Here is a 144179-nt window from a genome sequence, read left to right as displayed (position 1 = left end):
AGCTTCCATTAATTCACTTTCTCAAAAAAAAACTGTCCAGAATCAAGTTTAGTACATAATATTTATCTGGCTGCTATCTAAGATAGTTTTATACTTTATTTAATGATTCACTTCTATGATTTATTCATATTCTTTGCTTTAGTATCTTTCTTGTTTATGATTAATGAATTAATCTTAATCATATTTAAGTGATTTAAAGTTTAGTTGCGCTAATATCAATGATAATAAATTGTTGGTTGTTAAGTGTGTACACTTAGCAGCCACGCCATATTAATGTTTGCCAAAAATATATGCAGTTTACTGTTATACTAGTTTTTCTTTAGTTTTCTTTAACAACATATTTAAATAAATTACATATATCCAAATATATAAAGTAGCAAAGGACTGTTGGGTCACCCTTACAGTGACAACATCTTTTGAGAATATGTTAGAAAATAATTATTCTAAGAAAATTAAGATCTCGCTAATAGCTAGGCTAATTTGGCCTTGATTCAGTAGCCGGGGGCCGGGGCCGGGGTTGTCAGGGTTGTCAGGGCCGGGGACACCTTCAACTCAGAAAAATTTGAGGATGCTTTTTTTTCATTTGTGGACTGAGAACGCTTATTGTAACAAATTTGAAGTGTGGGGGCTAGAGGCAGAACCATTAGTGTCATGGAGGGGAACATTGGACTGTAAATTACACTGGTAACCAAAGTTTTAAATCATGTTTTCTTATTTTCTTTGGCTTTAAACATTTTGGTACTTTTATTAAATTTTGATTATTTAAGTGTCCAAAAATTTCAAGCAATAGTTTAATTTTACAGGATGGGTAACTATGTTTATCATCAATAGGGATGTAGATCTATTTACGTCTATTGTATCATCCCTTATGATTCCTGCATTAGTGTACATTGTAAAGTTTGGATGCTGGAAAAATATTATTTATGGTGTTGTCATTCATGTTATGAAAAGTTGAGATAGAAAAAGCGCCTTTAACCATGCAAGCAAAACTGAATGTATGTAATAGGGGACCAAAGATTTTGGCATGATGGAATTTGATAAAGCTCTACAACTTTGTAGTCTAAAAATAAGTTATCAATTCTGGTGTGGCATAGTATTTTTTCTCATAAAAAAATACAACACATACTTACTTTTGTTTCAACCGAAATAAAAATTTATTAGGATCAGGCTTCTGAAATGGAGTATTTCTTACTTACCCATTGCAAAATCTGTCGGTTAAATATACAGGATAATATGTAATACATGCTTATACATTAACTTTTATGGAACATATCTTATAGAAATGTATAAATACTTCTATTAGATCGATTTCTATCCTATGTAAAGTAAAAAGACGGCTATCTGTAAAGTTAAAATTGGAAATTAAGGAAAGTTTTATTGATCACAAAGATTTGTTTTCCGATAAGGAATGGTATTTTATACATTAACATTTTAAGTCAATTGTTATGGATAAAATTCATTGCTTTAAATCTATACAGATTCAATTTTCTGGAATGCCACCTCTCTCTTTTTTCTATATATGTTTTTTTTCTTTTTTCCTCTGTATCTCTCTTTCTCTTTCTCTCTGAGAAGCATGAGTGTACATTATACATACATCTAAGGCCCACTTTTCATAGCCTACAGATAGATAAAAACATAATTTTTCATTCTATATTTTTAAACATTGTTAGTTTTAAAAATATGACGTTATAATCAACAACACTAAATTATGCCATCATCTATAAACTTTTGTAATATTTTTATGTCAAAGATATAATAAGGATTTGTCAGGGTGAGGGGCGAAGCCCAGTGACTATATTTTGACAAAAAATATCAAGCAATTTCACTACTAAAAATAATGCAAATATTATATACTGATGCAAGTTCTATTCTTAAGAATAAAGAAATAATAAAGAAACTTAAAAATTAATGTGAGAGTGTAAAAATAATTAGATTTAGGAGAAGGGTAAAAAGTATACAACATAATATTATATTATTGTTGAAAGATTTCTGCTTAGTCCGGTGTTCATTAAATTCCACCAATATTTTTTTTAAATAAAAATTTAAAAGAAGCTTTGCTGCTGTAACAATATATTTGCGACTTCAGTGGCTTTTTACTAGTGGATTAATCGACTTTGAATAAAAAAAAACCTAAATGATTTGTACCCTTAGTTTTTCATAGGTGATTGGTTTACTCTCAGCCCTAATAACGCCTTACCCGTACGACGCTTAAGATTGTTCCTATCGCTGGGTATCATAGATAAGATACTACATAAATCATATAGTTGGGGAAGTGTATTTGCCAATGAACAGGCGCAATATATAAATATTCGTATAAAGAACATCCAGATAAGGATGTTAAATCTAAAAGTTCATTGCTATACCTTAAGGAATGTAGCTTGAACTAAATAACATGATCTGAATGTTCGAGATTAAAGTTATTATAAGAGTCATAGCATAGTTTTGATTTTTTTTTGTTGGTATAAAAAGACGCCTTTTCCCTGATGCCAAGTTGTGACAGTTACAACATTTTGTCACAAAGAAATAAAAAAAAATTATAATTGTTTCTCCTGAAGGTGAACCTTCACTGACGCTTAATGAAATCAATAGAAATATAAACTATATCTAATATTCATCCATCTCTTCCAATTTGTTTAACACTCATGATATAATTGGAGATGCGATCCCCAAATTTCAAAATTCTTTGAACGTACGAACACGACTTTTACAGAAATGCTTCGCATCTAGTCCACTTACCTATATTTACTATAAATTTTACACCATATAAAAGTCTGATCTAAATATTTGATTGACAAGCCATGGTAATTATTGCGCGTAACTCAGGCACAATATACAATTACTCTGGCTAGCCCTAAGGCATTTTTTATATGTTTTTATGAATTTATTAGTCTATTCTTACCAATATAATACCTTATATGGGTAAAACTAGCCTAATCATAGTAAACTGTATGTGATTGAATATTGTTATATGCTTATTAAAACATTATGTCTATTGTTAAAGTAACCATGTAACCATCCTGTACTAGTATGTATGCCTACAACCATAGTTTCATTTACGTCACAAGTTTAACATACAAACACTTTATTAAACAGACAAGGGCTTAGATCCTTATAAATAGTTGTTGTTATAACTTGCACTTCTTAAAATATCTCAGTTATTCATTGACTCTCAAACCATCAAGTTCTTCTGGCTTAAAGGTAATGACTTAGTTGTTTGGCATGCATTGTAGTTTAAATTTATGTCCCTCAGTACTTAGCATGAATTGTGCTTAGGTCTTATGTTAGAGATCTAACACTTAGCACAATTCAATGCTTTGGACTTAGGTCATTTTCTGTCCTACACTACTTATGTTTATTATCACTTATCCTGTAAATATTATATATATATATAATATAATACTTCGCGTGGGTATTTGTTGAGCTACCACGGGTTCAACTAAATTCGTATTATACTTGTGGGAGTAAAAGGAAAAGCATTCTAAACTGACGAACCGACGATGAGAATGTCTATGTGTATTGCAGTAAAAGTAGGTTTTTAAGTAGTACTCATAGAAGAGCGATCTCCATACCATAATATTGGACAAGCACCCCATTCGCACTACCATAATGTTACATTTACTATAACAAAAATAACAAAATAAATGGTTGTCTATGTGAGTGAGCTAACTACATTGTTCTCCTTTACAGTGAAGCTTCTTATAGGTCCAGGGAAGGTGCATAACTATTATATTTTTATATTTTGGGGTAAGGCACCACCACCCTCCAAAGAGAAATCTGAAACTGAAATTAAAACAGATTGCCAAATCCTCCCCCCTTCACTCAAGTAACCCTAGGGGCCATTAGGGGTGTAGCCGCAATTTTTTTTTGGTATTATAAAAAATTGTAAAAATGAAACAATTATGATGTGATTGCACATCTCTCTTGTTTCTTGTGCAATTAATTTTGATTATAAGATGCCAACATTACATATTTAGTTGTAAAACAAGGCTAAATAAAATTAAGTAATGTTCGTTTGTTCGTTTTCTCTGCAGCCTAAATGTGGTCTAACATCAACCTGTAGAACACAAAAATAAAAAAAAATTACTTCTATTAAATATTCGTCGACGCCTTACACAACATTAGCTACTAACGCCACTTGAGGACTCAAGGGGCGCTGGAGATCTAGATAAGGAAAGTTTTCATTTTTTCTAGGGGCGATTTCTCTTAAGAGGGGTTGTGGTACCCTCTCCACAAAATATTTATAAAATTTTCCAGCACCTATGAGAAGCTACACTGTAAATGAGAATCATATCGGTTCAGCGGTTAGCAAGAAACCTTTGGTACATACAAAAAGACTGACACAGACCGGTTTACTTTTATATAAAGATATGTTTGATTTTCAAAGTAAATCTTTGCATAATCATTTAATCTTATTTCTGCTATAATCTTTATGAGCTACGTTTTTATTTGGAGTTTTACGTACAAAATAGTTCGATAAAAGTATTATAACTTGAAGTGAAACAAGTATTATGAGTTAGACATCCATATAAGTGAATTTTCATTAATAAGATTTAGACTTCGAATCCAAATATTCTGATAGAAGTTTTCCAAAGGACAGACACAGGAAATCTTTGCTGATAAACAAGGATGATAACATCTAAGTATAAAAGCGAAGCCCAACAAATCAGCCAAATAGAGAATGTAATGTAAATAGAATGTTATTTAATAATTCTTAACAAATAAAATCGTGTACCATAAAATTACATTTTAAGACCTTATTCTTCTAAATCAGTCTTCTAAGAATCATTAAGCTCAAATAGAACATAAGTGCCTACTTGTAATGATTATGTTTTATTTTCTAAATTGTATTTAACGTTAATCATCCCAAGTTTGCAATCGATAAGGCAATTCTGACAAGTCTAAAGAGCTATACCGACGGACACTAAAAGAAGTACAGCTTCGCCTTTAAAAAGAAAGAAAACTGTGAAGCTGCGCCATGAGAGGAGAAATTATAAGAGATTGAAAGAACAGCATGCAATTGTTAGCTATTTACTTAGTTTACATTCCTATTAAACATTGTTGCTTACATTATACCTACTTAAAACTATACTCAAAACTAGTGGCTGCGCCCCCAGAGGCCTCTAAGGAACCTAATGGAGGGCATTTAGGGACTATAATGTACAGTAATAAGGTATTTGTTGTCTCTAGCTAAATATCTCGGGAATGACTGGTCCGAAGGGAAGGTTTATATATGTGTTGTGGTGGTTTTAGGCTATTTTCCAGACATTTCCGCCCCCCCCCCCCCAACCCCCCAGAAAGTAGGGGCGTATCAACTAGTGATATATAAAGAAATCAGCTTGAGTTTTCTGTAATTATATTTAGAATGGGTTGTACTTTTTAAGAAAGCTTTAAAAGTGTCCTTGGGTGGAATTTGGGCTATTTTTATGACCTCTTTCTCCATCTCCTAGGACTAAAGGTGAAAAAAATATCATTTAATATAGCAGTATATGAAATACATATACTTCATGAAATATTATAAAATTGTAAACAAAGTTGCAAGTTTAACAGGTCTAAACAAGCATCATGCGACATGCATCTTGGCATCTAATTAAAACAAACACAAGTAAAAATATAATTTGAAACATATCTGCAGTGCATCAGATAGATAGATAGATAAATGCTGTACTGAATATTGATGGATTTTTTAAAAATTGTGTTTTTTGCAATTTCAATTTTTAAAAAATCTCTAAATATTATTGAAAAAATCTGCAAATGTTATTGTTATTGTCATTATAAAAAGATAATTGTAACTGAAGATTGCTATAGTGCATGAAAAATGATGCTTTACAAATATTTTTTTTGTTATTCATTCTATGTTGACGATAGAAAGATAATATAGATTGATAAATATTGTTGCGCTTCTTATACTCTAGTTATTCTAGATTTTGACCCATCGGAAATATGTGTGAAAAATTGGTACTCACTTTTCATGTAATTGAAGCTATACACAACTGTATTATAAGTAGATATTTTACAAAGTATAAGTAGAGTGGCTCAACTCATCAGCAAAACGTTTAAGTAAAGTTCTTGCAATCAAAGAATTATATATACCCTAACTCGCCATATACCCTAATTAAATATTTAGATTATTGACAAAGTAGATAAAGATCTCCAGTAATCATACGGCCAGGAAAAATATATTAATTTCTAACAGCTACCAATTTTGAGGCAATTATTAAAAAAGGAAAATGAAGAATTGTATGATTGATTAATTTCCAATGCCTGGGCAAATAAAACAGGGATTGATAATTTGATATTTATTATAGTTATTAGATTATTATCTGCAATATGATACATAATTTTTAGTACGCCTAGACTGGACTCTGAGCCATACTGGAAAAGTATGTAATATTTTTGGTAAAAAAACTAAAAATTATTATTTTTTCAAATAAAATATAAATCTTTTAAATAAAATGGGTTTCATACCTACTTTATTGACTTTTGTCCTTTTTCCAAAAAACGTAATTGTTAGCTTAATCCTAAAACACGTCCAGTCTATCAAATGTTTGAATTGCCCCCATTTGCATTCTAAATGTTCAACACTTTTTTTTACTGAAGAATATTTCAGACAGTTCAGGAATTCGTATTAAGCAAAAAAATCCCGGTAACTATAAAGCAGATTAGTTTGTACGTAAAAAGAAATTATATTTGTCGTATCTTCTTTATGCAAGGGGCACAGTCGCATTTGTTAATAATGAAAAGAAGTAAGTTGTGCTGGAGCGGCCAATTTGTGCTCTTCAGGGAGGTTTAGCAAATATTTTAATTCTAAAGTTGTTTGAATTATCCGAAATTACTTTGAATAATTTAGTTTATCCATGGTTAGCAATATCCATTGAAGTATCATGTTTTGCGAGGCTAGGGCTTAGGTGACCAAAGTATTTTGTCTTATTGGAGTATAGAAACCAGACCAAAAAATTATTAAGGAATATTGGAAGTTGTTAAATTAGAATATACTTACGGCAATTTTAGGAACATAAAATCAAATGGCTCTGAATTAGACTGATTTAAATTTATAAAAAAAATTAAAGTTAAGAAATTGTTAATAATCTGCCATTATTCAAGCCTTTAAACTAATATTTTTTTGTGCAGATTTTAAGTAAATATGCATTATTGCAGCAAGCTACAATGTTTGGCTTAGTAACCAAAAACATTTAAATAATTGAGTATTATCGTTATTATTGTTAGTCTCCAATTTATCACATATATTTCAGTATCTAGTAATCAGAACCACCTGCAATTAAAACCGCAAACAAGTACATTATCATTGTTATAAAATGCGAAATTGAAAGCTTACCGATATCATCTGGTTTAAGAAGTTCAATATGATGAATCTTTTGGATACCCAACACTGGCTAGCATAACGGGTTTAACACTTCTTCCTTATTCTTTCTTCAACACCAATTACTATACCATACATAAATTATGGATTCAAATTAGGTCGTTCAACAAGATTGGGTAATCTTTCATAATATGCAACAACTTGTTAAGCTTTGCAACCTAACATAAAAAGTAATTTTAAAGTAGATTACTCTGAATCAAAGAGTATCTCCACTACTAACAATATTGATCTAGTAACTATCCTTAATTGTAATATTATCTATGTTATACCACTAGTATCTAAACATAGGTAAATAGTTGCTACACTACAAACTTTATTGATCTAGTAACTATCCTTAAGTTATACCCCTAGTATCTACACATAGGTATATAGTATCTCCACTATTAACAATATTATCTATGTTATACCCCTAGTATCTACACATAGGTATATAGTATCTCCACTACTAACAATATTATCTATGTTATACCCCTAGTATCTACACATAGGTATATAGTATCTCCACTACTAACAATATTATCTATGTTATACCCCTAGTATCTACACATAGGTATATAGTATCTCCACTACTAACAATATTGATCTATGTTATACCCCTAGTATCTACACATAGGTATATAGTATCTCCACTATTAACAATATTATCTATGTTATACCCCTAGTATCTACACATAGGTATATAGTATCTCCACTACTAACAATATTGATCTAGTAACTATCCTTAATAATGATATTATTTATGTTATACCCCTAGTATCTAGACATAGGTATATAGTATCTCCACTACTAACAATATTGATCTAGTAACTATCCTTAATAATGATATTATCTTGTTGTATAGCACAGTTATGTTCGGATACTATGCATAGATAGTGAGAAAATTACCCCTTTGCATAAAATCAACGATTAACGGTGAATATTTTACAAACAATTTATATTAGATCTTGGATTTCGCAAAAAAAAAAAGAATATTCTCCTGTACAGTATTAACTGTAAATTAGATTTGTCTACATAATAGTGCCTTACTTGCCGAAGAATCACCATTTAATATTTTGATTAATAGGTTTTTTAAATTTGTTTTATTCTTGATAATAACAATAGTGTTTTTTAAGTAAAGTTTAAAATTCCATTGTTTGATTTTTACAAGCCAAAATTTACACATCCTTAATTTAGAAAAGAAACGCTTTTAATAATCCTCTATATATCTGGTATCTAACTTTAAATATGAGTGATAATATTCTGTTGAAAATATAAATATATTTTAGAACATGTATATTACATTATAATACACTATTTCAGTAGCAAAGCTACTTTACTATTTCAAATATTTTATTCTTTTCCACCGTCCGTATGACTAAAAAGTTTTTAGTGAAACATGGTTTTAGTCGGCTTCTATATAAATTACGATATGATATGTACATTGTAAACTTTTTAAGTAGCAGGGCTACTTTACTCTTCCAAATTTCCATCTTTTCGACTGTCCGTATGTCTGAAATGTGATTTTTTTTCCAGCTACTGTACAAGATAGTACTTTAGATAGTATAGAGTTCAGTTTACAAATAAAAACTTAAATATAAACTTTTACTAACGCCTTGTACATAACTTTCTGGTAATTATTTTAGAGTGTTTGTGCTTTTTTTATCTAACGGTAAGCAGAATCCTCAAATAAGGTTTTAACTCGATAGAACATTTTTAACAATCATAAAACTATTTTTCCATTCCCAGTTATTCGTTGTTGACGTGAGAATGGATATTCAACTTTTTAGAAATTTTTTTTTTTCAAATTGTACTTTGCTTTTAGAATCGTAATAAATGATCTATTTGTAAGTGTTTATAATTCTAAAGTTGGTCTCAATAATCTCAAAGCTTCATCTTGTTATCTCATTCTGAGGTGAGTGCCAATAGTTTTTGAAAAAATAAAGGTACCAACATTCCAAAATAAAGTAACTATATGTTTATATTTTTAACAATAATGCTCAAGATAAATTATAGATACTAGCCAACCACCATTAACTTAACATTTATTTTTGAAAAAAGAAAAAAGAATTTAGTAGAGGGGAGGTACACACCCCCTCCCCTAATTGGCATGATAGCATCTCCCGACCAATATAAAACTTTCCTAAATATATTGTAGACGTTCGGTACAGCCGTTTACGAAATATGCATGCAGATAGATAGTCAAACATCTTGGCACGAAAAAAACACGCTTTAAAGCAATTTTTGAAAAAATGATAGACCTCGCAAATATCAGGTGTTAAATTCTGCATTGAAGCATATAAGTATTAGGGAAACATTAAATATAGATATTTCATCTCTCATACTCCCTTCCATCCTTTAAAATATCTCAGTACTGTTCATTAATGTCTATTTTCTTTGTCTTGAACAAGGGTGTAAAATCTATATTGTTTATAAGCGAACTTTTATATAACTAGTGTCTATACATCAGTACATCAAAACGTTATTAGAGGATGGAAATTTGCGTCTTATGCAATGTTGGGCATGCAATCATTGTCTAAATTATTGAAAGCTTGGCATATTCCGACAATATATGTAGCATATTCACTCTATAAGTAATACAAATTTTCAAATGTCTGTTTGATGTCACGTTCTAATTTCTATTAATTTTTGGCCATCATGTTATAATTTTCATACTTAATGAGTGTAAAAGAATAGTTACTTTAAAACGGTAGCCATCAATTAATTTGTCTCATTAAATTGATTTCTATGTTATATTATCATCCTTGTTTAAAGCACAAAATAAATGGATGCTTAGAGAATATATTGATTGCTTATCTAAATTTATCCAGGGATAAAGTGATTGGATTATTGATAATAACTTAATATTCCCCCAAATTCTTGAGGTAAATATTTTCCTTTGGTAGATGTTAGATATTTGGTGGTTAAAAAGTAGAAAACAGCCATTGTCTCCTTCCTCCCTGGTATAAATCAAAGTCTAATAGAGTGGCATATCAGTGGAATATTATTTACTCAAGCGGCTACTCAACTATTTATTATCTATCATGGATGCTATGATAAGACATTGCTCGAAAAATTTCGACAAAAATATTTGTATGATAAAATTATTTTATTCATCTGAATTTTAGAATAATGATTCTTAGGAAAACAAGGTACAGTAATAAAAGCGAGACATCTCTATAATCAAATCCTAAAAATGAAAGTATGGTCTTTTACTTTATCCTACATTTACGCAATTTTGCAACAAGACGTTAATGTTCTACTTGTTAAAATCTGACATTCTACAAGAGTTATTGATCATTTGTCCTTCCTTCTGATTTTAGAACTTCGCTTTTATGGATGTTGTCATCCTTGTTTAACATGTAACCAATATACCGAATAGTTGAAATTGCTTCAATGCTAAAATGAAAAATATATTCACTCTAATTGACCGAAATCTACTCAATTACCCCAATTTTTTATAACAAAGAGATGAATATTTACTCTGGTTTACAATCAGAGCATGAATTAGATTATATTTAGATATTGAAAGATAACTTTGTCTTGATACCATCACACTTTATATTTCTCTTTTATAATTAAAATTAAAATCTTATTATCAAAATAATTGTTAGTTTGATATTTCCTAAAATATCTTATTCTAAGCACAAAATGTACTTTTATATTTACCTATCATATCAATAATAAACAAAATGCAAATGGCCAGAAAATAATATAAATTAAAAGCATGCAATTAACGAAAGTGAAAAATCAATGAAATTTTATTCAAATTTATTTATTATTACAAGGATTCAAGAAAGGCAGTCTGGCGTGCGCGTAGGCAACTGTTATAGAGAAGCTACGTTTCTATATATCAAATTTGTTTATATAAATTTATACTTAAATAATTTTCTTAAACTTGAATATTAACCAATGTACAAAATTGTCCTTGTTGAGTGATTCGAGTCTGTGCGTTTGTAAGTGTAAGTTTGTATGTGAGTAAGTAATTTAAGTGGGTATGTGTGTGTGTGTGTGTGTGTGTGTGTAAGTGTAAAGTCTGGTACATGTGCCAATAATTATGCCCAAGTCATGTTGGAGATATTTTCAATAAGATCTTCCTATACCAATATCATAAACCACAATGTTGATCCCATAGATACCTTTGAGGACATTTTAGAAAGAATGGTTTGTCGGCCCATGACATTAAGCTTAAACGATCCAAACTATTTTAAGATTAAATTATTATGTATCATTGACAAATAAATAATGATGAATTTACATGTTACTTCAGCTAGAAATTAAGATGGTTTGAGGCAAGTAAATCAATAATTACATGTATTAATAATTATAAAATTATATGTATGTATGATCTTAATATCTATTTTACATAGCAGGGAACAGTTTGACAGCTAAATTTATAATTATATAGATATCAACCATGCAATACTATTACAGGGTGTCCCACTTAAATAGTCCTTGACGGACCTTGACTATATTTATCTTTCAAATTTATTTAAATTGATAAAAACTTCTTTGTTAGCGTTTAAGCATAAGAATTATTATAATAGGTTTTACTATAGCCGCCGTTTTTTTATGGCTGTTTCGCATCAGCTCCTAGTATAACTGTGATTAAAACTCCGTGCCAAGGAACCCAACTATGTAGGCAATGTGGAGCTACAATTACTCTTTTGGCGGCTTCACTCTAGCTCCAGGTACTGTATGCCTCCAACACCACATCTCTAATTGAAATAATGCAATAAAATAAAATATTAAAATTCTTGTGGTTTATTTATATTTCTAATGCATTTTCAAAGTCAATGGGACAATTTAAGTGAAACACCCTGTGTAAGTACAATATATACACATACACCCCCATATCAGAATTACCCAGGGAGGGAGGGGACATTGGGAGGTAATAGTTCCAAAAGTTTTATGATAATGTTTTCTCTTTGGCTAAACAACTTTGGTGTTTTTAATTAAATTTTGATTTGTAGGTTCATTAAGTTGAGTGTCAAAACGTTTAAACCATTAATTATCATTGATATAGTACATGCATTTATCAGCCATTGTCTTATCCCTTATTATCCCCGGAAAAACCCTCTGATAGGAAATTGGGTTAATGTATAATTGGAATAATTTTAACCTTTTAATAACTTCCATACCATTCAACTATTTCAACAACAACCCTTCTATCTCCATCCCCTTCAAACTTCACATCATGCAGTTATTAATATCAGGGAGGGAGGGGACATTAGACTGTAATATCCATAGTTTTAAGTTCTATCATATGTTGGTCTAAAAAGGTTGTGGACTATTATTTAAAAAAGGCACGACTCATTCATTCAAAGTTAGGACTTCTAATTATCGGTCGTGTAATCAAGAATTGGTTGTTTTCAATTTATTATCAATTTCAAATAAGCATAAGTAAAAAATTAGGGATATTTTAATATACACGTATGTATCTAGCGTACAGAAATGGGAAAGAATGCTTTTTTCTTTTTTCACCCCACCTTGTTTTACATCGCCCTATTAAAATCTCTGCACGCCACTGATCTATTGCACATATGTATAACATGATATGTTTTTGATATATTTTGAAACAGAAGGGTTTATCTGAGGTGTTCTATCGCTTTCGAAAAAAGATTTTTCGATTGTCACAGTTGAACCTAATAACTCAAGATTTTTATTTCAAAACAATAATGTAACACACGTTTATTATTATTTCAGCACATTATTATGTATTGTACTAAATAATTATAACATAATCAATACTTTTTAGAAATGCCTATGTAACATCTTTCTATTGTAGATATAATAAAAGTTAGTTTTTTTTGGTTATTTTTACACTTTTTTTTAGCAGAAATTCTATTTTGAAGAAGTGATGGAATACCCTATTTGAGTCGCAAGACATAACTTGCCCCACTTATTCTATCATTCAATGCAGAAATTTAGGGATAGAACAAAGGACTAAATTCCGCTTTTATTACTTGAACTTCGGAGAAGGTTGAAGTGAAGTTCAGAAGAAGCTTTGGAATTTAAGTGAAATCAAAATACATTAAAAATATTTTTATTTTCGTTTCACATCAAATATCTACAAAGTTTCCCTACAACAAGCTACCAAACATAACGTTTGTATATTTTAATAAGAGGAAATATTAATTTAACATTGATTGTCCTATCCCTGAAATGATGAATTGAATGCATTTCTGTCCTTGATCTACAGATGCCAAGGACCAAATTTAAATGTAATTTTAACGAGTGCAGAGAGAGAGATAGAGGGTGTGTGATAGAGAGAAAGAGAGAGGGAGAGAGAGAGAGAGAGAGAGAGAGAGAGAGAGAGAGAGAGAGAGAGAGAGAGAGAGAGAGAGAGAGAGAGAGAGAGAGAGAGAAAGAGAGAGAAAGAGAAAGATATGGAAAGATATATAGAAAACGAGTAATGAGATACTAAGAAAAAGAGAAATTGGATATTTTGGGTTTCAAAATTAATAAATAGAGACTTTCAAATAGAGATAAATAAAAAACCACGACGACTTCTGTGAAAACTGAAATATTGGGCTAATGCAAATTACGCTGCTGATATCAATTCAAATGTAAGCCATTGTGCTGAGCCGCGGTTCGGCTGTGGCTGCCAAGCCCTACCTTTTAAAGGTAAAATCTAAGATTCAATTGCTACAGCAAGGTGAATAACAATCATATAAGCGTCTTAGATGCGTATAGATTTAAAACTTTTGTTTTTAGAATTAAGCACTAACTGCGTCAATAATTCAATATCAATACTGTTATACAAACTAGAAAGGTTTTTATGCCTGTTAAAGTCAATTTTACCACCGAACCAAATGAGTATTATGTCACGGGTTGGTGTTAGGCCTTTTTTCTCATGTTTTAAGCTATTTTTACCCTTTATCCTTCTCATGTAATACAGAATCCCCATATAGCAAGGGTGCAGCCGCTAGTATATTTTTAGAGCACAAATTGTTTACACTACTAACATTGGCCAGAAATAGTACGTCGTATTAGTAACGTTGACACAGACTGACGTTCGGGCACTAATTATTTGCATGCTTGCTAGAACGTGCAGCTTTTACTCAAAGTATCAATGAACATAACTGATCCTCCCCCCCCCCCTCCTTATTTTAAAAAAGATTAAAAACAATGGAATTAAGGTAGTTTTTCGTTGGTTTGTTTACCCCGCAGGGAAAGAAATACCCCTGCCTCATGTTTTTAAAAAACTTATTTGAGAGCTCAGGGGTGTAGCAGTGATCAACCTGCTGTTTGTGTGAAAGTACCTAGAAATTTTTGAGAAGGTCAAGCAAAGCAATAAGAAATCAATGTACAAAGAGATAAAAAGTATAGGAATTGCTTTTAGTAATAATATATGTTTTTCTCTACAATAATTTAAACACATCGTAAATAAAATGTTGTACACTAAGTCCATGTTAAATGTTTTTGCTGAAATGCCAAAAGGGGGAAAGGGGAAATGGATCATGGTTTAAAGCTCTTAGTTTTTACTAATCAGGTGAAAATTTTATATTTCATACACGAAAATTTAACCCCGTCGTAAAAAAAAACTTGGGGCCTGTTTTTTTAACCTTCTCTATTAAGATTGTCATAGCTGCTTCTACTAAAATAGATTTAGCAAACCTAAGCCTTGCACCGCCGCAGCTACTAAGCCATCCTAATCTGCAGTCAATGGTAAAGGTTTACTTTTTACTTTAGCTTATAATTCAAATTTTGAAATTGATCTCCGATTGGCTAGATATACAAATATAATTTATTGAAATAAAATTATATTGTTTAGACGTTTTCTGAAGGTAATTCACCAAATTTCTACAAATGTAAATTAAAATATTTCTTGTAAGATAAAGCAATTTTATTTAATAGTTAGGTACGAAAATGGATAACTTTGTGTAAAAAATACTTATGTGCTGGTCAAGGCAAACTTAAGTACGAACTTTTTATCTTAGTTTCACTGTAAAAATTATTTCCTATGAATAAAATTAAGAGCACGGTAATTCATACAAATTCTAACTAGTACACATTAATACTCTCGTGTATCTAACTGTTGAAAAACAGTAATTATCTCATGTATCTAACCATTGAAACACAGTAATACTTTTATGTATCTGACTGTTGAAAGTGATGTAAAAAAAGTAGCCGCCCTAAATTGCACCAAGATTTGGATTCATTTTTATTTCATACTAAAAACTTATGTTTTTGCAATTGAGAATTTTTTTTAACTACGTTAGGAAAATAAAAAAACTAAAATAATACATTTATATAAAAAATTACCTATACGAAAAAGTTTTTTGGGGGAGGATGGCATATTTTTCAAGGGCGTTTGGGATGGTGAAGGTACACTTCCCTAAAATAGTTATAAAAAATTCTCGGACCTTTAAGAAGCTTCACTGTAAAGGGAAACCATATCAGACAGAAACACATCCTGTTACTTTTATATAAAAATTATTTTTTAGAGTGTGTAAGAACACCAAAATTTTACCCTGCTCTATTTCAAGAGTAAAACAAAAAGAATATTAAATTTGAATTATTTTTTGATGAATCAATTAAATTATTTTTCTAGAGCAACATTCATTTTTCTTTGTGAATTTTTTAGAGCAAAGCTTTTCTAAAAATAGGATCGACTTGTTCGTAACGCATAGATCTAATCGGTAATTTAGCAATTTAATGGCAAAATTGTCCTGTCGATTTTAAATTCGGCATGAGGAAGTGGAGAAAGCTTAGCATCTCCAATCCATATCTAATGTCGAACTTTTTGTAAGATTTAAAAAATAATTTTTTTCTCTTAATATTAATATGTGAAGTCATTCCACATTTATCCATGTCCGATTTTTAAAGCTTTGCTTTTATGGATGTTGTTGTCATTGTTGATTTTTTGTTTGTGTATAGCATCAATGTTGATTATATAATAGTTCCAAACCCATAAAAAGGTGTTGCATCAATTACGTGTACACAGCTAATAATTTATTATTCTGCTAATATCACTAAGAGAAAATATTATATATTTCCTCATCATATAGAATAACAGCGAATAAAATCAGAAGGACTAATGTTAAACAATTAGAGTAAAGGTTTCAGTTGTAGAAGCTCTAGGTTATATGATTTATTTAATATTCAATAAATGATAATAAGAGAAGGATTGGTATGGGAGTTTTTTTTTCTGCTGACTAAAATGAACTAACATCAGCAAAAAGCATTGTTGTCATAATTCTTGATATGAGAAAATAAAATAAGTCTCAAGCTGATTTTTTCCCTTTGTTCGACTAAAATTTTGAAAATAGGTGGAAAGACATTTTTTAGGAATAGGTACATATGCAAAGATAGGTTAATCTATGCAGTTGTATATTTGAGATAGGTACACAAGAAGTAGGGGTGACAGGAGGATTGGTCAAGCATTGATAGTATTATGAGAGATATTTTATGTTCAGGGGGGGGGGGGAGTGAATGGCTCAGCCTGTTTAGTATTATGATAGATATTTTGTGTTCAGGGGGGGGGTGAATGGTCCAGCCTGGTTAGTATTATGACAGATATTTTGAATTGAGGGGGGGGGGGTGAATGGTCCAGCCTGCATAGAACAATTATGCCAGATATTTTGGCAAAGCAAATAGGAACCTCTCAATAGTTATGCATTGAATTAAAACTATGTAATACACAGTTTTTGTAATATGTTTAAACATTCATGTTTTTTTGCAGAATTTATAAAAGGTAGCTATTGTTATAAACTTGACCATTAGTAGCTTTTTTGATAAATTATTAGCATACTTTTTTTGTTTGTTAACTGTCTTTTATTTTCCATATTTAATCAATCAACCCGTAGCATTTTTAGATAAAAATAATGTGTCAGCATTTAGCAAATATTTTAACAATCGACGGACTACGGTCACAGCCAGTTGTCTAAAAAGGCGAATGTCAGCTCATGTGAAAATGTAACTAAAAAAAAAAACATGCATGTTTTATGCAAAGCTTGTTTAATTTTGTTGTAAATACTCATCAGAGAGAAGGAACATGAAATCCGTCTTTGTTTAGCCTCATATTCACAGCAGTAGGCCACAACACCATACTATTGACCATATTGGTGCAAAAATAGGATTTTAGAAGCACTCCTTCTGTACACGTCATATGTGTGTTTGTTTATCAAGCCTATCATATAACCTCAAATTTAAACAGTAGTAAAAATAAAAAGAAAGGATATCGACATCCTTAAAGGCGAAGCTCTGTAATCAGACGGTAGGACAAACAAACATTAACGCTTGAAGAGTGCCAGCATTTGATACTTATGCAAAATGTCAATTATTATAATTCCTATAAACAACATTGTACAGTAATTTGTTGCAAATTTCAACTTTTTAAATCTCATGAAAAATGTCCAATTTTGGAGCAGAGTGATTTATTCAGTTTAGGATTGATCTGGTGCTAGAGTTGTATTTAAATGATTCATATGATGGTGAATATACAATTTACATTAGGAAATATATACAACAACATTGTAGGCAGATGTGAGTACCACATATAACAAGCAAATTCTTGTACACATCAGATTTACATATACTAGTGACTTTGCCCCTAGCTTCCAAGGGTTTTGCCCTAAGAGATAGCGTAGGGGGGAGGGGGGGGACCAATAGCCTAAAACTTTATTTTACCAATTAAAACTAAAACTACATTGGCAAGCCAATTTTTCAAACATTTACCACAGATTCCAAAGCTGGTTCAGATGTTATGGATATAATTATATTAATAAAACAGAATTTCCTAGAATATTATTAATATATCTATAATTATAAAAATCATATAATTTCACATTTTGTTAGATTTTAAACCTTTTAAAAAAATAAAAAAATCATAAAAAGTCAACAAATAGTGTAATATCAAACAGAGTAAAAGATGCCTAGCTTTATATAAAAAAATGTGCACATCTAAAAATTAACGGGAATTTTCTTTACGCACATCTTTAATTGCACGTTTCTTGTGATGGACATTTTTTTGTTTCACAAAATCTGCTCACTCGTCGCTAATTTTAGATCCCTATAATTTAGAATATCAAATGTGCCAAAATATTATATTGGTTAATTTTAGAAGCGCGGCAATTCTATAACTAAGATATTTCAATAGGTCTATACGTTCGATTATATTATTAAAAATGCAATAATTTAATGCTACTACCTGCGATGAAATTTGTATTTTAACTATCGTCTTTTCTTGATATTTATGAACCAAAATTATAAAGAAGTCACTACTAACTGCCTTTACGTTTTTAATGTCTGCTGTGATACGCAAGTAAATAATTGTTCTTGTTATGCAATAAATTAGCTAATCTGAGATTTTGGCATAAATGTCTATTTTTATGCTGAAATGTGTTACACGGATGAAATATAATTTTCTCAATTCTTAGGCGCGAAGCTACACGTTAACTCTTTCGGTTTGTATGTTGATATGTATGTTTTTTGGTGTATTTCCTCATTTCCTTCGCCCAACACACTGCAGCGAACAAGTAGGTTATGAATAAGTTCCAAGTTAGAAAATATTTTTTTATGCCGGAACTTGATGAAGTCAGCAACAATTAAAAAGCGAACAAAAGAGAGGTGTGCGTGGTTAAGAAAAAGTTGTGGTAAATAAGGAAACAAGGACGATTTTGTTTATTATTCGAGCAGCCACAACATTTTCTCAACAGTTTGGATGAAAAAGAAAGTAAAACTATCATACCTCTATAGTTATACTCTAGAACAATAATTTCATACCTATATTTGCGACTACCTTTATTGGACAGAAACTATCAATTTTAAACATTTATCAGAGAATCCCCTCTCTCAGGCTTGCTCGATCCTGTGTTCTATTAATGAACTAATAGAGATATCAAGGGTTACAAGAAAAGAAAATTAGGAAAGATAATGTTACAATTCTTGTTTTTTTTTTAAAAGAGACAGTTATAAAATATAAACTTAAAGATGGCAAATCCCCCCCCCCAAAAAAAAGCATTTTTATGAATTTATAAAATTAGTTTAGATATCCTTAATTCTATTAAAAGTTCCGAGGAGCTGCACTGACAAAAAAGTTTGCGGAAAATAATGAAAAATGTTTAAATATAATTCCATGTGCATATACATATATATATACCTACATCACTTAAACAAATAGAGAGGGGGGACAATGGGCTGTTTATTACACTAGTCCTCAAATTTTCCTATTCGTTGGCTTAACAACTTTAATGAATTTTGATTTGGTGATTCATTAAGTTAAATGTTCAAATATTCAAACAACTGATTTTATCCTACAGAAGGGGTAATTTTATGTTTCATCATTGGTGATGCTCATCAATTTATCCGCATATTATAAGTTTTTCATATTTTCAGGAAAAAGACGTAAAAAGCAGATATGAATGTAAAGAAAATGGGACTGAACAGTTTGTTCTGTTGTAATAATTTGCGTTATTAATGTTTTGAAATGTGATACATGTGCAGAAGTGAATGTACACAGTTTTTTTTAGAAGAAAGACAACACAAAATTTTGACAATTATCATATTATCCCATAACTAATGGGCATTAGGTTGACAAACAATTGGAGTTTTCTACACATAATATTTTCTTTTTAAAAGTGATCATAACTGATTTTTATACATTAAAATATCTTTATAAATATACAATTTCTCTTATAAGCATTTATGACTTTTGAAAATATAAAAATTTTATATAAGTTAAAATTATAATTCACCCTCATTTTAATGTCTGTTTCAATGCTTTCTGTAAAAAGAAGTAAAATGTTTCTTTTCCCATAAATACTAAAAAGATTATTGAGCCAACGTAATTCAGCTTTAAACGCTTAAAATACAAATGCCTCATATAATTGGTTAAGATGACATTTAATTGAAAATAAGAATAATGCTTCTCTTATCTTACAGAAAATAATGTTTTAGATATTTTATTTTAACAATTTAAAATAATTTTATCCTTTCAACTGTTACTTTCAATTCACATAATTGTATATTACCATTTTGTTTTGGTAAGGGAGAGAGTAGGCGATTTATTTCTTTATTAATTAATTTTACAGTTGATTTATGTCTTTCATCCCACGTATAAATAAATCTTGCATTTAAGATAAATTTATAAAGTGAATATATTTAAAATGATGTATGTAAAATGCACCATCTTAGAATAAAAGTAAAGCTAAAAAATCTTTTTGATAAGTAACTGAAAGCTCAAAAACTGTTAATAATAGTTTATAGGGCTTCTATATTCATAAGCTAAGGCAGCATGTCAGGTTTTACTTTTTAGAGATCATTTTTTTTTACTTAAGGAACATTGAAGAAACTCATTATAGTATATTTGTGATTACTTTTATTTAATGAAATCTTCCAATTTTTAACATTTACAAAACGGCCTGCTTTATTGCATCAAGATCCATGACAGATCTATATAGGAAATAAACGTCTATAAATGAGCTCGAGTCTTCCAATGGTAAAGTGTTTAAAACTCATAGTGCTCCAATAATCCTTATTAAACTCTCATTGACCAAAGCGATAAGACCTTTATTCTATTTGTTTATGGAATGATTTAATTTTTTCACTTCATGTAGATATTTGAATTACATTTAAGTATTTAATCCTTTTTTCATAAATAAAAAATATACGTTCATAATAGAGTAAATCTAAGAAAACTGTAGTTTAAAAGAATTCGATTGTGGCGACACTTCCTTTGTGTTAAAATATTAAAACTAAAATTTTAATCATATTAACCCTTTGGTGATGGTAATGTGATAAAAATATAATTGAAAAAAATATTTTAAAAATCATTTAAATTGATAAATATTTACTTCTTTCTTTTAGATAGTAATGGCGGGGGAGGGAATTGATTTATTGAGAAATAGATAAATAGATATGTACTTATAGAAAACTAGCCAATAGCGATATAGATATATTGAGCCAACTCTAGTATTCTATATAACCTTTATATTTAAAGGGGAGACTAACTAAAATTGTCACACTCTAAAATGTATGAGGTGAAAACTTAATATTCCAAATGTAATTATTGATAAATAATAGACCTATAATTTATAGACAATGATGAAACTGTATAAATAATTAATTCAAGTACATTTTCTCGGCCTAAATATTTAATACGCCAATATTATAAAGTTGTTCAGTAATTGACCAATGCATGGATAGTTTACTCCGACTGAAAGTGAAATAATTACTCATAAATAAATATATCAACCATTATTTATAGACTAAACATTAACGTTAACAGTGTACGTTGTCATTAAAAGGATTTTTATTAAATAAAAAAATACAAAAAAATAATTTTAAAAATATAACTTTTTTTTGTTTCAATTAGTGCGTTGACACTCTTTTAATCAAAACTTGGGAGAAAATTGAATTTTAGACATTAAAAAATGTATTTAGGATGACATTACTAATACTACTTTTGGCCCTAAGAGGTAATCTTTAAAGCTTACGCTTCAAGTAATATAATTTCAGTATTGATAAATAAGACTTATTTTTCTAGGGACATTGGCCATAAGATCAGTATTCATAAATGAAAATGCCCCTCCAGAGGCAATTGTAAGTATTCTATTTTTACTTTATTATTTAAAATCATATATATATTAGGTATTATAGATATATTGGAGACTATGGAATAAGGGGGATACTGATATACCCTTAAAACCTCTAAAACCGACCCAAATTTTTTTTGTTGCTTCGCCTCCTTATTTTTTAACAATCCAGTAAAATTTTAAGTTTTTATACAGTGTAATATTGTTGTTTTTAACCATAATTAAACAAGGATGACAACATTCATAGAAGCGAAGCTATGAAACAGTAACTTGTAGAGTATCAGACCTGATTAATCAGAATATAAAAGTATTAAAGTCGAAAAAAATTGTAATTATATTTGTTAAAACTGCTGAAATACAGGATAATTTTTAGGGACATACTTAAGGAGATGTTTCACCTATAACATTGTGCTTTGTTGTCCTAGGAAACAGTATTCAAAAAATCGGATAATAATATCACATACAAATTTGTTGTTAAAAAAGTTAAAAATCGAAATATTTAAAATGGACGTACGGACATTCTGGTAATGATTACAGAGTTGCTACGCTTTCTAAATTGTACCTAACTACTACAGGAATCACCATTCAAATCAATAGGACGCCTTTAACATGCCTAAATTAACGAAAAGAGCTATCCGTTCCGGACGGACGGACGTACGTACAGACGGACCGACCCTAATTAAAGAAAAGTTTCACTTTTAACAAAAAAAAAATAGCTCTTTGTTTCAATTAAATATTGGAGGCTCATATAGACTAAATATATTATTATATTAAGAGTGGCTGTATGTTCACTTGTCCTCCTGAAATATTAGAGGCTAAGGTTAATCTCAAATGGCCAGACCAATTGACCTTTTGCTACAGGTTATAAATTTTAAGATACATTAAGAAAACCACAATAGCATTTCAGAAAAAAAGACAGGTGAATACCTATATGTTAAAAGATGATGTAGAATATGCTAGAAATAATCTAAAAAGAACTAAAAATAAACAAACAACAATAAAAAATGAAAATTATCTTTACTGTTATGTGAACTGTTATAATAAAATATTTTATGATGATTATTTTAAGTTAGGTTAGGTTAAGTAAAGACAATAAAACCTCAATATTTATTATTTCCAACAGGGTCAAAGCTGACTGTGCAGGGACTATAGAAATGTTTCTTCAAAATTTAAAAATAAGCAGATGGCGGATCAATGGTCTAAAACTAGATTTAAGTAAAAAGCACAAAAATTAAGCATAGTAACTTCTATCTATGAAATAGCCTACGTCGGACCTAGTCTAGTTATTTAGTAGTTTCGCTACTTTAAATATTTGTCAGGTATAATGTCCGAGCCTGGACTGGCACTGCTAATACTTTTTTCACTGACCAATTCCAAATCGGAAAGCTGAAAGAAGATGGATCAAGGCTAAGTATGTTTTTTCTTCAAATTCTAAAGTGTAAAATTTCATAGGAAAGCTTAATTTTGGTTTTCGGCGAATATTTTAATATGTTGCATTAATGTAAAAGAATTCATTTAAGATAATTGTCTTCCTAAAAACTTTTAATCAATAAATATATTTATTCTTTAGCAATTTAACTTTCTGAAAAATTCTAAATTTATTTTTTCGTAACCTATTTTAGATGAGGGATTATTATACGGATTGTGGGGGTCAGGTTAGTGATATTATTACAATTAAAATTTTTCATACAACTACTATACAATTTTTATTTTCTAATCCTAACATTAATTGAACACATATGATTATTTTTGGGCTTACAATTCAATAACAATCAGATATTATGTACAAGACATTATCACAATTTCAACGGAACGGATAGTTTTTTCGTTAATTTAGGCATGTTAGAATTGTTTGTCGATTTCAAACTTTGCATGGTGATTCCTATAGTAGTTAGTTACGATTTAGCAAGCGTAGCAACTCTATAATCATTACCAGAATGTCCGTACGTCCATTTTAAACATGTTGATTGTTTTTACTTTTTTAACAACTAGCGGCTTCGCACCTAGCCTCTAGGGGCTTTGCCCCAAGAAGTTTAATCAAACCAATTTTTCGTATTTTAGATTTAAAAGAAAAATTTAAAAAAAAAATTTTTTTTGGGGGGGGGGGGGTAGTCGACCCCACTATTTTAATTTTAGTTTTAAAAAGAAAATTTATTTTTTTTTGGGGGGGGAGGGTATTTTTCATTTTTTGGGGGGGTTGGGGGTGTCCCACCCCCCAAGAAAATAGCTTAAAACCATCACAGGACCAGTAGGTATAATCCCTGAAAAGTAGAGCCCAATCGGTTCAGCGGTTACTGAGATCTTAAGCTTCAGACGGACAGAGAGACGGACAGACAGACATCGTTCTACTTTGTATTATAGATAAAGTTTATGTGATATAATTATCCGATTGATCTGATTTTTGTTATACTGATTCCTGGGACAACAAAGTACTATATTATAAGCGAAGCGACTCTATAATTAAGTCCAAAATATGTAAGTATGTCCATAAACATTATTCTGTATCAAGCAGTTTTTCAACAAATTTACTTACAATTTTGCTTCGACTCATATACATTTTTATTCTGATTATTCAGTTCTGACACTATACAAGTGTTAATGTCCGTTTGTCCTATCGTTTTAGTGCTTCGCTTTTATGGTTGTTGTCATTCTTGTTTTTTAACAATGCCCTTGATAAATTAAGACAATTATTTTATCATTATTTAAAATCTAATCTAGAGAGTTTTCTTTGAGGTCTACTAACCATGTCTGTAACTTTGGGACAGACCATCCCTGAATATTATTCATCTAGGAGGATGGGGCGCAGCTCAAACATCAGACTCGCCTGTAATGCATTGGTTTGCCCTTCATACTAAAATTGTAAGTTCTCAATTATTGTATGCTATAATAGTAAGTTCTCAATTATTGTATGCTATAATAGTAAGTTCTCAATTATTGTATGCTATAATATTTAGTAAGTTCTAACTTTTTGTATACTAAAATAGTAAGTTCCCACTTATCTTATACTAAAATAGTAAGTTCTCAATTATTGTATGCTATAATAGTAAGTTCTAACTTATTCCATACTAAAATAGTAAGTTATCAATTATTGTATACTATAATAGTAAGTTCTAACTTTTTGTATAATAAAATAGTAAGTTCCCACTTATCTTATACTAAAATAGTAAGTTCTCAATTATTGTATGCTATAATAGTAAGTTCTAACTTATTCCATACTAAAATAGTAAGTTCTCAATTATTGTATGCTATAATAGCTAGTAAGTTCTAACTTATTCTATACTTAAATAGTAAGTTATAACTTATTCTATACTAAAATAGTAAGTTCTCACTTATCTTTTACTAAAATAGTGAGTTCTCCTTAGGTCCATATTTGTTCATACTACTTGTAACATTTACTCTTAAAATGAAAACACATTCCACGTCGGCAATATATTTGGGTTGTGAAAACACAGAACCATTCAGCTTTCTGGGATATCTTATATAAAATATATTTTTAGGATCCCTATCCATTTTTAAACTGGAAACATCAATGTCTGAGGTAAATAAATATTTATAATTTAATTGAAATATTGCATTGACATATGGAACTTTCCTTAATGTTATTTTTTTTTGGTTATTAATAGGTATTTTTATTAAATGTTAGTTATGAATAGAATATGGGTTCTTTATCTTCCAAAACCATTTTATAACTGAAAGGTTTCTGTAAAAGCTATGTAAGGGTCTACTAGAAAACATTTTTAGGAATCTAATAGTTCATAACATGTATTACAATTGTTCATGCACATTTAGGATCACCAAACAATGGTTGTACAATGAAAAAAGGTTGATTGTCTGCAAGGGATTTGGTCACATGATAAGATACTCAAATTAGGCAAATTTCTAGTGCATGTACAAAATAATGGCCACCAGTCGATATACCCAAATCCTCTAAAGGTAATTAGGTTAATAATATAATCTAATTTCAGTGCTGATTTAATTACTGGAATGATGAGTATCCATATCAATGGTGAATTAATGCATAAGGTTGGTATTAAAATGTTGCACTTTTTTAAATTGTTCCTCCAAGTGGAAATGATGGTTCAAGTAAAATTTTGAATAATTCACTCTCTATATACTGATTATTTTGTATTTCTTTAACAAAATGAAAAACAAACATTAGAGAATTATCAAAAGAAATTGGGCGTTAATATTTGCCATTAATTCATTATGTCTTTTATAGGAAATTTTTCCAAAATTGAAGGAATTAAAAACCATTTGGACTGAAGATATTGATTATATTGCTGTAGGAGCTTTAAGAAGAAATACAAGCAGAGGTAAAATCTCAAATCTCATGTCATTTGCTCCTGAAATTTATAATTGACTTTAAATGATTTAGTAATCTGTATTTATTCAAAATATACAATAAGATTATTTAGATTTAAATTTTAAAATTTCGGTTTGTTGGTCTTATATAATTTAAACTGTATTACTGTATTAATTTCCAGGTTTCCAATCCTCCCAAGTAGAATACACAGACGTTCAGGTGTACAGTAGGTTGTTATCAGATCAAGAAATTATGGACTATAATAACTGTAAAATGGACAGGTAATCTTTTAACAATTAAAGAGTTGTGGGTGTGTACCTAGGTCGAGCAGTTTTACCTTAGGGGAAGGTTTAGAGAATACCTAGCTACCTTTGGTCAATGGGGGTAATGTCTTCCTTGTTTATTAGTTCATCATGAATGGATAGTCTGATCCCCCTAACAATTATTTTCAACCTGCTCAGGGTTCAATATAAAGTTTTTATTAAAAAAGTGTTGTTAGGTTTGAGATCTTTATGACCTGTGGTCGTGGATAGACACGTAGCGAATTCACTCATCGTTGGGGAGGTGATAGGTTCGAATTTTGACCGAAAATAGGTGCAATGCACAGTTAGGACTTCCAGACAAAGGTCAAACAATCAAGAGCCATGGACAGCAGCTTCACCCATATAAGTTCAATAAGGTAGAGATCTTAATAGACACACTTACTTACATCTGTTTAGGCTTGAAGGAGACATCGCCTCTTGGAATACTTTGACAACATTTGTATTGGCAAGTCCTAGAGGTTATTCTGTGGAAAGCGACAAGGATTTTAAAAAAGAAATTTGTAGTGGAAGAGGAATCAGCTATTTTCATATTCCAATAAAGTAAGATGTATCCATTTTATTAGATGATAATAGAAAAAAAAATATTATTTTTTAGCAATAAAATTTGTATAAACAATGTCACCCCTAATTTGAGATTGATTCATTTTTTTTGCAAGAACCTAGTAATAGTGTCTAACTTTTTATCTTTGTGACGTAACAAAAATCGAAGGATGAGAGGGGAGGTCGGAAAGGAAACCCCTAAAAAAGAGATGGATTTTTGTTACGTCACGAAGATAAAAAGTTAGACATTATTACTAGGTTCTTTTTGCAAATAATAACAATTAATCCCTGTATCATTTCACTAGCGGCTACGTCCCTAGAATCCTCTAGGGGCACTTAAGGTAGGAGGGGGAATAGTCGACCTCATCCATTTTATATTTGAGTTTCTAAAGAGTAAAAAAATATTTTTTTGGGGGTTGGGAAGGGTGAAGACACCCTCCCCAAAAATAGATTAAAACCTTCCCAAGACCTATTAGAAGCTTCACTGTAAAGGAGAACAATATAGGTTTAGCGGTTAGCGAGATCCTTTGGGACAGACAAAAAATGCTTACTACTTTATATAATAGGATTGATTTTTTTAAATACGCCCAATAAATAAAAAACTTACAGCAAAATAGTTACTAAATATTCAAAAATCCTAGTTATCCTAGCTGCATAGCTAATATTAATTGGTTTGATATTAAAGATTTTTTTAGATCTAAGTTGAAAGATGAATCTATACACTTGTGTGCAAAATTTGATGGAAAAATAGTTTCCTATGTAAGCCAGGTAACAAAAAATAAGGAATAAATAACAGGTCCCTACAGCTTAGTGTTACTAGTGGAAGTCTCTTTTTTTTTAAGATTCTGGACACAAATGTTATGCACAAAAAAAATGTTTTGCCAGCTGAAATATTTTAGTTCTATAAAGCTTGATAGATATGATGTAAAAATAATTGTTCCTAACTTTACATAAAATATACATTGATGAGAACTTGAGAACTTGATGAGAACTGTTATTTTGTCTTGCAAGAAAGATTATGACAAATAATCTTTCCCCATGTGAAACATCCCTTCCTATATTTGTTTAGGCAGAATACGATGACTTGGTTGGAAACTTTAGTCTTGCAAGGTATTTGCTGAATGAGGGAGAATGTGTTACAAAGAAGAATGATAACGAGTATAACTTCCATTTCTTTGTGGATGGTGAATTACAGGGATCTGACTTTAAGGTATTATACAAAAGTTAATTATAAATACTGTATGTGTGGAGTCAATAAAAGTTTGTTGTAATATCAACATATTCAATACAGCATAATAAAGGCTTTCCTTGTACTCAAGATTGAACTTCAAGTACAAAGATAATTAAATAGAGATATTGTAGTGTAGTAAATATTCAGGACAAATTCTGTCAATATATCCTGTAGATAGTTAAAAAAAGCGGTTATTATTCTAGTTTTAACCACTAAAAATATTTGGGTACATAGCACTATTATTAAGTTGTAGGAGTAACTTTCCCCAACTATTAGATATACCAATCTATAAAAAGATTACCAGATAGTTTATCTTAATAGAAATGTAAACCTAACTTTAATGATATTACATATATATTTTTAGACTCCAGGTGGGGAGGTTATCACCCATACTCCTTGGATAGCTGGGCGTCCTTGGGGAGGACTTTTTGTTTGTCTCTCTGTTGATCTTGAACTTACATTGAAAGGTAATAATGTATAACAAATATACTTAATATATTTCATTAAATGTACTTCTTGAAATCTTGTTGATTATTGTAGATTCTCCAAATGTGTAATAACGTAAATCATAATTTAGTATGATGCCAAGTGAAATACAATAGCTCATTGCTTATAGATAAGTTTATCATGCGTTCATTTTTCCAGGAGAAACTGTTGAGTACAGAGAAAAGAAACTCAAAGATGAAAAATGTGACACTAGAGATTCATGTCCAGCATGTATTGTTAATAAGCCTGCACCAACTATAACAGTCAGGTATAGATACTAGAGATTCATGACCAGCGTGTATTGTTAATAAGCCAACACCAACTATAACAGTCAGGTATAGATACTAGAGATTCATGTCCAGCATGTATTGTTAATAAGCCTGCACCAACTATAACAGTCAGGTATAGATACTAGAGATTCATGTCCAGTGTGTATTGTTAATAAGATAGCACCAACTATAACAGTCAGGTATAGATACTAGAGATTTATATCCAGCATGTATTGTTAATAGGCCAGCACCAACTATAACAGTCAGGTATAGATACTAGAGATTCATGTCCAGCATGTATTGTTAATAAGCCAGCACCAACTATAACAGTCAGGTATAAGTACTAGAGATTCATGTCCAGCATGTATTGTTAAAAGCCTGCACCAACTATAACAGTCAAGTTTAGATACTAGAGATTCATGTCCAGCATGTATTGTTAATAAGCCAGCACCAACTATAACAGTCAGGTATAGATACTAGAGATTCATGTCCAGCGTGTATTGTTAATAAGATAGCACCAACTATAACAGTCAGGTATAGATACTAGAGATTTATATCCAGCATGTATTGTTAATAAGCCAGCACCAACTATAACAGTCAGGTATAGATACTAGAGCTTCATGTCCAGCGTGTATTGTTAATAAGCCAGCCCCAACTATAACAGTCAGGTATAGATACTAGAGATTCATGTCCAGCATGTATTGTTAATAAGCCAGCCCAGACTATAACGGTCAGGTATAGATACTAGAAATTCATGTCCAGCATGTATTGTTAATAAGCCAGCACCAACTATAACGGTCAGGTATATATACTAGAGCTTCATGTCCAGCTTGTATTGTTAATAAGCCAGCACCAACTATAACAGTCAGGTATAGATACTAGAGATTCATGTCCAGCTTGTATTGTTAATAAGCCAGCACCAACTATAACAGTCAGGTATAGATATTAGAGATTTATATCCAGCATGTATTGTTAATAAGCCTGAACCCACTATTACAGTCAGGTATAGATACTAGAGATTCATGTCCAGCATGTATTGTTAATAAGCCAGCACCAACTATAACAGTCAGGTATAGATACTAGAGATTTATGTCCAGCATGTATTGTTAATAAGCCTGCACCAACTATAACAGTCAGGTATAGAAACAGTTATTGGCACAAGAGATTTAAGTTTAAGATTTGTGGACATCTTTAAATACCAATGAATGTAAATCTATATCATGGTAATTATATTGATGGGAAATAACTCATTGTATTATTGATTAGAGGTTTGTGTGCAACAGCTGGAGTGGATAAAACATATCATTTGTATTTCAACAGAAAAGGAGAATGGTATTTTATTGGTAAGTTTCATTGTAATATATCATTTCCCAGTAGTTTTGACAGTGCAAGATTTTATGCTAAGTGGTAGTCCTAAAGTTAAGGATCACAACTTTACAGTCTGGCCTTTCCTGTTATCACTAACATAAAAAAAAGTTTGTAAATTTAAGTTTAAGTTTATATCAAACATTTTCTGTTTACTGAGCATATATGGATTTTAGGAGATAGGAGTTCTGAAATAAGATTTGATAAAACAAGTCAAATTTGGAACTGGACTGACTACACCAAACCAGGAATGTATGCAACGATAGAAAAACCTCTAAAATCTATGCTGATGGGCAGAGCAACAGCAGATTTTACAAATTTACAGGTACAAAAGAATTTTTCAGTTAACTGTATTGTTTATGAGTATTGCTGCAGAGTTGGGTTTTTGAGACAAAAAGGTCATCAGCTTTTAAATCAATCTAATAAAATCTAGTTAACATAGTTAAACAACATTTCAATTGATTTATGACCTTTTTGTCTTGAAAGTTCAGAAGTCTTGTAAAGTAATGCACATGATGCCTTGTTTATGTGTCTAGACTAAAATAGATAACTATATTGCAGATAAAAACTCTTATTTTACTAAGAAATATTGGCTTAAAGACTCTATTTTAAACAAATAATAATTAATTTTTACTTATTTATATGTATTAGATTTTAATTGTTACAAATTATGTTTTCTTAAGGATGAATGTGTGAGTAATCTAAAGGACAAAAGAGTAGAGATTGCATTTACCACTTGTGGAGAAGGTTATTACACATGTAATGATGGTCAATGTATTGATATTGATACAAGGTGGTGTTTTAATATTAGTCAAAACTGATCGTATCTTTTATTCAAGGTTTAGCAAGATCAGCTAGTATTAGACAGTAGTAAAAATGTAGTTAATTATAGAACAAGAACAAACTGGCAAATCTGATTTACATTATATTTATTTTGCTGAATTAATCCAATCTTCCATACATCATTTAATCTTATAATTTGAAGATGTGACCAGTTTAGTAATTGTGTTGATGGATCTGATGAACAAAATTGTGTCAAATTAGTCATCAAAGGTAAATCAAATGCATGAAGCGGATATCTTATAAACCCTTGGTCCTATAATTATCATTATCTATATTTGTAGTTAGTGCTTTTCATTAGCCCATTAAGTGTAAATTTCTACAAAGCTAGGAGAAAATCAGAAAAACATTATTACCTTCTTCCATCTCCCCCTACCAAAATTCGAAAATTATATCATTTTTATTTTGTTTAAAGCTTCAATTAAATGTTAGGGTAACAACCTTCCTTTTATCCTCCAGTGGTTAAGAAACATCCACCACTTTAGGAAATTACAACAAGAAGACACCACCATTCAAGATGGACAGGAAAACAAACAAAATTCAGAAGGCCAGGATAGATGTGACATTCATTGTCATAGACATCCTCCAGATAGTAGAGGTGGATTTGGAGTTTACAGCAAAATTTCAGTTGGTTCTGCAGTGGTTAGATCATAGGTAAATTTATCATAGAGTTACTAGAAAAGTTGGTCCTAAATTTAACAATACCTCAATATTAAAATAACAATAAACTAAAATATACAAACAAATTATATATTTAAGTCCTTTTGACTTATTCAAAAAGAGATTTATGAAAAAAATTAGTAATTTTTAGTAATGTAATATATCTGTTAAAAAGTTTGCATGTAGGTAAATTTATTAATCTATAATACAAAGTGGAACGATGTCTGTCTGTAAGTTTGTACCAAAGGATCTCACCAACCATGAACTGATCGGGTCCCGGGAAGGTTCATAAATATTTTCTTGGCGGGCGAAGCCACTAGTACATTAAAAAGCAGTATTTTCTTTTAAAGTTTGTGAAGCTAGTTTTCTTCTTTTTGTTATTATGTCCAAAAAATAAAGTCTAAATTTATTACAGATTAGAATTTTGGAATCTAAAAGCTGAAGACTCATCCAATGCACTGAGTAAGGATGAAGAAGAACGAATCTGGTTGCCATCTCTTGTGTTTAGTAATACTGAGGAGAATGATATTACTGAGGGAGATGAAAAATCTGATCTTATTGTGGCCAGAAGAGCACAAGCCAGGCAACTTATTTTAGTTGATTAAATAACATAGACAATTTTCCTAGAGTATTACAGTAACAATAGTTTAGAGTAAGTAATCCTAGAATAAATGGCACACCCCATCCTCCCATTCCCGGTTCTTTTTGTCATCAAGTTTATAAAAGATATGAGGTTATGATGAAATCATAAACTGTGAAATTTAATTATGGTGGCCAAACGTAACAGGTTGGATCACATGCAAAGTTAATAAAACTTTATGACTTTAACAAAGCATTTAAAACGACTAAATAAGTAAGCAACAATAAATAAAAGAAATGCAAAATAAAATATTTTCAAAGTTTTTGAAAATCCGGTGCCATTTTGCCGCTGGATCTAACTAAAGAAAAAGCTAACCCCCCCCCCCCCCCTCCCTAACCTCTCCTCTAATTATTAAGGTCCTGATATGTATATCTAAGTATTTATTGTCTGCAATCCTATTGTCATAATTAGGAGAAGTTCTAAAGAGGAGGTTGAGGAGATTAATATCTATGAAGGAAAAGACAGCATTATCAAATTTCAAAGAATTTATACGAAGGTAATCAGTCATCATCTTCTAATAAAATGGTAGACTTTCTCACTGGAGAAAAATTTTATGAATTAGGTTATTTGTTAAATAGTTAGAATCATATGAAAAAAACTTTCAACCAAATATTTATAATTTACTTTCAGAAATTTAGTAACTCAATTTATAATTTTTAGACTTTTAGATGTGAATATCAGCTTCATATGTATCCATTTGATTCTCAAGTAAGTTTCTATTAATATTTATCTATTACTTAACATAGGTTTGTTAAATCAAGGATCTAAGTTTCATTCATTCCTTTACTTCATCACATTCAAATAATAAAAATTTGGAAACAAAGATTTTAATTTGATATGATTATTTTCAAGATATGTACTATGGACCTAACAGTCAAGGCTTTGGAACAGTTTGGAATGGAATTGGTGCCTGGTGACATTGAGTTTGGTAAAATTTTAGGAATTAATCATATACAATTATCTCTAAGAGCAGCTGATACTTTGCAAGAAATAAGCATAAAATGTTAATGGTAAATTGTTATATTTGTGTAAAAAAAAACACTGTTCGGCAAGCTTTAGATTAATATATAATACATTGTACACAAAAAAAATAATAAACACTAATATTATTTTAGAGGGCAAAACAATTCTAACCCAATATGTTGTTACAAAATGGTCTCTTGATTATAAAAATCCAGGTAGAATTTTATGCTTCCTCTGATGATTGATTTTGAAATTTAATAGACAAAATTGATTCATTTTAATTTTCATTTAGACAATGTTAACGAAGGTATTCTACTAAAGGTATAATATTTTATAAACATATATAAGCAAGAAAGACATATTCATAAGAGAAACTTTTGATTTAAACAAATTTATTTAGCTCTCCTTCATTACTTATGTACTTCATCGATCTCATTGTAATTAAGTTAACACTGAAAAGAAGACTCTTCAGTGAAATAATGACAACATTTCTACCAACAACTTTAGTTCTTGTCATTGTTTATGCTACAAATTTCTTTAAGGTAAAATTATAGTCGTAATCTCATTATAGATATTTTAAGAAACACCTTATTTTGAAAAGGAATGTCTTTCTTAGTAAATCTTTATGTCTTTCGTATTTGTTTATGTGGCTCTTATAGCACATACCTTTAAAGTTTAGCATACACGGTGTTTCAGAAAAAACTGCGTTTTCCGTTTTTCTGACACAACCAGAAGGAATACAGAAAAAACGATTATATGTCCTTATTTTCTGTAAAAAAGTACATCAAATTTATAACAGGTGTTTTTCATTATCTCTAAAAATACGGCCTCTATGATAGGTACATAGTTTCCAAAAATGCTTTATGTGAAAAATGTTGTGCAAGAAAAATTAAAATAACTCTTCTATTATGTATAAAAAAAATCGTAGAATTTCAATATTAATTTAGAAAAAGGTATAAGAAAAGTACCTTAATGAGTTTTAAAGGTGAAGTGCTTTTTAGCTCCTCACAAAAGCATTTTTAAGAAACTGCAATTTGTCATTTTTTCACATTTCTTGATTGTGATGCATTTGCAGTAAAAGAATCTTCTTTAATAACGTAGGTTATAGTAAAAAGAAAAAAACTCCTTTTTATTTGACAAAAAAATCTCTAAAGACAAAAAAGTTATTGAAGTTTGAATTTTTTTTATTAAAGCATTTAATTAAAAATTATGGATAAATCATGAGTTTATATCTTAACCTGTCAATCAAATTAAAGGATTATAGGAATAAATGAGGGGTGGGGATTAACGAACATGAGCAATTTAAGGGTCATGTTTCTTAAGTATACAAAAAGAAAAACTGAATATTTGTTTTCAGTGAGGGAATTTTAAATTAAATTTTTAGTGTAATTGGTAGAAAATTGTATTGGTCGTATGAAGACGTTGTTTTCAAGTGAATAAATTTTTGAAAACCAACCTTAAGGCACAAAATTCTACCAGAAAAAAGCATCATACGCATCTTTTGAAATATTTATGCTTTAAAATGCGCCGTTATTTTCAGAGATATTAAAAAACACCTGTAACAATTTCGATGCATATTTTTATAAAGATTATTGACATATAATTATTTTTTTTGTACTCCTAATGGTTGTTTCCCAAATTTGGAAAACGCAGTTTTTTTTTTACATCCTGTATAATTATCTTATTTGTTTCATATTCGAAGATTATGTGTTTACATTTAGGATTTCTTCTTTGAAACAGTTGTGTCAGTGAACTTAACAGCTTTGCTCGGTAAAAAGTTATTTCAAGGATAGGGGAAATGCTTTAGCCGACAAAAAGACATGTGTATGTCATTACCATGCCCTTTAAAGAGTTTTTAAAAAGCTTGATGATTTTAATGTTGGGGTACAGTTGGGGTATATTTATTGTCTTGTCTATTCTCCTTTTCCAAAAAAAAATATGATATGGGAGTTAACAACCCCCCCCCCCCCTCTTACCTTTATATAGGTCAAGAGTTTCTATATGTGTTATTTGAAGCCAATTTTAGACCTTAGTGCCAGACAATTTCTAAATACTCGCTTTAAACTTTGCCTGTGAGGATCAAAGCTCCAAAATTCACATTTATGTTTAGTTTTTAATGATATTCTGATTTTGTTATTTAGTCTTGACGACACTGTTCGTTAATGTCTCTTCTTATCTACCTAAAACAGCATATCTTAAGGTAACTTAAATACTTTAATAAAAAATAAATAGTTTAACCATCAAATAAAAAATAATCAAAATATAGAATAATTACTTTCAATATCAGATTCTAATTAAATGGAGGAAAATCCATATAAGTATTAAGTAGTCAATAAAATTAAAGGGTTTGACATGTCTATATAATGTCATTTTTTATGTATGAAATACTATTAATTAAAACGTCTTTATTTGTGTGGGTTATAACTTTACTTCTGTGAACTGAAGCGTTTTTTTACTATTCTTTCTTAAATATCTTATTTTCTGAATAGAAAAAAAAATGAACCTAGTACGTGTCGTGTCTGACTCTGATTATGAGGTCAAAAAAAATTAACCAATGAGAGGCCACTATGAATTTTACCATTAATCAATTACAGTGATACTGGCCTCTCATTGATTAATTTTTTTATGTCATAATCAGAGTCAGACACTTTTACTAGGTTCAAAAAACGAAAAGAAATTCAAAGGATTAAGTTGAGGAGTTGCATTTTAAACCCCTTGAAACAGTTTTATTTGTTTAAAAATAGTATTTTTGATTCACAGTCTCAATTGTTTAATCCTATCCTATTATATAATGTAGAAAGCTTTTTGACTGTAGTGAAGGATCTCGCTAAATGCAGGACCAATATGGTTCTCCTTTAGAGAATATGTCTAGGGAAGGTTTATAGCTATTTTGGGGGAGGGTATCTCCATCCACCCAAGAGAAATCCCCCTTCAATTTTTTTACTTTTTATTTTTAAAACTAAAATTCCTATTTACCACCTACTTCAAGTGCTCCTAGAGGCCCCAAGAGGCGTAGCTGCTAGTGTATTAAATACGAATTGTACAATGAATAAACCAATATTCAACTTCTACAGTGTCTACCATTTGTTAACTTTTAATTTAAAATAGATTAAATGTTAGAAAAAGGTTTTTTCATGCACTATTTTGATTAAATTAATTAGATGTAATTTATTATTAATGGTAAATTTGTATTAGATGATAGACATTTGGCTTTTGTTTGCCCAGTTCATTCCATTTTTTGAGGTAATTACTTTTACATTTATAGAAAAATAGTTATATATAATTATTTTACTAATTCCCAAGGAAACAGGAATAAAATAGTGGATGAAAGTAAATTTTCGGGAATTTAGCCAATTAATATATGTTTTTTTTTGAGAATTACCTTTTTTGTTCAAGTAAATGTTATCCCCCTCAATCTTAAAAGAGCTTGAAAAACCAAATATTAGAATTTAATGATCAAGGAATCATTATTCTAATGTCCTATTCCTTTATTCGTGATAATCATTTTTAAAATTTTTTTTTATTTAATTTACTTTATAAAAAAATTATTAAAGGCTATTTTTGATGGCATCAGCTTTCAATTAATTCAGAAGGATTGTTTTAAACCTACTCTATGAAATTTCATATACATACATATAATCCTTCATTAGCTGGGGATCTAAATGGATAAAACAATGGCTGGTAAATTGATGTACATCTCCAATGTTAAACTGTTTTTAACCTATTTTTATATTTTATATAAAAAAAAAAAAACTATGACACCAGTAAAATCAGACTGCAGAGCCTAAATTTGAATTAAGTCCCCAATAAACTTTTTTGGGGGGATTTAAATATTAATTTTTACTGTTGCTGTGGTCATTTTGACCAAAGCAAAAGGTCTTTTTTTTTATTTGGGTAAAATTCGTAGCTTTTAGAGTGTTTGCTTCATAAATATTGTATTCTGGTATAGAGTAAAATTAGGCCTTATGATTTTACTATAAAAATTCACTAAAAAGTTAAATCTTTACAATATACCAATGAATTAACATTAACATGTTTGTGTTCGTTCACCTATTTTAAACACATAAAAATTGACTGTAAATAGTTAGGGAGTTGAATCCATTTTTATAGAAGCAGAAATATAATCTATGATTATGGTTTAGACCCTCTAAAACTGTAATCTACCCTTCCACTTTCCCCTCTCTTGGTGAAGATATCTTCACCAAGAGAGGGGAAAGTGGAATCTTACATTTCAAAAATCGTATCGGCGTTGAAGATATCTTCACCAAGAGAGGGGAAAGTAGAATCTTACATTTCAAAAATCGTATCGGCGTTGAAGATATCTTCACCAAGAGAGGGGAAAGTGGAAAGGTAGATTACAGTTTTAGAGGGTCCAAACCATAATCATAGATTATATTTCTGCTTTTATAAAAATGGATTCAACTCCCTAACTGGTAAAGGGTGAAATTTGATGACAAGATGACATGATGTCAACAAATGTTTATGCAATACAACAAAATTATTTTTGACACATATACAAATGTGATATAAAATAAGATTATTCAAACTTATTTTTTAAAAATATTTTTTAAAAGTATGTATCTTTTACGTGTATAGTTTTCATTCTTTTCATTTTAATTAAATAAGAATTATTTAACTACATTGTAAATAAGTCACTTTGTGAAAACACTCTTTAGGAAATTATAAATAATTGAAATGAAACAAGAAATCTTATTGGTTTAACTTTAGCATTATGTGTTTATTGTATTATGTTAAATTTTTTACTGAAATTGATTGTTTTAGAAAAAAAATTATTTCCATCGAACAGAGTAGAGTTTTTTTATTATTGTATTGATATAAACTGAATCATATAAAATTGTTCTGTAACAGTTAGGGAGTTGAGTCCATTTTTATAGAAGCAGAAATATAATCTATGATTATGGTTTGGACCCTCTAAAACTGTAATCTACCTTTCCACTTTCCCCTCTCTTGGTGAAGATATCTTCAAGGCCGATACGATTTTTGAAATGTAAGATTCTACTTTCCCTTCTCTTGGTGAAGATATCTTCAACGCCGATATGATTTTTGAAATGTAAGATTCCACTTTACCCTCTCTTGGTGAAGATATCTTCAACGCCGATACGATTTTTGAAATTTAAGATTCCACTTTTGCCTCTCTTGGTGAAGATATCTGTAATAAACAGCCCAATGTCCCCTACCTCCCTGTTCATTAGCGTCATGTATTATCATATTAAAGTTTTGTGTTGATAAAATAACAGAACTTAAACCATAGGTGTTATTACACACATACATGGATCTACAAAGAACAACAGATAATGACAAGGAAGAGGTAAATCATATTTATAACACAGTGAAACTTTTATTTAAAAGGATAATTTTGTACATTGGTGGTGCAGAAATAACTAGCTTATCCTTATACTAAAGTAACAGGATGTTTGTCTGTGTGTGTATCTGTGTGTCTGTACCGAAGGATCTCGCTAACCGCTGAACCGATTGGGTTCTCCTTAACAGGGTAGATTGTCATATGTCCCGGGAAGGTTTTTAACTATTTTGGGGGAGGGTACCACCACCCTACCAAGAGAAATCACAATAAAATCGAGAAAAAAATTGAAATATTTCCGCCGCTTAGTGTCGCTAGCGTAGTCTTGCTAGCTTAGTCGCGCTGCGTAGACTCATGAATTTAACATAGACAAGTTATTTCTCAAATTAGATATTTAAAATAAAATAAAAAACATTTAAAGGCCACTAGAGGCCTCTAGGGGCGTAGCCGCTAGTACTGAATATAGTAATCATAATTTTTACTGTACAGGGTTTTTTAAGAGAAATGTCTTTTTTAAAAACTTAATTATGCATAGAAAATAAAAGAATTATATAAAATGCTTTATATACTTAGAAAACCTGTTCTGGTCCATTTATGTTTCAAATATTTAAAAACGTTTATTTCAACAAATTATGCCTTAAAAACTGGTTTTTCCAAAGGCCTTATTTTTGAAGATTTATTGGTCTAAAGGTTGAGGAAATAATATGCAAATTTTTAAAATTCGAATTGCTGCACAGCTTGTATTAATAGTAGAAAAATGTTATGCATATCGTTAGAATTGTCATAGGCTTAAGTTTTTGGAAATATGAGAACCATTCTTGTGCTATGTATAGTATAGGAGCTAAATGGTAAAATGTTCCAACTCATTTGAAACTTTTCAACCTTTTTCTCAAATTTTTCAACGTAGCTCCTATACTACAAATAGCACAAAAATAGTACATATATTTCCAAAAACTAGAGTTTATGATTATTCTAACGTTATGCATAACATTTTTCTTCTATTAATACAAGCCGCGCAATTTAAATTTTAAAAATGTGCATATTTTTTCCTTAACCTTTAGACCAATAAATCTTCAAAAATAAGGCCTTTGGAAAAACCGGTTTTTAAGGCATAATTTGTTGAAATAATCGTTTTTAAATATTTGAAACATAAATGGACCAGAACAGGTTTTCTAAATATATAGAGCATTTTATTTAATTCTTTTATTTTCTATGCATAATTAAGTTTTTTAAAAAGACATTTCTCTTGAAACACCCTGTAGTAATCAAATGTCCGCTTGTGTGTGCATAATGAGAAACTACGTAGAGACTGTATTTGGATAAATCTGTAGGACAGACGAAAAGACTAGAGACACCCTAGTTGTATCGTAGATGTTATGCTTAAATTAACCTTACATTAAACATTTGTAAAGATTCAAGAAGAAAATTGTTTTATGTAGCACAATTCCTACCTAATTTTTAGACTGCCTAATCCTTTTGTTTACTTTTATTATCAAAGTCCTCCGAAAAATGCATAACATAAATAATTTTCTTCTCTCATAAAATGTTTCAATTGTACATATTGATTTCTAAAAACTATTTACAGATATTATAATTAACTTCATTTTTCTAAAATATTATCTGTTGTACATTAAAATACAATGAAGTGAGCTAATTTTTAACAACAACAGAAATGTTTAACATTATATACTCATTTTCATTAAATAAATATCTTTTATAAATAACTATTAGCTCACTTTTTAATATTACTCATTATAATCACAGCTGACTTAAGCAAATTTTAGGATAAACTTGAATTTTACAAAAATTGGAATATCAAACAAATATAAAAGTACCTTTCCTCAAATCATCAAATATAATTTTAGAAAAAAACTGAATGCATTTTCACTTCCTATTGATAAAAAAACTGTATTTCTAGCCTTTTTCTTTCAAATATCTCCAATTAGTGTTTTAAAGGCTAGAGTTCTATGTTCTTGTCAAGTGAATTGACTCAAACTTTAATGCAATAAACCTTTAAATTGCTTAAGTTAAATGTTAATAATCGAATTCAACTTCTTAAAGAAGGGGAGGTATGACTCTGTAGAATCAACTCCAGTAAAAAGATCAAACTCTACAAGTGTTACTACTGTTAATATCTTTATGAAGGTAGAACACCAGTTGACAGTTTTTTTTAAATTGCACCTTAATTAATTCTAGAAAGAACTCAACAAGATTAAAAAAACAAATTGATATAGCTTTTGCAATGTTTATTGAAAACATTTCCTTTACTTGATATCTTTCAAAGATAATAATGATATAACCTTGCTTGCACTGAAAATTGAGTAATTTTCAATGGTGTTTCCCAATTCATTTTGGTGGTTTCCCTTAATGTGCCTGTACAGCACTGAAATCCCTCCCCTTATATTTAAAGTAATTAAAAATAATGGTGGGGGTTGGGTAGTTATTGTTGTTTACAGCCCCACAGAGCTGGGTCACCGCAGGTATAGGCATCACATGCTTATAGCTTCCTGTAGGGGGTTAAGGTTTATTTGAAAAAAGTAACCCCCACCTGTCACCTTTATTTTCAATTTATTCCAAAATAAGGTGTAGGGGTTGCAATGATTAAAAGGCACTTTGAAGGAAAGCACCACTTTCCTTGTTTTTTTTTATTAATATCTATGTACATGAAGCAGATAAACACATGCACATTCATATATATATATTATTTGTAGATTCCTTCTTCTCTCATTCTAAATAGTTTTCATTGTTATTTTTAAAATCATTATCATTTTCACATTTCATATTAAATTTTGTACTAAATAGTTCAACATTTAAAATCTGTTTTTTATAAGGACGAAGAAGAAAGCTTTCCTGGAAAAGTGCTCTCTAAGGTATTTATTCCAACAACAAACCCATAGCCTACACTACAACTTTGAATGATGTTTGGTTGCTAATATTTTTTACCTAGTTATACTCTCATGGTAAAATATTCCATTTTTAATTCAAAGAAAATTCACACTTAAATTGGAAATCTTGATATCTAACCCTTCTAAGTATTTTCATATGAACTAGTAGGTGCGCCACTAGCATATATGGACTCTTTATTTAAAGATTAAAAATAGCCCAAATCTTTTAATAAAAAAACACTCTGGGATCTATGTGAAGCTTTCCTAAATTGGAGAACTAAATCAGTTCATAAAAATCTCAAGCTTTACACAAAAACAAACCTTACTATTTTTTACTATAAGATTGTAAAACTTTTTATAAGTTGTTATTTCATTTTTTTCACATAAACTTCACTTCAGGGTTCCTCATTAATAAATGTAAAAGATGTGAATGGAAAATTAGATGATTCACTGCAAGTGGGTGAAAATAAAAAGGTAATAATTAATCAATAAATTTTTTTCTAGAAAATCTAATGTTTTACTTTTAGTTCTCGTTTAAAACCTATATTTTGTTGAGGTCCACTGTGTCAAGAAAATATTGACTAAAACAAAAACAAATAAAATAATCAATTGTAGGTTAAACTTATATCCCGTAATGAAGAAGAAAAGGTGAATACCCGGAAAGATTTCTATGGTCAAGCTGAACAAAATAAACATAAATATCTCAGGTACAATCATTATTTTCGAAATATTTATTTTCTTTGTTCATAAGCGTCAAATTTTAAATATTCTATATTCTATACTGTAACAAGGACATAAATGTCCAATAGCATTAAGGCTGGTTGAAACATAAGGGGCGAAATCATGACTTGGTAGCTCAATAAGCGCTCACAATAAGTCGCGCAGCATACAGAAGCCTCGCTGTAAGGCTTTGTAAGCCACACAATCAGCCATGCTGTCAGCCGCACTGCATACTCAGCCACCAAGTAAGCCACAGCAACTAAAATTTTAAATCAGTCGACCTACACATTACTCAGCCTCAGCCCTCGATAGCCTAATCAGTTTCATTCAGCCTCAGCAGAAGCAACCCTCACCAAGCGGCTTTTAATACTCATCCAACAGCTGAGACAAAATTAAGTAGCAGAAGTATCACAATCGCCTACAGTAGTGGCTAAAATACTAAGTAGATGTGGATGTCATTCGCTGTCTATTTGACGAATGAAGAAAATTGTTTTTAAATGTTGTTTTCGTATTATAGATTTGTGATTGTTTAAACAAGCGGACTGCTTTAGTTGCTAAAAAGAACAAAGATTGTAGCTAAGGCTGTGAAGCCCTAAATTTTTACAATTTTGATGTGTAACTTTATTTAGAATCAGCGAACAGATAGCTACTAAGGGAATTCTGGCATTCTTCTTTATCTTCTCCTTGGTTTACTGGATATTTGGACTCGCTCATTTCTTCACAAACTAGATCAGTTATATAGAAGCTGCTCTTCACGTAATCATTAAAAGTATTTACACATATAAAAAATATTATATCAGAACTTTTTGTGTGCAATCTTTTTTCTTTCCCATATTCATATTCATAAAGTTTTGTTTTTTTCAATAGTCCAATGTGGAGATGTCTTAAAGTAACTTTTTGCTCAAATTGCAAGCACGATGAAATTTAAAGCTAAAACATAGTTTATATTTGTGTGTTTTCTTAACCAAAACTTACCAATAAGTTTAAAGCACTAAAACATATGTAGAAAATTACTGAATATTCTATATTTATTTCATAAAATATACATGCATGCATTACCATAATTATCTTATTTTTAGTAGCGTTGCTACACCATAACTAGTGTATATTTGAATGCCGTTATGTTACCCATCAATTAGTATAATTTGTGTAGTAGAGAAGCCCCGCTTCATATTATTTTGATTGATTGAAACTACCATCCAAACATACTTTAATGTATTGTTTTCTCTAAACATGCTATGGTTTCTTATTGTTGCGTTTCTTATGGATACAATTATTCTATTATTGATTTTTACGAAAAAGGATTACGATTGACGACATCCATAAAAGCAAAGCTCTGAAACGGCAAGTCAAAGTTCATAAACAATTGTATAGTGCCAGAACTGAATAAGCAAATTTCAAATGTTCAAGTCGAAACAAAATTGTAAATAAATTTGTCGCAAAACTGCTGAAATACAGGATACGCTTTGAGAACATACTTACATTTTGAGGACTTGATTAAAGAGATGCTTAGGCTATAAAATTGTACTTTTTTTGTCCTAGGAATCAGTTTTATAGAATAATTATTTCACATAAATTTTTTATTAAAAAATTTAAAAATCAACATGTTGGAAGTGGACGCACGAACAATTATAGAGTTGCTACGCATCCTAAATCGTACCTGTTATAGGAGTCATCATTCAAATTTAAAATCGATAGGACAATTCTAACATTCTACATTAACGAATGAGCTAACCGTTACGGACGGACAGACATACCGACGGACCGACCCCAATTATAGAAAAGCTTCACTTTTTATACAGCTTTAATAAGCATTTGACAATTGGAGTAATTACTTAACTTTTATGTTGTTAGTGCAAAAATTTAAAAAAGATCATTAGAAACTAATTAATACATAATTTATCAAATTTCTACTCATGTTATTTATTTATATAAAACTGCTCTGCAAGCTAATAAATAATACCAAATTAAGAAATCTTATGAAAAACACTAAAAGCAGTTAAAAAGCAGAGTAAACTACCTAATTCAATTAATGCTATATTTTACACTAATGGCTGCGCCCCTAAGATCCATGGTCTTAGTTATAAAATTAGAAGATATTGGCCAAAAAATAAGCTAAAACCAAACAAAGACTTAAATCACAAAAAATATATCCTAAAACCACCCTGGGGCCTATGTATAGCTTCCCTGAAATCTATAACTCATACAGTTCAGTAGTTCTTGAAAATTGAGCTAAAAACAAAAAAACTAACTATTCAGGTAGACATCTCGTAAAAACTTAGGAAGAAGAATGGCAATAGCAAGAGACAGGTGCAATTTAAAGCTATGTCTGACAACCTAAAACCACCATTCGTCTATATTTATAAAAATTTTTAACTCAAATTTCGGAGCCGAACAAGAATTAATTTTTTAATTTAATATTGTGCCTCAGAACCTTTATAATTTCATTAAATGTTGTATACATTATTTGACGCCTATTGTAATTTAAGATGTCTACTGTAATTTAGATACATTCAACTTCTGCACAATAGAAATCAAACATTTGCACAAACAAAATTATATCCATAGGTAGCCCAGCATTTTGAAGGATGATAAACTCGATTTGCTATTGGTCAGCTGAAAACCATTAGGGGGGGGGGGCGGGGTTGGAAAGTTATAAAAGGTTCTCATTGAAATAAGTTACATCCTCAAAACTTTTCCTCCAATAATATATATTTACCAAAGAAGTATTTGATTATCATAATTTTGGAGAATTATATTTTATCATTCATTGTCCTATCACTGTATCCCTGAATCTATCTACCAGTCTCAATACACAATAATTTTCTCCCCCCGACCCACCCAAAACTGACTCAATTTAGGTTCCATTTATAAAGGTGCACACTTTCACTGCCGGCTTTTCTAAGGATAATTTATGGTTAACTTCATGACTGGGGACTTTCCTATTTTAAATAATTTAATTTTTACAAAATCAGATCAAAGCGGTTGCCTTTCAAAAAAAATTTCTGTCATTTTGACCAAACTTAATATTTATTCAGCGCAAGTCATCTATAGTTAAGAAGAAAATCTTGCATATGTACTGTGAAATTCTACACATTTTACACTTGCTTTTAGTCGATAATAAGTATATTCTTTTGTTGCTGTGCTACTTATAGATGTATTATTACTTGTTAAGGAAAAAAGGAATATAAAAATATAATTTTGAACAAAATATGCATGTTTAGATTTTGTGTTAAAAATACAATCCGTCCGTCCACATGTCAATTATCTGCTTCGTATCTTATACATCAATCATAAAAACTTGGGAGAAAAATGATAAAAATGGAGAGCAAATAAGAAATTTGACATACACAAGAGAAAACAAGGATAACATCACCCACATGTAGCAAAGCACAGAAATTTATTTTGAAAATATCAACCACGGCTAAATAGTTGGACGAATAAAAAAAGCTTTAACCAGCCGAGCAAATCAAACTTTCTCTATAGAAAATGTATGATCTTTAAAGGGTTTCCTAGGATTTGACAAAAAATAGAAGTTATGTATAATAGCATCTTTAAATGGCAAATCTCTCAATTATAAAAATAAGAAGAAAAGCCAAGCACGCGGAAGGAAAAAGAGAGCACAACAAACCAACAGACGACATACTTGGTTTTTAGTATAGATGCTCAGTGTTCATATAAAATTTTACACACAAAATTTTAACCGTTTAAACGTAGCTGATAGACGGACAACTGAATTACATGATAGTCTTGCCAAACAGCCGTCTATTTTCAATAATAGCCGTGTGAATTACATTGCATTCTTTATGAAGGACAAATAAAGTGAGTTTTACAGTAGCTGCGCTACTTAAAATTTAAAAAATAAATACACAATCTCTGGGTCATCTTGTTACAAGCAAAGCATTTCTATTAATAAGGTCTTAGGTAACAACGTCGAGGGCATTTCGTTGCTAAGAAGGAATCATCTGATCGCTATTAAACTAGGCGAGATTGTACTTTTTCAACATCCGCAATTTTATAATCATAGACATTTTCAGCTAAAAATTAGATTTTTGTTGTATTTTGAAAGGATACAGATATATCAATATAATAAAAAAATATTATAGGTTTCGTTTCTGAGCTTTGCTTTTAAGTATCATGACATCCTTGTTTGCTGTATGTATTGTTAATTAAAAAATTGACAAGTCCTCGATTTCTCAATAGTATCAAATTTTATTGAATAATCTTAGTTGCCAAAACTTTCTAGAAGTTGTAAAGGTATTAAATTGATTTTATACAATTTAATAAAAGAATTGTTGAGAGAATTTTTAAATAACGAGTTGTCTCTTTCATATTCTATCAAGTCTAGAATATTGTCTTAACATCAATTTCTGATGGTTAATGCTGACTTTATGGCAATTAATCGACAGTCCTTGTTTTATCAGGTTAGTTACATTTTTTCAGTACAAAGACTCACATATCTACTATGTAAATCTAATTAAGGTATTTTTCCTGTGGTCTTAGGAAGAGGTCGGCATAAGCACCTACAGCTGCGCGGCTCAATCATCTACATCTGCGCGGCACAAGCTATATCTAAATTTTAGATAAGACTAGATGCGCCTGTGTTGAGTGTGGCATATGCACCTGCAGCCGTGCTGAAGATGTATTTATATTTTGGCAAAGGCTAACATTGCCTACAGCTGAATGTGGCTTTAGCTGAGTGAGTACGATTGGCTGAATGTAAATTTGATATCTTATGTCATCCGCGCGGCTGACGGTGGGGCTTTTTGGTGGTCTGTGTATGCAACTAAGGCTGCTTAGCCTAGATATTAGGTTCTTAACATCAACAAAGATTTTATAATCTGGTCAACATTCTCTAAAAACACAGTATAAATAAATAATGTTTATTTCTAAAACATTAACCCTTAACAATCGGGCCCCTTGCCGCACCTTAATCGGTCGGGAGGGGGGGGGGCGTATAACAGTCGGCGGTCGTCGGGAAAACGGCGGGGGATCTTTATGAAATTTTAATATGTTATGTAGACATGTAAGAAAAGCTTAAGTTTAAAATTTGAAGTCTCTAAAAAAATTGCGGCTACAGGAGCCTTTTTAAGATATCTGGAGACCTGGAGGATCAGGACCTTGAGGATCATACCTGGAACTTGAAATTGACTTGAACACCTGTATTAATTACTAGGAGGTACTATTAGAGAATATTTTAGTATTTTGGTAAGATAAAATGCTTTGTTTAAATCAAAAAAATATTTTCGTCCTTACCTGGATGACCCTGCCAGGTTTGCTGGCATCCTGTGCCCGCCAGGATGGATATATTCAAAAAATTCCAACTCTCAGTTATGTGTCATACTCATACTTAAAAAGTCACGCATTTTGGGCTCTTTATCTTTCACACACAGAAAATGAGATAGAAAAAACCGGAGGGGGTGGGCGTTCAACGCCCCCCACCCCACCGTGAAAGGTTAATTGATTCAGGCTCGTATATCCAATAACATAAAATTATGTAACAAGAGATTATTTTAATTTACACTTTGATGCCACTATTATATCAACAAAATTCGAATTAGTCAATTGTTGTTACAAAATTTGAATAGAATCTATTTTTTTTTAAATTCACGTCTAGGTAAATACAGAACACAGTAAAAGTGTCTGACTGTGACGTCAGAAAAAATTAACAATTTACCAATGAGAGGCCGCTATATATTTTACCATTGTGAATACTGGCTTCTCATTGGTTAATTGTTAATTTTTTCTGACGTCATAGTCAGACACTGTTTCTAAATACAAGATAGTTTAGCCATTAAACACATACATTATTATAAAATAGTCATGACCTCTTTTATTATAAAATTCATAAAGACATATCAAGAAGAACACTCTCTGTTACTAGGTCTAACATGGTTGCATGTCGTAGGTCATTATAAGATATAGGCCTGACAACATATGACTTTATTATTACTCATAATCTGTGTAATTTAGTCAAATAAAATTATATACCCCACTCTTTCAACAGAGATTGATATGGGGAGGGTGTGGGGTTCTTACAGCTGGTCTACATCACCCAAATTAAGAACCCACTTTTTCAACAAAAAAAATATATAAGGGGAGGGTGATTTGTTTTTACAGCTTGTATATTTACACAAAAAGAATTAATGACCAAATTTTTCAATTATTTTTAGGGGGGGTATGACTTTTGTTTATTTAACATTGGCTGTTTTAGTGGTCTCTAGAACCCTTCCAAGAGGTGTGTGGATAAGTGATGGGGTTAAGAGACCATAGTGGGTTTGTGTCTACATTTCTAATTTTGCTAGGGGCTGATAACACTCTTTTGGCATGCTTGACGATTCTCATTAAAATAGTCAAGAAAAAATGTCAATACATTTAGAAGTGCTGCGCTGTTTCCACACTTATAAGAGTAGAATGAGATTAGGGAAAGGTCAATATTTTTATGTGCCAATCTAGCCTAGATGGTTAGACTTCATTAGGCCTGTTCAGTATTTTTAATTTTCTTTGTTGGATTGAACAAGAAATTATTTTGTCTATCTATCTGCTTGGTTTTAAACTTGAGTCAAACAGGTTAAAATTTACGCACGGCTACCAAACCCTGATTAAACCAACAATGACAATAGAGATAAAGAATTGAAATTATGTTCGCTTTTATCTAGACCAAATACTCAAGAGAAAGTAAAGAAAAGCATAGAACAAAGATAACAACCAACCTAATATTAGTCAATTGAAAAAAGGATGACAACATCCGTTTGATTCTTAATATAAAAGTAAGAAGATCAGCAGAGAAAATTGTTGAAAAAACGGCATGACAGACCGACAGATGGACATAATGAGTTATAAAGTATGGATGCTCAGTTGATGAATAAATCACGGAATTCGTGACAATTCAGATGTCCATCTGTGACGAAAGCTGAGAAACCCTTTTTCCTCCAGACAAGAAGAAATACAAACGGTCTGATGGACACGTCAAATTATAAGTAGCGTCGCTTTTAAGAAAAAGTAATCTTTATGATGGTTTCTTAAAGTAATTCTTAATTGGCACTTAATTGGCCTTATTGTCGACAGTGAAATTGCATGCAGGCTTATCAGAAAAATTACTGAAGAAATTAAATTTTTTTTTGCAAGTTGTCTAAAATAAAAAGAGATACATATGTATATATGTATAATACAGGGTGTTTAATACAGAATTCCTCTTTTGTTTAACTTTATTTTAAAAAGATATGAAACAATATTAAAACCTAAGCTAATCTACGTTGGTTTTACTAAAGTATCTGTTTATGGCACTTCACCTGTACTTGATGTATGCTTTCATTACAGTATGACAGATTTTCCTGGGATCTTAAACTTAAAATATACATTACTCAGGTAATTTGCAAAAATAAATCTAGAAATCATATTTATGATTCATAGGCAGAAATTTTCTTCTATAATTCATACATTTTTAACATTAAAAAATAGGGACAGTTTTTTCGATGCACCCTGTAGATGGGCAGATAAGAGTTAGAAACTGACCTTGCAATTATTGCAAAATTATAAGGTATGTGCCACATTTATACAACAAGTTTTTTTTTACATCACACACTGTTCAACTTTTTAGATGCAGTTATATCAAAATACAATATTCATATCATTATCCTATTCTAACTAAATATAATACAAAGTAGCTTAATGTCTGTCCGTCCGTCCGTCTGAAGCTTAAGATCTCGGTAACCACTGAACCGATTGGATTCTACTCTTCAGAAAATATATCTACTGGTCCTGTGGTGGTTTTAAGCTATTTTCTTGGGGAGTGGGACAACACCAACCCCCCCCCCCAAAAAAAAAAAAAAAAAAATTCCCCCAAAATTAGCCGCTTGTAATATTACAAAGTAGTAAGTTTTAATATTCCGAAGCTTAAGATTTCCATAACAACTGAACTGATTGTGTTTTTATTTTCTGGAAAGCTCAGAATTGTTTTTTAAATTTATGCTTTGGTATGGTATATACTTTTTTTCTACAATCTTCTTACTTCTTTGAATACAGAGCCTCTAGATGCTGAGAAGGGCTTAAAATTGTTCTTAAAACGTCAAATATTTTATGTTATGTCTAATATTGTCGATATATTGTAATTCATGGTCCCTTTTAAACATTGTTGTTAGCCTATTAAAAATGTGAAATTGTGTGTTGTTTTATCTTGAATGTGGATTGATTAGTCATAACTAGCGTCACATTGATTAGAGAGTCTGAAATAAAATATTGTTTTTGCTCAGACAAACAGCTTTTTAATTAAGAGATTTTTTAAAAATTTAACTTTTAAAGAAATGGATTGACGTAATATCATTTTATTGTAACTGCGCTACAAAAGAAAATTATGAAATTATGATAAACTTTGCTAAATTCTAATATTTTGATCGTTTTCAAACATCTGATTTAAAAAAAATTACATATTGCGAAGGGGGGTGTCACCACCAATTTGACAAAATTTATAGCAAGTATAATACACCCCACTACAACATTGACTTAAGGTAGAGGGGGTCAAAATTTTAAAACTCCTCCTTGCCAAAAACCCGTGTAGTGTACGCCACTGTATATACATATTTACCTAATTAAAGGCTATCTTTCATTGTCTTTAGTAATTTCTCCTTTCAGCTTTTCTTTCAAATTAATGATACGTCTGAAACAATTAACTCCCACATGCAATTATACTTAAGATAGCGATTTATATACATATTTAGATCCTTAGGTTATTTCAATTGACTAGGCTAAAAAGTTAAACATGTCAATACACTTTTTTAATTTTATGATTGAATTAATTTGAATATTTCTAGAAAAACAAGGATGACAACATCCATAAAAGCGAAGCTCTGAAACGGTAGGACAAACGGACACTTGTATAATGTCAGAACTGAATAATCAGAATGCGAATGTATAAGAGTCAAAGCAAAATTGTAAGTAAATTTGTTGAAAAACTGCTTGATACAGGATAATGATTATGGACTTACTTACATTTTTAGGACTTGATTATAGAGTTGCTTCGCTTATAATATTGTACTTTGTTGTCCCAGGAATCAGTATACCAAAAATCAGACCAATCGGATAATTAGGTCACATATAAATTTGTTGTTAAAAATGTAAAAAAAAATCAACATGTTTAAAATGGACGTACGGACATTCTGGTAATGATTATAGAGTTGATTATAGAGTTGCTTTCTAACTCGTACCTAACTATTACAGGAATCACCATGCAAAATTTGAAATCGATAGGACAATTCTAACATGCCTAAATTAACGTAAAAAGCTATTTTAAAAAGTAAAAAAATAAACATGTTTAAAATGGACGTACGGACATTTTGGTAATGATTATAGAGTTGCTACGCTTTCTAAATTGTACCTAACTACTAAAGGAATCACCATACAAAATTTGAAATCGATAGGACAATTCTAACATGTCTAAATTAACGAAAAAAGCTATCCGTGACGGACCGGCGGACGTACGGACGGACCGACCCTAATTATAGAAAAGCTTCGCTTTTAAAAATTGAGAAAAACATAAAAAGTTAAAAACAAGGTTGACAACTAGCGAAGCACTTAAAAACAAAGATGAACAAACAGACAGACAGAGAGAATAAACCTTCAGGAAATTAAGTATCTTTGTTTTTAAGCATGAACGACAGGCCGACGGACTAAGTAAATTGCATATTAAAAGCTCATTGGTATTTTTGTTGTCTATCTTAAATAGAGCCCTAAAAATCTCATTATAAAAAAAGATTTAAAAGTTTGGAAAGCATTGTGTAATTATTTAGTTTTTGTAATGAATGAAAATGCCTTTTGTATCAAAGTGTTAATTCTGTTGATAGCGCCTCTAGTATCTAGGAGATGTTTGCTTTCTTGGGTGATGAATTCCTCCCCAATTTTAAAGATAACCTAACAAATGCGTATACTTAGAAGGTAGCCCTCCACCTCCTTAACCATTTCATTCTTTGAAAGAAGACTTTTTCCCTAATTAGGAAAACTGTCTAAAGGATGGAATTCAAAACTCCAGGGGGGGGGGGGCATTTTTCCTCGCAAAGCATTAAAATTTAGGTTGCTTTACACTCCTCCTCATAAATTGTAGGCATGCCCTTATATTCCAATACAGGAAATTATCAATATTATGCTTCCCTAAAAAGAAGAACATTTTAAGTGTTTTAGACGTTTTCGAGATCTTTTGTGACACAAACATCGTACCAATTTTATGTAAGAAAATCAAAAAACATATAGAAAAATAAAAATATTTGGAAACATGTATTTCAATAAGATTATTTAAAAATAACATAGAATTTAATAAATGTACTTTAACATAGTTTTACATATATCACAAGATAATAAAAATTCTACATTTCTATTTAGCAACCGGGCAATATAAAGTTGGATTTTATTCTCAATGTACATGTAAAAAGAAAAAATAATAATTAAGGAAGTATAAAATAACTTAATAAAACATAAGCGACCTTATCTTATACAGTTAAATATCAACTTTAATATCTATTTCATGTCTAAATTAAAATGAAACAATATGCACGAATTTAAGATAATAAGTTCATTGTTAATTTTACTTTTATACAGTTTCCCATCAGCTTAATCTGTCCCCCACATTGAAACATTATCAAATCAGATTTTTGAAGAATTTATATGAAAGACATAAAATATGACACTACCAAAAGAAACAAATGAAATTGGGATCAAGACTCAAAAACTATTTTTGTCAGAAACCTTTAAAGGTGCCGATGGCTAAATGCTAAACGTACAAACTACGTTGTTACATCATTATAACCTACATAATATGACCTATAAATAATATAAAATAGCCAAGGCTCAATATCCTATTTCGGAAAAGATCCTAAAATTTTGCCAATTAAGAGGGGTACATTTAAACATGGTAGGAACTACTGTCAAAATGACTAGTTTACTTACGTATGTATATTTGCACATATTATTTTTTTAAATACATTTGAAATATTATTGTAATTAATTTTAAAACAATTTTATAAAATGAAAAAGTCATGTTTACATAAATAGAAACTAAATAATAATCTTAAAGAAACAAAAAAATTGTACTGTCTAAAAAATCACTTATCCAAAACTTACAAAAAACCACATATTTTTCTCAATCAATAATACAAATAACTTATAATGTTGCCTGATCTAAAGGGAAGGTTAGGATTGAGGGAAGGAATGGGGGTAGCCCTAATCAACCAACTATCCACACTGTGTTACAAAACAAAAGTTGAAGACGAGTTAAACGCTAAGAAAAACACTTTTGGGTAGATTTTAAAATATGTTTTGTTACTGTTAAGTACAAAAATTAAATTTGTTTACACAAAATAAGAATTTCTTTGCATCTTCATTTTCTAATAATTAAAAAAGTTTAAATTATTTGACGGAAGATAAGAAAAAAGTATTAAATTCTTCCAAAAATGTTTTTTCAGCATAACCTTACCTTAATCTTGCTGTGCTTTGTAACCCAGTGTGTGTGCCCAAGTGCCACCACAAATGGGCCAATTTGAAAAACCCCAAATGTAAAACAAAAAAGGGCGCCGGGGATCAAATTGAATGAGCCACAAACATTTCTCAGCAACAATAAAAATACAATTGTGTTTAAAAATACATTTTACTTTGTTCTTTTTTATTGTTATATGACAGAATTAGTTCTTAAGTACAAAAAAATAATATTGGGTAAAGAATAATTTTCTTTGTTTTGGAAATAAGACAGAAGCTTTTTGAAATGTTTATTGTATATCTAATCAAACAAGGACAATGTCGTCATAAATAAATCAGCAAGGCCAGTATTACAAAAACACTTTTATTAAACAGAAAAGAAGTAGTCTGACAGCCAAGAAATACTGTGTGTTTTAAAATGGGATTATTAAAATAAATGCAAAGATAAACCTAATTTTAAGGTAGTGTGAGTGACGAGACGAACATACCCTCGTTTTACAGTAGCAGTTCAAATTTACAAATTTTTAACTATTCTTACCCAGGGTGGTATCTAACATATAAAATCATATATAATACTTAATATTTTTATACAAAAATAATACATTTACTGAAATAGCTCACAATATTTTACATATGTTGGCAAAGTTTGGTTTGTTCGGAGGAGGGGACGTCTTGGTTCTATATGGGGACAGGAAAAATGCCCTGAAAATAAAAGAATGAAACTTTAATTTAATCTCAGCTTACCAACAAAAAAGTAATTAGTAAAAAATCACGAAACTTATAAGTAATTTCAGCTGTCGTTAGGGGTCAAAACATCTGCCCCTTAAATATTATTTTAGATTTTTTCGCTTGTTAGTTTGTTCTACAAGAACTTTCGGATCTACTGCAGTTCACGGTAAAATATTGCTGGTAACGAATATTGCTATAAATTTATGAATTTTAAAGGCTGCTAGCGGCCAAACGGCTGAACGTACAGATCATACCCGCACACCATTTTAGGCGGCATAAGAAGGCCTACAAATAATCTGGAATAGCCAAGATCCAATGATGCACAGGGAAAGCTTCACTGAAGAAAAACCGCGTAAAATTGGTCTTTTTCGCGCATTTCTGTGCACTGCGAGATAATTATGCATTTTTGATTTATAGCTATTCCAGATTATTTGAAGGCCTTCTTATGCCGCTTTAAACAATGTGCAAGCATGATCTGTACATTCAGCCGTTTTGCAGCTAGCAGCCTTTAAAATTCATAAATTTATAGCAATATTCGTTACCAGCAATATTTTACCGTGAACTGCAGTAGATCCGAACTTTCCTTTAATTATTGCCTCCATAATTGTCAGTAAATCTTATAATCCTACTATCTGCCTTTAAATAAGTTCAACAGTCAAAATACAGAATTTGTTTTAGATCCGTTGCAGCTACGCAGGTAAAAACAAATTTGCGGCTGTGGCTAAATGTATCTTTCGATGTGAAGGCTGCTGCTAAAACTGCAATTTACTGTCCAAATCCATGTGATTATATAAATTACTTCCCGCGCACTTTCAACACAAATATCACATCTCACATCACAATCTCTTTATTGCTCTCATATTTTATGTTAACCCAAAATATTGATTTTACATATTTATTAAGATATGTAGTACAAATTTTTTAAAGCATGTTTGCTCTCTTCTGATGTCAATATTAACTAGTATTGTGCTATCTTGAACAAATAGCTATGCTATTGCATGGCTAATTATCATTTAAAAATTACGATAACGAAGTATTTTCAAAATACTGTGGACCTTCGACCCCAAGATAAATCGCCCCTGGAAATAAAACCCCCAAAGAAAAGATAGCAGCCAAATGTATTTATAAATGTAATAAAAGTTTTTTTGTTTCGACGTGACATAGTTCTATTTGAAACAAGGAAACAACATCCAAAAGAGCGAAGCTCTTAAATGATAACCAGCTAATAATATGTGTAATACTTTGTGATATATTTTTGGTATTTGAATTGAAGTAGGGGGACAAAGCGTCAAAAAATTAGCCATGTGACGTCATAAAAATAAGGGATTATCCATCTCTTTTTTATATATTTTCTTTCCCACTTCTCCTCTCATCTCCCTCATTTTTATGATGTCACATCGCTGATTTTTGAGGCACTTTTTCCCCCTACGAATTGAATAATCTTTTCGTTGTAGAGAAACTTTGTTTTTAATTCTGTTACCAAAAACAGAATTCACGTACCCACTTACATAGGAAAGCTTCGCGTTTGATAACGCAATATAATTCAATATAAAAAGCAGAGATATTTTTATTAATGATATATTGTAACATAATAATGTCTGATTTCTGAGCTCACCAGCTTCTATATAACTAGAGTCGTTCCGTAAGACAATAGTAAATTTTATTATTCATTAGTGGAGCTACTTCATAATTAAGGCATTTCTAAATATTACTTTTAAGATGTTTTGAGGCAAACTTTTACGTGATCTAGTTGTCATATTACCAAAATTTTGATATTTGATATGGGGATTCCTATGAAGAATGGCATAATGGATGTCGCAATTTGGAAATAATGTTCTTTTTGAAAGTAAGCACAGTCTGCATATGTGTTCAAAGTTCGTTTGTTGAGGTTCGTGTTTATGGATGCTGTCATCCTTGTTGTATGATATAGTATAGCGTACGGAAGTGTTGAAACAGATTGCAAAATAACGCAAATTATCCATTAATTTTAAAAATTTTGTGTCCACTAATAATAATGAAAAATATTTGACACGGGCCTTCAATATGACTGTTTTTATAAGTTATGCTACTCTATTAGTTACTTTGTCCGTGAGCCTAGACGTGCGTTTGTAAAAAGGATAAAAAGTATATTTCAAAACTGTTCTTCTTTCCAATAAGCTAAATGACAGTATTGACAGGTTTAAGTTTTTGATTTGAGCAAAGAGAGCTTACACATTTGAAAATTTACAGTTGCCTTATATAATCCGGGAGCTTTGCTGTAATGGATTTATTCATCCTTGATATATTTTCATAGTAATGCTTTATCTCGACACAAGTTCAATTTTTTAAAATCTGAAACACTATATTCCTGTTTATTTTAAACTTTTCTATTTTATTGAAAAAAATTTTTTTTGTAGATTTGCAACCCTTTGCAAATGTTACAATATTATTCAAAATAATTGATCTGCAGATGTGATAAAACACCGGAATGATAAGATTTAACACTTTTGAGGACAATAGAATTAATATTAAAACAATATAAATCAATATAATTACAATAGTTCTTATTATTTCATAAGTAATTAATACCATTTTAATTATTAAACAATGATGGCCGCATTCATCAATGCAAGGCTTTAAAATACAACAAATCTACAGATACTTACAGTCATTTACATATCATGTGAAAAAATCATTAATACAAATATCTAATAACTAATCTTAGATGTCTTTTAATCAAATGTAGAACAATCCTAAATCAAGGATGACAACATCTATAAAAGCGAAGCTCTAAAATCAAAAGGTAAAACAAGAGAACATAAACACTTGAATTATGGTAATTTAAAGGTATAAACAAAAATTGCTGTAAACTTGCAAAGTTGCGTAAATACAGTGTTTGTTTAAGGAGATACTTATATTCTTAAGGACTTGATTGTAGAGATATTTCGCTTCAAATATTGTAATTTGTTGTACAATGAATAATTGTTAAAAAAATAGTAAAAATAGGTTAATTATATCATACAAAAATGTTAACAAACGCTAAAAAACAGCTTGATTTAAATTGACGTTTGGACTTTCTGGTAACGATTATAAAGTTGCTACGCCTTTTAAATCGTGTCTAGCTGTTACAGGAATCATCATCTAAAGTTTTATATGGGACAATTATAATATGCCTAAATCAACAGACCATTCGTTTCTAAAAAGAGATGTAAATTTAAAAGTAACTTAACCTGGTATCACAGAGGTGTAAAAGTAACTTAACCTGGTATCACAGAGGTGTGAAAGTAACTTAACCTGGTATCAAAGAGGTGTAAAAGTAACTTAACCTGGTATCACAGAGGTGTAAAAGTAACTTAACCTGGTATCACAGAGGTGTAAAAGTAACTTAACCTGGTATCACAGAGGTGTGAAAGTAACTTAACCTGGTATCAAAGAGGTGTAAAAGTAACTTAACCTGGTATCACAGAGGTGTAAAAGTAACTTAACCTGGTATCACAGAGGTGTGAAAGTAACTTAACCTGGTATCAAAGAGGTGTAAAAGTAACTTAACCTGGTATCACAGAGGTGTAAAAGTAACTTAACCTGGTATCACAGAGGTGTAAAAGTTCATCTCTCTTTTCTTTCTTTCTTCTCCGCTTTCTCTCTAGTTCCCAGCTTCTCTCATATTTGGACAAAAAATCTAAAATTGTAAAAAGTCCAAACATTCAAAGTGAAATACTTGAAATATTTCCTATTTATAAAAGTGGTTGTCGTAGGCCTCATTTAATTTTTTTTTAAATTTGTGAATATTTGGATGTTGTACCAGATTTTAATTTACTCTGATTGAGCGATGCTCGCAGCTGGCAAAAATAACAATACACCCCAACCACCCCCCTATTAGCTCCCTTTCTACAGGCTGAACGAACTGACCAATAAATAAGGTCCATATTAGTGGGCTAAATTAACAACAATTTTTTTCGTGTCATTATATCTACGTATACCTATCCTTTATCCATTTTCGTGATAGTCTAACAATTTTTCTTGTTTTTATATAAGTACATAAAAATACCAGTACTAACGAATCAATACATTCTTATATTAATGTAGATATACCTGACTGTGAAATGCTGGTAAGACCTGTGACTCCAATCTGTATGAGGGAATATTCTTCTGTTTGTTTTCTTGTCAGGTTCAGGTGTGACTCTGCAAGATATTGGAACACCTAAATATAAAAGTACGTCTTGTAGATCAGATTTTTAAAAAGCTACATATTTTAAAATAGCCGTGGTTTTTGTCGTCAACATTTTGGCAGTGGTGTTTTTTTAGTTTGTTTTGGAAACCTAATAGACTTTAATGGCAGCCAGCTACAGCTTTAATATTGTTCAGCTTTTGAATAGATTTGCAGGGCGGTTTCCTTTTTGCTGCTGCTAAATATTCTTGGAAAACGGCTGCAGTTTAGAGATATGTTAAAACCTACACTGTCCATTTTAACAAATTAAAAAATATCCTTTCTTATAATTTAAATCTTCTTTATACAATCTTAGAAAGATACTTTCTAGGTTATTTTATTTACTTTTGACAAAGAAGAGTGCCTTTGGATGTAAACATTATTTTAGTTTATAGTCGCTTATAAATGTCAACAGATTTTTATATTTTTACTGTATTACATTTTCCTGTTCTTTCTAATTATAAAATTTAAGTAAATTGAGGTAATTTGTTCAAATAAAATATGCAAAAACTGAAGAAGAAAGAATGTCCTATAATTTAATGCAAGAAATCTTTTTCAGCCCTGTTTTACGTTTCACTGATTCTTAATTCATTTAATCTTCGTTGAAGGAGAGAATCCAGGGTTCTTAAGGGATAAGACAATGGACGAGAAATTAATATACAAAATATAAACAACATTGCCCCAACTGTAAATTAAACTTTTTGTGGAAAGTTTGGTTCGTGTTTATAATTCAATGGATGCCAGAATAATAAACAGTACAATTTACCCACCCTCCATGAACAATCAAAACAATTTTGTAAGAGGAGTGAAATGGCTGCCAGGAAAAATCTTATTTCTAACATGTCTACGAATCTTATTAATTTCCAATGGATAGAAACCAGTTCTGAACTGCGGTGAAAAAAATATATCGTATATGATCATATTTTACAACATGTTAAAACCAAAACAAAATTGAGTAACTTGAATACCAACCATTAATGATTCTATATCATTTAAAGGTAACAAATTTGATGTTTGTATGCCTATCAACTGAGTAAGGTTGACCTATAAGATTGATTTGCATACCTATGTTAGAGAAGGAACACCTATGCGCTAAATAGGCATCGCATTGCTGTAGGTAGATATTTCCATCCATAGCTTGTATCTTTTAGTTTTATATAATAGGGTACTTATGTCAATTTAAAATACACTTCAGAAAAAAATGCATTAAGAAATTTATTTTCGAGAATCCATTAATAGATTTACAGCAGACAAATTAATCTGTAGAGAAGCTTGACTGTTAATAAAAATTAGAGCCCCTATCACGACGTAGAAATTAGCACTCACGATTATTGGAATCATTATAATGTTCTGTGGAGCATCCTTGAATCTAGATAGTCACATACATAAATAGAGAATGGTGTATTGGAAGGTCATTACTTTTAATTGATAATGTTCATAATGATAAAATAACTGTCAACTAATCTACTAAAAAGTAATACAAACTTTAACTTCATATGTACATTCATGTACCTTACTACCTATGATTGGAAACAAAACATAGAAATATATTCATGTACCTAATTGTCTATGATAGGAAACACAACAACATATGAATCAAATGAAAAACAATTTTCTCATTAATTTGTTTAACATATTTGCCCTCTAACTACCATTAAAACACCCTGTTAATCTTAATAGTTGTCTTGACATACTTTCTTAAAGGTTTCTCACATTTAAAAATATTAGTCATGGATGACATATTATTAACATAACATTGTAATTGAAAAGGCAATTAACTTCGACATTACCGCTAGCAACCATTCTCATATTAACTGAGATCTTGTGTTGATATAATAGAAGCCACAAAGTTTAACATGCTACTTACAGTGCCATCTTTCAAATAATTTGCCCTGGATTTTTAATATTATTTGCGAATTTTGTTGGTTCCTTTTTCCGTCTTATACAGTTTGCACTCGTAAAAGTAATTTTTTTAATTTGATAAACAATCTTTCATTAACTTATTCAAACGTTTTGTTTGTTCTTTGATACCTTAATGACATTGGATAAAAGTGCCCTTTGTTGAAAAATTATCTCCATATCATACATGCTGTTGTAAGAACCAATTTTCAAATATGACTACGAAACCAGTTTATATCCGCTAGAATAGAACCGGTTCTGAGCCATACTAAAAAATCATGTATCATATTGTATTACAATAACATATGTATAACAATTCATAGTCTTTAAAACATTAATGACATTTTGAACGTGAATTCATATTTATCCATTTCATTCCCAATATTTAAAAAAAAAACGAAATTTTAAAGCTACACTAGTACACATATTAGTTTTTAGTAACAATTTTAACAAACTTCGACTATTTTTTACAGTGCGCTGGTGCGTTTCTATTGTATAAATGTAATATTTGTATGTGTGTGTGAGTGTTTACGGATGTGTTTAAATGCAAGGTACATACACCTTCATTTTGATTTCTCTATAATATTTGCAATTTATATTCAATTGGTGAATTCAATTGGACAATAATAATTTATTTTTATAGCATTGACCCTGTGGAGTTTTTCATTTGACCGAAGGAGAAATCTTTTTTTAATGCATTTTATATTTCTCCTCATTATGTGGCCTTAAAACCTCTGAAACAGCGTTCTCCTAAAGGTGCGTTTGTCTGTCAGTCATACCCAAGCAGACACCAAAACACCGATTTTTAAAATATCAAAATTTCTATAGATTTTCAATTGTTGAGGCTAAAAGTATCACAAAATAATGTCCAGTATGGCTTCGAACCCGATTAATCTCTGCTTGAAGAGAACCGGTCCTCAGCCATATTGAAAAATCAAGTATAGCCTTTCAATGATTTAATGACAATAATGAATTTGTATATTGAAAAGTTGTTGGTAAAAATGAAACTATTGTAAATATATCCTATTATGAATATGAAAACAGAGCCACACCTTTCAAAACTAACTTTAATGGTGGGTTAGAGGGGGGGGGGGCTGGGGTCATGGTTAAAATGTTGTAGACATACTAATTAATATTGTTTATTGTATAAAGTGTATGATATTAAGAATCTGACCTCTCCTCTCCGTAACTAATTAATCATCCTAGCCAAGCATTCATAAAACTCATACTGAAAATTTCAGGTGTTTCTCTAGGTTTGCTTAAAATTATCATTAGCCTATTATTTAACATTTAATACGGCTGTTACCATGATCCAGTTATTTATCTTAGATTTCAGAAAATTAGCAAATCACAAATTTAAAGTTTTAAAAGTAGTTGGTTACTTAGTGATTGTTTTAAGTTCTCATTGAGTTATTGTTACTAATAATTAATTTAAGATAACCCATTTTACCGGTCAATACATTTTTTCCAGTTTAAACACTTTCCCATAAAGAAGCAAAATCAACAACAATTCAATAAAAAATCATAATTTTAATTGGCTAATGTTGACTTTGTAGTTTTGATGTAATGTCCTAACTCTGTTGAATATTTATGCTTTGAAAAAATTCTTGAATTTGAATCAAGGATACCAAGGATTCAGGGATAGGAAAATAAAAAAATAGTCTGAAACTTTTCGATATCCTTGTGAATTATGACTTTTGTAGTTTGTAACATTAAAGAGGAAGGGGGAATAACCGTCATTGTCCCTCTCATCCCTGCAAGGATATATATATTTAAGAAAAATGGTCATGCTTAAGCGCCACTCCCTCTCAGAGAAATCAGAAAAATCCCCTTTTGAGCCATTGTACCTTCCAGTATACCCACAATCTATACAAAAAAAAACGATGTCTCTCCATTAGTACGTTCTCTTACTGCTGAACTTTACTGTTTCCATCATTGTAATGGTGTTCTTGATATTATCGAAAAACAAGGGTGACAATATCCATAAAAGTGAAGCTCTGAAACAGTAGGACACACGAACTGAGTAGGATAAATATAAATTTATAAGTCTACACAAAATTGTAAGTATATTGGTTGCAAAACTGTTTAAATACAGGATGTTGTTTAAGGACATACTTACATTTTCAGGAATTGATTATAGAGATGCTTCGCTTATAACAATTTGCCTTGTTGTAATAAGAATCAGTTTTCCATAAATCATATGAATAGGATAATTATATCATACAAAAATATCATACAAAAATTAGCATGATATAAATGGACTTTCAGACTTTCTGGTAACGCTTATAGAGTTTCAACGATTACTAACTCGTACCTAATTGTTATATAAATCATCTTGTAAAGTTTGAAATCAATAGGACAATTTTAACATGTTTAAATTAACGAAAAAAGCTAACCGTTCCGGACGGACCGACCCTAATTGTAGAATAGCTCCGCTATTAAAAAAATGTTACCTTTGCTACATTCAAGTTTTCTTTGACAGATGTTTTAATTAGCCTCATTCCAAGAACCTTTGCTAGTCGGTCAACCTCAAAACTAAAATAAAATTTGGAACGTTATTATAAGTTGCGAAGGGACGCTTTATTTAGGATACGTCAATAAGTCCATCCATAAGAGTCGATAAAATTAATTTTTTTATTGATGTGTTTTCATAGTATTGAATTTTAATTTATTTTAATTTTAGTTCTTTGAAAGTATTTCCTTAAACAATGTCTTGTATTGAAGAAAATTTGCAACAAATCTATAAACAACTTTGTTTAGACTTTCAAATTAATATTCTACATTTTAAGTACTGACACTCTCGTTAACGCTCGTTTATCCAACCCTCTGATCTTATAGCTTCGCTTTCTTGATGTTGTCATCCCTATATTCATACATATAAATATAATATACCTCTTTATCTTGACGTACGGGAACTAAGTATAGAAAATCTTTACCAGAACAACAAATTTGAACAAGCATGTACCTATCCACAGCAGAGTTATAGAGTAGATCCATCTTATTTTGAACCAGCACCATTGGAATATTTCCACATTCGTCCTCTATCTTTTTCTTCCATCGTCGAACCTGAAAATAATATAAAATTAAACACACAGATTTAAAAACAACTGCATAAAAAATATAAAAATCATCATGGGACAAAAAATGATAGTATTTAAACAATAATTCAATAGACATTAGCTTTTTTTCTTTACAGCCTAACACAAAAGCTTGCACATTTTTTATTGCGTAGCATGGTTTTTCTTTACGGTTTATAACCTGTTTCTTTTTGTAAGATTCTAAGTCAAGATGTTTTATGACGACCAAAGACAAACTTTAAAAACATGAAAAATTTTGAAGCTTTGAAATAAAACCAGTACATTAAAACCACAAATAAAAAATGAATTACAGTTTATTATAATGCATTAAAATGATGAAAAAAATTCAAAACAAGGAAAATTCTATTCATAGATAGGGAAAGAAACTTGAAGTAATACAAATATACAATTATATAAAGTAGAAAGGTTTTTTTGTTTGTCCGTTAATATTTCTATATTTCTTTACTTTAGGGAAGCTTCACAGACGCAGCCGCAATGTTTTATATCTTGTACATAATTTTCTAGTAATGATTTCTAGAATTCTTGAAATTCTAAAAAAGGTTTAGTTATCAATTTCGTAAAATTTCTTGCTCGGTGTAATGGGCAAACGGAACGAGTATGTTGAAGAGTAGCTGCGTTGATAAAAAATATTATGTTTACTAAACAATATATTAACCATAATGATAAAGCAACGGAACAATAAATAAATATTAATTTTTTTCTGTGTATAAAATGCAGGTTTAAAAGAATCGATTATGCAATTATATAATTTGCCGGTAGCTGTTGCAAAAAAAAATTTGTTAATTTTTTGCCAACGGGCCTTCCATGCAGAGCACAGCTGAGTTGGGATCAGTAACGTGGAGCCGCTGGGATTTTTGAGCGGTTTTTTTTAAGCGACCAAATGCTAAAATTAATAACATACATCTACAAATCTGTATTAATCTACAATTGGAAGAAACGGATTTGATCTATATACATGTGATTAATTTGTCTGTCTTTGCTGTCATATGACTAATCACAAACAACACGCTATAAGAAAATTTAGGTAAAAAAACTCAGAAAGGTTAGATCACCAAAAAATAAAAAAGAATAATGGCAATCTCTTGTAAATCTTTTTAAAGGTACTTTTATAAATGATATACCACAAAATTCAGAGGACCCAAAACGGTTTTATTCATTTTAGTTTGAGCTCCAAATCCCTAGTAATACTGTCCAGGCTAAGTTCCGTGTACTCCATCAATTTTATATTTATTTTTCATTAATCAAAATAACAAGAATAGATATAACCATAAATAGAGGTAAAGGAGGATAAACTTATCTTCTCTTTATGTTCTAATTAATGACATTCTGCTATAGACAGCGCTTAATAGTAATTCACAATAGAAGAAAGAAGATCAATTTGAGTGAAATTTTATTTCTTCACTTTGTAATATTACGAACTACCCAATGGGGACGTCGTGGCTCAGTCAAAAATTGAATATTGAACATGAGCTGACCCTAGTGGCTATACAAAAGTGTTTCACCCTACTCAATGACGACTTAGGTCCAAACACAAAGAAACTATGGCTAATTTATCCTCAATCAAAAAATAACCATAAGCCAAGAAAAACTATGACTCTAATATGAATATAATACAACATCGATCAATATTTTAGTTATTGATTGGCTGTGCTCCCTTTCTACGTGAAATAATAATAATAATGTAAAAAAAATTAAACCATTTTTTCAACTTAATGATGAATTGATTATTCAGAGAATTATGTTTTAAAAAGAATTTAGTTTAAATTCGCACATGCATATTAAAGCATATTAAAACTGTATTTTAACAGTTGCTTATTGTATATTACATAATTTTTAAGTGGCAAAATATACATATAGATTACGGAAATATTATTTGTTTCTTTACAACTTATGGTTCGTATTATTTCACACAGCGGATAGATTTATTTTCATTTTTGACAAAAGTACAACAGGCAAAAAACGTATTTGGTGTAATTCAGGGATAAGGGATGGGAAACGTAGGAAAATATTATTTCAGGCCTATTTCAAGCCTAGGCCTATTTCTAGCCTAATAAACAAGTTTTGGGATGGCGCAGTGCTTCGTATAAAACGCTAATAAAAAAGCTGTGTGTGTGTGTGTAGATAAAGTATAGAATCAAATTCAGGTAGCTAGTTTAAAGTAAAAAACATAACTTTTTATAAACCTATATATTAATGGCTTTTGTTAAAATGAAGTTTTTTCTCTCCCAAATTTTTTTTATCTTTTACTTTGGTAATTTGAACTGTCAGAAAGCTATCGTTGGGTTTCCCTCAGACAGGTTTTAGTTTGTATTATTTGCATTTTTATTAATGAGTAAAAATTTTATTTGAAAATTTCATTGCTAATTAAAATTCAAAATAAATAAATTAATATGCACTTGGGTAACATTCTATCAAGTATTCTTTGTAGTGATATTATGTAGTGATATATTTGTACTGTGTTGTATTGTGTATTGTACATATATTAGGGTTAAAGTGTTGTATCAATTCCGTATTAAATTTTTAAAATTCAAAATACAACATCTAATTTATAAACTACCAAATGAAAATTCGTAGCTACCTCCTTTCCAAAAAATAATCCCGTTATTTTTGTTTTTTCTATATGGCCCTTTTTTAATGTTTAACTCTAAGCAGATTTAATAATTAAGCTAATGTGATCTAACACCATTTATATTTATTTTTTAGTAGCAGACGAAATCATTATTTTTCCCAGAATTGTCTGCTTCTAAAATTTTCGCCAATTGGTGATTGGTTGTTAAAAACAGGCCGATTCTTATTGGTTTAGAGCTATAGCTACTTGGGAGCGTCCGCCAGTTTGATAGTAATTTGTAATAGTTGCTATATCCCTTCAGAATCTAGGCCGGGACCTAATTAATGGCCAGGTTTCCTATCCCTTATCCCTGGTGTAATTTTGTTAATTCATGCTCTAAGTTTTAGGTTTTTTTCGCTACTTTTGAAAATAATCTGTTCTAATCCTTTATTTACATTATGAAAACCACTAATTTTGAAGAATTAATTGCAAAATTACCTAAGTAAACTCTCCCCAAATTTGACCACAATGTTAAATGATCAAGATTTTGCGTTTTTATTTACATTTAATTCCTGGAATATAATTTTGTTTGTCTGGCCTACATGGACTAGAGTGTATTAAAGCGAATCCACGAATTTCTGGGTGTTAAAGTAAAGAAACCAGACCATAAAATAAGAATAAAACACTACAATGGCAATGTGCTTAACTTTTTACATGAAATTAATTTACAATGTATCTTAATGCCTTAAAATATGATACTAACAAAAATATTTATCAAAATTACTTAGTCAACTATACTAAGAAAAGGAAATTAGGCTTTTAATAATTAATATAAGAGCCCATCCAAATTTTCTAAAAGTAGCTTCAGTTTTTTATATGGCCAATTTAAACTATATTTTCGATGGTCTTGAATTTATAAAATGGTATAGAAAAACCGTGGGCCCCTTTGTATATAAACGGTTTTTTTTTAATTGAATACAATTTGAAATAATTTAATCAGTAGTTCTTAAATACTTTATTATACTGACCACTGACCTGGTCAGATTAGAGTAATCCAATAATTTATCTAAATAGTAAAGTTAAAAATATAGTTGAATACTTTTTCTCAAACAAAATATCTTACTTCTAGTTTATTAGTTGTTTCTTTAGGATGAGACATTTACAAGAGAAGGGATGAAATAAATATTATTTATTTTTACAATATCTTTTTGTTGGGTCGTTGGGGGGGGGGGGGGGGGTAATGGCATCAACTTAATGACCTCTCTTGAACGATATTGAGAACAGGCACCTTATTTTTTACACTTAAACTTAAACTATTATAAATTTGTGTTTTATGAAGAAACCTTTAAATAACTAGTTTTAAATTGGGTTTGATTCAACAAATCAAAATTATATAAAAGCATCTGAAGATCGAGAATGTCTATAAAACTTTGGAGCCATGATAATTTACAGTCCAATGTCCACTCCTCTAAGATTTAGTTTATAATATGAAGATTTTCTCAACACTAGATTTTCTTCACATGGTTTATGCAATTTTATCATCATAATGATATACTAAAGAGTAGCTGCGCTTCATCAAAATCAGAGAGAGTGGGAGACATTTGGCTGTTTATTACAAGTTTTATAAGAAAGTTTTCTCATTTATTGGCTTAACAACTTTGGGGACCTTTAGTGAATTTAGATTGGTTGGTTAACTGAGTTGAGCGTTCAAACGTTTCAACCACTACTCTTAATCTATAGAAGGAGAAATTTTATATATCATATTTGGGTACATTAATTTATCGCCCATTTTCTTATCCTTTAGATCCCTGATAAAAACAATATAATATTGTGACAGGGAACTAAGAACGGAAGTGTAGAAATAAATCTATCAAAGAAAATTAGATCGTAATAAATTACAGATATTATCCTTCAAAATCAGCTTTATAGAATGTAGCCCTCCTCTAATAGGTTCAAATTTTATTTTTTTGTGAGTAACACTTGCGAGAATCTGGATTGTAATTACTAATGATTTTACTTATTCTTACCTAACCTTACCTAATCTAAGAAGTGAAATTAAAAAGTACGCGATGATAAAGGGGAGGGGTGCATTGATTGTTATTTTCAAAATAAAGGATTTTTTCTAATTATCCCCTTTCCCCTTTCTCCACCCCCCCCCCATGTTTTTTTTGTATGATTTATCATAAATTAAAAGTGGCTATAGGTATCTTAACTAATTGTAAAATCATTTAATTGAATAAAATAATGTTAGGTTTACTTATTTTGAAATGGAAGGAAATTAATTACATCTACAAAATCATTTTTTCAATAATTTTTTTGCGAAACAAAAAGAACTTAGGATCTAACAAATACTTTTATTGAATTTATTAAATGTCTGAAAGAAGGCTTTTAAAACGCTACTGTTTTATGTATTCTAAAAATGGTAAGCAAGCAAAAAAATTATTCTATTAGTTAAATTTTTAGAGTTAGAGTAATAGATATATTTTTTTATGAAAGACTGTGGTATACCAGTCTGAAAAAGTATCATATATCACAACGATATAAATTTCTGCTTTTAGTTTTTTTTAAACATCTTCTTTCTTATTGATTACTCCCTAATTTTCAATAAAAGGATTAAAAAGAAAGGGTTAAAAAAAATTAAAAGATTACTACTTCATATAATAGAATTTGATTCTTAATTGATTATACCTTAAACTAAATGATTTTAATCTTATTTGCATTTGCAAATAGATGGCTATGAGTTACTTGGAAAGTTTATTTATGTATAAAACTATTTTGTTTTAACAAAATCCAAAATTTCAGTTCAATTACAAAAAAAATATTTTATGTGTTGAACATAAGCAGTATCAATGCATAGTGGAGCAATTTATTTTTCTTCAGATTATATTTCCCTGTCTAGAATCTGTGAGCAGGCTCAGTATTAATGAATCTCCTACTGGTTTATTCCATAACATTATGCTAAACTAAATAGTAATTTTCATTGCAGATTTATGGCCGAAATGATGCAATTTTCATAATCGCAGCTACTCTGTATACAACTTGGCAAATAAAGTCCACCTGTCCATAACTCATTTTAAAGAACACAGTCTCTATGCATTTTACAACTCTTTGCAGTTTCTCTCAATGCAAACTGTCCTCATTCAACAAAGACAAACATACCCATACAGACAGATACTCTACCATTTGCAATTGCTGGAAAATTTACTGAAGAAGTCAATAGGTACATTTCTTAAGTTAAAATTCTTTAGAATCTAAACTATTGTAGGCTTATTGTTGCTGCACTACTCATGAGCAAGATTGATCTCGTTAGTTTGATTTTAGTGTTTATCTTTCTGACAACTCTGAATTATCTGAATTATCCCTTCTAAAACATTATATCAACAATAATCAAAATAACATTATCTATTTATCACCTTGTTTGAAGAACAAATTATTGGAGAAGGATATTTCTCTGAAGAAAAACTATTTAATCCCCCTCATTTCCACCCGCCAAGGATAATACTTGATCTAAATCCTCAACCGTTTCAGATGATAGAAAATCAAAAGCCATTTAAAGCAGTTGCTAATGTTGGAGGAAGCTGCCTTTTTAAAAATTTTCATAAAAAAATATTAATAAAATGATTTTAACCAAGTCTCAATTTTCAACCATTTAAATCCGCAACAAAGCAACCTAATATTTGACAGCACCCAAGCCCTGTCTAAAAGGAACAGATAGTTTTGTCCGATAGAAAAGTTAGGTGAAATTGTTTTTTTTCCTATAATAAAATATTCCTTAATAGCCATCTCTAAACACACCTAATGCCAAATTTCAATCATAGAAACTCAAAGAGAGGCTTATTAAAATGTTTATTGTAAAAAGTAAGTTCTTTTTAGATTTTAATTAAAAGATATTTTTACAATCAATAACTTTTTATCCAATGATTATAAAACTAATCATAAACTACGTAAGTTCAGGGAGGGAAAGGATAATGAAAATTATCTTATTCTACATTCAAACCCAATAGTTTTTAACCCAAATCCAAATGCCGCTCATAAGAATTTGTTAGAATAAAACTTAATTGTACAATTACATTGTCCTATCACTGAAGCCCTGATGAAAGTTAATTAATTTCTACTGTTGTGTCCTGCATATTTTACAAGAATATTAAAAGTATCGAGTAGATTTATACACAAGCTTTAAAATTTTAATTACTTATATTTACAGCAAGCTATAAACGGTAATAATAAATAAACAACAGACCAAAGCAAAAATTTTAGCTTCCCAAAAAAGATCAGTAAGAAAAGTACCAAAAAAACAATAAATCGGGCCATCAAATTATTATTTCTCTTCTTTCTATATTTTCGAATATTTTTGCAATTTAGTGCCTTCAACATCAACATCAACATCAAATATTTATTTCAGTCAACATATTAAAATACAGTGATAATGACAGATTAAGAATATTTACATATAGCATAAGTTTATATAAATCATTGATACTAAATAATAAACATAAGAATATGTTGCTAGAGGCAGGATCTAACGCAAACATAGAGTGCAAGCTAAAGTTATAAAGTCAACAATTTTTAATTAGTAACCCTAGGAACATGCGGTGAAAGGATCAAGCCTTATACCAAAAACTAAATATAAAATATACAGATGTACTTAAGTGAATGGAAAAATTAAAAATTTAGTGCTTTTTTTATAAAACTCAGGAGCAAAAGAATAAGGTTTAAGGTTAAATGTTAAAAAGTTTTAAAGATTACAACAAAGCATAAAAAAGAAGTGAATGTACTATAAATAAAACGTGAATGTACTATAAATTCTTCTTTATTAGATATTGATGGTCTTACTGAGGGTGTGAGAATCCATGTATACGAGCTGGTTCTACAACATTCTGAAGTTCCTAACAAGCTACATCTACAAGACATTATTTCTCAGATAAGTTTAGCATTTAGATTAAAGAATGACCTAAGTTTGACAGAATTTAAAAATGATAGGCTAATATTGTTCTGGATTGAACAAAAAGATAGGGCTATAAATTATCTCTTTGATTTACTTCCTCCTTTAAATGAATTGTATGAAATGCCTTTAAATATTAGTCATGATGCTTTCCTTGAAGTTTTATTGAATTGTATTAAAAATTCTATAATAAGCTTTCAATCAAACTTTCTTAAGAGCAGTAGAAAAATACAAAAAGATTTGTCAAAGTCATTAAACGCGTTGAAGTGTGGAAATGTCACAGATGAAATTGTACTTAATAAAATCATTGATATTGAAAACAGTCTGAGTAAAATGGAAGATGAAGAAAATTATCGTAGGTTAGAGACTTCTGGGTATTTCCACATTTTAAATGCAGAAAAGGCCTCAAAAGCATTTAGTAGTTTGCTAAAAAATTCTAAAAAAGCTGACTCTATCTCACAAATTAAGAATGACTTAGGTGAATCTTTTACATGTGAGAATGAAAGGAATGAGTTTTTAACAAATCACTTTAAAAATAAATTTGGCACAGCCTTTATTTCCAATTCTTCTCTCTTTGATTTTTTAGGCAATAATGTAAATCACCCAAAAATATTAGAACATAAATTAAATAACACAGATAGAGAAAAATTAGAGGCAGACATTTCTATTAATGAATTAAAAGAGTCACTTTGTTCAGCTAATTTAAATTCTAGTGTAGGACCAGATGGTATTCCTTATAGAATGTTGGTTAAGTTTTGGGACATTTTAAGCTTACCTTTACTGAGAGGCTTTAAAGAAATGATTAATAAAAAACAGTTAAGAGGCATGCTAAGATGTGGTAAAATTAGACTTATAGCCAAAAAAAATTCTGACCTTTCAAAAATTAAATCTTGGAGGACAATTTTTTGTTTGTCTACTGTGTACAAAATTTTCTCTGGGGTTATTGACAATAGGTTAAAAAAAGTAATTGACAAAATAAATATCAGATCTCAAAAAGCTTATTCTTCTAAATACACTATTCAGGAAAATTTGATTCAAATTTATGAACTAATTTCTAAAACTTTAGCTTCCAACTCGTCTCTAGCAATTGCTTTAATTGATTTTCACTCAGCCTTTGACTGTATTGGACATGGATATTTAAGAGATGTATTGGAATTTATGAATTTTGGCCCAAATATGATAAATATGATTTTAACATGCATGAATGATAGATTTGCCCACATTCTGACTGATACTGGAATAACACCTAACTTTCCCATGAAAGTTGGTTATATGCAAGGTGATAGGCCAAGTCCTAACATATTTAAAATTGCCCTAACTCCTTTATTACTTACTATATCAATTAGCAATGAAATTGTAATACCAAGAGCTATACCTTTTAAATTGACCGACACAGATACACAGCCAGACCCTGAATCAGCATTTGCCGATGATTGTAATGTTGCATTTACTCCAACTGCCATTGCTTTAAAAACTATTTTTCAAATTCTTACCTACTTTGCACAAGTTTCTAATTTAAGAACTAATGTAAACAAAACAAAAATTTGTATTATAGGTAGGAAGCCATCAAATGATTTTTTTCTGGAATTGGATTTAATTGGTATTGAATTGGTTGATGATTTTGATATTTTAGGTTTACATTTTGATTCAAAACTGTCTAATATGCAAAATAATTGGAACAAAATTGTCACTAAAATGTCAAAAGTTAGAAATTTTTGGGCACTTTTCTACCTTACTACACCTGGAAAAATTGCAATTATAAAGGGATTCATGTTACCTTTACTGAATTATGTAGGGGCAATTGTCTTTCCATCTGAAGAAATAATTTTGCAAATTGAAAATCTCATTATTTCTTTCTTATGTCAAAGTAGACCTATTGCAAAATCTAAAATCTTTTCAAGTGTTGAAAATGGAGGTTTAGGAATACCAAAAGTAATAGAATTTTTACGCTCTTTAGATATTTTAATGTATAAAAAATCCTTATCTATAGTAGATACTTGGGCTTTAGAAATAAAAAATACTAGATGTCAAGCAAATGATCCATTTTATTTCAATGAAAAATTAGATAAGAATATTAATCCTATTTTATCTAGAATTATTGAATCATATATAATATTTTCAAATTCATTTTGGCTAAACCATGATAACATAAAAGATATGAGAATTTTTAAAAATAATTTCTTCTGTAATAGTGAAAAACAAATTGTAAGCAGGGCAATTTTTACAGAAACAACATGGGTACGATATGAAAATGATATAAAGTCAATTTGTTTTGGAGACCTGTTAAATATTGATAATATATGTCTAGATTATAGAAACTTTAACATCAAATCAAAGGTCAATTTTAATTACATGGAATTTTTGAGACTTCGAGGATTTGTTCAGCACAATATTGCTTTATATAGGTGTAAACTTTCAAAGCCCCAAACTAAAATCAGTTCACTTTTTTTAAAGCCAAAAGTAAAGTCAAAACATTTTCGTTACTTCTTATCAAATGATGATCAGAGGATAGAAAAGTGTAAGTCTTACGTAAATAGGTATAACTGGGCGAAAATAAGAGAATTTGACATAGAGAGAGAGCGTAAATGGCAAAAAGTATGGACTTTTTCCTTTTTACCAATAAATATCCGAGAATTCGCATTTAGGTCCATTAACAATTATAACTATTTTAATGCTAATATCTCTAATTTTAGGCCAGAATCTCCAGAATGTACACTTTGTAAGTTGGACCGTAATCTACCCGCACCGAGAGAAACAACACAGCACTTTTTTCTGGACTGTCCCGTCACCACAAACTTTACATCAAACTACTTCACAGAATTTCTACAGAATATGGAATTTAATTTCGACTCAAGCTGGCTGTTGGTAGGAGTCCCAAAAACGCTCACCAAAAACATTATTAATGTAGTTAATATTGAAATTACACTTGTCTTATTTTTTATCTTTCAGTCAAGACTGAAAAAAAAGATCCCTTTAAATTCAAATCTACTTGAATTTATTTCCTTTCAAAGAAAATTTTTGCTTAAAAACAAAAATTATAAATTAGGATATGAAAAATTAACAACATATCAATTCGACCCTGGATAAATGTCATACTTCGAATATAGAAAGAAAACTACCTGCAAATGAGGGCATTTCTAAAAAGTGTTTGTTTTTTTAAATCCATATGTAATATATAATTCCTACACTTTACACTTACAACAAACACACCAAATCTTTAGACACACTTAAGTATTTCACCTCAACTTCATCTCACCTGTAGAGTTTATAGGTGGGTATTGATAAATTAGTATAGTAGAAAAAAAAATTATGATCCCGAGGATTATTATTTCTTGTTATTCTAACTTTAACCATGTGAATTTAGGCCTGTTTTTCACATGGTTACAGACAAGAAAAATTACCCCATCCAATAGAGGGTCAGTATATAACCTAAACAATATTCTTGAGGTGAAGCTTTCGGTAGTCTGCCCATTAAAGCATTCTGCAGTTTTCATTTAACAGGCCACACTTATTTATCCAGGGATAGATATAACAAACAATGGATTTAATTCTAAAATAATATTTAGGGGGCAAATAGAGAGGTCGTCAATATTACGATGTGTTGCCCCCCAACGACAGCTGAAAAACATGTATAGGTTTCGTGACTTTTCCCCCGAATTAAATTCGTTATTGGTATAAGCTGTTATTTATCCATCATTTACAGTTTAAAGTTCAGCTTTGTATCCTTTACACAGTTTTAATCAGTATATATTTAGGATTAGTATTGACCTAATATTTGTATCATAAACATTTTTGTAATTTCTTAATGACACTTATTTTTTTCTAGAACTTACTGAAGTTCTATCTTTTTAGTATAAAATTGACATATTTTGAGAATAGATTTGTTGAATAAGTCTTGACTTAATTTAAATGTACACCTTTTATGATAAACGGCAATTTTTCTTTCTCTTTTTTTTACTTCTGGTTTACAATCAACTAACACTTTTTTAAAGAGAATATCTTGGAATAATCTTTGTTTAATATTGTTATAATAACTCTTATAATTCAGATGTAAACGTTTTTATGTATATAATTAAGACAAATAAAGAATCAAATAATAATAATAAAAAAGAAGTTGACGGCGATGTAGTACGTTTAAGACCTAGCAAATTTTGCTTTCTAATTAAAACAATTTTGATCACAGAATAATAAAATGACAAGAAATAAGTTAAGGTAATATTCTAACCAATAAGTTTAAATTGCATTTAAATGGCAAATATGACAAAGAAGTCTGTTGCAGTTTGTTTCAATATTTTCAATCAATGTTTTTTTCAAGTGTTTTTTAAATAAATTATAATTTGGCCTATTTTTTAGATCTTTTAAAATTTCTTCATATTTATTCCATGTTTTTGGTAAAGAAATAAAAGGCAATCTAGAAATTAGTGCAAGTCTGGAAAATGGTATAGCAAAGTCAGCATGAGTTCTTAAAGCATAAGGAATATTTCTATCTTGATTCAAAGTCCAATAATTGCTTATTCTAAATGATTTAGGCTGCAAATCCTTTATATAGAGATACATAAAATTTAATTTAAAATAATCCACAAGTGCTGGAAATGGCAAAATACCCAACTTTTTAAATAAGATTCCTGTGTGAGAATTATATTTGGCATTAGAAATACATCGAATAGCTTTCTTTTGTTGCTTAAAGATGTCATTAATAAGGCTATCATATGTTGAAGAATATGCTATAATTCCATAGATTAAGTGACAATGAAAAGTTGAATAATATAAGGATCGCATTGCTTCAGGATATAATATTTTTTGACATCTGCGTAAAACAAACAATGATTTTGAAAGTTTTGCATTTAATTGTTTAATATGGTACCTAAAATTGAGGGCTGGATCAAAATAAACCCCTAGAAATTTTATAGCAGGTATTTCTGATTCATGGTTGACAAATTCTAATTTTCTAATGAGTTGATCATTAGGGGAAGGGCAGTCAATATTATTTTCATTAATGTAGATATTTATTTCATTCCATGGAATTAGATGAGGGGAGGGATGAAAAATAGTAAACTTAGTTTTTAAAGGATGTAGAGACATTTTGTTAGTGCGAAACCAAGTAGAGACTTTTTGCAACTCTGAATTTACAAATGTGACCAAATCTGCTAAATTCGGCCCAGAGGCAAGAAGGGTAGTGTCATCACAAAAAAGTAAAGAATATAATAAAGTGGACTTTGGTAAATCATTTATGAAAATTATAAACAAAATTGGGCCAAGTATCGATCCTTGTGGTAAACCTAGAGTAATTTCACTTAGTGTTGAACTTATTGAATCAATACAAACAAATTGTTGTCTATCTGTCAAATAGTTTCTAAACCAATTTAGAGTGGACCCCCTAATTCCTATCTTTTCCAATTTTTTACACATTATGTCTACAGGAACCATATCAAAGGCTTTGGTTAGGTCGCAAAAAATACCAATTGTATATTCATTATTATTCATTGCAGTTGAAATTTTGTTAAGCATGTGAATCATAGGATGAATTGTAGAATTGCCTTCCTGAAAACCAAACTGATTAGGGTGAATAATGTCATGCTCACTTAAATAGTCTTTCAATTGAATTGAAACTAATTTTTCCAAGATTTTGCTAAAAACCAACAATAGATTAATTGACCTGTAATCATTAAGGTTTTCAGGATTTCCACCCTTTTTAAAAACTGCAGAAACTTTAGCAATCTTAAATTGAGAGGGGACCAAACCATGCCTAAGAGATAAATTAAAAATATGTGCTAGTGGCTTAGCAATTAGCGGCAAAATTATTTTTACAAATTTAGTGGATAGACCAGTAAAATCTGTGCTAGATTTGCTTTCAAGATGGCTAAAAATTTGCATGATTTGTTCAGGGGAAGTTAAATTGAAAATAAAATTTGCTTGGACCTCATCTAAATAACTGTCAGGGGGGCGATCGGTTGGTGGAATTGACTGCTGAATATTAGTAGTTACACTTGTGAAGTGTCTATTAAAATTTTCAACAATTAGTTCAGTTTGATTTATAATATTACCATTTATATTCAAAGATTTGGGTGAAGAATTTTTAGCCCTCCCACTCTTATTACATGCCTCTTTGATAATTTCCCAAGATTTTTTAAGATTGCCTTGATGTGAAATAAGTAGCTTACTATAGTGAAGTTTCTTCATGGCTCTAAGTAGTTTATTATAAAGATTCTTATATTTATCAAAAATTTGTTTATTTTCAACTGAACGGTGTTTAGAATAAATTGAATAGAGTTCTATTTTTGTTCGCCTGGATTTTAAAAGATAAATTTTTCGATATTTTTGGGGGGGGGGTAAAATTTTGGGGGTGATCAAGCTCATTTGGGGGGGGGGGGTAATCTTTATTTCATAGAGGCATTTTTTTATTTGGGGGGGGGGGGGTAAATACGGCACCCCCAAATTCCTTTTTTTTTGGGGGGGGGGGGTTATCACCCCATTACCCTCCCCCCCTTGGACGTCTATGATGTGATCTTTGGGTCAATATAAAGAAATTATAGAGGGAAAGACAGACATAAAGAGGGAAGCTAAGCTGAATAGATTTCGGATCTAATGTCTCGATTTGTAGTTGAGAATATGAGAGAGACAGACAGACCTAGTGAGAGAAACTAAGCTCGATAGAACATGTATTTGAATAATAAAAAACTCCGGACTTGATAGAAACTGTCTCTGTCTGTAGTTAAGAATATTAGAGAGACAGACAGACAGAGTGAGGGAAACTAAGCTCTATAGAACATGTATTTGAATAATAAAAAACTCCGGACTTGATAGAAACTGTCTCTGTCTGTAGTTGAGAATATCAGAGAGACAGACAGACAGAGTGGGGGAAACTAAGCTGTATTGAACTGAACATGTATCTGAATAATATAAAACTGGTGACCTGATAGAAACTGTCTCTGTCTGTAGTTGAGAATGCTATGACACAGGCCTGTGCTCCTCTAGAAAATAAATAAAATAGTTAAAAGAATATTAGGACCACCCATAATATTATCTATGGGTATAATTCTTTTTACGAGGATTATTTTAGTTAAAGTAAAAGCCCTACACAAAACTGTAAGTAAGAATTAGTTAACATAGTGCGTCAATCTTCTTTATTGGGTTATTGCTATGGACTAGGGATGGGCCGGATACCGGATACCGGATATCCGGCTGATTTCAAATGCCGGATATCCGGTATCCGGCCGGATATCCGGCCAACACCGGATATCCGGCTATCCGGCAAATTTACCGGATATCCGGCCGGATAACCGGCCAAATTACTACATATTAAAGTATCTAAAAAGGATATAGTCCCTTTTGTGGCAACGCACCTTAAGGGGCGATTCGTTGACTTTTTAAAATTGCTTTTAATAGGTTATTTTAGGTTATATTTGTTAGGTGATTGCCCCGTAGGGTTAGGCAATTTGCCCCGCAAGGTTAGTGTACCCCGCGAGGGGCTAGAAATAGGGGGAAAGCTACTGTGAAAATACGAATAATCGCTCCTTAAGGGGCGTTACCACGAAAGGGACTATACCCGCAAAAAAAAAATTCTTCATAAACTGGTGTTTTATATTATCAGAAGGAACATGAAAGTGCAGAAAAACGATTTTTAAAAAAAATTAAACAGCCTAAGACCACCCTGGGACCTATAAAAAGCTTCACTCTAAAGGCTAGCGAGATCCTTCGCTAAAGACAAAAAAGCTTACTACTTATAATAGGATAAAATTAAGGTTAAAACTTAAAAATTAAGTAACTATTAAATGATCTAACTTCTTAGCAAATAAATCTAATTAACTATTACTATCCTCAATCTGTAATATCAACCCTTAATGGTTGGAGGATGGGCGGGAAGGTGGCGTTGAATGCCTGCCCCCTCTCCTTGTTTTTTTAGTAGCGAAGCTACTCTATAATTCACTTTGTCAGTCCGTCAGTCAGTCAGTCCGTAACGCTATGGGGGAAATGGGATTTACTCAGCTCCTATAAAAGATAGAATGCTGAAATTTTTTGACAACATTCCTATTAATAAGGAGCACAATTAACTATAAAACATCAATGGCGGTCGGACCGCTTTTTAAGCAGGTTTTAGGCTATTTTTGTATTTTTCACATTTTTCTCCATATCTTTGGTGTTTATGTTACGATTTCCAAAACTTTTTCAGTTATAGAAATCAAAATTAAGTTTCCTGTCTTTTAAAGAAAACAACTATGACGGTCAGACTACCTTTAAACAGGTTTTAGGCTATTTTTGTATTTTCACATTTTTCTCCATATCTTTGGTGTTTATGGTCCGATTTCCAAAAAATTTTTAGTTATAGATATCAAAATTAAATTTCCTATCATTTAAAGAAAACAACCATGACAGTCAGACTGCCTTTTTGCAGGTTTTTGACTATTTTTAATTTTTTCCTTATTTTTCCATTTCTCTTATGTATATAGTCCGATTTTCCAATTTTTTTAAGTTAAGGATATAAAAATCAAATTTTCTGTCGTTTTAAGAAAACAACCGTATTCCCATCCATGAATTTTTGGGCTTCGCTACTTATGGATGTTGTCATCCTTGTTCTATTCTATTTTCTGTGTATAAAAGGTAGAGGGCTATAACTGAGTGACTTTCGAAATATGGGTATGACACATAACTGAGAGTTGAAATTTTTTTAATACCTCCTTCTTGGCAGGCACAGGATGCCAGCAAATCTGGTAAGGTCATTCAAATAAAAAGTAAAAATAATTTTTTACTTAAACAAAGCATTTCATGTTATCTAATACTAAAATATCCTATAGTCGTACATCCTCATATGTAATATATGTGTTCAAGTCGATTTCAGGTTCCAGGTATAATCCTGCAAGTCCTGAACCTCCAGGTCTCCAGAAATCTTTAAACGGTTCCTGTGACTGCAAATTTTTACTTGAAGACTTCAAATTTTAAACTTAGGCTTTTTTATATATCTTCATGACATATTACAATTTCAAAAAATCCGTTGCTGTTTAACTGCCAACCGTCGGTTTGCGGCTGGCAGCTGCCAAGTACTGCTGCCACCGCCAAAATTTATATTTTGAGATTTCTAATATAAAATTTACATGAAGATAAACATATTCAGAAAAAAATTGTTCTTCTAGCTTCAATAATAAGAAAATTACAGCCATTTAAGATTAAAAAAACAGAGATATTTGTTGTAAAACATAAAAGATTATATTGCCGGATATCCGGCCACACCGGATATCCGGCCCAACCCTGCTATGGACCTTGAGTTAAATAAGCAACCAGTAAAGCTTAAAAGTGATAAAATAAACATTCATATAATGAAACATGCTAATTGCTGTATTTCTGTGTTATTGGAACGCTACTTATGATTTTTTTCTTTTCGACTTTGTAATAATGTACAATGGGGGGTATATTGGTGATTACTCCCATCTAAAAAAAACTTAAGGGCGAAATCTATGTATTATATTTTAATTAATCTTATGTATCACTTTTGAAACATTACCAAGTAATTTTTTTCAAGAATTAAAAACATTTCGCGCCTTTTTACCCCCTCCAAAACTGATACAAGAGGTTCAGAGTACCTCCCCACCCCCCAAAAAAAAGTATATTAATAGCTAGATCATCCTTGCAACTTTTTAAAGTTATAACATTTAAAATAAAAAAGTGATTATATTCTGAAGTAATTGATAAAAAGTCTTTGTAGTCCTTTTTTGGTTATCTATTTACAACATAACCAAAGAAAACTTGTTTATCAACGCTAATTCCACAATTTAATTCCATTTTCGCTTTAAATTAGATAAATGTATCCTTGTAGATAAAATCTTAATCTTTAATACAATAAAAAGCAATATACAGTCTGGAGTTTGAATGAATTTATGTTTAATTGTGCAGCTTATACTAGTATCTTTGAATACTCTTTAAAACCTTTCCTATCATTATAACATTTTTGTATGTATATCAATAAATAAAGATAAATTTTCTTATTTCAGAAGATATGTCTCTCAAGAAAAATAAATTAGTAGCTTGACCATCTTTTACCCAATTCGTTCAATAAAGATGTAAATTAAACATATTTAAAGATGACTGATTTTGTATGATTATAGATTTTGAAAAAAATATTTGGTAAAAAAACTCTATTTTATAAAATTAGTTTTCAAGAAAAATTAAGCATTTTTAAACACATAAAAAAATATTGATAATTCGTCTACAAACATTAAGGTTGCATGCATACACAATTTAACACAAGTCAAATCAAATTCCAGACTAATATATAGTACATAACTATTATATTTTTAGGCTATAAGGAAATCTACATAAGGAATAAGGAAAATTAGCTAATCTACTTTTAACTTGGCCTAGATAAGTTTTATCACCAATTATATGGAATTAGATAAGAAATACAAATAGAAATAGAATGATGTCTGTCCGTCCGTCCGTCTGTCCGTCCGTCTGAAGCTTAAGATCTCGGTAACCACTGAACCGATCGGATTCTACTCTTCAGGGTATATACCTATTGGTCCTGTGGTGGTTTAAAGCTATTTTCTTGGGGGGTGGGACACCCCCAACCCCCACAAAAACAAAAAAATCCCCCCCCCCCATTTTTTTTTGTTTTTTTTTGCTGAAGATTTCTTTGGTCCTTTATGTTTTGAACAAGATTTCCTTGGTCCTTTAACGAATTTCGCCTTAAAATCACCTCTTGGGGCAAAGCCCCTAGAGGCTAGGGGCGAAGCAACATATAAAGAATAAAAACAGGATGATCCACATAGGGAGAGGGAGGATCTTGGACTATAATCTATATGTTACCAAAAGTTTTTACTCCTATAAAATCTTTATTGTGAATTGTGACACCGCATCATAACTAAAGACGTTGAAAATGGTTCCTACTGCTACTATGTCAGGTGCGTGACATTAATAATTAGAGTATGGGGAATGCCTTGGCCCAAAACAGGCGCAACTTACTACCATGCACAGCTAGGACTTCTCCAAAAAAGTCGTGGAATAAAAGAGTTGGTTGTCTGATGGGTGTTACTTAACCTAATACTCCGGGTTTTGGACAGAAGAGTAGACATTTGGCTCCCTTTTATTATCCTGGGTTGTTGAACCATGGCGTTTGAGTGTCATGGACAGCATCTCCGCCCAATTTAGGTAATTAATGAGGTAAGGGTGTAAATCAATTTATCCACCGTCGTCTTATCGCTTAAGATACCTGATAGACTAAGACATATAATATAATCGCAAAGTTGTTCATGTTCGACGAAATACACAATAATTAAAAGATCTAAAGTGTTATTTTTTCGAGTAAGTTAATGGATGCGATAGTTTTTACTATAATGATGTCTTGAAATTCAATATATAGTCGAGATAATATATCTACGCATCTTATATTCATTGCCATCACTTGATCAACGTTATCCTAGTAATTTTACAATAAGACCATTGGAGTTTACAATGTTGAAAAGTCCGTGAGTTGTAAAACTAGAAAATATATTCTTGATCGGGACACATAAAAAACAAGGACAGCATTTTCAAAGCTTTCCAGCTGTTAAATATTAAAAACATTCCCTAATAAATTGAAATAGACCCGGTACCCATTTGACCCCTCTGCTACCAACTAAAAGATAAGGCTTTGAAGGTTGATGTTTTCCACTTTTAGTGAGAGGTAGATGGTTTATTTTACTGCTTTACTGGGATCTTAAGAGATAAGACAATGGAAGATACATTATATACCTCAGTAAACATGATAAACTAAATAGCCCCCTCTGCTTTGAAATGATTTGAAAAATAATTAATTACCGAAGATGTGAATTCTAGAGTAACCAAATCGAATTAAAAATTTAGTGTCCCGATAATCTTGGTTGATAAAATAGCTTAGTGCAAAAGTTGGGACATCTACTATCTTTATGTATACTTGTATAGCCTTGGCATTTCAGGGGATTATTGTTTTCTTTAGCGATTTTATACACTAAGATTAGTTTAGCAAAAAACTAAAATTATGTTAGTTATTATGATTTCTTTCTTTTTCTTAATAACAACCTTAAAATGCGTTTATTCTCTCTAAAAAAAATCCATGTGGTCCAAGTGCTTTATCATGGAAATCACCTTTGTACGGAATTATTATACAACGGTACACTCAAATCTTCAACTAATACTTTAGTATGCTATGCATTTAAAGTGACCTTTTTCAAGGAGAAATTATACACTTAATAGAAATAAATAATGGATATGCCACTGGGGATTGGAGGGTAACTCCCCCTCCCCCCCCCCCCCCCATTATTAAACTAAATCATACTGATTGTAATTCATCTCAAATTAAATACTTTTTTAATATTATTATAGGAATTTTCTTTAAAAAGTTAAATTAAACACATAACTAATAGGAAGCTTTACTGTATAAAAAAACTTAACTGTTTCAGTGGCTGCTAATTATTTTCAGAAAACAAGACAAGTTAGGGAGATGAAGAAAAGAAAGAAAGTTTTATAATCATTTAGATAATTTGTTAACTTACGATACACAGAACACTAGTTGATAATATTTTACTTGAAAAAACTATTGTTACCTGTAATATGCTCTGGTTATACAATCAAATTCTTCCTGCCCAGCTGTGTCCCATAACATTAATCTTACATCTTCACCCTGTATACTGAAATATAAGAATAATTATAATCAGCTGTGTCCCATAACATTAATCTTACATCTTCACCCTGTATACTGAAATATAAAATAATTATTATTGTTTTTGTTCTTAATACAACTACTTCATGGCTAGGGGTTGTTCATACCTCCTGCTTTTTACGTCGTTACAGATCTTCATAATTTTTGTCTCTATTTAAGTCTATGAATTCTAGATTAACTTTTTTATCTCTTGTATTGTATATTTTTTTAGGGGAAAAAAACATATCTTTAATGCTTATTGTAGGTTTGGTTATATCTAGTAAAGGTTAGAAGAGCCATGCGTGAAAAGGGCCTCGCAGGGGCTATGAACATGTTTTTCTTCACAAATTAAAATTAAATGTAACCTATTTAGTTTTTTTATGCTGTACATTCTCAATAGTTTAATTAATTCCTATAATAGATTTTTGCTCGTTAATTAATGCGTAGTTATTTATGAAGTATTTGTCCTTTCTTATTCCGAAATGACTGTGAACTTGAATAGAATTAATAAATAGGGTAAGTTATGAGGTTATCTAGATCTAAATATTTCATCAAGATATTTGTTCATGTTTGGACATTTATCTAAATTATTAGTCAATTTATCATATAAATCCTTGTATGTATTTATTTTAATTGCTTCTCTATGAAGGACTTTATCTGCAGGGATCTAAAGGGATAAGACAATAATAAATTGATGTACATCTCCAATGATAAAACACCAAATTACCCCCTCTGTAGATTGTTTAAACACTTACCTTAATTCATTAAAGTTTCTATAGTTGTTAACCCAACGATTAAGAAAAAGTAATTGCAAAACTTTGGCGACTAGTGTAATAAACAAGCCAATGTCCCCTCCCTCCCTGATATATATGTGTCATTTACAATTTAAAAAAAAAAGATTATTTAATGCTTTCTTTAAAACTTTTTTAAAATATAGGATTTCATTGTCTATACTAGGGTTGGGCCGGATATCCGGTGTGGCCGGATATCCGGCCGGATATCCGGCCATTTTCAATATCCGGCCGGATACAGGATATTCAAACTATCCGGCCGGATATCCGGCTCTTTAATTGTTTATACTTTACACCAAAAATCTCTGCTTTTTTTAATTTTAAATGGCTATAATTTTCTTATTATTGAAGCTAGAAGAACATTTTTTCTGAACAAGTTTAACTTTATGTAAATTTATATAAGATTTCTGAAGAAATTTTTTTTTGCTACTTTAGTATCTGGTAATTTGGCCGGTTATCCGGCCGGATATCCGGTGATTTGGCCGGATAACCGGATATTTGCCGGATATCCGGCGTTAGCCGGATATCCGGCCGGTTACCGGATATCCGGCGTTTGAAATCAGCCGGATATCCGGTATCCGGTATCCGGCCAAAAAAGTATCCGGCCCAACCCTAGTCTATACAACTGTAAAAATCTTTTTTAACATGGATAGGATAATAGAGGAGAAACTATACTTCTTTCTATAATGAATTGGGATGCAGATTGTTAAACTGATCATTGTCCTTTTACTCCCTGATTTTGTAAAAGAAAGTGCAAATACTTTTGCAACCAAACAATGCTCTACTAAAATAACAATTAACAACCAACAATTATGTCCATAAGTAGCGCAGTATTCAATAAAGGCAGATCAATATTTGGTGAGAAAAAAAGACAAGTGTTTGAAAGACATGTATATGATTTTTTTTCGACTTAAGAAAAACATATGGACGTATGTATTGACACCAGGCTTAAAATAGCTACGCTTCTAAAAAAAACAATTAAAATTCAACAATTATTACCTGAGGCGCTTCTCAAGAAAGTCTACACCAATAGTTTTCTTATATTCGCATGTAAAGATACCACGACAGTACTTCTGGATCATTGACGACTTTCCAACTGCACCATTACCAACAATCACGATCTAAACATAAAAATATAATTAGTCATTTACACACAAAAATTTAAAGTAAAAACAACAAAAAAAATTCTACCAGGGCTTAGATTAAACTATTTATTTATCCCAGTTAAACCAAAATTACAATGTAGTTGCTCTGCTTAAGATTCCTAGTGCCAAGGAGTATTTTGAAATGGGGGAGAGTGATGTAGTTTTTAAATTAGTAAACCATTAATTAACACGATTCTTCACTGTTTCAAAGTGTAATTAATTTTAATTACATGTTTGTTTTTAATCTTATCCCATTAAGACATTACACACAGGGAGCGTGGCAACTATTTCATTAAAATTCAACGAGTTTCATTTTGACTATTTTATTCACTATAATATAAATTATGAAAAAAGTTAGTACGTTGATATGAAAAATCCTATGTTTATTTTATTCACAAATTTACATAAATTTTTTGAGATTTTGAAATATTATTCTGTTTCTTTGATAAAAAAAGTCCAAAGTCATTCTTAGAGCCAGATTTCTCATTATGTACTTATATAAAACCTAGTAAATATATGAAGTTGACTAATAACATTGAGCAAATACAAAATAGTTTTAAAATTGGTTTGGCATGTTTTCATACTTCATACATTGAACTTAAGTATTCGGTGTTCTATCACCTCCACATATATAATACCTGAGCTAAGTTTAGTAATCTAAAGAAAACTCAAACTTTAAAGGTGCTTACTAGAAGATGTAGTAAGAGAAGTGTCTCAATTAATATTATTATGATTCTTATTATTTATATCTTTCAGATTATCTATTTTGTTGGATATTCTCAACCTTAAAATGATATTTTGGCAATCATAAACCTTTGATTTTGAATACTAGCGAACTATTTTTAGCGGAATTGAATGTACACCTTTAGATTCCTATTACTATTTGACATCTAGATCATGATTATTATAATATAAAAATAAATATATAATATTTAATAGACCTGTTCATTATTATAAGTTACACATCTGAATTAAGATTATCATAATATAAAAACAAATGTAAAATAGACCTGTAAATTAATTTATTTTTATATAAGATATATTACAGAATGGTTATCATAAACTACATATTTTACTAGTACCCGATTTTTACACATTCTCACATTGAAAGTTAAAAATTTTGTAAAGAAGTTATTTTGTTTCTCATATTATGGGATGAACAATGAACATAAATTTATTATCAATTGTCTTATCCCTGATAAATTTGTCTTTTTTTGTATAAATTTGAACATTTTATTCGATAAGTAGGAATAAGAAAAAGGTTTTTATTGGCTACAAATGTAACCGATGAAAAAGTACACAGACAAAAAAAACATGAACAGGTCTAATAGACATATGTACATGACATCAGTTATTGCATCATATTTGATTGGATCGATACATGCTACATAGATACAGACTAAAGGATTTGTTAAGAAGCAAAATAACAAGGACAATTTTGTTTATTCGCATCGGATATATTATCTTTTAATAATATTATCCACCAGAAAAACGCACAGATATACCTTGGTTCAGTAGCTATACTCAGTTATAAATAATTAGACAATATACATACATAGGTAGACTCAAATGAGAAAAGAGTGAAATGGCTCTGTCTATCTTGTTATATAAAATATTAAGGTTCGTAAGTTCCTAATTTTAGGGAAGCTTCACATTGGTTCCGGAATGTTTATATGCTTATTATTTTTAAATAAGTCATGGGATTGTCTCAGACTATCTGCCTCATCCCTCCAACTTTGTCAAAACTCCAAAAGGGTAGGCTTGCAGTCGCCAGTAATAAAGTACATAGAATGCTACTTTTCCGTCTCTTGGGATAAAGCTTTTATATCAATACAACCTACCCCCTCCCCTTAAAAAATGTTGATGTTAAAGTGTTATTAGAGGATGTTTCAAACTAAAATCCAAACTTCCCTCGAGTCAGATCCCCAAGAAGCTAGGGTTGGAAGACACTAGTTATAAACATACCAATACGATGAAATAAATAAATTTATGTAGTTATAAAATGTGCATAACATTGAATATAACTACATCATCAAGTTACATTGAAACCCAAAAGAAAATAAAATTGCGAAATCCTAGAAAATTGCAGCCCTTAAAAACGTGCAAAACTTTTTGCAATGTTTGTAAAATTATAGGACTGTGTCTACTCGCAACAGTGCAATCATACAACATACAAAGGAGGGGGAAGGGACTATTGTAAACATCTCGTAATAAGGATGTAAAGGGCATTTGAAAAAATCGGAGTAAGTTGTGAAATGATTCTTAAGTTCGTTTTTAAATTGTATTTTAGATTAAGGTAATGTTTTAAAAATCTCTAAAATTTTCCACCAACTCTCCGTTTATGTATCAGCCAACTAATCTAGTATTTGGCTTTCATTTCTTTAATTAGGATTTTTAAGGGGGAAATCAAAGAAAGATTATTTGCTATAATTTCAAAATCAACTCTTCTCTTATTCATTTTGAAAAATCACTTATGCTTCTAATAATATAATATTTGTCAACCCACCTCAACATAAAATTCGTGTGCACGCATCTGATTGTATGAAAAATTTAGAACCAAACTATTGCAATGTTTTGCCTTATAAGGTCAAATAAAGAGGAATGCATCGAATTTTTCAAAGTCTCTCTCATGGATAGGTAATAACCATTAGAATGAATCAATTTTATACAGTAAATGAAAAATCCTAGATTAATAATAAACAAACATACCTTATAAAATTATGCTTTAAGGAGAATTTATATAAAAAAGGTTAAGAATTCTTATAAACCATTCAATAAAAAATAACAATAAAAATAGGGATATTGAATGAAAACTAGCAGTTCTTTCAAACATTCCATAAGAATTCACAGGATTCACTTTGAGTGAGGAAAAAATTCATTATTGTCTAAGCATAACAGATAGAGTTTAATTTCTAAAAAGATATTAACCATTAACAGGCAAATAAATTTAGCTCATTACATAATTATATATATGACAATATTTGCAGTTATATTTACACCATGCCAACTAATTGAATGGTCGAGTTTATTTGTTTTTCAAAACTAGAATGAATAATTTTATGATAGCGAATCTCGTAATTTAACAAATATATATAATTAATTGTGTGAACAAAGAATAACAAAAAACAATTAGAGCATCTAACTTTCAGATATTACGACCAAAATCATGACAAATCTAAAAAAATCAATTAAAATCTAACTTTTCTGTTTATCTTTAAATAAGTTATAAATTATGGCAAATCACTAACTACGAGTTTCAAACCAATCCATAAATTCTTTCATGTATAAAAATGACGTCATTATAAAGTAATCTTATTAAAGAAAAGCTTTACTTTTTAAAACAGTTAGACTAGTTATAATTTAGTTCCCACAGAAATTATCATCGTTCAACTATGTAGAATGTAGATCAAACAAAAACAATAAAAAAATGAAAATAAGTAGAAATCTAATTATTTAGTGAGAAAATTGTTGTATGTGCAGAATTTCTGTGTATAATTGGTAATATCAAATAATAAAAATAGGGCAAATATTTTAAGTTACGTGGACAAAATTCCCTAAAAGGGATGGGGGAGGGGGGAAGGTATTTTGCAGAAGTGGTTCTCAGATCTCTAGCTTGAGATAGAAAGACGGACAGACATCATTCTACTTTATTATAGATGGCCTTTATTCAACATTTAGATTTAAAAAATTACTTTAAAATATTTAAATTACTTAAAGTATCGACATATCCTAATAGATAAACTGTGTTCAATTTACATACAAACCAGGGAGGAAGAGTACAATGCTCAATATAATTTACATACAAACCAGGGAGGGAGAGTACAATGCTCAATATAATTTACATACAAACCAGGGAGTACAATGCTCAATATAATTTCCATACAAACCAGGGAGGGAGAGTACAATGCTCAATATAATTTACATACAAACCAGGGAGGGAGAGTACAATGCTCAATATAATTTACATACAAACCAGGGAGGGAGAGTACAATGCTCAATATAATTTACATACAAACCAGGGAGGGAGAGTACAATGCTCAATATAATTTACATACAAACCAGGGAGGAAGAGTACAATGCTCAATATAATCAGCACCTTTATTATCCCTAAATAATATCAGGCTACTAATTGGAGTCTCTTACAAGAATTAGAGGAAGATTATTTTTAAAGAAAAATAACCTATCTTTGTATGTCTGATACAAAACACAGATTATAAGCATTACAGCATCGATATCGTGCCTATATATGTGTGTGTACGTGTATGTTGAATGTATGAATATTGTGTTTGTATTTTAACAGGGATAAAGAAGCTGGGTTGGGTCCTGCAACACAGGACAGCATAATTTTAATAATAATGGCAAATGAAATCCATTCACATTTAAGCTCTTAGGACGCTATTGAAATAACAAGTCGATTATAATCACTTTTATAAAACACAATTTATTAAGAATTTGAAACATTTGATGATTTGTTGGATTGATTTGGATCCATATTTAAAGATTTGAAATTTATTTTTAATGACTTAAGATCTGTTGTGTTACTTTCCTTTTCCGTGGCATTTTGAAGATAACCCCAGTATTTAGATTGCGTTTTGCATCATTTAATACCTATATTTGCGACAACTTTTATTACACAGAAACTCCCAATTTTGAACAACTACAAAAACCCTGCCCCTCTCGGAGAGCCTCGAACCCGCAACATACGGAAACCAACGTTCTATAAATGAGCTACGGAGGAGACCAGTTATCTCATGTGAAAATAGACAATGTATACAAAAATTTAATTCTTATAGTGTACTTTAAAATTTCACGTGTTTTCATATTGGTTGTCTTAGCTCAGGGGTAGAGATGACGGTTCAGTTTTGAATCGGTTCAAGTCGGAAGGTTGTCAGTTCGAAACTACCCAAACACCTAATATTATTTTCACTCTCTGAGATATTAAGTAATATTTGGTAAAAGTTAAAAATATTTACATTTACATTGTATTAACAGTCACTTAAAATATCAAAAAGCTATTTTTTTAAATTTGTTTTTTGGTAAGACTTGAACTTGCATCCAAGGTAGACAAGGAAATGAACAGAAAAAGATAATTATTGCCAAGATTTGAACGCTCGATCATTATGACCATTGGCTAGCACCTTGCTCACTACCCCACAAGAGAACATTTTTATTAATAAAATAAACAGATAAGATACAGAGAGAGAGACAAAGAAATAATTAACTGAAAAAATTAATCATGATGAACATCACCGGGATTAGAACACACTATCATTACATCTGAGAGGTAGGACTCTGACCACTATACCATAAGTGATAGTGTTTTACCCCAAAATTATTAATCAACAAAGAGAGAGAGAGTGAGAGAGAGAGAGAGAGAGAGAGAAAGAGAGAGAGAGAAAGTGGAATTCATAGGTTGCGTAATTTTTCAATCATTATTAATTATTGGTTAGTTTTAATTTGAATAATTTTTCTCAAACAGTAAAGGACTGCTATAAATTAACCCCTAATATTTCAATAGAATTTATTTTGATTGGAAGGTTTTTTTGAAGAAATATGTTTTAAAAATGGTGAAGTTATTAACCAATCAATTTGTTTGCAGATGTCTATAATTGTAGTCTTTGCCTTTTCCAAGATTGAATGTGACTTTTCAAAATCAGTTTTATTTTTTATTTATTTTATCATTATTTACAATTTCATACGAAAATGTTTTTTGTTCTTTGACTGCGGAGATTAGAACACGCGACCTACAGACAAAGTAAAATTTAAAAGAAAATTTCAACTGACACTCTACCACTAAGCTACGTCGGTGCTGATATCTTTGGAGAAAATAGACATATTTAATCCAAAGTAGTACAATTTTTGTGAAGATTTCTGCGGATTTAAAAATGTACAGAAATAAGATTAAAAATGATATTTTTTGCACCGATATGAACAAAAACTGGATAGAGTATGATCCCAAATAATTTATCATTAATGGCTGATATCCGATTCTTATCCACATGAAATTAATCGGGTTCAAAGCAATACTAGAAAAAAAGAACTCAATTAAAGTAATATTAAAACATAGTAGACAATATTTTATTTGTATAGTAATTGTTTACAGATAGACCAATTTTAGCAATAAAATTTGCTGGTGCTAATAGCCGTGTGGTAAATTTAATTATTTTTTGGGGGGGGTTGTTATTTTTTTGGGTTGGGTGGAGGGGGGGAGGGGGTTCAATTAACCTCTATTTTTAATTTAAGTTTTTAATTTTGGGGTGGATTTTTTTTTCTAAAGTGATTTTTTTGGAGTGTGACGATACCCTCCCCCAAAATAGTTTTAAACCTTCCCAGGACCCATAAGAAACTACCCTGTATGGGAGCACCATATCGGTTTAGTGGTTACCGAGATCCTTTGGTACAAACAGATAGACAAACAAATGGACATCATGTTACTTACTGATATAAGAATAGGACAGATTTTCTGTGTAATAATTAGGTTCTTTAGCTCTTTGGTACATTGACTACTTAAAACCATCTATCATTTAGGTTCGAAATCCTAAATTGTTTTTTGAAGGGAGGGTGATTTTTGTTATTTTTTGGTGGGAAAAGAGAGGGGGGGTCAAGCAACCACCAGTTATAATTTTGGTTTTTAAAAAAAATTCAAAACCTCAGTTCAGTAGTTATCGAATTCTTAATCTACAATCAAAATAACCCTTCATACTTACTACAAGGTTTTAAAAATAATCAAATACAATTGATGGTGGATTAGAACAGGAAACCTTTCTAACAAGAGACTGTCGCACTAACCACTAGACCGTAGGTATAACAAGATTTCGGGAAAAAATTTAGGTCATAATAATAAAAATAAAGTAAGTTTTGCTAGAGCAAATCTCCTCTAACTTTTTTACACCTTATATTCTATCTTCATTTTATATTTTTTTAACTTGAAAGAAATATTAATATAAAGTAATATAGAGCGTATTTTATATTGTAAAAACAAAAGAAAGTTAATAAAAAATTGAATAAATCTAGCCAATCGTGTGATAATTTTAGAACGCGGCCTCTAACCACAAGACTAAAAAAGAAAGAAATTTTTGCAAAAAAATTAAGGAACTTAAACAAAAATGAGAAAAATATACATCTGTTGAGTATGGAGGTGTGCAGCGTATTATAAACAGCTTTTCGCGGATATAGAAATGTACAATTATAAGATCAAAGCCAGTTGAATTAGTCACAAAATGATGAAGGCACGGGCTCAAAGAATGGTTTTAATTTTCTCTTAGGAGAGTGGTTGAACCCTCTCCCAAAATAGTTACAAACCTTCCTATGAACTATGATAAGCTAAAGGAGAACTATATCGTTTCAGTAATTAGTGAGATTCTTTGGTACAAACAAACAAACAGAGAGCCAAACAAACATCCTGCTACTTTATTATATGGATACAATAGCTACAATAGTTTAAGTTCCATGCTGAGATTTGAACTGGAATTCTTAGATAAGTTACGTAAAAATTTACCCCAAGACCACAGCGGCATAATGATTTAACTGCGATTTATAAGAATTTATATATAGATAGGGGCTTTATCATATAAATTACTTTATAACAGTTGTTTAGTAAATGACATATTATGTTCAGTTCAAGTAAAACATGCGGTTGTGATTCGATATCCAATATATATTAATACGCAGAAGAACATGTATCAAATAAAAAAATAAAGTCCTGAGATTTGGTTACGCAAATAATAAATTAAGGGTGTTAAATTTCGTTAGTATGTAATTCTTAAGTACGTACTTTTAAAACCTGTTTTAAAATGTAAATAAAATAATACATGACTATTGTATGAGTATGTAATATATATAGGATATATATAAACGTTTTTTTTTTGTTACATAAGCTAGACGCCTTAGCCCTCACAACCACACAGCTAATGCAACTACAGGAATCTTTTACAATACTGTAATTGTTATATATTTGTGTTTTAAAAAAAATAATTAAAATTTTATCCGGGAGGGATGAGACATTATATTATAAACCCTTAATCCAACTATTTAATTTTGAATGCTTCGTAAACTAAAAAAATATAGATATCATCCTTGAAGGGGGAAAAAAGCAGGGGGGTTGCGTGATTCTACATTTAGCAATTTGGAGGTTGCGTGATTATAATATCTTACAGGAACACAACATTTTTAGTTTCATAACATGTTCCTTATTCTAAAAAAAATAATTTAAAAAAAATATTAGGATCCCATACCTAATATTTTAAAGAAAGAGAGGCAAAATTATAAATATGTTTTTAAATAAAATAATGAAATTAATAAAGAGATGGAAGATAAGGGATGATAGAGAGAGGGACATTTAATCTTTAACAAATGATTAATATTTGTAGTTTGATTTGAAGAGAGAGAGAGATAAGATAGAGAGTGAACGCACGAAAGAAAGAGAGAGAGATCGAACGCACAAGAGAGAGAGAGAGAGAGAGAGAGAGACATACAGAAAAACAGAGAGAGAGAGAGAAATAATGAGAGATTTAATGTTGAAATGAGACAGGTTTGAAAATCATAGGCTATCAATTTGTCTAATTTTATTAGAAGCTGATTTTTATGTCAGAAAAAGTCGTTGGGGAGAAGATAATAATGGAAGAATATGGTATACAGTCAGAGATAAGACAATGGAAGAAAAAGTTTAATTTTTAGGAATAAGGCAATAAAAGAAAAAAGTTAAAAGACAGGGATAAGACAATGGAAGAAAAGAGTTAATATTCAGGGTTAAGACAATAAAAGTAAAGGGTTAATAGTCAAGGATAAGGCAATGGATGAATACAGCTATTAGTTGGGGATAAGACAATAGAAGAATATATTTTTTAGGTGGTGCCTGCACCACCATTTTTCTAGTAATAATATATTATCTATGTACATTAGCCTTCAATCACAAAGGATTAAAAGCAGACAAAAAATGTTTTTTTTATTTTTTTTATTACTCTTTAGAATATTACTAGTGGCTTCGCCCCTAGAACTCTCTAGAGGCACCTAGGGGAGGGTTTGACCGCAGCGAATATTCATTTTAAGTTTTAAAAAGAAATGGTAAAAAACATACTTTTATGGGGTCATTTTTTCTAGGGTGATTTCTATTGGAAAACCATGTCGGTTCATAGGTTAGTGTGATCCTTCGCTACAGACAAAAAAAAATTATTACTTTATATAATACTAGCCAATGCGCTCCTGGCATCTAGGAGCTCTGTATTCGAAGGAGTAAGGAAAGTAGAAAATAGCTTAACTATAAGATAAATAGCCTAAACCATCCAGGAGTTCAGTAGTTATCGAAATCTTATGCTTTAGTGAAAAAACTTTATATAATAGGAAGAAAAGTTACCCCCTTACTATTATTCTATACCATGGTGTCAGGAGTTAGTAAATTATGTATGTCATTACAAATATATTGAAAATTAGATAACTTTCAACTCCCCCATAAGTCTGATAACAAGTGCTGTACCGTTCCTATTTATAGAACAGATTCGCTTTTGATAACTATTTGTATAATTCACTTCCCCTACGGGAAATAAAAAAGGGGGTGTTTAAAAACTGCATTTTTCAAAACAAAAAGTTACTTTGATGCCACTGATGAGACACATTTCATTTAATAAATGACTCCTCCAGTTACACGTAGGATTACATTACCTGTGACAATCAAGTGTCATAACATTGCTACCCTAAATTAGACGATAATATTTTTAACTACTTGACGGATTGGTTTCTTTTTTTATGTCATGGGCATTTTTTTCAATTTTCATATTAGAGTTGACATTCAAATAGAAGTCAACCCTTCTCCCCCCCCCCCAAAAAAAAAATCCTATATGATGGGAATGCAGTCGCTATTTACGAACAAAAACTATGTTTTATTTTTGCCTAATTTGTAGCACAACATTTGTAATGTGTATAATAACATATGCATGTAGGAACCAACGGATTTATTCATCTTGGAGTACAGAAAGCGGATTCATCCTATGTTATAATCTCAAGTTGAAAGGTTTTTAATTTGAAGCCAAGGCTCTCTTGTTGACAGCCATGCAGACCTAACGAAATTTTAGACCACTATCTTTAGCAGCAGCAAAGACAATTTTTTTCACTAAAAAAACATTTTGATAAATGAACAGACGGACTTTTGTAATTATATAATACTTCGATAATAATGCAAATCCTTATACTAAAGTAACAGGATGTCTATGTGTCTGTGTATCTGTGTGTTTGTACCGAAGGATCTCGCTAACCGCTGAACCGATTGGGTTCTCCTTAACAGGGTAGATTGTCATATGTCCCGGGAAGGTTTTTAACTATTTTGGGGGAGGGTACCACCACCCTTCCAAGAGAAATCACAATAAAATCGAAAAAAATTGAAATATTTCCGCCGCATAGTGTCGCTAGCATAGTCTCGCTAGCTTAGTCGCGCTGCGTAGACTCATGAATTTAACAATTGATAACATAGACAAGTTATTTCTCAAATTAGATATTTAAAATAAAAAAAAAACATTTAAAGGCCACTAGAGGCCTCTAGGGGCGTAGCCGCTAGTAAATGTATAATGTAACTGAAAAATAGTACCTAAAAGTAGAAAAGCATGATGAAAAGAAATGCAGGGATTTTACCTTCATCTTATTATGATTTTTTTAAAAACTAAATACTTAAAAGGGGCTTGTTTAAGAAACATTAACTAACCTTTTCATTAAAATTTATGCAATAGCCATACGTTAACTAACATTAGGAGCAAAACTATCTACTTAATTTATCAATTACTAATTGCTTCGCCCTTAGTCTCCAGGGAAGGGCGGGGGAGGTCAGAAAAGTAGCCTAAAAACCACCTCTGGACATGTATCCATTGAAGAGTACAACTAATTCGGAGTTTTAGAGACCTTTAGCTTCAGACAAATAAGAGCTTATTACTTTATAATATAGTATTGTACCTTTGGTCTGGTTTCTTTTTTTCATCATCAAATAATTCAGTGGATCCCTTGATATGCATGCATGTAGCAAAATAAAGACAGTTAATGTTGAAAGATCATATAAACAAATTATCAGAGAGAGGAATGTAGCGTTATAATCAAACCTTTCATTCAATACTTTTTGTAACACAGCTGCTCTATAACTTGGATGTGGCCTACGTTATCTAATTAAAGTAAAATGATTTTGTTTAGTGAAAACTACTTGAAAAAAAAACAAAAAAAAAGAACTAATCTTTGTTTTGATTAATCAATTTTTGGCAATGTAAATAACAACTTGATTTTCAAATTTTAGATTATTAGTTATTTCTTAACGTGATAGCCATTTTCTGTATTAGTAGTGGCTACACCCCTAAAAATTTCAATATTTACTTTCAATTTTAGTTTTAAAAAGAAAAAGTACGGGGAATTTTTTACATGGAACCTAATCGGTTGATCGGTTAGCAAATCATAATTTTACTTTAAAAGAACAATTCACTTTTCTAATCATCCAAAACATTTTTTATGATGCAACGCCTACTATAAATATAATTATTCTTGTTTACATTTAATTCAGTATTCATGCAGATTTTAACATTTAAACACTAACTCGTGAAGTTAGACTTTCTGAAAAATAAATTTGATAGACTTTTTTTCTGACCAATTAAAAAGAAATATAATAGAGCACTTTTTTGACGGTTTTTATAAAAATTAAAGAACAAATATAACGAAAATCCATTTAACTGCAGCATAATTATTATATTTTCTCTATTTTTACACTATTACACTCTACTATTCTTTCTTAATCAAAATTACTTTGTTAATAGTGTAGATAATTGGCCTTACCTAGCCGATGGATTATTGGGTAACATAATGCTCAAAAACTTAATAAATAAATTATCAATTCAATTTTCAAGTATCGATAAAGGGCGAAGATCCTTGTGTTGATGCACCCGAGATTTTAAGTGACCCCCCAGAGATAAATAACTCACTAATTACACAACTTTTGTATGTAAGTTTGTTTGTAAGTTGTACATGTTTTTTGTTCAAGACATTTCTCTTACTATTGCTGTTACTCGCCTGACATAGCAGCAATAACAAGCATTTAATGTAATAATGCTAGTTTAACTTCAGTAGATAATCAAACAGAGGAGGTTTAATGCAAAATTTTCAGCACGAAAAGAGATCTGAAAAGATGTTTTTAATATAAGAACACATGAGCTACAAATAGAGGATGTAAGTCATGTTTTCCCTGTTAAACTGTGCAGCTCCTATTATCTCTAAATATAAATTTATTAAAAAAGAAAATTTTATAACAGTATTCAATATTTGTTTTGTGTTTTTGTTACAGATCATAAATGTAAAGTCTTTCGTCAATTGCTCCTCATTTAAGTCGACGACAAAATGTCAACATATTGTTCCTGATTAACAGGATTTGATTTACAAGGAAGTTATTTTATAGTTGAAAAGACATATCCACACGAATCTTTTTATATTAAGACTCAAAGCAAATTTTTCATGAGTTTACAATTATTCTATTAGTAATATCAGAATTGGCGTGTAGGGGGGGGGGGGGGCATGTCTCTTCAATACTGACCCCCCCCCCCCCCCCCCACCACCACCACACATTCTATAGGTATGTAGACTAAACATGGGTACACACACAGAAAACATATAAATCAAACTACTTTATTGAAACTTTTATATAAGGTTTTTTTTATCTGAAGCTTAAGATCTCAATAAATACTAAACCGATTCGGTTCTCTTTATAGTAGAAATCTCGAAAATTACTGGTCCAAATCGGATGCACTTTTAGAGAAGTTTTTAAAAGTCTTGTTCAAGTTTTATGTTACTTTTTTACCTCAACACGACCTTAAAGGCTAGGGGCGAAGAAGCAACTAGTAGGATATAAAAGAATAAGATTGATCAATTGAAAAGTTTTTTTCTTTTTACAGGAGCTCTATACATATATGTACTTGGCATTATTTAGGTTATTTCTGCATGGAAGAATAGTTTGACTATTTAACCAAATTAATAACAACCAATAACTTTGTAATCTTTTGTAATTTATTAAATTAACATGGCTACAATTATACCTTTAGTTCTATACGGACAAGATATGAGAGTGAGACTATAATTACTTATTACTATAACTTAATATATTAATGAATAATATGATAGTGTAACATCATTAGTTATTTTACCTCTCATGATATTTTCTTATATATACTAGCTTACACATAAACAAAGAGGATAGATCCTAGTTAATTCAATTCAACTGCAAAACAATATTATTCTTTAAAACTTTCAGAAAAAATTACCTGGCATTTTTTATCGGTCCAAATAATACTTTCTTTAAAATCAGATGGTTTTCTTTCTTTTTTAAACTTTAAACAACAAATTTAACAAAAGATTTTGGTATAAAATGGGACTATTTCACAAAATATAATTTTTCTTTTTTGGATAAACACATCCTTGTATGTTTCTGGCCATCCTAACTGTGAAGAAACAAGGACGACAACATCATTAAAAGCGCAATACAAAACCAATCGTAGGATGAAAAAAACTCTTGCCAAATTAATTACAATATATGTCTTTGTTTTTTAAATTTCTAAAATTTAATTAGATATGCTACGCTTTGGAACCAAAAGTTTTTACACAAAGTATTAGTTGACTTTTCATTTCTAAGTTATTTTGCAAAATGTCAATTAAATGAAAGGTTTAATATGAAGTACTCTTAGATTATGGTTTTGAAGCTGCCCAGCATCAATGAATCTCCATGTAAAGTTGAAATTATTACATAGAAATTAGCAAGTGTTTAGTGTGTTATCCTAAACGGACGGACGGACATTCTGTACACGAAGAAAAGCTTTACTTAAAAAAATATATGGTTATTTGGTCCGCCTACTTCCGCCAACCGTGCTAGATTTACTTAATTATATTTTAATAATAAAGGTGTAGGTGTATAGTGTATATATATATACCCCTTGTCAAACTTAGATCCTTTAATTATATCAACGTACACTAATTTAATTCTAAGAAAATTGGAAGATATTGGATATTGGACGTACACATCAGAAAAATAACTCTTTAATAAGAAAACTTAAATGAAATGTAATTTTTTAGTCGACATAATGATTAAATTATGAATTGTCAACACAATACTTCTTGGTTTAACAGGGTGTATCAGATGTGGGGGGCTTAACTCTTCATGGGAACAAAATTAAGAAATGATCATATGGTTAATGTTATGAAAATGAAGAAAAATAAAAAGCTGAACTAATTGCTTTCTAACTTACAATAGTGTTTTTGAATTGCAGCTTCAATCAATTAGTCAAAGTCAATTTTTTCCACAGAAAAGCAATTTTTCTTTATATTTTTTTGAGTATTGAATTATTTTGATGTTTTATTAAAATGCAGGAAATTAATGAGCTCTAACTTGCCTAAATATGAGATAGTTTAATAGAATTTATTATCTTTGGAATTTGTTAAAATCTAAATTTAAAACAAAGTACATTAGAATACCAGGAAACTAATTATACCTGAAAATAAGAAAGACATTCTAATTTCAGATACGATTAAACCTATTGGATTCATCAAAATGATTAATTTATGTTGTTTTTAACATTGAACTTATTTTTAACAATTCCATCCTTTCTTGAGATCGTTTTTACGTCATGTATTCATATTTTATATATTTAAACAGCATGTTTTTGCTTGAACTTTGTATAAATACCTCAAGGTTGGTTGTTAGCCAGGCTAAATATAAAATTATTATTTTCTAAGAAAATATCATTTATAAAGTTTTAACTGGGTGCGCTATTCAAATTATTCCATTTTTAGTCCTTACAAGACGAAAACGTGTTCATAGATGAGTAGATGTATACATGAATAAATATAGAGTTAGAGAAGGTGAAAGAGAAATGAAAAATAATAAATGTTCATTTAATTTTCCTTGTCCTCTCCCTCTTGGAAAATTTTCGAAGAATATAAAAAATTGAAAACAATTACACTCTATTAGCATATACTGTAAAGGCGTAATACAACCTTCTCGGTTGGAAGGAGTCAGTCAGTCAGTGAGGAAAGTGAAAATCATATAATTTACAGAATTCTAAGCAAGAACTTGCTTAAAGAGGTTCAAAGACGTCGCCATTTTAAGAAGTTATGCCTTCGCCTTTTTCCATACATTATTTTATGCTAAATAGATTCTGGGACAATTTTGTTGTGCACCCAGTATGTTAATATATATGTGTATGAACGGATGCATGTATTGAAACTAATTGGTCTCAGGGAAACTCATTTTAATTGAATAAACTGTCAACTCATTCACTTCACTAGGTGTCCTTGTAATGCATATAATTCAAACTTGGCAGTAGCTTTCATATTGTCAGTGTATACCAATAACACTCAACCCGTTTCTTAATAACCTTACTTTTAGCACAAGGACGTCTTATGAATGAGTGGGGATAAACGATAGGATAGGATGCCATAGGAACCCTTTAAAATGTTAAAAAGGGGGTTATTACCCTACCAAAACTTTTAACACCCAAATATTTTTTTTTGTTCTAAGCCCTCAGCAGCTAATCAAATATAGGCAGGGTTCGGAAGCCGCGCCTCAGCCGCGCATATGCCTCAGTTTTAAACCTGCTTGTGATCATAAAAAGAAATTTCAGAAAGAAGGATTGTCTGCTAAAGAGCAGTTTTATACGTCCAGCTGAATTTTATAGTGATAACATGAAGATTTCACTGAGGCTTACACGCGGCTTACGCGCGGCTTCCGATCCCTGAATATAGGTATTTATAAAGCACTGGTGTTCTGTGACATTTTCCATTCAAGTTTCTTAAAAACCAAAATAACTGTTTTTAAGCTTATTTGAAAGGCAAGGTCAAGGGAGCTAAAACATATTATCCTAAGAGATCTTATCATTTTGGTCTTTCACATTACAAAATTATTTTAAAAGTGAAATTTATTTAAAAGCTGAAATTTCTCCTGGTTTTGTTTGTTAACAAAAAGTTAAAAGGGCTGTCAAAAATAAAATTAAAGAGTGTAAGGCAATTATTTGATTTTAAGTCTGATAGGTTTCTATTTAATTACACCCACTCAGTAATTTCAGAAGCGAAGATATTCTGTAACTAGGATCTATATCAGTATGTCCTTCTGTTAGAAATAGTATATACAGAGTTAGTTTAAATTTATTTTTAAAAATTTCTTCTACTAAAAATATAAACTAAGAAATGATACTGATTTACCTCACATTAGAAGGTAATGTGACTTCAATCGGCATAGTTCGGCCGAGCCTCGTAACATTTGTTCATTTTTTGGAGACACTATAAGCTACTTCTGTGTCTGATGTTGGGGTAATTGTAATTGTATCGTCATCATTGCTTGAATAAAATTTTGCAAATTTAAACTAACGTCCGTATATACCCTAATTATAGAGTAACTGTGCTACTACAAAGTGAAGAGTTGCCTTGAAATTATTATTTGATACGGCTGTGAAGTACTTACAGCATAATCATATTATTTCATATTTTCTTAAATGAGTTTATAATCATCATATACATCAGAAATACCTTCCTCTCACAAGAATGTAATTGTTTTCAAATTATCCCCTCAGTTATTTTATGTCCTCTTTCAAATCTTCATTATGGAATATCTGAAGTCTTCCCATTACTTGAGCGAATATTCTAATATCTTATAGATTTTAATTTTACTCAATCATAGGGATATTTACGGATAATACAATAGCAAAGAATCGATGTACATTCCCATAAATTATATTAAAAACATCTCTTCTTTAGACCCAAACTATTTATTGAAAAATTGGGCACTGTTATTTTAGACTAACCAATCAAGACATAACAAAAGTAATAAAGTCACCAAATATTTTTTTTTTTGATAAACATATAGCCACTATCAGTGGCGTGCAAAGGGTTTTACCAGGTGGTCGTAAACCTTGTGGGGATGTAAAGGAGGATATAAAAGGCCTTTCAACTTTCAATATAAAGGGGGGCGGGTAGCCTGTAAGCTTTTAGGAACCAGCATAATTTGTTGTCCAATGACCCCCGCCCTCCCTGGTTAAAATCATAATATTTTTTTTTACATACAGACTTGACAATCATTTAAATAAATCTAATATTGCCGCATCATAGTTTTCTTCAAATGCCAGGCTGTTATATCATTAAAACTTTTTTTCTCATCTGTTATATAATTTTCTTCTTTTCATACTTGGTATTATTTTAACCCTGTTAATTTTATAAAGAAATTGAAAATTATCATTGTGTTTTAAGTTTAATTTATTTCTTCATCTATACTCGAATTTTTTCCAACGGAATTTAACCAATTTTAAACACTAGTTTCTTATTTTTAGAGTAACTGTCATAGAAAAATCCATAGAATTAAAGCTTCATGCATGACAACAGATGATTCCAGCTTAAATAGAGCTTGATTTAAGTTCTCCAATATTTCATGCATGACAACAAATGATTTCAGCTTAAATAGAGCTTGATTTAAGTTCTCTAATATTTCATGCATGACAACAGATGATTCCAGATTAAATAGAGCTTGATTTAAGTTCTCCAATAACGTACCTGAAATTAGATTTAAATTCAAAATTAAAGGTTTACATTTAGTGCAATTACATATTAGCGGTGATGAACGTAGAATATTGCAATATTGCACCCGTTTTACAAAATAACCATTAGATGGTTAAAGTTAGGTTAATTTTTTAGTTTTTGAGTTTATAAGTCTAACGCAATGAATAGGCTGCAACAAGGCCTAGGCTATCTTCAGGGGCTAGTGACGTAGACACAGTTAGTAAGTGCGATCCCGTGTGGGTGGAATTGCAATGAAACCCATATCTGCAATAGAAAAAAAGTTAAAAGTAGGATGCGGGTAAAATCCGTAAAGGTTGTGTGTTTAAAGTTAAAAACAGTAGTAGAACGATAAAAAAGTATGTTAATTTTTTTAATCGTCTATAGTTCTTTTCAATAAGAAATACACATATTTAGTGAATATTATCGTTCTACTACTATTTGTGAGCCTTAAAACACACACCTTTACGAATTTTACCCGCAACCTACCTCTCCCTTAGTTAAATTACAAATATTTTCACTAGAAATAGGCTAAACTTGTTATTGTTGCGCTTCTTATAAACATTATGATATAGCTTTGTTTAGATTTTGATAATATATAAAACTCCAATTTTTATTCAATCTTAAACTAGAAATCTAGGTTTGAGGGTGGATACCTTTAATTTCCCCTGTATTGTATCCGAATATTTGGATAATATGAATAGAAAAAGATGATGACTGACGCAACTTTCATCATTTTCCACCAATAATTGAGTGTGAAATTCTTGTATAGAAAATTGTTGAAGAATAAAAAGTGATGACTCCTTGAAATTTTGGCCACACCTTTAGGGGTGAATTCACTAAAAAAAAGTTTAGATTTAAACTTGTCTACTTTCATAAATAAGCAACTACAACTGCCATAAATATTTTTTTTTCCTTTAAAAGTCATACAAAAAAATCTTCTAATGTAAAGTTTCTCCTATAACCCCTGTCATTTATTCTACCGAAGAGGTGGTGAAAGTCAGGAATCTTGAAGAACAAACAATTGACGATAAATTGATATACATTCCCAATAATGACAACACAAATGAGTAAAAGTAAAGTACTTCCCAAAAAAATCAGTTATTCTATTTTTTCTTCTAGATTTGTATCGTCCTTTTCTTTGAAAGATTCATTCAGAGGCCAAAAAATATCTCATGGCGAGAAACAATCTTTGAAAAAGGATTTTTAGTGAATCTTCCCATCTCCTTAAATTTCTCGTATTGGTTCATAGATGAGGACAATATATACAAGTTTTGTATAAGCTTATCTTTGTATAATCAAAGTTTAATTCAGTATTCATCATGTTTTAACCATACTTCATACTAGTTGCGTGCACAGCATTTTAGGTAAGGTTGGCACAGAGCAGCCCGAAATTCCTTCAACTATAAAGTTGATGGAATCGTATGATAACTTTTTATAAGTTGAAGTAGCGTGGAGAGGTCTAGAACCCCAAGCGCGATACCATGCCCCATAGAGTCAACCTGGAGGGGTATAATGTTAATATTCCCTTAAACCCCCCTCCTGCACGTCCCTGCATCACACTTATTTGTTGGGAAACTACTGGTCTAGCCCTAAGCATTTATTAATTTATGAATTCAATATTTGTATCTATGATAAAATATAATAATTTGCATTCTTAAGTCTACCATTTATAAGTCTTTATAACTTTTATAAGTAAAATGTATTACAAAGTATACTTGAACCTTAGGCGTCAAAGCAGCCATTACAATCCCCCATTCTAAACCTTTATTTTAAAGTCAGTAAAAGTACAAATATCCTCATATACTATCTGGCGTAATAATCCTTGAATTAACTTTTATGCATTTTAAAACAAGGATGAATGCTTCTGTAATAAGCGAAACTTAGACATAAAATTACACTTTATAATGTTTTTCATTTGAAAAAATTGGGTCTAGGTAGTGTATTTACACTCCGGAAAAATTTGGTAGATGTGAATATTTGCCTTTCTTATGCGATAATAAATTCAACCTTACAGAGTCGAGAATTTGTTCTTTCGCTACATAATTATAGCAGCAGAGTAAACCATATTTCACCCATTAGACCAACAGACATAGTGAGTAATATCATAGCTCCGCTACTAAAAAAAGTCTTTAGGAAATTCAAAATTAACTCTGCGCGACATTATCTAATCAGTGTGGAGATTTTGGGGGCGTTCAATCATTTCTGCAAATTAATTATGTTAGCATATGCTAAAAAGAGGCAAGTAACATTAAAGTGAGGGAAGGAGTACAACAATGAATGAAATTTGCAGCTATAGTATTAAGTTTGTGGTACTAAAAACTAAATTGTCATGAGAAAACAAAAAGTATTTTTGCCGGATGTTGAAACACCGAGTTTTGGACAATAATTGAAGGAGACATAGGGAATGCATGAGGGGAGATATCCTTTCTGCAAAAATGCAAATTGAACTAATCGCAATAATCATAAAAGCATATAAATATATTGCGAACATATTGCTTTTAATTAGGATCTACTGCAGTTCACGGTAAAATATTGCTGGTAACGAATATTGCCAAAAATCTATGAATTTTAAAGGCTGCTAGCTGCCAAACGGCTGAACGTACAGATTATGCCCGCACACTGTTTTAAGCGGCATAAGAAGGCCTACAAATAATCTGGAATAGCCATAAATCAATAATGCGCAATTATCTCGCAGTGCAGAGAAATGCGCGAAAAAGGCCTATTTTACGCTTTTTTTCTTCAGTGAAGCTTTCCCTGTGCATCATTGGATTTTGGCTATTCCAGATTATTTGTAGGCCTTCTTATACCGCTTAAAATGGTGTGCGGGTATGATCTGTACGTTCAGCCGTTTGGCAGCTAGCAGACTTTAAAATTCATAGATTTTTGGCAATATTCGTTACCAGCAATATTTTACCGTGAACTGCAGTAGATCCTTTAATTACATACATACAACTATTTTAATGTCAAAGTATCATAGTGGATTCGTTCTCAAAACATAATTATATGAGTCATATAGATCAAAATAGATAAATTTTTGTTTGTAGATTTGTAATTTTGAATCATTTTGATTAAAACATGCTTATACTTATGCTTATGCTTGGTAATGTCACATTGATTTTCTGCTATTCTGATTATTGTGCTTCTGTTATACTGTTGTTTTTTGTGTACGGAATAATAGGACACCAATGCATTACCCCTGCGGGCTTCATTAATAACACATTTATTTCATCTGTGGTTGAGATAATATAATTTATGACCATTGGTCTCATTAGAGGAAAAAAATTTCTACTTGTTAAATTTTTCACTGAAAAAACGGAAAGGTAATCAATCTGCAAAAAAAATCCCACCATCTTTTCTGCTAGTAAACAGAAAAGGGTTTTATTTTAATAATTAATTGTGCTTATAACCTTTTTCTGTGATATAAAATTCGAACTCTGGATGAATATAAAAAAAGCATCCAAATGTAATTATTAATAATAAAATTATCCTATCCGATTACATTAAGGTGTAAAAGGCTTTTGAATGAAGATCTAAGTAGCTACTGAACCGATTGAATTCTTTATTTTAGCCGAGCTTCACATGGGCCCGGTGGAGGTTTTATGATATTTTAATCTAAGATTTTAATTTTTGGATGGTTTTAAGCTATTTTCAAGACTCTCTCTGCCTCCACGAATACAGAGCCCTTATATGCTAGGGGAGTATCCGCTAGTTACTTGAAAACATGAAATTAAACGCATTTCATAAGTTTTGCAACTTGATACGAGTTTTGAGCCTTGCTTTTATTTAAATTACTAATTGAGAAGGCTTGAATCAAGCGAAATATATTTTCTACAAAGAAGTGTGTTCTTACTGTGTAGTTAGCTCTAGCCGCACGTTTTTTGATATTTAAATTACCATCTTTGCAAGTATAAGCATCATATGAAACTTCAACAGTAGAATGACTTAAAATGTTGAAGTTTGGAGAGCGGAAGCATAATTTACAAATATAAACTGGGTACAAGGTATGTGTTCCTCTTCATTTCATTCATACGCATTACAAACAAGGATGTCAATATTCGTCAGCAGCGAAGAAACTACATTTTTAAACCAAAAATTAACTATAAATATAAAAATTACATATTACAAACATTACCTATGTTCTTATTCGATGACTAAATGAAGAAGATTGACATATAATAGTGGTTAATGATCAGATATAAATCTTAGAAAATGCCTAAAACTATTCGATCCTTTAACGTGACTATTAAAAAAGGCATACAGACAAGCATTAGTTTTATTAAAGCTGCACAATTAAAAGCATATTTTGTAGGATAAAATAAATTTTGAAGGGTGTACGCAAAATATATGTATATATTTATTTTAGAAATTACTAAAATATATTAAAAGACAAGATGAGCTTTCATGATAACCTATACATTCTTTTTTAAAAATATAGATAAATGTCTTTTCTTGTACAGACATTAAAACCGAATATGACCTCTGGAAATTATTTTCTCATAAAATAGCTTAAAACCATACAACGAACTGTATGATGCTTCCCCGATAACAATCAAAATTGATAACTTTGCTAACATAAGGTCACCATTAATATTTTTTGGACACAGTGTGTAGGCAAAGATCAACAAAATTTCCGGTGCTTGGCAACATAAAATATGCAACTTTGATAAATTTAAAATGACACATTTATCATAATTTTGTCTATGTACAGTTTTTTTTTAAAAAGGAAGGTTTTATACTTCAGGGTAATCGATAGTTTTCAGCGATTCCTAGCATCTCAGTTACCAAAAAGTATATTCGCCCCGTTTGGACATATTAATTGCTATTAACAATTATGACAATTATTAATGTTTTTTATTTTATAAATGGAGATTCCTATTATAATTAAACACAAATTTAAGAACACTTCTATAAAACTATATTCCATATCAGCTTAATGTATTTTAGTCCTTTTTCAAGATATGTAGAACTAGAAAGTTTTAAGGTTCAAAGAAAATATAAAATAAATTAAGATTGGACTCGGTTGGTTTTGTTATATTAATATTACCTATATATTTTTATTGTACCTAGTTGTGTTTTTTATTCCTACATTACGAATATAAACTAATCAACAAAATGTCGCCATATTAAGCTAAATTCTATAAAATTTCTTAGGTAAGCCCGTCAGTAAGGGTTTCTTATGTTAACATTAACTATTGAAAAAGAATAATGGGTTTGCCACATTCAACGACGAAAAAATAGCACAGCATCTGATTTATGATTATGCCAAATCACTGTCCAACTATTTGATAAATATCTATATTTCTTAAAATTAATCGCTTCGTTTCGTCCTAATTTTGTCTTTTGTGTGTGTAATATTGTTAAGAAATGGACAGCTAGGATTTTACACTGTAAAAATAAATATCCATTTTCTAAAACATGTTAAATAAGGTCTACGAAAATACAGAAAGTAGCGCAAAATAGACGAATACGCGAAAAAATATGATCTTTTGTGTGTTTTCTCCAGTCAAAATTTGAGGCGGCAGTTGAAAGTTGTTGCAGCTGGGGGTTGTTAGTCTCAAATTAGGGTAGCTGAATTAAAATTTGTTGGTGGCGGCCAGAGGTGGCTGCGGCTTTTAATAATTTAGTGGCTATTAATGGAGCTGACGCTGACTAGCCTTGCTAAACATATCCCGTGCGGCATTAAAATTACGACTGGAAAATGTGTCAACTTATTCTTTAATTATTTTAAAATGTTTTTTACAGTATATAAGTATTTAACTAATTGCTTTATTTTATACTTTTTAACAAAAGATGATCATTAAACTGTCTGAAATGGGGTTAACTGTAAATAAAAAGCCTTTTAAAATGAAATTATTTCATCATAGAAAATAGATTTGTAAAACATATTTACATTTGAACCCTTTATGAAACTAAAATTATTTTTAAAGATAAAAGCATAAAGATTTCATACTTGCCATAATAGAAGCACAGAAATGCTGACAGCAATTAAATGATACTAAATATCATAACGACAGTCAGACACATAGTATACTCTAAGTTAATATCAAAAGCCATTTTAAATTATCAATTACCTAATTTCAAGATCGTTTTAAAAAACCACCACATATATGTGAAGATTGGTACACGGGTAGTTTCGAGCAGGGGTGCCTGAGAGGGGGTGTATACACTACAGGAGTGTGCAGAATAGGGAGGCCTTTCCCAAGATTTTATATGAATCCAATAAATAAAACAACAACAAAAATAAATATTTTACGGTATTTTGATCGATTTACAAAATTGTGGCGCCAATAGTTGTACTTGAAATATATTCTAAATGCATACACCTACCTGAGTATTAAGGCCGCCCCACTTTTTATTTTCTATTGTCTTGTCATTACAACCTTTTTAAAGAGGTTCTTTGTATAGTTAGAATGCATACCAAGGCTCGTCAGCCGAAGTCGTTTAATTTTTAGCAATAGCCATATTAATTAGCCGAAAATACAAATATTCCTCAACAAGATCTTTAATTTTTAGTAGAGAAGATTTGCAATTTATTTTATTTCTCTGTCCGTCCGTTTGTAATGCTTTGGCTACAACTTACTTGTTACATCAGTCCGTCGGTTATGAAATACATTTTATTATTGATATGTTAAGGTTACAGTTTTTTTAAAGCCACAAACACCACGCACCATTTAAGAAGCTAAATTAGCAATAAAACCGCAGCTTTGATCCAGCCTTGTTAAGATGAGCGGCTGCCGAGCCCTGCTGCTTATAGTGCTGTTCTCAACCCCATTCTTAAGCTTCCGGTTACATATATCAAAGAATCTTAATCAAATGTCAGATATTCTGCAGTTAGATACTAAAATGGATTAAAAACTGGTATATAAAAAAAAAAACTTTTATTTCGTAAGATGGCAACAAAAAAGTACTAAACCTTTTATTATATGATTCGTTGTTCAATAATTAAAAAAAGATTTTAGTACTGCAGTACTACACTCAAAGATGTATTTCATTAAAAGGGTGATAATATATTCTAATTCTTATAGTAGTTAATAAGAAAAAATAAAAGGATCTTTTTCAAACAAGATTCTTTTTCAATAGTATTTTTAAAACAAATTTCTATAAAAGTTTTTAGTATCTAATCTTTCCCAAAACAAAACAGTCCATTTATAAACCTTACATTTCTACATATACAGCGGAATAGGCCTTTCCAAATGATTAAATTTAAAATTTTAATTAAAGTCTCGTCTTCGCATTTTAATTTTGCTTATGGGGAGAATTCATTTGATAAGTCAGGCGGATGAGTTATGCACACATTTTAAGAGGCAAGATCCAAAAAATGGCTTGTGAATCAAAACAACAACCCCAACCCACATTTCTTTATTTTCTTAATTATCATTTCAAAGACTTCTTTCATTATTATTAGAATTATTAGTTGATAAGAATGGACAACCCGATCAAGATTTAATTAAAGTCCCCAAAGTTTCACTCTACATATAATTTTGTATAAAGTTTTTTAAAATCATTTAGGAAATAGCAAAGCAAATTTTCATTCCAATATCATAAAGGGTGTCAGACAGAAAGTACGGCAATACAGACATACCCTGGTAATAGAGAAGCAGCGCTACTAAAATATATGTATTGATGTTGCTGTCAACAAATTGATAAAAGCCGTCTCGACAATACCAACATCTAAGCTTTTATAATCCCCAACAGTTGGAAGCAAAAGATTTAATCATGTCCGCAAAACAAAAATATACAGATAGTTCGAATTGTCAAATGCTGTTGATGAATCATTTTAAATTTGAGTAAATTTTTTTATAAAAGGTTTGCAGCTAGCCCACTAAACTCTGTATTTGAAAGGGTAGTTATAGTAGTGGGTAGAAAAACAGCCTAATAACATACGATGGCATATGTGCACGTGCAGACCTACCAAAATGGTGAAATAAATCTTTTCATATTTATAATAATACACAAACTATCAGTATTGGCTATAAAGAATAAATATCCCTTAGCTCACGTAAAAATCGTGGAACTACTTGATAGCAGTTTTGACACTATTGAGAACGTGATATCACACTGTAAAGGGATAATTAAGATTAACACATAAAAGATAAAAAATGAAAATCATCATCTTATGATAATAAGAATCTGTGTTAAAGATAATAGGTATTTTTTGGTGCAGTATCTACAATTGGTAGTGGGTCCTTAATATCCCCCCCCCCCACCCTCCCCCTCCAAAGCCCCATTCGATGGATTATACCATGCCAGGGGTATGACGTGTAACCAAACTAATCTAAGCTAAATTTACAATAACAAAAGACATAACTTTAAGCAGTCATATGCAAGGCCACCCATCCTTATTGTTTTTTATGTCCATTTGAAAAATTATTTGGAGAGGGAGAAGGGGTGATGTTAGTGGACAATAACAAGGATAATGCCACATTTTAAAGTATATAGCTATTAAATTTTATAAAATTCTTTAATGCGTTCTTTGATAATGTTGTCATTTTCATTTGGCTTCCTCTATTTATCAAAAGACACAAAATATTTTTTTTCTTTAGAGCTAAAGAAGATTATTTTAAATTAAAATAATTCTTATGATTTTAAAAGATAACTATCTTTAAACAATTCAAATTAGCTTATGCTTATTATTAACTATTATTGTTTAAAATAATCTGTACGTCCGTCAGAAACGGATAGCTCTGATCGTTAATTGGACATATTTGACTAGTCATAAATGGATTTCAAACTTTACATCATGATTTCTGTAATGTGATGATATTCAGCCAATACATACCAAATTTTTGTTTCAACTTATTAATAATATGAAATTTTGTTTGTTCGTTAATTTCTGACTTCGCTTATATATGGATATTGTCATTCTTGTATTTTAGTTTTTTATATTTAGAATTGATTAAACTTAGCAAACATGAACGAACGTGTTTTTATCTGTATTATCCTTTATCAAATATGATATGATATATCTGCCTTCTGTATTTACACAGTTGAAAGGATAACTTTACATTATTATAATGTACAGTTGTAGGATATCTTTCTATTCGTTTGAACTTCAAATATCTTCGGATATTTTTAGGGGACTGGAACACCCTCCATCCGAAAAATTGTCCCCTCTAAAAAAAATTGTATTGATAAACGGGGAATCTCCCTTAAGCTGTAGAAGAGGCGAAGCCACTAGTTCTATTCTACAAAGTATTAGGTTGTAACTCTACCTCCCAAATTTAGATATTTGTGAACATGAAGACTTTATTCTATTAAAAACTACTCCAACTCCCAACTTTGTATATGTGTGGACATGATGACTTTATTCTATTAAAAACTACTCCAACTCCCAACTTTGTATATGTGTGGACATGATGACTTTATTCTATTAAAAACTACTCCACCTCCCAACTTTGTATATGTGGGGACATGATGACTTTATTCTTTTAAAAACTACTCCAACTCCCAACTTTGTATATGTGTGGACATGATGACTTTATTCTATTAAAAACTACTCCACCTCCCAACTTTGTATATGTGTGGACATGATGACTTTATGCTTTTAATAATTACACGCCCTTCCCTTGATGAAAAGAAAGCCTGCCGGAAGAACCAATATCATAACACAGAGATAATGCCACATTTAAATAAACAAGAAAACAATGTTTAGAAAAAATTGCGTCTGAGTGGAAGGCCAATTCACATAGATTCAGATCAGATTTTATATAGGTACTTACATTTTATTTGTGATTTCTTTACTGTCATAAATTTATTTGATAAGATATAGTACTACTGTTTTATATTTCTTTTTTAGCTATATAATATAAAAGCTTGATGACAGCTTCCTTTAGATACTCTCAAAATCTATCAAGCTAGTTTAAACCGCGGCTATGGCACATGTAGATTATCCGCTTATTATCGGGTAGGTTGAGTTTTAATCTCGATCCAACACCGCTTCATAACAATAAAAATACCTAGTAAAAGTATAGGTAATGCTCAGTTAGGACTTCCAGACAAATGTTGTGCTATTCTTTTTCGGTTTTATATTTAAAACCTTGAAAAATTAATTAAAATGAATGAAAATAAAGTCTCTAACTTTTCACATGCATGAAAAAAATAATGTTCAACAAAAAAAACATTTTTTATGTGTCAAAATATTTTTTTTCTTATTTTAATTATGCATAGAGAAAAGTATAAAATGAATGCTATATAGTGTCAACCATGAAGGCAGAGAGAGAAAATCAGATATGTTTTTGTACAACCGCAAAAAAAATAAGTTTTTTTGCCTCAGTCAAAAGCTATTGAAAAAAATCACTCTGGTAGCATAGCTCCTATTAATAAATTACAAATAAACACTATTATCTATGGTACATTATAGAGATGTGCAATATACTTGCAAAATAATCTATTTGCAGGTTGATTCGCAGTTTTTATTGAACACTTTAAGCAGATTGTAAAGTGCATATTAGGCTGGACAAAATATTTCCAACAAATTATTTCTACTATAATATAATTGGTGTTATCATATCAACATACAAACGGCTGCGCCATTAAAGAAAGCAGGGTTGGGGCTAGACCTGAAACTTGAAATTTTTTGTTTAAGAAAAATAAAATATTAGCGAAGATTTTGGATTGATTGAGCAATTCTACGCAAAAAGAGTTAAGATCCTTTATAAGATACCTTTGAAAACTAACATTTAAGGAGAATCAAGTCAGTCCAGTGGTTTAATAGATCTTTCAGTATAGATGTAAAATATAAAGATTCCATGGACGGAACTTCTAGATATAAGCTCAAAATTGAAATGTTGATTATAATATCTATAATACAAAGTAGAACGATGTCTGTCTGTTTGTTTGTGTGTTTGTTTGTAACGAAGGATCTCGCTAACCGCTGAACCGATCGGGTTCTCCTTTGAAGGGTAGCTTCTCATAGGTCCCGGGAAGGTTTATAACTATTTTCTTGGGGGGTGGGACACCCCCAACCCCCCAAGAAATGAAAATACACCCCCCCCCCCCCAAAAAAAAAAAAAATTATTTTTAAAACTAAAATTGAAATAGTTGGGTCGACTTACCCCTACCCCCCCGAAAAAAAAAAAAATCCCCCCCCCCCCCAAGGAAATTTTTTTTTTAATTTTTCTTTTAAATCTAAAATACGAAATATTTGTTTAATCAAACCTCTTGGGCAACCCCCAAGAGTCTAGGGGCGAAGCCGCTAGTAAGATATATAATGTATTATAACTTTAATTATATGCCATCTAGTCGACATAAACTACAGTAGATTTAAATTATTTAATGCCAAACCAACTTGAGGCTATTGGCGAAGCTTTATTAAAATATCAAATAAATTTTTTCCGAAAATAAATGCCATCCTATAGTGCAAAATAATTTGTGGAATGCTATAATTGTTGCCCTTGGGAAAGTCGAGATATTTTTTCCCTCAACATTTTTGTCGGGGAAATTTAGATAGAGGAAAACTTGCTTACAAAAAAATGGGGAAAAGAAATATTTAAAAAAGGGAAGAGAGATTTTTGGGTTGGGCAATATTTTCAATTATAATTTTTACATTCCAAAATTTATCATTTCAAATATTTTATGTTTTAAATTTTACTTTTCTTAAAACCAAGAAACAAAAATATACAAATTAAATGTTTGTTTTTTTTATAAAGCTGCTAATACTATAATAATGCAGAATGGTAAGCCAATAATTTCTTTGAAGTTAAATCTATCACTGAAAGGTCTAAACTACAGACTCAACTTACCCAGCTCCTTGGATAATATTCATGTAATTAATGAACACAATCATAGATTGAAATTGCCCATTATATATGTATTTCAACTTCTTGCTTCCAGGGTAAACGCGGATGCTTGTTTTGTGCATCATAATCCCCTGCACACACAAAAATACTCAGGTCAAAGAGGAGCAAATTTGTCGGTGAGGAAAAACTTTACCAAGGTATATGTACATAAAGTGGAAAAATAAGAAAATGATTGTCATTCAATTGATAAAATGATCTTTTCTGGTAAATTATAATTTGTCCGACTATTTTCATCAACATTGTGTCCAACTGCTATTCTTTCTACTAAAACCTCTATCTCACATATGAAAAAAATATTAAAATTAAAACTTAAAGGAATCTTTTAAGTTAGGGATGACGTGTTTAAGATAGGAATACAAACTTGAATTACCTGTCTATATATGTATGATTCCAAGGAAACTTTTTATTGTGCCTATAAAAAATGACATCATACTACCTACCATTGGTTAATTAAAATGTATACCAACCTGCCATTGGTAATTTAGTCTGTGTATCGGATAACCATTGGTCATTTGTACTTTATTACGTCATTTTTTATAGGCACTATAAACAGCTTCATCTATTTATGTATTGTTCCAGGTATATCGTATATATACCCTGTATGGGGGAAGTTTGTAACAAACATTTATAGAAAAGAAAAATTTAAAGCTTAAGGAATGAGATTTTGAATATAATATGCCTCAAATGGGAAAGGATTTAGAATAGGGAGATAGATATTTTATCTCAACAATGAATTTTAATTTCTCAATGTTTTATAGACAAACTATTATCCACAAATTTTATGACTCTTTTTCTGATTGGCGAAAATGTTAAAGGTAAAAAAGTTTTCCCTGATAATATATTCCTCACAGCTGCATTTACAAAGTTACTAAGTATATTTTTACTTGGCGTTAACATTTTGACCCTGCAGAATAAATTTCACATTACCTACCTTTCTTCATATTTAACAATTCTTTAATTGTTTTCTTTTTTAATCTTACCTAAAATTGCAAAAATGTTTAATAAACCTTATTTTTCAAAGTTATACTTTAGCAATACCAATACCAATATAGTTTTAAGGGCTCGGCACCCTGGCCGGATGGTTAAAGAAATCTGAAACAAGCAAATTGACGTTGAATTGGTTTAAAGTATTTTGATTTAGAAATAGATTTGTTATACTTATTAGTTGGTGTCAGCTGGGGACTATGGCTGAAATTGTCCCAAAAGGAAGCTTTTCTATGTTCATAAAGATTTGTAAAAAAAAAATTATATCTTTTAGAGTGACTTAAAGGTTAGAATAGAGATTTAGATTAAGAAAAATAGATAAAAAGACTTCAACGATAGTAAAGAAAAACATCGCATTTCTTTATAATTTTGTCATTATGGCCGTGAAATTTAAAAATTAATAGTCATATCAAATTATAGTTAAAATATAATTGAGATTAAAATGTAATATTTCATTAAATGATATTTTTAATTGGACATTATCGTCTATTTATCTAATATACAACTTTAAGTGTTGCATAATATAAGAAAAATGAAGACAATGGGACAGATATTGAAATACTTTTAATACTTGCCATGAATTGAATATATTTTAATATGGTGTCATAGTAAATAATAATTCTAGCCTTTACATGCAATACATACTAGTTAGGTACATAGATAGACCCTAGAGTATTAATATAGTGTCATAGTAAATAATAATTCTAGCCTTTACCTGCAATACATACTAGTTAGGTACATATATAGACCCTAGAGTATTAATATGGTGTCATAGTAATTAATAATTATATCCTTTACATGCAATACATACTAGTTAGGTACATAGATAGACCCTAGAGTATATAGTGTCATAGTAAATAATAATTCTAGCCTTTACCTGCCATACATACTAGTTAGGTACATATATAGACCCTAGAGTATTAATATGGTGTCATAGTAATTAATAATTATATCCTTTACATGCAATACATACTAGTTAGGTACATAGATAGACCCTAGAATATTAATATAGTGTCATAGTAAATAATAATTCTAGCCTTTACCTGCAATACATACTAGTTAGGTACATATATAGACCCTAGAGTATTAATATGGTGTCATAGTAATTAATAATTATATCCTTTACATGCAATACATACTAGTTAGGTACATAGATAGACCCTAGAGTATATAGTGTCATAGTAAATAATAATTCTAGCCTTTACCTGCCATACATACTAGTTAGGTACATATATAGACCCTAGAGTATTAATATGGTGTCATAGTAATTAATAATTATATCCTTTACATGCAATACATACTAGTTAGGTACATAGATAGACCCTAGAATATTAATATAGTGTCATAGTAAATAATAATTCTAGCCTTTACCTGCAATACATACTAGTTAGGTACATATATAGACCCTAGAGTATTAATATGGTGTCATAGTAATTAATAATTATATCCTTTACATGCAATACATACTAGTTAGGTACATAGATAGACCCTAGAGTATTAATATGGTGTCATAGTAAATAATAATTCTAGCCTTTACATGCAATACATACTAGTTAGGTACATAGATAGACCCTAGAGTATTAATATGGTGTCATAGTAAATAATAATTCTAGCCTTTACATGCAATACATACTAGTTAGGTACATAGATAGACCCTAGAGTATTAATATGGTGTCATAGTAATTAATAATTATATTCTTTACATGCAATACATACTAGTTAGGTACACAGATAGACCCTAGAGTATTAATATGGTGTCATAGTAATTAATAATTCTATCCTTTACATGCAATACATACTAGATAGATCCTAAAGTATTATTATTGTGTTATAGAAAACAATAATTCTGGCCTTTACATGCAATGCATACTAGTAAGGTACATGGATAGATAAAACAGTATTAATATGGTGTAATAAAAAAGCTTCTCGCAGAATACAGTAATTTTTTCAGTAAAAAAATCTTCATTATAATTTCAAATCTGCATTTATTTTTATGCTTTATTGATCCAACACCTTATTTAAGATATGCGTGCAATCTTATTTGGATTTTACGTAATTTTAATACAATTGTTTTTTAAGGAGACATTTTAAATTAGATTTGGTCAAATAAGCTAATTAAATTTCACTTATACATATATCTAAATTGTTTTAGAAAGTATTTCTAAAAGAGAAGCTTTTGAATAATCAGGGTGAGACTTAAAATTCAGCGTTATCTTCAGTTTAGAATGTTAATATTGTCCTATCCATTTCAAACTTGACATGATAATGCCTGTAACACCAACTATATAATCATTAACAGAGAGTCAACAAGTTGATTTTTTACTTTTTTGATAAAATTGTTTATATGTTACAACTATCATATTTGTCTAATCTGAATAATGACTTCTAGGACAATTAGACACAATAATACAAGCGAAACACCTATATAATCAAGTCCTAAAATGTAAGTAGTATATTTTTACACTTCAAGATAATGTTGAATATTAAATGATTTGTTACTTTATATTCATCAATGTTCAATTGTTTGTCTAATTTGTTGAGCTTATCTTTAATGGATGTTATCATCGTTGTTGTATCTATAACTTATTTAAACTTTTAGTTTTGTTGCTATTCTTATCAGATTGTTTGTTGCTGAAAGAACTAAAGAAATTATCTTCCTCCTATATTACTGTTGATTGAATTATCTAAACTATTTTAAAATAAAAAATTTTAAAATGACATTTATTCTAATTGTATGTACTGCAATAATACATTTTTTTCTTAAATCAAACTGGTGCAATTGTAATATGTTATTTGCTACTTTACGTATGAACAAAATTGCCCTTGTAATTTAATGAATTATAATGTTAGGCCATAAAAATAAAATTTCATACTCTTTTGTGTTCTTTTATGTATGCTTTATTTAAACATTAAAAGTACAAAGAAATAAGCTTTTATTGATCAGTTAAGTTTTTATCTTTTATTCATATAATATAACATAATAACAAAGGTGATGAGGTCGTAGGTCTGATATACATTTTAATACTCTCCTTTCATCTTATGTTTTAAAAGCGAAGCGTTTTATAAAATGGTCTATCTGTCCGTAATTAAAACTCTGATTGGTAATTTGGCTAAATAAAATCGTAGGATATTTTATTTTGCCATTTTAGTCAAGTGACAAAAACTCTGAAGAAAAAGGTTTAAATTAAATGGGGGGCTCCTAGAACAACTAGGTAAAAATAATTTTACAATAGAATTTCTGTCACTGTCAATTTTGTTTGAGGATTTTACCGTCTATATAGTTACTTGAAATCGTTGCTATACCTTCTTCGTTGTAATAAAGAATTCTAAACGTTCATCAGTCTAATTTTTATCGATCTTCGCTTTAATGGATACTATCGCTCTTGGGTTCTTTCTTTTAGTTTACAGCGTATCTTTATCTAAATCATGTTGAAATGAATCATATCGCTGATGCGGCCGTTATTTTATCTTATTTTAACAACATTCAATAATGTCAAAATTTGGCCTATAAAGAATGTTATGCGTGTTCAATAAAACATTTCTAGCTTTTAAGCTACTATATAACTTGGTGAAGAGTTCGACCCCCCCCCCCCCTGCCCCCCCTTAGTTGTCAAAAATTGATAAAACCTCCTTGAGACTTGTTAAAGGCTATAACTAAAATTTCGGTTGAAAGGCAGAAATACACTTAGACATCTTGTTACTTTTATATTATGATTTCATAAACGTTCATAAAATACTTTTATAAAAACAACGGATAATGGAAAGAAAACATAGTAGCGGTTTCTTCGTATTTTCACAGTAGCTTTTAATAGATTATTTTATATTAGGTAAATGTAATGCCCTGCAGGGTTAGGAAATTGGCCCCGCAGGGGATAGAAATAGGAGAAAAGCTACTGTGAAAATAAGACGAAACCCACTGCTTCGTTTTCTTTCCATGATCCTACTTTTCTTTTAAAATGTTGGCTTATTATAACTATACTTTTCTAGATAAAACCGTCCTTGTTCTCATTTGAACGTTTTTTTTTTCATTTTTTGTGTCTAGTCCTAATAATCAAATTTACATAAAAATGTAAAATCATTTCTAGTAAAAATATTGTAATTGAATTCAAATGTCAAAATAACATTTTTAAAACAGTTACTTGTCATTCTTTTAAAATTTGCTTAGAGTGTCATCACAACAAAGAAATTTGTATAGCAAAGTATTAATTAGCGTTGTCAAATTTGTTATCAAATTAAGTACATTTTAAATAATTTACATAATTTAAATTCCATGCAATATTATAAGTTTTATTATACAAAAAGTTTGGATAAATGTCTAAACAATATTGTAAGCCATACATATTTTACAGAGATGGGAACATTTAGTCAAAAGAAAGACTATTTTGCCTCCAACATAATTGTCAGTAAAATATAAAAGATTTTTGATTTATTCATGTTTTCTTAAATTTATAGGAAATAGCATATAACAACTATTATAATATGTTTATTTAATTTACCTTAATTTAAAATTTAAGGCAACATAGCTTTTATTTAGATGAAATATACAATACTAAAAAGCATTTGAAAATCATGCCAGCGTTTCTTGAGTGGTTAGAATTATAGAAATCAAAGAATAAATTTACCCTTTAATACAGATAATCCACCTCATTTGTAAGCATTTACTTTTGGTATTATCCTTACTTGAAGATAATTCAGAATTCTGAATTAGAATGACTTACAAATATAGATGTTTATTAGAGCGCTTCAAATATTTCAGTACAAGACTTCTTTTTAGTTCGCCTACTATGATATTTACTAAATAACCATTGAAAATTACAAAGAGTCAATACAATTTTATATATTTGAAACGTTTTAATTAAAAGAGAAGCTTATAAACTTCATTCCAAATTTAGAAGAGTTTTTAAAATTTCGCGTTTCTTGAAAATTTTGAAAACAACCAGGAGCGTGCGGTACGTGGTGTAACAAACCCTAAAACACTTTGTAATAGTCTGTCAATACCCACCCCATAACCCCATTAAAATTGAAATTGTTTTCTTAATCCCCTCATGGTCTTACGCCCTCCTATAATATGGCTGGGGGCGCCACTGTTTACAACGTATAAGAATTTCCATAAATGAGCATTTTGAAAGCCTCTAATGTTGATGGTAGGGGTCCAAATAATTTAGACCCCAAATATGAACTTATGGTCAAGTGATCTCAATAAGTCATGTGCTTAGAAAAATAATTTATTTATGAGTTAACATGTAGTAAAGCCAATGTTAAACTTTGGTGCTTTTATTTTATCAACAGTATGGTGACATAATTAGGTTTTTAGAAAAATGCCTAATTTGCCATTTATTAATTTATCAATGTGTCGACGTATACTCTCTAATAAGATCATTTTACAATATAGCAACAATATGTCTGGATTTATCAACGTTATTGTTGGTTATAAGCAGCTTTATAAAAATTCAATTCAGATTTAAAACTAAAATTACTTTTCTCTGGATTACTTAAGTCCTTGTTACAAACGCAAAAAGTAACATTCAGAAGCCGAAGCGTAGTTTGTAAGCTTTTTATTTGCCAAAAAAATGCTTTTTACTTTGATGTTGTGTTAAAAATTGGACTTACGCTTATAACAGCGGGGAATTTACGTGGATTTTTATTTACTTGTACCGCTATTTTACTATATTCTTTTTCCTAGAACTTGCTTTTGGAAACATATGCATTGTATACTTTGAATGTCTTGTAAGATCTCGATCGATCCACAATTTAAAAAAAAAAGTTTTTTGGTCCAGGGGAGGTTTTATTCTACTCGGCGTGAGATACGTCCCCTCTTCATAAGAGACACTCCCCTCCAAAAAAAAAGGTAGTGACTAAGAACCAAAAGAAGTAAAGAAGTAATATATACCAGATTAGATTCTTATTTTGTATATTCATAATTGCAATACATATATCTCTGTCTGTATGTGTTACGATACGATTTCTGCTTTACAGTGTAGATTCTCATAGGTCATTGGGCAGGTTTAATAATATTTTGGGGTTCCATCACCCACCAAAGAGAAATCACCAAAAACCCAAAAAATATAACTAGTTCCACCTAGAGGCGCTCTTGATATTTTTTGGGAAACAGCTAATCTTAACATTGAAAAGAATACATATCACATGCCTAGCAGCTAGTATCTATTAAAAGTATTATAGTTATTGATATAAGAGTAATCAACTGATTTACCTCACTAAGAAAGGCAACATTTATTATGCCAAAAGAGTTGGCAGAAACATGCGAGAATTATTTAATAAGGAAAGGCAGGTTGGGATACAAATTTACATACACCAGTATCAATTAATTTTATTACTTAATAATTGCCTCAAGTCTCTAGGGGCTTTTTTTTTGAAGGATTTGGGATATTTATTAATTGTGGACCTATCAGTCAGCCGTTTATATGATCTTATAAAATAATGTTCCATGCCTGAGAGGTAAGTACACCTATATGGAATATTAGTTTAAAATATCTTGCTATATATTTAGGTTATTCTAGCTTTCACATTATTGTATGTATAAGGAAAACGGGATTAATGGTTATTTTTTTTTAATTGTGTATTTCGTATCAAAAACTTTTTATACGCATTTTTATAAGTAAAGAAGAATAGTTTTATTTATAGTGGTCATTGATGAAAACATTTTTATAACAGTTTTTGTAAGCGTATCCTTCTCTACAACTAGGATATTCCATACGTCCGAAGACAAAAAAATTGTATAAAAAAGAATGTAACTTTCACATTCATTGGCGGATTTTAAAAATAAAGGGCTTCTATTAAATATAAGCTTTAAACTAAAATATTTATCTACAGAGATTTTTTGACAAAGCCCTTGAGACTTATCTTTTAATCTATAAAACCCTCTTCTTTGAATTTGGTAACTTTTTGTTGTATAATGTAATACTTTGTTTTTCAGGGTTTTTTATCTTAAAACTGCTGCGCTACTTTTGGATATGTTTGTATTGTTACTAAACTATTCAAGTACATTCAATTTATTCATATGCATAAAATGTAGGCAGACATCCCTGTGCAACCTAGAGGCTAACTGTTGACTTGCTATTTCAATAGATTTTGTCGACTATCAACTGAACAAATTACGTTCTCCATTTTAGGGAAGCTTAACATTACTCCCTGGATGGCTATTTTTGTGCTATTTTTTAAAAATAATGTTTGTGATAGATTTATGCCATTTTTCCCCTCATAATCATGCCCTAAACGTTCCACTTATTTGATAGTGACTACATTATTTTTATACAATGTTATAATAACAACTCTAAAGTTTAATAGGTGCATATGCTAATGTATTTAAAAGACTCGAATTTACATACCAAAGTATGTTTATTTATAACTTTTGATGCAAGGAAGAAAATATTCAAAGTTAAATAAACCAACCAACCCTCTGTATGACCTTTGTCAAGAAGTTCTAAATCTCTTAGGAAAATATTGCACCTATTTGATGCTGTACGTATTGGTGCAAAAAATGGGGACAAATTTCAAATTGTTTTGGCATGTGACGTCATACCCCCATCTCTTTTCTAGGGGGTTTCTTTCCTCCTTCCCTTTTTTTCCCCTCACTTGTGACGTAAATAAACAGCCCCGTCAAATCAATTTAAAAATTGTCCCCATTTTTTGCACCAATACGTACAGCATCAAACCGAGATGCATATTTGTAGAGTATTCTTACTTTAAAATGAGCATAACGGGTTAAAACAAATGAACATATTTCCATGAAAAAGAATAGTTTTAATAACATGCAAATGAGTGTAAGGAGAGGATGATTGTGGGAGGGAAAAAAACTTGACTAAAATTCTACTTTAAAGTAATGTTACTCAAGAACGGGGATATGGCACAAGAAGAAAAATAATCTGAACAAAAAGTTTTAAAGTATCTGTAAAATATTGTAGGTATATATTCTTTTAAAAATAACATTAACAATTTCAGCATATTTTTGCACAATACGAAAAGAAATTTTTGGAATACTAAAGATGGGATGAAATATCAACAGACAAATGTAACCACCTTTTTAGTCCTTTCTACTTTTAGTAAGAATGTTATTTTCAGGTTTCCTATCCCTCTTATCCCAGGAAGTTACAAAATGCAAATTTGTTGCTCCTGTGAACTTTAGAGAATGTGTGGAAGGGGGTTTGGTGGTGGTATGGCTCTTCCGTTGAGTTTGCAAATTAAGGTACAGTTGCGTCCACACTTCAAACAAAATTCAAATATGCAAAAATTACTATAACATTTAACTTTTTGTCAACAATTAAATACATATTACATCAAAGTCATACCTAATCTTTTATTCCAACTGGAAAAACAGTCTTAATCTTATTTGAAGTGCCCCCGTGTTGAATCTGAAGGCATTGAGTTAACGTAAAAATGTATGAATAATTGGGCGTTTTAAAGGTATTTATTGAGCGCTCGCTGAGCCAACCCCTTCTTTATTTTTGAATAAATTGAAATAAGGGGGGTAGAGTAGTTTTTCGTTTCTTTATTTAATACTTTAGGTCAGGTTAGATAGATTAGAAAATGGGTTGGGGGATATCAGCGCTCAACATGCACTTTGGATAAAAGCACCAAATAAAATCGACTAAATTAACCTTTAATTTGTTTATTATTCTTGCTATGTTCGTCAACATTATACCTAATAATGACATTTCAACACCATTTTATGTTGATGAAATATCAGCACTAAATTTTAACAGGAATATACACTTTAATGCAAAAGTAATAGCAAGACGTGTGCAATTAGTCATTGCAAACCACTTTAAACCCATTTCCAACTCAGGTTTAAAATATTTGGACTAATTTCATCTTGAAATGCATCCATACAACTTACAAATATTTATCTTTAATGGTAACGTGAAATGTTTTTAGATTTTGCTTTGATAAAATTTTATTCTTCATTAATACATTTCTTGAGGTAAAAGCAAAGTGCACATACATTATTATGGGAGTGATAACATCTGTAAGTAGAGAGAATAAAAATTTTGTAATCATATGGCAGCCTTTTTATCGACGGACGGACAGATAAAAACACAATTTTTTTTATGACAAGAACAAACGGTTAAAGAGACATACAGGGATAGATTTACAAATTAAGTTAGATAGTTGCTTAGTTACTAAAAAAAGATAAAAATATAGTTTATCCAAAGGAACCCAATACTAACACTAGGTTGCTGTATATGGCCGCTTTAGAACAATGGAAATACCAAGAGTCAACCATCTGGATGTTAAAACAATTAATGAATTTAGAACTTTACTTGGACAATTTAAATATTATGGGAACATGGATAGGCGTATTCTGTAAATCCTAGCTTCTCTTTCTTTGTTTTTAAATATAATAAGAATTTAGATCTCAGTTGGTTTAGGTATAAGAAATTCTTCTCGCTTAATAGTCATCATAGGTTTGTATATTTTTTTAAGGCAAAATAAATGAGTTAATAAGTAATTATGTGAATCCTGCTGGAATTATTGCATCTTGTGATTTTGTTAAGAAACCAAATAAAATTTTCCAAAAGATTTTTATTTAAATTTTGCTCCCCTAAATATTTAGTTAGACAAATTATCGGCCCCTTTTTATGTTCATTTGTCAAGCTAAAGATTGTCACATGTACTTTTTACTAAGCAAATCAGTATCTAAAAATAATCAATTTTTCTGTGTATTCAGATAATCATTATTAGGATACCGTTCAATGGTTTGAGTTTGACAAAATCAGGATGAAAATTATTATGGCAATCATATGTTAGTTGTGATTTTCTAAACATACCTAAAATAAAGAAGAAAAAACAATTAAATTAAGGATGTACATTTTGAAATAGTGCATTAAATCATAAAATAATGTTCAAATAATATAAATTATATCTTAGAACAACATTTCATCCATAAGTAATCTTATAGCTAGATTATCTACGAATAGACAGACAGATTAGGGGAAGTTACACTTCTATAAACAAGTTTTGCATGTTTTATATAAAATAACTCTAAGAATTTTAACAATTAAAATAAATCTTCTATACGGTTTACAAAGTTAGTGTATATAAAAGTAGACTTTGAGTGTATAAACCAAATGTAAACAATAAACACTCTTGCATACTTTGGGATCTTTATCTGAAAATTGGAATTTACAGCATTTTTAACAGGTCGACATTAGGTTTTTACACCTACAAAATTTATCTTAGACTATAAATATCAAGGTTACTAATATATCTTTTTTAACCAGCCATCTATTAGAATTATTATACAACAAAACAAACTAATTGGGCCTGTTGATAGGCAAGGACATTCCCTTTTGCAAACTATAAAGTGACATAAAAAAACATATAGATGAAGATTCGAACCCGTCTCCAAATAACTAATTAAACTATATGTAGTTTTTGTAGAAGAACCATAAAATTATCACAATACATTAAATCTATATATGTATATAAACATTTCTCTATTTTGAAATATTAAAATTATGGTGTAAAAGTGACATTTACATGTTGCAACGACACTTGAAACTCTTGTACTAAATTTAAATACATTAAGTCATAATTTAGGCATAAAACAGTTACTTTCTTTAACATCGTAATTTTAAACATATTTTAGAATTCTTTATTGCAAAATGTTTCTGTACATCTATAATAAAAGGCCTGTCTGTTTACATGAAGTTTAATACCTCGCTAACGGCTACAACATAAGGTTCTGCCTTTCAGAGTATGTACCTACTGGTCAATTCATGGTTTAAAGTTGTTGATAGAAAACTCATAAGACGTTGCGGTACCTACGTTACCTTAAAACGTTTCAAAAATTAATTTTGCTTGTATACTCACATGTTTACATTGCATTCACGCATGTATATTTATCTTTTTTGTGTGTAATGTTCTTACAAGATTTGCATTCTGATAATTTAGATAATTATTTGGATTTTAATTATTGGCACCAATTAACAAGGTTCACTTTTATGTTACAGGCATAGTTCATTAGTCTTGCTTTTTAGTAGTTTAGCTGCAGGCATAATTCATTAGTCTTGGTTTTTAGTAGTTCAGTTTCACAAATAGTTTATTAGTCGTGTTTTTTGTTTCTCAACTTACGGCTAAATATACGTACATAAGCTTCAAACCTTTCGGGATATCTTATTAAAGAAGAAGAAAAAAATCTTCCTAGGATCTATTATGTCCCTTCTGAAATTATAAAATTAACTGGTTCAGTTGTAAGTTAGATCTTAATAAACATGCAAGAAACTTTACTAGGTTCTATGTTTAGTTTAGTGTACTTTAATTTACTACTAATTTTTAATAAAAATGAATTTTAAGGTATCTTCCATATTGATGAACTCGGCTAAAATGTATTGTATTGTATGTTTGAAATTAAAATTGACAGTTAATGTTTAGCATTAAATTTTTCACTCAAAGCATAAATTAAATTATGTGATTGCAATGATACTCATACTGTTTATTATACTAACTCTAAATTTCAAGAAGTGATTTTCTTTAAAGAAAACTATTTTGCCTCTAACGATTGTGAAAATAATTGCTGACTTTCAATTATACAATAATGTCACCGAAAATTTCTATATTTATCTAACTTAAATTACTCAAACAATTGAAGCTTTATAAGAACATATTTTATTACTTATATTTAGATGACTTGATATTGCTATGCTTCGCTCATAACATTGTGCATTATCGTCCTGGGAATTACTATTATAAAAATGTCTGATAATAATTAGTGGGTTAATACGCTGTTACAGGAATAATCATGTAATGCTTGAAAATGAAAGGACAATTCTAACATGTCTAAATTTACAATAAGAGCTATTCATTAATTATTGACGTACAGACCCTAAATGTAGAAAGCCTCGCTCTTATGTTAATTATATAGAAACTTACATGAATATTATGTATGAATAATATATATATTTGTATTTGGTTACTTAAGACATAAAAGAGGGCGTTGAAATTTTATTTTTGGTCTTCTTTTGTCTATAATGCTTTTCTTTGTAATGTAGATATTTTGTGTCTTGTTGAGTAATAAGCCATCATGCCACAGATGTGATAGGAGTATACTAGTTTAAAATTAAGCGGTAATTCTACTATTCTATTAGGATATTGAAATAAGAATCTTGCTCTTATTAAGATACAAAACGTTTGTTTTCTTAAAACATTAACAAATTAAAGTTTATTTATAACTATGAAATATATTATAATACTGATGTTTCAACCCTTCTTGTCAGTTGGTTTCAACCCTTCTTGTCGTCAAGACGTCATTAATAAGCTCCTGCTTTCAAAGTGTGAGATAGAGTTTGACCGCCAGAAAACCTGTTGTGACCAGCGTGAGTTGAGTGTTTCAACAAACCAACAATATCATCAAGTTTTCTAGATAAGTTTTTTTTTATTATTATAATATATTAAACTATCTAGTTACCCTTTATATTTATTTTTAGCATTTGTCCTTGTCTCTTTTTTCAATAAGTCATGGCACAGAACACCTTTGCTGAAATTGTTAATAATGGAACATTTAGGCCTAGGGCTAATTCAAAAAGGATTAGAGAGGGAAGTGATAGTGATTTTCAACCTCCTAGTGACATTGTTGAGAGGGCTATGATAAATTGGCAAAACGTCACGTCTACCATGGAAAGTTTAGAAAAAAAAGCAGATAATATGGGGTCTGACCAAGAAACAGCTAAAAGTTTAGTCAGCAAACTGTCGCCTATTTTGAATGATACAGCAGAACTGCTTATGCTTCTAGCCAGAAAGGTTGGGGGGCTAGAAAAAGCAGCTGACTCTACTAAGGCAACCTTGACCAAAAACGTAGTATGTGGGAATTTAGTAAACTCTGTTGAAACTTCGGTTGCCTATAAAAAGTGCTGTGAAGACTTAAAGGCAACAGCCACTCAATGTAAGATTATTGATTTGGACTTTGGGACAAGCCTAAAAGAGCACGGGGAAATTGTTAAAAAGGCTAAGGAATCTTTGGAAGAAATTGCTGAATTGAAAGATATCATCGCTAGAGCACAGATCATACCACTTGCTAAACAAACAACTTTGCGCAATGGTAAAAACACCATTCCTTTTATTGTTAAGACTAAAAGTAAGGAAGATAGGGCAATGGTAGTTAAAGAAGTAAGCAAAAGTGGTCTAAAAACCCCTTTTCATTGGCCTAAATCAATTGTTGACGATATTACAAAAATACGTGTTCAACTATCTAACTTTAAGAATGAGAAAATTGACCTGACAGACAAACATATTCTTATTAGACCCAATACTGAAACTGGTAGATCTTTATTTATTTCCTATCGTGAAAAAGATTCTAATAAACCATGGATACATCTCCAAAATGTTAAAGTACCAGCAGATTCTAAACTTGTTTCACAATTTAAGCAACAGCCATGCTATTCTGAATACTTCAAGCTTTAAAAATAACGTTATTTCAATTGAATGTTTTTGTTTTTGCTATGGTTTGCATAGTTCTAGTTAGATTGAACAGAAGTTCTAATAAAATAAAGATTCCTGTTTTTCAAACAATTTATCCCCTCTTTTTCTCTACCCCTCTACTAATTAATATGTATTCAAACCTCTATTTTGAAACATCTTCTAACAATTATACAAGGTTTAGTCTTATCTACAACAGATTAAATTCAGTTAATTTTTATTTAGTTACTTGCTCATCTTTTATTAAGATTTATAAATTGATGTTTAATGAATAGTTTAAGTTTCGTTGAAAAGATTTATATTCAAAATGTTAATTCAACACAAGATGTTTCTTTACTTAAGGATATTAATTTTAGTTCTCTTAATTGCAATTCAATCAACATAAGCACTTACAATGTAGGTAAAGCATCATTAAACAAGTTTAAACTTAAAATTAACGCAATGTTAAAAACTAAACCTGATATACTGTTCATTCAGGATATTAGATTAAATAATAAAGAAAGTATTTTTAGTAAAGAAGCACGTTTTAATATGGCTGGTAGTTATATATCTTATTGCAATAGTTCAAAGGCAGATAGGGGTGTAGCGATTTTAATCAAACAAACACTAAAATATGAAATAATTAAAAGCTTTTGTTCCACTGATGAAAATATTTTGATTCTAGATTTAAAAATTAATGAATGTAGAATTTCATTGATATCGTGCTATGGGCCAATTCAAAATAACAACAAAAATTTCTTTAAACAATTAAGGGAGAAAATAATGAGCATTGGAAATACATTTTACATAATTGCAGGGGATTTAAATGCAATACCTACAACTATACAACCAGAACAAGGTCTCGAACACTTAGACTTGATAAATACAAATTCATTACCAAATTTTGAACATTGTAAAGAACTTTCTTTGTGGATAGAAGAAAATTTTTGTGTGGACTTATTTAGATTGCTTCATCCGACTAAATTAGAATTTAGTTATGTTCCTTTTTCAAATACTAAAACAAACAGAAGTAGAATTGATCAGGTTCTTATTAGTCCACAGCTTTCAACAATTTTTAACTCATGCAAGTATGAGCCATTTAAAGCGTCTATATTTGACCACAAGCAAGTTTTTTTCAACACATATCAAAATACTTCTAAACGTGAATGTACTATAAATTCTTCATTATTAGATATTGATGGTCTTACTGAGTGTGTCCGAATCGATGTTTACGAGCTGGTTCTACAACACTGTGATGTTCCTAACAAGCTACATCTACAAGACATCATTTCTCAGATAAGTTTAGCATTCAGATTAAAGAATGACCTAAGTTTGACAGAATTTAAAAATGATAGGCTAATATTGTTCTGGATTGAACAAAAAGATAAGGCTATTAATTATCTCTTTGATTTACTTCCTCCTTTAAATGACTTGTATGAAATGCCTTTAAATATTAGTCATGATGCTTTCCTTGAAGTTTTGTTAAATTGTGTTAAAAATTCTATAATAAGCTTTCAATCAAACTTTCTTAAGAGCAGTAGAAAAATACAAAAAGATTTGTCAAAGTCATTAAACGCATTGAAGTGTGGAAATGTCACAGATAAAACTGTACTTAATAAAATCATTGATATTGAAAACAGTCTGAGTAAAATGGAAGATGAAGAAAATTATCGTAGGTTAGAGACTTCTGGGTATTTCCACATTTTAAATGCAGAAAAGGCCTCAAAAAAATTTAGTAGTTTGCTAAAAAATTCAAAAAAAGCTGACTCTATCTCACAAATTAAGAATGACTTAGGTGAATCTTTTACTTGTGAGAATGAAAGGAATGAGTTTTTAACAAACCACTTTAAAAATAAATTTGGCACAGCCTTTATTTCCAATTCGTCTCTCTTTGATTTTTTGGGCAATAATGTAAATCACCCAAAAATATTAGAACATAAATTAAATAACACAGATAGAGAAAAATTAGAGGCAGACATTTCTATTAATGAATTAAAAGAGTCACTTTGTTCAGCTAATTTAAATTCTAGTGTAGGACCAGATGGTATTCCTTATAGAATGTTGGTTAAGTTTTGGGACATTTTAAGCTTACCTTTACTGAGAGGCTTTAAAGAAATGATTAATAAAAAACAGTTAAGAGGCATGCTAAGATGTGGTAAAATTAGACTTATAGCCAAAAAAAATTCTGACCTTTCAAAAATTAAATCTTGGAGAACAATTTTTTGTTTGTCTACTGTGTACAAAATTTTCTCTGGGGTTATTGACAATAGGTTAAAAAAAGTAATTGATAAAATAAATGTCAGATCTCAAAAAGCCTATTCTTCTAAATACACTATTCAGGAAAATTTGATTCAAATTTATGAACTAATTTCTAAAACTTTAGCTTCCAACTCGTCTCTAGCAATTGCTTTAATTGACTTTCACTCAGCCTTTGACTGTATTGGACATGAATATTTAAAAGATGTATTGGAATTTATGAATTTTGGACCAAATATGATAAATATGATTTTAACATGCATGAATGATAGATTTGCCCACATTCTTACTGATACTGGAATAACACCTAACTTTCCCATGAAAGTTGGTTATATGCAAGGTGATAGGCCAAGTCCTAACATTTTTAAAATTGCCTTAACCCCATTATTACTTATGTTATCAATTAACAATGAAATTGTAATACCAAGAGCTATACCTTTTAAATTGACTGACACTGACAAACAGCCTGACCCTGAATCAGCATTTGCTGATGACTGCAATGTTGCATTTAATCCAACTGCCATTGCTTTGAAAACTATTTTTCAAATTCTTACTTTCTTTGCTCAAGTTTCTAATTTAAGAACAAATGTTAACAAAACTAAAATTTGTATAATAGGTAGGAAGCCATCAAATGATTTTTTTCGGGAGTTGGATGTAATTGGAATTGACGTGGTTGATGAATTTGATATTTTAGGTTTACATTTTGATTCAAAACTTTTAAATATGCAATATAATTGGAACAAAATTGTTACTAAAATGTCAAAAATTAGAAATTTTTGGGCACTTTTCTACCTTACTACACCTGGTAAAATTGCTATTATAAAGGGATTCATGTTACCTTTACTGAATTATGTAGGGGCAGTTGTCTATCCATCTGAAGAAATAATTTCTCAAATTGAAAATCTTATTATTTCTTTCTTATGTCAAAGTAGACCAATAGCAAAATCCAAAATCTTTTCAAGTGCCGAAAATGGAGGTTTAGGAATACCAAAAGTAACAGATTTTTTACGATCTCTAGATATTTTAATGTATAAAAAATCTTTATCCATAGTTGATACTTGGTCTTCAGAATTAAAAAATACAAGATGCCAAGCAAATGATCCATTTTATTTTTATGAAAAATTAGATAAGAATATTAATCCCATTTTATCAAGAATTATTGAATCATATACAATATTTTCAAATTCATTTTGGCTAAAACATGACAATATAAAAGACATGAGAATTTTTAAAAATGATTGTTTTTGTAATAGTGATAAACAAATTGTAAGCAGGGCTATTTTTACAGAAACAACATGGTTACGTTATGAAAATGATATTAAGTTAATTTGCTTTGGAGACCTTTTAAATACTGATAATGTATGTCTAGATTATAGAAACTTTAACATCAAATCAAAGGTCAATTTTAATTACATGGAATATCTGAGACTTAGGGGATTTGTTCAGCACAATATTGCAATATATAGGTGTAAACTTTCAAAACCCCAAACTAAAATCAGTTCCCTGTTTTTAAAGCCAAAAGTAAAGTCAAAACATTTTCGTTACTTCTTATCTAATGATGAACAGAGGATAGAAAAGTGTAAGACTTATTTAAATAGGTATAACTGGGCGAAAATCAGAGAATTTGACATGGAGAGAGAGCGTAAATGGCAAAAAGTTTGGAATTTGTCCTTTATTCCTATAAACATAAGAGATTTCTCGTTTAAATCAATAAACAATTTTCACTATTTTAATGCCAATATCGCTAATTTTAGGCCAGAGTCTCCAGAATGTACACTTTGTAGACTGGACAGGAATCTACCCGCACCCAAAGAAACTGCCCAGCACTTTTATCTGGACTGTCCTGTCACCACTAGTATTACTGCCAACTACTTCACAAACCTTCTACAAAATATTGAACATAATTTTGAGTCAAGCTGGCTGTTAGTAGGAGTTCCAAAAACGCTCACCAGTAAGATCATAACTGTATTGAATATCGAAATTATTCTTGTGTTATTTTTCATCTTTCAGTCAAGACTGAAAAAAAAGCTTCCATTAAATTCAAATTTACTTGAATTTATTTCCTTTCAAAGGAAATTTTTGCTTAAAAATAAAAGTTATAAGCTAGGATATGAAAAATTAACAACAATACAATTTGACCCTGGATAAAATTAATTTCTACTCTGTCGGTTAGTCAGCTCAAGTATGCTATACAGGGTAAATACCTAGGTAAGGGACCAGTCGATAATGATCCTCTGGCGACTCTTAAACCTAACAGGGTCAGAGCTGTCTATTATCAGAATACCTGTCCCTGCCCCTCTCATCTTAATTCAGTCTGCTAAACACATCTTATATGTGATACACTATTTTTTTTGGAGGCTTTATTGATGACTGGGCTAGGGGAATACCACAGGATCTGTGACTTGAGTTATAGGGGCAATACTAAGGTAAGGGACCAGTCGAAAATTATCCTCTGGCGACCCTTGTACCTAACAATGTTAGAGCATTCTGCTCTTAATAAAACTGTCCCTGCCCAGGATCTGTGACTTGAGTTTTAGGGGCAATAATAAGGTAAGGGACCAGTCGAAAATTATCCTTAATTCATCCTCTGGCGACCCTTGTACTTAACAGTGTTAGAGCATTCTGCTCTTAATAAAACTGTCCCTGCCCCTCCTTTCTTTATTCAGTCTGCCAATCACACCTTAAATGTGATCCATTATAATCTGAGGAATTAAAATATGACTGAACGAAGGGAATGTCACAGATTGTAAAAATCTTTTTTATTTAACCAATGTAATTTTGAAATGCTATTCTTTTATATATGTGTACATAAACAATTTTTACCCAACTTGAATTTTTTAAATGAGTTTTAAATTAATATTGTTATACTTTTAATGTAATCTTTGTAATTAAATGATAAAGACAAATAAAGAATCAAAATAATGATGTTTTAAGATACCAGTATTACAAACAACTTTAAGAACAAATTCTCAAGTTTGCATAAATCTACTCATACACTACACTGGTTGTGCCCCATTATTGAACATATGACTGCCCCACTCCCCCTTACAACACCACCCTGTCTAGCACCTTATCCTAAAGATGTGTATAATCTCATCAAATGTTGGGTAGTATCATCACTCATATCCCCAGTGGACCACAAGACCCCTACCCTCCGGATCAACAAATAATTTCAATAATCAATGTCGAATATAAGGATGTCACTTTATTGGTTTCTGGAAATTATCAGCTGATATCTACGGAGCATATCAATAAAAAAACCTGGAGTCCAAAATATAAAGATAAAATCTGAAAAAAGGTACCCAAAAATACATTAATTAATAATCTTTATGGCTTCTTACTTAACCAAACCACCTAACTAACTAATAATGAATTAAATTACTTTCAATCAATTCACGATTATGATTTTTCAAGACGGGTTAATATAGGATCAACTTGAGTAGCTAGGGATCTGTTGCTGCATCATACATATGTTGTACAAACACAGTTAGATTCAAAATTCAGAGATGGAAAAAATTCGTTTCGGTCTCATCATCTTATCTTTCGGCTCAGACAGCGAAGCTTTTCAACATCAAGGATTGGAGAGCCCTTTAAATGCGGCTGAGTTAGAATTGTCCTATCGATGTCAAACCTTGTCTATGAACATGAACAAGATATAAACCATAAGGAAAAAGGATAAGAGGATGAATACTCACCCCTTTTTCATGGTAAAATACTACTTCCCCATCCCTAAATTTAGAAGCAGACAAAAATCAAAAACCGCCCAGGGCTTTTTGTAAGTCAATCATAAATAATAATGTGAATAAAAAGAAAAGCGATATTTAGCAAACAGCCGTGGGCGGTCAGAATCAGCTGAATGTTCATTATGAAAAAAATTTCCCCCTTTTTAGAAATAGAAGGATTCATCTTTCATGAACAAATTTTTTTAAATAAAAATAAAATTCTATGTAATTTTTAATTAAAACATTAAAACGAAAATATTTAATCTAATATTCTTGCCCTAAATATGGAAATAGTAAAAAGTAAAAACATATTTTTTTAAAAATAATTTTTAATCCTCCCATTTGAAAAGTAGTGGAATAGCAATAAATTTTAGCGCGGCAACAGCGCTGAGTAGGCCTCTAGGCCCACTGCCTATTTTCGTCTTCTAGTTGCTTCGATTCCTCTCTTTTATTTTTTTCTCTATGATATAAACATAAAAACGTAACATCTCTTTATTTATAACTAAAACAGAAGAAAGATAATGTTTAACTAACAAGATATTTTTTATCTGTTTTTAACATTATAGTGTTGTTCTGTTGAATTAAATTGAAACGGCTTTGCAGACGTTTGGTCTGATCTTTACTTTATGTAAAAAAAACATTGAAACGTACAATAATCATCAAATACTTATTGTCTAATTTTTTTGTCTCCGCTTTTACTTTGTAAGGTTGTTATCATCCTTGTTGAGATTACATGAAAACATACACAAGAACACACACACAATCAACACATCCACTAACATTGATATATATAAAAAACAGACAGATAGACAATAGTCATATATCCTTAAATAAAAGTAACAGAATATGTGTCTATCTGAGTTTTATTAGAAGCTTCTTTTCCGTGTAGCTTCTTATAGGTCCTCGACCTTTTTTTAATATATTATGTAGGAGGTAACTCTACCCAACAAAAAGAAATCTCACGTAAAAAAAAATAAACCCCATTACTTCTCTTCTTAACACTAAACTAAAAAAATCTAAAACAAAACTAGATTTTATGATAATACATGGAATGATATTAAAAAAGATGTATTTTACTTCAGTTAAACTTTAAATTATTCAGATGACTTACAATTACAAGACACCCCCCCCCCCCCCCTACCATATCCTTCGCCCTTAACATTATTTCCAACATGTTTAATCCTAATTTACAATTTAACATTAATCTAATAATGACATTGTGGCTGAAATTGAATGTTGATGTAATATAAAGACCAAGGTTTAACATGTAGCTGAGAGACACCTCTGCACTAACAATATACTATGAGCTCAGGATGATACAAAAAAGGTCGTGAGAATTTCTTTAACTTTTGTTGTGGCTCATCATATGTTGTATCTATACTTTTTTTGAATTTACTGTTTGCATATTCTTTTTGTTAGCGCAGCTTCTTTATAATTAATGCATGTCCGTTTGTCTCTACTAATTTTCGTAATGAGAAAGAGGCTAATCAAAGTTACTAACAAAACATTTTTTTAAAACTTTATCAATTGAATTAAACCTTCTCTCTATAATTTGATAAGTTGCTACAAAAAAAGCTTCTGGTCACTCAACCTAATAAACCAAATAGTCAAAATTGAATAAAAGTCCCCAAAGGCCTTGAGCCAACAAATAAGAAAACGTTATCATAAAACTTTGGAGACTAGAGTAATAAACAGACCATTGTCTCCTCCCTCCCTACGATCTCATTCACTCACAAGCACTATATATGTAATAACCATGTAAGAAAACATGATTGCAGAAAATCTAGTCCTTGTCTTACCTTCTTTAATTTCAAGTATTATGTTTTATAATTTGATGCAAAACTCAGGAAGATATATTCTAAAAATCTTTTGTCAATAACCTTTTCCCCTTTTCCAGTAAACAGAAAATACTTCTTCCTATCGTTAAAAGTAATAAGGTGTTTAATGACTGTAGCTTAAGATTTCAATAACTACTGGACCAATTGTGTTCTCCATTTTAGGGAAGCTTCAGTAAGAATGGTTTTAAGCTATTTTTTTTATAGATTTTTAGATTGTTTATAGGCTATTTTATTTTAGATTTTAATTTGGGTTGTCCCTTTCTAACTCTTCAAATACATAGCCTCTAGATAAAGATAAGAAATCGTTGTGAAATAACTTGCAATTGTCCTTTCCCACCCTGATTTGTAATAAATTGAATAAGTAGTGGTTGATAAATTAATATTTGCCCTTAAATTCATTTAATATGGATGCCTTATACGATTATAGTTGAATCAAATAAATCTTTGATAAAATTTTTAGATTTTCAATTAAATTTAAGTTACTTATTTTTTAATGTTAAAAAAGAATAATTTTAATCCATAACTATTGCAGCAAAAACAATAAAAAAGCCTTAATCAAATATTACAACTAATATTCACTTAAAAGAGAACCTTTTAGGTTCAGCAGGTTTCAAAATCTTTGGGAACACAAAAAAATACACAAATATATCGTTTTACTTGTAACTAAAGATATATTATTTTATCTAAATTTAGGTTTGTGCCTATTTTGAATTATCAAATTTGATTATTCACATGAATCAACAGAAAGTTTGCTAGCGGTGCATTTTTTTTTTTAAATTGTCAGGGATATAGTGATAGTCATAATTAGTTTTTCCTTGCTCCTGAGGTAAATGGTCGATTAATAAGAGTTTGGAAAATGTGGTTAATCAATGGTGATTAACAAATATTCCTTCCATATATTTTTTGAAGCTTTTGTTACATCACATTAAGACTGCAAAATGTTAGAATAGCTGACAAAGCTTTTTTAAAGCGAAGCTTTTCTATAATTAGGGTCGGTTCGTCCGTACGTCCGTAACGGATAGCTTTTTTCGTTAATTTAGGCATGTTAGAATTGTCCTATCGATTTCAAATTTTGCATGGCGATTCCTTTAGTAAATAGTTAGGTACGATTTAGAAAGCGCAGCAACTCAATAATCATTACCAAAATATCCGTACGTCCATTTTAAACATGTTGATTTTTTTACTTTTTTAACAACAAATTTTTATGTGATCTTATCATCGGATTGATCTGACTTTTGGTAAATTGATTCCTGGGACAACAAAGTATAATGTAACAAGCGAGGCAACTCTATAATCAAGTCCTAAAAATGTAAGTATGTCCATAAACATTATCCTGTATCAAGCAGTTTTTCAACAAATTTACTTACAATTTTGCTTTGACTCTTAAACATTTATATTATGATTATTCAGTTCAACAAGTGTTAATGACTGTTTGTCCTACCGTTTCAATGCTTCGCTTTTATGGATGTTGTCATCCTTGTTATAGGTATAGCTTAATGCTTAACATGATAGCATTGGATGTTTGTCATTTCGATACTTCATGTTTCCATTCTTTTCTGTTCAAATTAGATATCACTGATTTTTTATATCTCAGTATATATTTGATTGATAGTATAGGACTGGTTTAATTTATCATACTTTAAAATAAAAAGTAAAATGGCGCTGCTAGACTTTCCGTCCGTCTGTCTGTATAAAAAATTTTTTCTTTCATCAAGTTTTCTTATAATAACGACTTTACATGTCTTATTCTGACTCCCAATTTACATCAACTATCTTATTTCCATTAAAAATTATTTTTAATACGTTTCATAACCTATAAAAGATCTTGGTTGACAACCCCCTTTTTGTGCAGAAAATTTGGCAGATTCATTGCAAAAAATCTTGAACAATACTTTGTGTTCAAATTTGATTCCAATCTTTTTTTCCGTCACATGATGTGGAAAATTAGCACAAATTTATTCATCTTTTGAAGAAATAATTTTTGTAATTATGATAATTATATTTTAAATGATAATTCTATTGTTCATTATATGTATGCGTAGTTCATCCAAGCTTGCTTAAATATTTTTTAACATATATATGATTATATAATATAATATGACAAAAATCAAGCATATTTTTGGTTTTAAAGCGCTATATTTGTTTTAAAATGTCATATAATACCAACAAACTACTGACTATAAGCTAAGAAATTACTAATTACTGAATTGACAATTGTAAAACTTTTATATTTTTTGTTTAATTATTCGTAAAATTACAATAACTGATATTGAATTATACTGTTCATTATATTGTTTAAAATTATATATAACTATAATAACTATTCAAATTCTAATGAATAAATGGGATATAGGGATGAGAAAATGGACAATTAAATAAATTCTTAACTTCTAGCTTGATAGTATTCAAAAGCACTTTTATCTAAAAAAAAATACAATTAAAGGGTAATTTTTATTAGATTTAGATTACCAGAAATAATTAATGGCTCAAAGTTAGCTCTGTTATAATGCTGTGAATTAATAGTTTGTAATTAATCTTAGAAGGTAGAACTTTAAGTCCAAACCATTGCCCCATACCTATATCCATAAAAATAATGAAAATTGAAAGCTTTTACTCATTAATATTTTCTTGAAATCATATAATTTATAATCAGGGGAGGTAAGAGTAATTCAAATTTCAGCTCGATTAAGCAAACATTTCATAGAAAAGTTTAGTATACCTATAAAATAAAGATAGTAAGAATTATCAACATATATACTTTCACGTATTTTCATCTAGCACAATAAAATAAAATAACAAGTCTAGTAAAAAAAATATTTTGTAGGAATTTCAGAATTATGATTTCTTTTTAAAAACTAATTAATCAAAAACTTGTGTATTTTAACCTTGGACGGACAGACGGACAGACAGATTAACAGACAGGTGGCTTGACCTGTTTTATTTGGAGTTGAAAGATTGAATGATGAAAATTAAATCAGTTTTAAATCTATCTAAAAATATGACAACTCGAGGTTTTCTTGAAAAATATTTTATTTAATTTCAAGTCTATTTTATATTATGCTTTATCTTTTTGTTTTATTCTACATTTAATTCTTAATTAAATAATCAATAATTTTATGTTAAGAATCGTTAATAATTCTTGCTTTTTATTATTGAAGCAACTTTTTACTAAGTAAAACTTTCTCGTCTATTGATAGATTTCTAAAATCTAAAAACATAATGTGCGTAAAATAAAATGAGCTAAAAACTGATATATGAATTATTAATGGTGACAGAATTTCTTTCTGTTCAATTTAAATGTTCTGTTAAATTTGTATCAAATATGTTGTTAGCTTGAATCGCTACCTACTAAATTAAACTACCTTGTAAATTGTCCTTAACAGACAATTAAAGCAGGATTCTTTAAATTTCTAGAATTTGATTTTATCTTTATATATCTTATGTAAAAGTGTGACTTTCAAGAACACACATTATAAAATTCTAAATGCTTTTTTAATTTGGGACAGAAACCATTAGTATGTTTTCGCAGGGGGTGTGAGTGGGCAAATAATAGCCTAAAACCAGCACAAAACTTAAAATTGAATAAAATAGCCTAAAATCTTCTTGGGACTTTGAAACATCGCTAAAACGTGTAACTCAATCGGTTCAGTTGTTAGCGAGATAAACGGACAAAAGATCTTATTATTTTTTGTAAATGGATAAGACCATAAAATCAAAGCTTACAAATTATTGAATCATTAATTTAACCTAACAAATTTCTCGGTCAAAGTTACAGAGTAGCTACCTACGCTCTTTTTTATCTGAGAGTCAGAATAGAACATGTTGATAAATTAAAACTCACCAAATCTTATGATTAACAAGGTCTATAAAAGCAAATCGTAGCAAATTATTCTTCGTAATTTAAGTTGTGGATAAGATACGCTATAATTATTAATACAAAAATGTCCAGTAAAATATTACACAAAAGAGGACTAGGGATGTTGTAACGTACAGACCCCAACTACTATAAAAATGTTATTATTAAAATTAAAATCTTTTTTAAAAATAAGATTTTCTTAATTATATTCAGTAGAAATTAAAGTTTTAGCATAACATCCTGTTGAAAAAGATGTTAGCTCATTGACATATAATTCCAATAATGCATGTCGATTATATTCGAATTTTAACAATTGTTCATAGTGTGCGATGTGCATGTTTGTTTTTATCGAAATGTTTTAAAGAATACTTATTGTCGACATTAAAAAAATACAAAAAATAACATCGTCTTGTACGTGTTGACATAATTATTACATCAAAGTTTTACAGAGATATTGTTTTCAGAATATAATTTTTCTAGATGTTTTACCTTCAATGCGATCTCAAAATCTTCGTCTTGTAGATCTGTTATATACATTTTTACCAATAATTTTTCACTTTTTTGTAATATTTATAATTTCACTGTGTTTATGCCTATAAATAAAGTTTATTTTTCACTAATGATTCGTCTAAGACATATTATAAACTTTTAACAAAGGCAATAATTTTTGTTTTCATTTTATATTATCGTTTAATTCATAATGAAATGACGCGTATACTCTCTCTTTAGCTGAATGGTTGAACGTAAACTGAGCGTATTAATTCGTCGGAGAAATAAACGCGCGAACCAACAAATGGAGAAGGATGTATAAAGGGAGAGGGTAGGGACTTTAAGGGGGTTAGTATAGGGACATCTTACGGACTTTTCAACTTGTGCGATTCATTTTCTATGGGACCTTACGTTACGTCGCGATAACTGCATTCAAATTGATTACTCTTCACTCATATATGATATCTGTTTTTGTTGTATAAACAAAAAAAAATTTACAAAAAGAAACATTATAGCATTGAAGTTTAGCATAGATAATTTTTAAGGCGTAAATTAATATTAGAACTGACTAATAAAAATGAATTATAAATAGGTCTAGATCGAGAATTTTCTACAATGTACAATGTTTGAAATATGCTGTACACAAAAATTGTATGTTATATGACTTTAATAATAACTGACAACTGATGTTACTGTTTCTCTGAGCATATTTCATAATCAAGCTTCTTATAAAATCTTAACTGAACCTTTCACGTCTGGACTCAATATTTGAAAAGCTTTGCTTTAGCTAATCCTCACCATATTCTAATAAACAATCACAGCGATGTTGCCAAAAAAAAGTTTAGAGAATAAAAGACAATAGAAAAATATTTTTGGTGTTGTTTTTTTATGAGTGATGACTATCTTTGCCATGAACATGGGTGTAAACAATTTATATTTACTTACGGATTACTATAATAAAGCTGAAAAATTTGGTGAGTTGATTTCAAATTGGAAGCAGCTTATGAAACATATAAAAAAAAATGACTAATGCTAGGCAGTATACATTTTAATTGGTCAATGGTAGGCCAGTATGTCGTCTATTAGCTGCTTCCTCATATTAGTTTTAAAGTGTTTTTAGCCCTAGAGAAGGCATAAGTACTAAGAATAATATTTTCCCTGAAAAGCAAAGTCTAATCTAATTGATCTATTCATTTGTGAGATATAGGATCTCTGGAAAAGATTGACTTATGGGTTGTATTAGTAGGAAAGGATTCTGATTGGTCTTTGTGTGGTTTTAAAGATCTGCTAAAATTTAGGTTTGAAAATCTGCTAGAGAAAGAAATTCACCCTATATTTTAAAACCTCTTCCCTCTGGCACCCTTTCAAACCTAAAGTTACTTCATTCAATAATAATCTTGTAAGAGATATTGTACATTTTACTAACATTCCACAAATATGTAAGTTTACAAAAAGGACCTACACTGTTTTGTTGATGCTACATATATTAAAATTGTTATCAGTTCTTACATATTTGGATGCTTAATTTTAGTAACTCAAATATTATAAACCTTATTTATGTCACAAAGACTACATTTAATGTCCACCTGAAGTGTATTGTTTAAATCTAAATTGTAGGATTGTTTCTGTTGCGCTACTTATTAAATAAATCTTCATTGGAAAAAGAATTGCAATAAAAAGAATTACTATAGTATTAATAAAATGTTGATCTTTAACGACTTCTTTGTATTTAGTTTCTCAGTCTTTTCGAAAATTGAAAATATCTTAAGTGATAACTAGGTAAGAATTTTAAATATTTGCCATAAAAATACAAATATCAACAACTTTAGCAGAAGCCACACTCAGAAACATTTTGCCTGAGCCACCCTCAGCCACATTCCTCAGTCTCAGCCAGTCTCAGTCTCATCCTCAGGTACAATGTCTATCAGCAGTTGCTATCCGAAGTCGCAATCGAATGATCTTGAAACAGGCATGATAATCTAATAAATATGCAGTATACCTTACTTTCCTGTTATTCCACTTAACTAACAATCTTTAACTGTTTTGTAATTTTTTAGGTTTTTTTTTCGTCCTCATCCAAAAAAAGTTATTATTGTGCTTAGCAGTGGAATCACTTATATTGCAAGTTGACCAACCATAACCCACTTTCTTAAATTTCAAAACTCATGTTCAAACCCATGCGATTATTTGATCCTCAAACCTAAATTAACATTAGCTATTTTTTTTAGTAGCGATGCTAATCTATAATGCGAAATATTCATCCGTCTGTCCGTCTGTCTGTTAGTGACAACGTGAAGGAAACGTGATTTTCTCGGCTCCAACAAAAGATAGACAGCTGAAATTTTAGTGAAGATTCTTATAATATATGTCCATCTAATATATGCATTTTTTTGTCC

The 144179-nt window shown here is 30.2% G+C and overlaps 2 protein-coding genes across 2 annotated transcripts; one reads left to right on the top strand and one right to left on the bottom strand.

Annotated features, from left to right (window-relative positions):
• The first annotated feature begins 21726 nt into the window (after positions 1-21726).
• LOC145323039 (uncharacterized) lies at positions 21727-43295 on the top strand. The gene is made up of 35 exons (XM_080165425.1): positions 21727-21777; positions 21846-21901; positions 22670-22755; positions 23214-23305; positions 23517-23549; positions 24686-24753; positions 25392-25432; positions 25860-25917; positions 26114-26207; positions 26379-26478; positions 26917-27060; positions 27756-27828; positions 28130-28270; positions 28656-28758; positions 28937-29045; positions 30313-30389; positions 30588-30736; positions 31095-31204; positions 31397-31464; positions 31737-31905; positions 32327-32494; positions 32963-33047; positions 33212-33259; positions 33404-33479; positions 33667-33729; positions 33807-33835; positions 33961-34056; positions 35236-35284; positions 35656-35714; positions 36710-36757; positions 38787-38843; positions 41666-41704; positions 42119-42193; positions 42335-42426; positions 43069-43295. Exons 1-35 carry the CDS (start codon positions 21744-21746, stop codon positions 43166-43168), a joined length of 2889 nt encoding a protein of 962 aa, XP_080021551.1. The 5' UTR covers positions 21727-21743; the 3' UTR covers positions 43169-43295.
• A 9397-nt stretch (positions 43296-52692) lies between these two features.
• On the bottom strand, positions 52693-142035 carry LOC145322255 (ras-related protein Rab-23-like). The gene is made up of 9 exons (XM_080164127.1): positions 141784-142035; positions 85738-85859; positions 83853-83936; positions 78215-78272; positions 63679-63779; positions 63167-63248; positions 58700-58808; positions 58190-58286; positions 52693-54601 (listed from the first exon to the last, which is right to left on the bottom strand). Exons 1-9 carry the CDS (start codon positions 141829-141831, stop codon positions 54517-54519), a joined length of 786 nt encoding a protein of 261 aa, XP_080020253.1. The 5' UTR covers positions 141832-142035; the 3' UTR covers positions 52693-54516.
• Positions 142036-144179: the final 2144 nt, after the last annotated feature.

The sequence above is a fragment of the Acartia tonsa genome, chromosome 6 (genome assembly GCF_053477335.1).
Source record: "Acartia tonsa isolate MP-2025a chromosome 6, ASM5347733v1, whole genome shotgun sequence".
Taxonomy (NCBI): Eukaryota; Metazoa; Arthropoda; class Copepoda; order Calanoida; family Acartiidae; genus Acartia; species Acartia tonsa.
This window is presented reverse-complemented; position numbering and strand designations above follow the sequence as displayed.

Excerpts from the sequence above, each read along its gene's own strand:
- LOC145323039 (XM_080165425.1), top strand. The coding sequence starts at position 21,744 with ATGACATTACTAATACTACTTTTGGCCCTAAGAG. Across the intron at positions 26,208-26,378 it reads AAGAAGAAATACAAGCAGAG|GTTTCCAATCCTCCCAAGTA; the intron begins GTAAAATCTCAA and ends ATTAATTTCCAG. Across the intron at positions 42,427-43,068 it reads AATAAACATAAATATCTCAG|AATCAGCGAACAGATAGCTA; the intron begins GTACAATCATTA and ends AACTTTATTTAG.
- LOC145322255 (XM_080164127.1), bottom strand. The coding sequence starts at position 141,831 with ATGTATATAACAGATCTACAAGACGAAGATTTTGAGATCGCATTGAAG. Across the intron at positions 63,249-63,678 it reads TATAACTCTGCTGTGGATAG|TTTTGAGGTTGACCGACTAG; the intron begins GTACATGCTTGT and ends ATTTTATTTTAG. Across the intron at positions 58,287-58,699 it reads TACCAGCATTTCACAGTCAG|ATTTTTTGTCCAAATATGAG; the intron begins GTATATCTACAT and ends TTACAATTTTAG.